The sequence below is a fragment of the Cucumis sativus genome, chromosome 1 (genome assembly GCF_000004075.3).
Source record: "Cucumis sativus cultivar 9930 chromosome 1, Cucumber_9930_V3, whole genome shotgun sequence".
NCBI lineage: Eukaryota > Viridiplantae > Streptophyta > Magnoliopsida > Cucurbitales > Cucurbitaceae > Cucumis > Cucumis sativus.
In genome coordinates, this window is record NC_026655.2 from 25,488,833 (window position 1) to 25,629,831 (window position 140,999).

The 140,999-nt window shown below is 32.2% G+C and overlaps 17 protein-coding genes across 29 annotated transcripts in view; 10 read left to right on the plus strand and 7 right to left on the minus strand.

Moving 5' to 3' along the window:
• The first annotated feature begins 1,693 nt into the window (after nt 1-1,693).
• On the plus strand, nt 1,694-5,216 carry LOC101206668 (protein arginine N-methyltransferase 1.1). The gene is made up of 9 exons (XM_011661665.2): nt 1,694-2,136; nt 2,283-2,293; nt 2,418-2,573; nt 2,663-2,726; nt 2,831-2,973; nt 3,200-3,287; nt 3,474-3,589; nt 3,955-4,105; nt 4,838-5,216. Exons 1-9 carry the CDS (start codon nt 1,866-1,868, stop codon nt 5,041-5,043), a joined length of 1,206 nt encoding a protein of 401 aa, XP_011659967.1. The 5' UTR covers nt 1,694-1,865; the 3' UTR covers nt 5,044-5,216.
• Nucleotides 5,217-5,802: 586 nt separating this feature from the next.
• Nucleotides 5,803-9,019, minus strand: LOC101206912. Its single transcript, XM_011661666.2, has 7 exons — nt 8,599-9,019; nt 8,376-8,486; nt 8,103-8,171; nt 7,374-7,505; nt 6,601-6,678; nt 6,287-6,412; nt 5,803-6,194 (listed from the first exon to the last, which is right to left on the minus strand). Exons 1-7 carry the CDS (start codon nt 8,791-8,793, stop codon nt 6,009-6,011), a joined length of 897 nt encoding a protein of 298 aa, XP_011659968.1. The 5' UTR covers nt 8,794-9,019; the 3' UTR covers nt 5,803-6,008.
• Nucleotides 9,020-10,218: 1,199 nt separating this feature from the next.
• Nucleotides 10,219-14,219, plus strand: LOC101207150. The gene is made up of 5 exons (XM_004135650.3): nt 10,219-11,117; nt 12,358-12,410; nt 12,611-12,777; nt 12,873-13,024; nt 13,111-14,219. Exons 1-5 carry the CDS (start codon nt 10,313-10,315, stop codon nt 13,758-13,760), a joined length of 1,827 nt encoding a protein of 608 aa, XP_004135698.1. The 5' UTR covers nt 10,219-10,312; the 3' UTR covers nt 13,761-14,219.
• A 4,313-nt stretch (nt 14,220-18,532) lies between these two features.
• Nucleotides 18,533-22,500, plus strand: LOC116401810 (protein NDL1-like). Its single transcript, XM_031880401.1, is given in 12 exon segments — nt 18,533-18,776; nt 20,285-20,384; nt 20,508-20,605; nt 20,714-20,802; nt 20,890-20,912; nt 20,915-20,949; nt 21,030-21,116; nt 21,200-21,277; nt 21,378-21,434; nt 21,592-21,647; nt 21,732-21,867; nt 21,981-22,500. Coding segments are annotated over 12 exon segments (1,032 nt in total). The 5' UTR covers nt 18,533-18,716; the 3' UTR covers nt 22,194-22,500.
• A 1,748-nt stretch (nt 22,501-24,248) lies between these two features.
• Nucleotides 24,249-26,845, plus strand: LOC116402143 (thiamine phosphate phosphatase-like protein). Its single transcript, XM_031881211.1, is given in 5 exon segments — nt 24,249-24,536; nt 24,728-24,767; nt 24,770-24,848; nt 25,512-25,710; nt 26,474-26,845. Coding segments are annotated over 5 exon segments (735 nt in total). The 5' UTR covers nt 24,249-24,398; the 3' UTR covers nt 26,753-26,845.
• Nucleotides 26,846-28,577: 1,732 nt separating this feature from the next.
• LOC101207889 (mitochondrial carrier protein CoAc2) lies at nt 28,578-32,794 on the plus strand. Of its 2 annotated transcripts, none has more exons than XM_011661669.2 (7): nt 28,578-28,931; nt 31,044-31,124; nt 31,211-31,418; nt 31,661-31,787; nt 31,892-32,076; nt 32,171-32,293; nt 32,371-32,794. In XM_011661669.2, exons 1-7 carry the CDS (start codon nt 28,843-28,845, stop codon nt 32,506-32,508), a joined length of 951 nt encoding a protein of 316 aa, XP_011659971.1. In that variant the 5' UTR covers nt 28,578-28,842; the 3' UTR covers nt 32,509-32,794. The 2 variants fall into 2 exon arrangements, with proteins under 2 accessions (XP_011659971.1, XP_004135701.1); XM_004135653.3 differs by having other exon boundaries at nt 28,579-28,931; nt 31,039-31,124.
• Nucleotides 32,795-33,227: 433 nt separating this feature from the next.
• LOC101208130 (protein EFFECTOR OF TRANSCRIPTION 2) lies at nt 33,228-36,558 on the minus strand. Its single transcript, XM_004135654.3, is given in 4 exon segments — nt 33,228-34,209; nt 34,212-34,599; nt 35,104-35,466; nt 36,205-36,558. Coding segments are annotated over 4 exon segments (1,434 nt in total). The 5' UTR covers nt 36,289-36,558; the 3' UTR covers nt 33,228-33,610.
• A 3,873-nt stretch (nt 36,559-40,431) lies between these two features.
• On the plus strand, nt 40,432-45,271 carry LOC101208373 (inactive protein kinase SELMODRAFT_444075). Its single transcript, XM_004135655.3, is given in 10 exon segments — nt 40,432-41,148; nt 41,150-41,198; nt 41,737-41,891; nt 41,981-42,075; nt 42,275-43,305; nt 43,560-43,720; nt 44,069-44,145; nt 44,235-44,382; nt 44,536-44,685; nt 44,857-45,271. Coding segments are annotated over 10 exon segments (2,016 nt in total). The 5' UTR covers nt 40,432-41,034; the 3' UTR covers nt 44,893-45,271.
• A 1,786-nt stretch (nt 45,272-47,057) lies between these two features.
• Nucleotides 47,058-52,852, plus strand: LOC101217562 (probable acyl-[acyl-carrier-protein]--UDP-N-acetylglucosamine O-acyltransferase, mitochondrial). Of its 10 annotated transcripts, none has more exons than XR_004214283.1 (13): nt 47,059-47,290; nt 47,394-47,491; nt 48,378-48,502; nt 48,603-48,711; nt 49,582-49,674; nt 49,777-49,893; nt 49,990-50,073; nt 50,756-50,860; nt 50,970-51,056; nt 51,128-51,251; nt 51,448-51,500; nt 51,580-51,635; nt 52,431-52,852. XR_004214283.1 is itself a non-coding variant. In XM_011661671.2 (11 exons), exons 1-10 carry the CDS (start codon nt 47,059-47,061, stop codon nt 51,245-51,247), a joined length of 1,170 nt encoding a protein of 389 aa, XP_011659973.2. In that variant the 3' UTR covers nt 51,248-51,251; nt 52,431-52,852. The 10 variants fall into 10 exon arrangements, 4 of the variants coding, with proteins under 4 accessions (XP_031736347.1, XP_031736350.1, XP_011659973.2 ...); XR_004214281.1 differs by having other exon boundaries at nt 51,128-51,247; XR_004214285.1 differs by lacking the exon at nt 51,448-51,500 and having other exon boundaries at nt 47,058-47,290; nt 50,970-51,053; nt 51,128-51,247.
• Nucleotides 52,853-57,709: 4,857 nt separating this feature from the next.
• On the plus strand, nt 57,710-60,574 carry LOC101217799 (transcription factor KUA1). Its single transcript, XM_011661674.2, has 3 exons — nt 57,710-58,281; nt 58,967-59,163; nt 59,764-60,574. Exons 1-3 carry the CDS (start codon nt 57,888-57,890, stop codon nt 60,259-60,261), a joined length of 1,089 nt encoding a protein of 362 aa, XP_011659976.1. The 5' UTR covers nt 57,710-57,887; the 3' UTR covers nt 60,262-60,574.
• A 6,314-nt stretch (nt 60,575-66,888) lies between these two features.
• On the minus strand, nt 66,889-77,881 carry LOC101208614 (K(+) efflux antiporter 4). 3 transcript variants are annotated; one of them, XM_031890163.1, is made up of 20 exons: nt 77,475-77,881; nt 76,912-76,955; nt 76,517-76,575; nt 76,302-76,380; nt 76,098-76,159; nt 75,886-75,961; nt 75,235-75,309; nt 74,747-74,842; nt 74,574-74,657; nt 73,490-73,558; nt 72,535-72,612; nt 71,660-71,748; nt 71,288-71,384; nt 71,164-71,217; nt 70,751-70,846; nt 69,818-70,006; nt 69,643-69,720; nt 68,230-68,274; nt 67,769-67,858; nt 66,889-67,687 (listed from the first exon to the last, which is right to left on the minus strand). In XM_031890163.1, the coding sequence occupies exons 1-20, from the start codon at nt 77,719-77,721 to the stop codon at nt 67,607-67,609; spliced, it is 1,788 nt and encodes a 595-aa protein (XP_031746023.1). In that variant the 5' UTR covers nt 77,722-77,881; the 3' UTR covers nt 66,889-67,606. The 3 variants fall into 3 exon arrangements, with proteins under 3 accessions (XP_031746023.1, XP_004135704.1, XP_031746024.1); XM_004135656.3 differs by having other exon boundaries at nt 74,747-74,818; nt 77,475-77,880; XM_031890164.1 differs by lacking the exon at nt 68,230-68,274.
• Nucleotides 77,882-83,481: 5,600 nt separating this feature from the next.
• On the plus strand, nt 83,482-86,834 carry LOC101208857 (tetraspanin-2). The gene is made up of 2 exons (XM_004135657.3): nt 83,482-84,053; nt 86,329-86,834. Exons 1-2 carry the CDS (start codon nt 83,553-83,555, stop codon nt 86,638-86,640), a joined length of 813 nt encoding a protein of 270 aa, XP_004135705.1. The 5' UTR covers nt 83,482-83,552; the 3' UTR covers nt 86,641-86,834.
• Nucleotides 86,835-93,198: 6,364 nt separating this feature from the next.
• LOC101209098 (cytidine deaminase 1) lies at nt 93,199-94,346 on the plus strand. The gene has a single exon (XM_004135658.3). It carries the CDS (start codon nt 93,296-93,298, stop codon nt 94,208-94,210), a length of 915 nt encoding a protein of 304 aa, XP_004135706.1. The 5' UTR covers nt 93,199-93,295; the 3' UTR covers nt 94,211-94,346.
• A 2,228-nt stretch (nt 94,347-96,574) lies between these two features.
• LOC101218037 (PRA1 family protein F2) lies at nt 96,575-98,684 on the minus strand. Its single transcript, XM_004135769.3, has one exon. It carries the CDS (start codon nt 97,402-97,404, stop codon nt 96,805-96,807), a length of 600 nt encoding a protein of 199 aa, XP_004135817.1. The 5' UTR covers nt 97,405-98,684; the 3' UTR covers nt 96,575-96,804.
• A 124-nt stretch (nt 98,685-98,808) lies between these two features.
• Nucleotides 98,809-100,448, minus strand: LOC101209345 (uncharacterized protein At4g29660). Its single transcript, XM_004135659.3, has 2 exons — nt 100,100-100,448; nt 98,809-99,059 (listed from the first exon to the last, which is right to left on the minus strand). Exons 1-2 carry the CDS (start codon nt 100,280-100,282, stop codon nt 98,949-98,951), a joined length of 294 nt encoding a protein of 97 aa, XP_004135707.1. The 5' UTR covers nt 100,283-100,448; the 3' UTR covers nt 98,809-98,948.
• A 1,320-nt stretch (nt 100,449-101,768) lies between these two features.
• On the minus strand, nt 101,769-105,625 carry LOC101209751 (glutamate-rich WD repeat-containing protein 1). Its single transcript, XM_004135661.3, has 12 exons — nt 105,467-105,625; nt 105,205-105,368; nt 104,330-104,408; nt 103,824-104,006; nt 103,625-103,723; nt 103,181-103,346; nt 102,987-103,093; nt 102,764-102,903; nt 102,603-102,675; nt 102,378-102,493; nt 102,175-102,292; nt 101,769-102,080 (listed from the first exon to the last, which is right to left on the minus strand). Exons 1-12 carry the CDS (start codon nt 105,512-105,514, stop codon nt 101,946-101,948), a joined length of 1,428 nt encoding a protein of 475 aa, XP_004135709.1. The 5' UTR covers nt 105,515-105,625; the 3' UTR covers nt 101,769-101,945.
• A 591-nt stretch (nt 105,626-106,216) lies between these two features.
• Nucleotides 106,217-140,999, minus strand: part of LOC101209997 (protein PIR) — a 36,716-nt gene continuing 1,933 nt past the window's right edge. The window contains exons 4-30 of the mRNA XM_011661675.2: nt 140,628-140,705; nt 139,499-139,618; nt 139,354-139,424; nt 139,129-139,221; nt 136,533-136,602; nt 130,723-130,787; nt 130,332-130,527; nt 130,084-130,235; nt 129,656-129,749; nt 127,549-127,761; nt 125,298-125,509; nt 122,924-123,065; nt 121,143-121,311; nt 120,605-120,681; nt 119,407-119,577; nt 118,408-118,484; nt 118,227-118,329; nt 117,758-117,877; nt 117,518-117,661; nt 116,495-116,644; nt 114,494-114,637; nt 113,094-113,181; nt 112,632-112,759; nt 110,395-110,599; nt 109,770-109,942; nt 108,786-108,992; nt 106,217-106,717 (exon numbers count right to left, since the gene is read on the minus strand). Of these exons, the coding sequence (XP_011659977.2) occupies nt 106,517-106,717; nt 108,786-108,992; nt 109,770-109,942; nt 110,395-110,599; nt 112,632-112,759; nt 113,094-113,181; nt 114,494-114,637; nt 116,495-116,644; nt 117,518-117,661; nt 117,758-117,877; nt 118,227-118,329; nt 118,408-118,484; nt 119,407-119,577; nt 120,605-120,681; nt 121,143-121,311; nt 122,924-123,065; nt 125,298-125,509; nt 127,549-127,761; nt 129,656-129,749; nt 130,084-130,235; nt 130,332-130,527; nt 130,723-130,787; nt 136,533-136,602; nt 139,129-139,221; nt 139,354-139,424; nt 139,499-139,618; nt 140,628-140,705 (3,663 nt within the window). The 3' untranslated portion in view covers nt 106,217-106,516. The remainder of the gene's footprint in view (nt 106,718-108,785; nt 108,993-109,769; nt 109,943-110,394; nt 110,600-112,631; nt 112,760-113,093; nt 113,182-114,493; nt 114,638-116,494; nt 116,645-117,517; nt 117,662-117,757; nt 117,878-118,226; nt 118,330-118,407; nt 118,485-119,406; nt 119,578-120,604; nt 120,682-121,142; nt 121,312-122,923; nt 123,066-125,297; nt 125,510-127,548; nt 127,762-129,655; nt 129,750-130,083; nt 130,236-130,331; nt 130,528-130,722; nt 130,788-136,532; nt 136,603-139,128; nt 139,222-139,353; nt 139,425-139,498; nt 139,619-140,627; nt 140,706-140,999) is intronic.

A 140,999-nucleotide genomic window follows, 5' to 3' on the forward strand; every position in this document is an offset into this window, starting at 1 on the left:
TATGTAAATGATAATGTTCTAAATTATGACTTCGTATATTTTTAGAACGATTATTTTTATCATAATTATTAATTACAAATAACTTTCAAAAATAAATTCAAAATATTTCTTTATTTATATTCTACACAATTTATAATTTCCTTAATTATTAATACTAATATTTGTATTTACTAATGGAATATTTATTACATTTGCAATAATTTAAATATGGTATAAATTATTATCCTACATGGTAATAATATTTTTTAATTATACTACAAAATAATTAAGTTTCAAGCACAAAACGAAAGTTTTTTTTTCTCTCGATCATCAATTCCGTATTTCAAAAAATTGTTTCGTCTTTCTTTTCGATTTGCTACATAATATACATTTATTTTCTTTTGGTCATGTTCTTTATATTTTATTTAATTTTTTATTATTCAATTCATCTACCTATCATGCTCAACATAGAATTTTTATTAAATATTTCGTAATTCTAAATGATAAATTTATATTTTGTAATTTGTCACATACTTTTTCATGTTTTGTGATTTTTTCTTAATGCATTTATATATCACTTGTATACACATGTTATGTATTCGATCGATATTTTTTATGTGATTTGTTACGTATATTAAATAATAATGTTATCTTTCAATATATTCAGTATATTCCAATGTATTTCAAATACGAAATATAAATTCTTACTGACCCTAAATTTTTGCCAATTTTTTTTTCAAAAATCATTGTACCTCACCCTATTAGAAGAAGGAACCTTTTACTATAATTACGTGAAATATATGAAAAATAGATTGAAAAGTGGGATAGAGATCGAGAACATTTTTTGAACAAAATCACAAAAATAAAAATAATTAATTCAATTTTTTATTATAATTAAACACTTACCCTATTTATTTAAGATATTTAATAAATGCAAATATCAACACAAATTCATTTTTTTTAATATTATTAATAATAATGATGGGTAAATTGTTCATTGATTTAAATTTTGTGTAAAATATTAGTATATTTTTTAAAATTTTGGAAAATTTAGATTAATATTGTCAAAGACCCTTGTTATTATGTCATCATTTTATTAAAATTTTCCTTAAATCTCTTTAACAAATTATAGTTACTAAAATAAAATAAAATAAAAACGTATGACCCTATTTTTAAAAGAACCGTTTTGATTTATATTTATTAGTTTTAGTCCAACTATCTGTTCATTTTCTAAATTTCATTATTTTACATTTTCTATAAAAGTTAATTTCATATTATAACTTTTGTTATTTACAATAAGTTTATTTTTTCTTAAAAAAATAAAGTTTTTCTTTTGATGTGTAGGTATAAAAAAAAATTAAAATATTTACCAAATATAAAAACTTTTCAATTTCTATAAATAAATTTATACTAATAGACTTATATCATAAAAGAAGATTATTTAATAGAAAATTTATCAAAAATAGGAAATCTAATCAAATATATATTATAATATATTTTATAAATATTTTTAATTGAATTTTATATATATGAAATATTTTTTAAGATAAAAAATAAATTAAAATATGTCGAAGCAAACAACCAAATTTTGGATTCAATCAAGTTCTAATATAAATGAATATATAGAATTTAAAAATTTTGGTAGGTTAAATATTTTGTAAAATTTGGTATTTGTAAAGGAAAATGGTAAAAAAGAAAAAGAAGAATATCTTCGTCCCCAAAATTTGCAAAGGTGAGAGTTTTGGGTTCAAATTCCGCTGCTTTAAAAGCACTTCAAAAACTCTCTCGCCGCAGACATTAAGCTCTACACCACCAAAAATCACTTCCTTTAAACCCTTCATCTCAAAAACCCTAATCCCTTACTTCTACTCTTCAACTACTCCATCATGGGTCGCCGGAGATCTGACAATCACTCTCCGACCACCCTCAACGGCTTGCCTCAGCCTCAGGGTTCGAAGATTTGCTTCGAAGACGACGACGACGAAGCTCCGGTTGAAGAAACCACTGAAAGCTCCAACTTCGACGAATCCATGTGCGACGCCGCCGACGACTCAAACAGAGTCATTGAAGATACCGCGTGTGAGCCCGGCCAGTCCTTCAATGATAAAGACGATAAAACCAGCGCTGATTATTACTTCGATTCCTACTCTCATTTCGGTAATACTTAGATTCTTCCTTGTGATTGATTATGACTTGTTGGTTTCTTTTTTTTCTTTTTTGTTATGTATATTCAAGTATTATTCTGAGAGTAGAAGCTGATTGCTCTTTGTGTTTTTTTTTTTTTTTTCGTTTTGCTTGTGCAGGTATTCACGAAGTAAGTTCGTCCTACATTGATTTGAACCTGAACAGCTAAACTCATTTTCATGTTGTTTTGTTTTGTTTTGTTTTGATTCCACCTGCTCAAATCTGTAGCATGATTTTTTTGTTTATCTCTGCAGGAAATGTTGAAGGATACAGTTAGAACTAAGACTTATCAAAATGTAATTTATCAAAATAAGTTTTTATTTAAAAATAAAGTAGTTCTTGATGTGGGAGCAGGAACTGGGATTTTGTCACTATTTTGTGCCAAGGCAGGAGCTGCCCATGTTTATGCTGTAAGTATGGGAATTCTTATGGGATGTCAATGCGGGTGCTGTTTTTCCCCCTTTTTCTTTGGTTTATTCTTTTAGTTTTCTGTTTACAGGTCGAGTGCTCCCATATGGCCGACATGGCTAAAGAGATTGTTGAAACAAATGGATTTTCCAATGGTATTTTTCTTAGATCTCTTGTTCACTATTTTTCTTCTTGTACTTTGTTGTGATATCATGGAATTGTCTTCTCCAATTTACTTATTTTCATTTATTTGTGGCAGTTATAACTGTTTTGAAAGGGAAGGTTGAAGAAATCGAACTTCCCGTTGCCAAAGTAGACATAATTATCTCAGAATGGATGGGATACTTCTTGTTGTTTGAGAATATGTTAAATACAGTTCTATATGCTCGTGATAAGTGGCTTGTAAGTATTTTGTGGTTCTATTGAGATTTTAGCACTAGTAATCTGTCTGAAGAATGTAATGAAAGACAAATGGATAATTTTTTATTTTTTAGCTTTATGTATGGCTTTTTATGCTACACTTGAATTTCGATGCATCTGAATTTTTGCAACACTTTAATGGCTAGATGTGGGATGTTCAGCTGGTCCCTAATATTCACACATGTTATTTTGGTTTCTGTAATGCCAGGTTGATGATGGTATTGTATTACCAGACAAAGCTTCTCTACATTTAACAGCTATTGAGGACGCAGATTATAAAGAAGACAAGATTGAGTGTGAGTTCATTTATATGTGATACTACTATAAGTTGGTGTATCCTATCTCCTCAAGTTGTTTTATTTAACCCATCCACGTACACTTTGCATTCATTTATGTTGCTATAAATGTTATTTGATTTGCTCAACTGTACATGTTGCATTTATTTTGACATAGTTTCCCTGTTCATTTGCTTGTTAAAATAGTTTGGAATAGCGTATATGGGTTTGATATGAGCTGCATCAAAAAGCAAGCCTTGGTGGAGCCTCTGGTGGACACTGTTGACCAGAATCAAATTGTTACAAACTGTCAGCTACTTAAGGTGAAAACCAAACACTTTGACCAAAGACTGATTTAAAGTTCAATCTTCAATATTTCCGTTGGACATGAGCATTCCTTTGCTTCTTGCATCACATCTTGAAGTTTCAACTTTTCAAAAAATTAGAACACCCTTCCCCCCCCCCCCCCCCCCCCCCCCCCTTTTTTTTGCTTAATCTTATCAAAAGCAAGTTTTGTCTTCGTTTCTTTAAGATTCTTCAAATACTGCAATATCATCCTAGTTTCGGATCATTTGGACCATGTAGTAAATGTTGAGAATCATGTATGCAACAAATGATATGCATATTACACTAGCTTATGCCTTTTAGTTTACCTGTTCTCTTAGCCCTGTTGTTTTCATTCACACAGACAATGGATATATCAAAAATGGCACCTGGTGATGCTTCCTTTACTGCTCCATTCAAGCTTGTAGCAGAACGTGATGATTACATCCATGCTCTTGTAGCCTACTTTGATGTTTCTTTCACCAAATGCCATAAGTTGACGGGATTCTCAACTGGTAAATTTCTGCATTTGCTACTTAAGTGTCCTTTGCTTGACATCGTTTTAGTTGATTTTGGACCTCTTTGATAGCGTTTTTCATTTTTTTTTTTTTTGGGTTTTTTAATCATTAAATATGTAAACTGTGTTTGATAAATGTCTTTTAAAGTGAAAAAATATCATGAACATAACAAAAAAAGAATTTCTGCATTTTTTAAAAAACGAATGTAAAACTTTTACATGAAAGCAACTTTTGAAGTAAATGTAAATAACTTTTTATGTAAATGACAAAACTATTGAAAATATTTACCTAAGAGTTTGATAGCGTTTTGGAAGAGGTCTCATACGATGAGGATCCTTCACTTGGGTTGGTAGAGTCTAAGTTAGGTTAGGGTGCTTGAGGTGTAAAGCTACACGTTATCTAGCATTGGTAGAATTTGAAGTTTATCTAGCATTGGTAGAATTTGAAGTTTATCTAGCATTGGTAGAATTTGAAATTTTGTTATGTTTTATAAATATTTTGGTTCATTTTACCGAAAACGTCCCTATTTATTATGCATTTTTTAATTAAAAATTGATAAGTATCTAAGTTTGTTTTCCAATGAACAAACTGGCAAACAGAAACAAAAAATTGTAGTTTCTGAAAAAAATAAGTGAAATTAGAAACAAGAATCTTTACGACAATCTTGCTACTAAACCTCCCAATTTTAGCTTGATAGTTGATGAAACATTCTACTATATCATGTTATAGGTCCAAGATCAAGGTCTACACATTGGAAGCAAACAGTCCTATACTTGGAAGATGTCATCACAATTTGTGAGGGCGAGTCTATAACTGGGAGTTTGAACGTTGCTCCAAACAAGAAGAATCCTCGTGATATCGATATCGTGCTCAAATACTCGTTCAATGGACGTCGATCTACAATCTCAAAGACTCAACATTACAAGATGCGTTGATTCTTTTTAACATTGGCTTGTCTCCTCCGAATGCAATCAATGTATTGAGTGTTGCTACATTCTTTTAAAGGGTGTAAAGTTTGGCAATTACAATCGTATCGACATGCTTGTATTCTTTTTGCCCATCTGAATGCTTTTTAATTCAATCTATAGTGTTTTCTCTTCTACTATAATGTCCATTTCTGATTGATAATATGCATATTAGAAAACTCTCAAGTCTTCAAACTCTTCAAATTTTAGTGACCATTTAGTTTATTTTTCAGTTTGTAACATTTTAATTTGAAAAACATGTTATTAAATTTCTTGCAAATGTAGATATTCGATTGGAAGCTCATTTATATGATTTTTTATTTTTCTTCTGTTTTTAGTATAATTATAGTCAGAGCGAATTGAATCAAGAATTGTTTTAGTTGATCATTACATATTAAAATTTATATTACAAAAAATTTTTCTCTATTACCAATTTTTGCAACATGGTCTATCATTGATAGAATTGGACAAATTTTACTATATTTGCAAATATTTTAAAATTGTGTTATATACTTAATTAATTTGAATTTAATTGTTTAATTGGCATCTATCTCACAATTAAATTGTTATAAGTTTGAAGTAGAAAAATTAAATCGTTGTTTTGTGAAAGTTTAGGAATCAAAAGTTTATGATTAAGATAATCAAGTTTAGAGATTGAATTGTTATAGTTTACAAGATTGAGATTATAGGACTAGATCGTGACCAATTGAATCTTGAACAACCAAACCATATAAAAACAAAACAGAGCAACTCTTCCATTAGCAAAGTTTTGGTTTTTCCTCAATATTGAAAAGAACCACAAAATTTCAGGACTAAGGATTGATTTAAACCACAACTCTTCAGTATTTGCTACCAAATTTACCAGCTAACTTCCTATTAGGGAGATGCAAATACAAATGAAAACTATTTGTAGTGCTAAAGAAAGATAAGATACTTCAAAGTTCTTGTTTTGTTGGCTTTGAACTTTTTAAGCCTCCAGTCTTTGCTCTCCACCAATGCCTTACTTTGTTGGAAACTTTATAAGCATGTTGTTTTAGTGCTTCCCCTGCCTTAGAAACTCCTTTAGTGATTCTATTTTTCCAATCATTGTTCTTCCTCTCTTTCTCCCTCAAAACTTTGCCCTACAAAAAGGTTTATCATTTAGTTTAAGTATAACAATTAACAATTGTAATCCTAAAGAAAATCTAGCTAGATAAAAGATGTTTTAAAGTACCAAATTAGAGGGGAAGTTTTCTTCTTCTTCTTCTTCTTCTTCATCATCATCTTCACCTCCAAAATTCTTCATGTTCATTAAATCGTCTCTTGAATACATTTTCATTCCAGGTGCTCCTGGCATTCCCTGTTCATGTGAAGAGTGTGGGTGGAACTAGAAACTAGAGGTACACGTAAGATCAATTCAATATTTAACTTCACACTTCCTGAACTTACTTTTTTGTACTATTAAAACTGATTTTGATTGATTAAAACTATTTTTCCTTGTTTTTATTTGTTACTAGACAACATACATTAGAACAACCAATTGCTTACCTCCATGGATCTCATCATCTTTTCCATTTCAGCTTCTTTGGATGACTTGGCCACAAAGGGCTCACCTGGAGTCCTGTCCTGGATTTTACAAGGACAATATAAGGGGTCAGGTTAAACTTATAAAATACTGTATCCTAATACCAAATGATTACAAGTTGCTTAGCATTGCTTAACAATCATCATTACTTCTCTGTTTTTCAACATAAAACTAATAATAAAACAAATTAAACCCAGCACTTTCAGTATCAAACATGATTAGTAATATCCAATATTTAGAACTTAACCATTGGATTAGGATAGAGATACAAAAAGAGGGGAGATCAAGTACCCACAGAACAGCTTACAAAGCAGAAAAAGAGTCCAACTAGAAGAAATTTGGGTTCGGCTATAAGTACAAAAGCCATTGTTAGTTTCTTAATCACGAAAAATTCTACAGTTTCTTTCAAACTAGGGCCTCCAAATAAGGACGAGGATCTTAACCAATGGATTGTTCATTTAACAAGTTGGATGTCAAAATTTTCTCCCAACGGAATAACCATGCAACGCTCGCCATCTGAAATTCAACTAAAACATATAACTAGGAAAATACCAGTTAACCCCAATAGGCACCTGGAATCGAACATTGTTTAATGAAAATGATATTTATTTATACTACACCAGAAAACTAATCGTTAAAGAAAAACCAAAGAAAGATGGGTAATTTGACAATGATTTCATCATATACCAATTAGGAATTATTAATCAGCAAAACTGGAATGTGATTAGCTAACTACCTTAGGAACTGGAGGCGGCTTAGTAGTGCACGATTTAGTGAGGTCCTTGCACAGATAGTTAACCAAAGAATCAATCTTTGGTTTGGAGCTATATAAGTATTCAGCAACATCAGTATCGGAATATCCCATGACCTGCAATATAACATAACATATTTAAGCATTTGACATATTGTCTTTCTGGAAATCCATTTCTTCCCAAAACAAAATTTTGGAGGGTCAAGGCAATAGTAGCAAAACAAAACCTCCACTCCACTTTAGTAAGTTCCTTCTAGCTATTATTTTACTTGTATCGGCCTATGTATATTGAAGTTACTAATAAGTGAACCTCAATATTTTTTTTATCTTCTAGAGATTAACCATTAACCACACAGAAAGAGTAAGAAGATCCTTCCTACTAGAGGGAACAAAGAATCATAAAAAAAAAATCAACAAATAATAAATGCATAGGTTAAATAACAAATTTGGTGTGGAGAAAGTTAGAGGTTAGTTCTTATGGTATTAAAATTTAGAACTTAGTCCCCATGGTTTGATAATAGGGACTATTTATGAAGGTTTTATTAAACCATATAGAGTAAGTTCTAATTAAAAACCAACCGAATTTGTAATTTAACCTAAGTGCATAGGTGGAAATTTCTCATTTCTTATCTTCCCAGATAATGGAGCTGTAGTTCATTCCAATAGTTGCAGCAATAAGAGATGGTGCAGTATCAAAGCAAGGCCTAAACATACCTCTTGACATGCACGTTCAATGGTCTTGCACTCTGAATTGCATTGTCCTTCAGTGTTCTGATCTACTAGCTGAGAAGACATGAATCTTCAATGAGTTACATTGTAGAAAAAAATTGAAAGAAATTGAATATTCATTCATATATTGAGTATCATTATTCAAAAAGAAAAATTTAGTTTCATGCCTGAGACAATTCGAATCATTCTCAAAATTAAAAATACCAAATTCCAAAACGTGATGATCTAAATAAATCAAATAACCCTGTTTCTCCTTACCTCCAACTTATCACCTTGTTCAACAATGTCGATCTGTAAGATCCAATCAGCTTCTGCCTTCTTCAGATTACAAACATTCTCAGCTATTTCGATAATTTGATACTCCGAGATCTAAAACAAAAACCAAAAAGGGTTAAAAAAAAAAAAATCAAATGCATGAAAAAAAAAATGCAACTGAATACAATCTCTAAATTAAACAATCCAAAACCGATCCATGAATTACCTTCTTGGGAGCAATCTCAGCTTGTTTCTTCTCAACTTGGTGATACAACTCCGCAGCAAGCTTCTCGCAGACTTGGCATTTGATGTACGGAATATCCTCTTTTCTAGCAGCCGCTGATGGTTTCTTCGAACACTCAAACGTTGGAATTAAACCAATGATGAAAATCACTAAAACAACAATCACTAATTGCTTCATCTTCTTCACTGACAAAGTTCTCGGGGTTCAGGATTCAACAATGGTTGAAGAAGAGTTCTTCCCTACAAAAATGGCGTCAACTTAAATTGGTTGGAGTCAGATCAAATATAAAAATCGAACAATTTCAACCGAAAAACCAGATTGAATTGAAGAAAAAGAAGAAGAAGACGAAGGCCGATTTTCAGTTGTTCAACTTCGGTCTTCATAGAGAAATTAAATATAAATAAATACATAAAATGTTGATGAGGTGGCCCAATTTAATTGGTTGATTCTACGTAGGGTTTATTTATTTCATCCAATAAGATTCGAGAAAACACGTTTCTTTTTGCTATTATTTTTTTTTTCTTTTCATGCCTAAGTTATTTAATTTTACTTCGCATGGGATTCAAAATGTTATACTTTCTACATTATCGAGCAACTTAATTTGAAATTTTGAATAAACGTATTTTAGAAATTCGTTCTTCCACCACAAACTTAGGTTAACATGAAACTTAGTAGTTCAAACTCAATGCTATAATATCATTTTGTTTTGTTTTAGTTTGGTTCTTAATTTTAGATTCACACTTTTAGCTTTGTTTTATATTTTATCAAATAATCCCTTATTAGTCATTAATATTAGGTTAAAATATTATTTGAATTTAATGATAGTTTAATTTAGTTCATATATCTAATTTTAATTTCTAACATTTCCATAAATCTTAAATTTAGTCTCTCCTACTAGTTTAGTATAGATTTTCTACAACACTTTTTTTAGTATTTTTACTATAAATTTTAAAAATGTATTTACATGTAAACTATTATTGGATCAATTTTCATTAAAAAAATTAACTATAAAAGATTAATTAAACAAATTTTAAGATAGAGAAATCAAAATGATTATTCAACGTTAGATACTAATATTCATTAATTAATTTATTAAAAGTAAGTGTGAAATGAAATTTCCTAAAATGGGGTAGACTTAATTAATTATTATTTTTTTCAGATTTTTAAAATTTAATTAAGAGATATTTTAGTATATATTATTACTAACCAAATGAGTATTTAACTAAAAACACGTTGAAAATGACTAAATGTATAATATTTTAAATTATAGATTGACTCTAAACATGAGATATTTTTTAAAATAACAAAACAAACTAAAATATTTACAAAATTTTAGATCCCATCGTTAATAGTCACTGTACAATATCAATCACTCGAGAATAGAATTTGCTATTGTTTGTAAATATATTTTTTTTAAAAAAAAAATTGTTATTTTTCAAAAAAATTCAAATATTAATGTTATTTTTCTAAAGAAAATCTAATTAAATGATTCATGTCATCACAGCCGTTAGATTTTCGATAATTTTAACGGTTTGAAACAATCACACGTCATAAATAGGCTCCACCATTTCATCCGACATGGCACAATCTTCAAAAAAACCCTCACAAAACCCTAAAGTAGCTTTCGCCTTCTTCCCCTACCAATTCTTTCTCCATTGTAATCGATTTTCAAATTTCATAAGTTTCAACCAGTTTCATGGCTTTGGGTCTTGTTGAATCGATGGAATCTATCAACCCTTTAAAGCAAAATCCTTTCCTCGGAGAAAATTACGAGTTTACTCTTGCGCAATCAATCCAGAATGTCTTAGCTGAAATTCGCAAAGGAAATGTTGTTTTTTCTCAATTTACGAAAAGATTCTACAAATTGATTCAAGCTAGAGCTGACCCACCATTAGAATCGATTTGGTTTTACTCCGCATTAAAGTTTCGTAGTAGTTTCAATCCTAAAGGCGATTTTTTGGAACGAGTGGCAGCCATGAAAGTCTTGTTTCAGTTGGTATGTTCTTGTTCGGCTCCTTGTGGTTCTTCGAAGACCATTACGTTGCTTTCTCCAGTGGTTTCCGAGGTGTATAAATTGGTTATCGACATGCGTGGAAAGGATTTGAACTCGACAAGGGAAAAGAAAGCAATGAGAGAGGTTAAGTCTTTAGTTGAAGCAATTCTTGGTTTTATGAATCTGAGTTCACGTGAGGATTCGGACAAGAATGATAAATCTCTCGACTTCAGTTTGATTACTCCTTTTATGGATTTAATTAGTATCTGGACGCAGCCAAATGAGGGATTGGATCAGTTCCTACCGCTCGTGTGCAGTGAGGTTCGTGAGGAGTTTAGTTCGGGAGAGTGTGATGTTCGTCGCTTGGCTGGAGTTGTAATCGCTGAGATATTTCTGATGAAACTGTGCTTGGATTTTAACTATGGACGTTCGAGGCAAGATTTGGAGAAAGATCTAATAACATGGGCTGTTGGATCAATAACTCAGATTAGAAATTTCTACTCTTTTGGTTAGTGATTCGAAGTCCCTTCTCAGTATTGGTTTGATTTTGCATGGCGTTAAAGTATTTATTAGATTATATTAGGTTGTTTATGCTTTCTATGATATATCTATTTATCTTGCTGATGTTGGATTTGATAACTGCTAATATGCTCCCAGTTGGTTTGTTATAACTCGTGTTATATTGTATGTTGTTCTTTATGGCATTTTTTAAATAAGACGTTGAAGAATTGCATACTTCTTTGACTAGCTAGATTTACAAGCATGGCTAAGCGCAATACTACTGGGATTAAGTGTGAAGCATGAAGAAAAGCAAGACTCTTCATAGTGAAGTACCTGATTGGGGGCGGGGGGAAACATTATAATGAGGAATGAGATAAATGAGAAATGTTCTACATTTTTGTTTGAGATGTTTTTTTAGTACTATAGGGGGTGGAGGAACAAGATATCTCTTGGTAGCTAACACATATTATACCTAGTTATCTATGCTTACTTTGGATATCTTTCTTTACAAAATGGTGTAGAGATACAAGGCCTCTATGCAATATGTTTGTCTTTTACATTTTATATGAAGAGGGAAATTTGGCTTTTTGGTTTATGAGTTTTGAAGAATAGAAGCATTTGGCCTTCGTTTTAAATTGGTAAATTGGTCATTTTAGTCTCAAAGTTTTCAATAATATGTTTAAAAAGTTTACTCTTCTAACAAAATCATTAAAATTTTCGTTTTGCTACTGTACAAGTTGCATTTGGTTGAAAATAAGATAGAGGATGTAGAGGGAGGTGAGATAACAAGAGAGAGAAGAGGAGATGAGATGAGAGACAAAGAGGGGAGAACGTAGAGAGGGGAGGGAATGATTAAAGATATAATTTCTTTCCATGTCATCTTGCATGTCAACCGTCTAGTCATTTTAAAAATAAATAATGGTTTTGTTCCTAGGGAGACTTTTTAAGCCTAATCTTGAAAATTCAGCAACTAAATGACCAATTTGAAACATCATGGACCAAACACATTTATTCTTCAAAACTCATGGAATTTTTCCCTCTAAAGAACCTTGAAAAAAAAGATATATCCAAGCATCATCGAGGGTGCCTTGCCTTAGATAGAACCTAAGCACACTCATTAGAACACTGATTGTCCATTGCACAAACATTGCTGCGTGTTCTAGTGTATGTTTGATTTATGCATCTAGTTTTTAAGTTTAGAATTTTGTTATACGTGCTCACATCTCGGTCTATCATTGTATCAACAGAAACTCTTGTAAGAGTCCTCCTGGAGGCAACTTTACCTGTGACGTCTCTTTTGGTAAGTTTTGCTTTTATGAGCTTTTTTGGATGTATGGGTGTCTTCCTTAGAATAATTATGTGTTTGACAGTTTCTGTATTCTAATTAATCTGTTTGTTCTAACGTGTATTATGAATATGTACATGCACTTTGTCCTTGGATTTGATCTACCGTTATTACGGTTCCAAAATCATTTGATGTTATTATAAACCTTTTTGCAGAGTACTGACAATGAAGCTTTGTTAAGGAAGGTTCTATATGATGCTCTTATATTGGTTGATTATTCGTTTTTGAAACCTGAGATAGCCATTAACTTACCTGCCGAGCATGTGGCGTTTCTTGCTGTTAAGAGATTGATTCTTACTTATGAGGCCATAGAGTTTTACAGGTATGTGAAGAATTGAACATTCCAGGAACTTCAATCGGACTTTTACCATACCTTCCTCTGAAGTCTTATTGGTTCTTTGTTGTATAAATACTTAGGGAGCATGGAGATCAGAATAGAGCCATCTCATATCTAAATGCCTTCTCGAGTTCTCTTGTTTCTTCTCAAATTATTAGATGGATCAAAAGCCAAATGCCTAGCAATGAGAATCTAAATTGCCCCAATGGGTTGTCACCTAAAGTGTTTCTTGGTACGTTGTTGATGTTAACTTTTACGTTGAAGTATATGCATTAATGGTATAGTTGAGAATCTAATTTTCTGTTCATTTTCTTCCAGAGTGGCTTCTCAAGGCTGAAGATCAAGGTGTAAGAGTATTTGACAATACCATTTCCAATCGTCGATCCAAATTAGTTCTTGATACTTCCAAATCAGTCTCATTTGAGGGAGATAAAGTAGATGATGATCTTTTGTTTTACATCGATAAGCAAGGGGGAAATGTAAATGGAAGTGAGGAGGACACGACAATGGATGAATCGGTAAATGCAGCTCTCGCTTCTGCTGCTCCTACAATGTCAACGACTGAAAATAGTTCGGTCAAGAAGCTAAGTAGAAAAGCAAAAAAAAGGAATAAAAAGTTAAAGTTGTTAAGTCAGTTGAAGTCAGCTGTTGAGGGCGATCTTTTGTTTTGCATCAATAAGCAAGGGGAAAATGAAAATGGAAATGAGGAGGACACGACAATGAATGAACCAGTAAATGAAGCTCTTGTTTCTGCGGCTCCTACAATGTCAACGACTGAAAATAGTTCGGTAAAGAGTCTAAAGAGAAAGGCAAAAAGAAAGAATAAAAAAAATAAATTGGTTAAGTACGATCTGGTTCCGAACACTGATGCTACCCAGTTGAAGTCAGCTGTTGAGAATAACGATACACACAGCGAGGGGGAGGTTCATAATCCACACTCGGACAAAGATTCTGACATGAAACAGTAATGTGATTCAACAAGAAAGGTTGGTATTTGGTTGCAACAAAACAACTTCAGATTCAGTTTGTTTTCTTTTTTTGAAGATCTTCCTGGAGTAGCTGGCTGAGTTACAAGGCAAGTCGATAATCCTCTGAGAACGGTTGATTTTGAACTCGGGACTTTGCAACAGTTCAACCAAGGATTGTAAATGTAAAATGATTCACTATTTAATCAAGGAAAGGAAGAAGATGGAAAGACGTTTTGGGTCATTATGATGCTGCTGCTTGGCTTCATGAAGATGAATCAGATCTTTAACTTCTATTTGATATAAATGTACTTTACTACCTTTGAGTAATTCTCTTTTAAGAGATTTTTCAAATTTAAACATCACAAAAATACTCTCTCCAAATACAACTCTTACTCTTAGACCTTTCATCTAACAAAGTTTTGCATGACATTGTATTCAAATATTTTCTTTTTCATCTAAATTTTTATTGGTTTTTTAATCAAATGATAGTTTTGAAATATTGAATAGTGTGAAAATTCAATACAGGATAGACCCAATCTTGGGCTCTCTTGCACCTATATTTTCTTCTGCTTAACTCAAATGAGATTCAATATTTTGACTGTCAATTTCTATGTAAGTTGTTTTCTTTCATCACTCACTCATATAACTATCTGATTTAGTTCATTAATCTGAATAATATATATAAAAACAATGATATCTATTCAATGCATTTCAACCCTTTTCTCGAGAAAAATAGAAGAAGTTTATGTCTCAACGAATCACACGTAGAGATATTGATAATTCACATAGAGCTAGTACCCTTCGAGAAGTGATTGGTCTTCCATATGCTATAAACTGTATTTTGATCTCACACTAAGCCAAGAAATTAAAAAACAATCAATTTTGTTAAACAATTTCAATTATCGTAATATACATAAAATATCATTTTAATATTGTGTACTTCAACCATTTAGTTTATCTTTTATTCTTTCTAAAAAATTTACTTTATAATTTGTACTTCACATAATGTCTTTTACTATCCATTATTGTTATTTAATTAATTTTGATAAACTATTAAAAATATTTTTAAATATAGTAAAATTAATAAATATTTATAAAATATAATAAAAATTAAGATTCTAATCCAGCTCAAAGATCAAATTTACAAATTTATCCTTTCGAGATTTTTTCAAAATATAAAAAAGAGAGAGAATTGATTTTGTAGAATTGACCCATCTCTCCTACAAAATAATAAGTTATGTAGTCACGGACTATGGTGGTGGCAATATCTCTTTCACATCACATTCTTTATTTTCATTTTTCTTTCTAAGTTTTCTTTTCTTTATAATATATATATATAAAAATTTATTTCATAACCATAAATCACGTTGTTGAGTAAAACAATTTCATATCTTATAATATTCTTTTTCTAATTGGACGTTTCCTTTTTTATATCTAATAAAACAATAAGTTCAAGAAAATTATCATTATTGACTAATTGATTGCAAAATTAGTTTCTTGTATGTCTTTCCTTTATTTATTTAATTACCACTTGAACTTAATTCTCTTCGTTCAAGTAGATAAAACGTTTGACTCATTTGTAAATATTTTTTTATCAAAAATTAATTTCATCCGAATTGACTAAAAGAATTGCTTTTACCAAAACTCGTTTCATAAATGTTATTTAAAATTTTAAAAAAATTTAGTTTGAATGTAAATAGTTTTTTAAAAAGTATTGCTTATTTATTTATCTTCCTTATTTAATTATGTTGAGTTTTTAACTAATAAATTAAAATGTAAGCTAAGTGTGATTACGGTTGATGTTGTTTACTTGTGTTTTGAATTCGTACCAATACATGGAATCTACGATTAAATTCATCAACAAAAGTTGTAATCAATCCAATTTAATTGGTTCTCATGAGTAAAAGTAACACTAAAATTTATAACTTTAGATAAACGCGATCAAAAGCAAGTCTAAATACATTTACGATTATAGTCCATTACAATTAAATTTCAGTGATAATCCATAAACGTGACCTTAAACTAACTCGTTTGCATCTTTTCGGCTATATATATATATAATTTTTTTTATTGAGGTTGGTGAAGGAATGTGAGAGAAGCAGTAGGAAATTGCCAAATGTAAAAATATGAGTGAAATTAAAATAAAAACATGATTAAAATGGGTATGATTAATAATAATTGAGTCTGATGAAAGGCAAGCAATCTCTCTCATTTTCTTATTTTTCTTATTTTATTTTGTTTATATATATATATATAAAGTTGAAAGGACTTGGTTTGTACACGTAATCAGTAGCTACATCACAAAGGGTGTTTATATGGTCCACGTGGAACCCACAAAAAGAGCATCCAATGCCAGGTGTATGCATCACTATGACACCAATCACCTTTTAGTCAAACACATTTTCTTCGGCCCCACCCCCACCTCATCATTTCATTTCGTCTTTTTTTACAAATTTTATACACTCATTTTTATTTTTTGAAAAAATGTTTATTTAATTTATAGATTTAATCATTAATATGGTGTTGGGGATTTAGGGTTTCCTTTCCAAAAAAGAAAGAGAAGACTGGACGTCTGGTGCTTTTGAATGAATTCAGTGGTTTAGGTACCGACAGATTTAGTGTAGGTCTCTTTTGTTCAATGTTCAATAGTATTCTCTATCGATCTTAGTTTTTTCAAGCTTCATTTTTACTAAATTAAAAAATATTTAAACTATTTTAGTGATATGTTAATAATTAACCAAGTGTTTGGGGCTTAGGGTTTTTTCTTTAAAAAGTAAAGTATTTGAGGCTATTGGAATAAATCGTCGGTTTGAGATGTATGTTAAGAGAACGAGAGGTAATGACTATTTTAACTTAGTGATCAAAATAATCATCTCTCTCTTTCTACAATGTTTTTCATGACTCTACATGTTGCTGATCGTTCTACTTTTATGGATCTCTGTTTGAAGGTCAAACCAAGAAAACTATGTATATAGATACAAAGAACAACGGAAAAAACCATTATTGAAATTAAAACTAAAGAACCAAAAAAATCCTCAAATACTTTTTTGAGGTTATTTATACATTTAATTCCGTACATATAATATAATAATTTATTTTAGTATTACGAGCTATTTCTTGGAAAAAGAAACAGATCAACCCTTATTCTTCAATGACTTTTGAATTATATAACTTATCATCATTTTTTAAACATATATTTAAGTTGACGATATTTTTTGTGTGCGTGAAGGTTGGTGACTTATACTCAACAACTATCACTAATAGATATATGTTTTTGTGCAATATTATTATTATGATGTTAGAGAATTGATTACTTTTTTTGTATGCCTTTCAATATCATTTTTTTAAATAGTAAAATTATAATTAGTAAACCGAAAATTAGGTTTTAAATTTTGTATGAAACTATTTTCCTATGTTCGAAAAACTTAATATACCCAAAAAAATTACAAAAACTAAACTTATATTTTAACAAATACATTAATAAAGTATCTAAATTAAGGATAAAAATATCGTTGATGTTAACATTTCAATCGTGTTTCGATTGTTTGATATAAACAAAGGTCAGATTATAACGTAAAGAGAAGAATCAATTTTGTATTCTCGATATTTCTCTTTCATGATCGATAATCGAAATATATACCATACTTGTTCGAATAAGTATGATTCTTTTTTCTCTCCCTAATGCCAACCCATTTTTATTAATTTATTTCACTTTAGAATATATGATCACATATATCTATACAAAAATCATTTTATATATCTTTTACTCCACCTCTCCTACACTAAGTTTCTTATATTCATTCACCAATGATTCAATAACATAACAATGATAGTATAAAATCTAAACGTATATCTTATTATTGTTAAATAATATATCTATTTGTAACAATGCGTATTTGTTGTATTATATTTTTATCTTTACTATATTAAAAAGGACCAACGAGAATTTTTAATTTTAAATTTTCTCACAGTGTACATTTCTTATATTTTGCTGTATATACTCTAATCACATTTTTTTCTTATATCACCTTAAATTCATCCTTAAAAAAATGGATTCGATATCGTACTTCATTTTGTTTAATTAAGAACATTTAAAATTACAAATAAACATACCCTACTTCATTTGATCCGTTTCACGTTAGAAAATTATGTTTCAAACGATTTATAGACACATAAATACTTTAAATTTATATAATAGATTAACTCAAGATCATTCATGTCAAATTATCAAAAATAAGAATTTTTTTAGCTCGATGTCAATTTTAGAGATAATAATTGAGTGTCTAATAACATATTACGTATAATAAACTCTTGTGATATATCAGTTGATAGACTCTCAAATTTGGCTATATTTATAAATTTAATTTTGTTGGTACATATTAATAATTTAAATGAAATTGTTATATTTAATTTATATTATTTGGGTTAAATCAACCTATTATCATCTTGATGGGAACACATAGTAAATGTTTGGTGTCGTTTTAAATACATTAACCTGGCGTTTCGGGGGCATCAAAATGGCGTCGTTTAGAGGGAAGTTGAAGAATGTATCCGTTTAGGTATATTAGAAGCTGAGGTGGCAAAATTTTGACTACGGTTAAGGGGTTAATTTCAGTTGGTGCGAAAGGTCTACGACCATCGGTGGACATTAACCGTAGGTTAACTCTTACCCGTTGGAAACATAATAATAATTATATATAAAAAAAAAGAAAGATAAAAGAGATAGAGAGAGAGAAAAGAAAAATACAGAAAGAAAAAAGAGTTTTATTATTAAAACAGACAGAGAGAAAGAGAAAGAGAAAGAATCGCTTTGTATATAAGCCAACGAAGCCAAAGCCTATAATTCTGGAAGACGAGAGACGAGAGTAAAATCAAAAGAGAGAGACCCTTCTCCGTCTGCGACAGCGTCCGGCTGTTTTGGTGGTAGCGCTATTCAACGGACATAGAGCTACGGCCATGGCAGATTCTAATGACTCTGTTTCCGTCGACATGGAGAAGATCTATCTCGGCGGCAAGGTTTCTTTTCTTTTCTCTAAGAGTTAATTAATTTCTTCCATTTTGTCATCTGGGTTTTTCTTTGATGCATTTGTTTGTGGTGTACTTGAATCGGGGTTTTCTTTTCTTTTTTGTTGGTTGGTTTTTTTTTTTTTTTTTTTGTTGTTGTTATTGCTGATTTGATTGGGTAAATGTCCTGTTTTTTTTTTTTTTTGGTTGTGTTGTGGGGTTGGGGATTCTCATTATTGGTGAAATGTCTTATGGCATTCTATAGGTTTGTTTGGATGTGAAGAAGAAGAAAAAAGTAGGAAATTATTTCGGGGATTATAACTTTTTCTACTCTTGTGTTTCTTTTCCCCATTCCGATCTGGTTCATTTCTGTGGCTTGATTGACTAAGAATTTTCCATTTTTTGGAAGTTATTAATAATTAAGTTCAAACCTTTTTCCCAAAAGTTCATTAATTAGCTACTTAATGGGTTTGGTTTTGAGGTTACTTTCTTGATTCAGGGATTGGTGTTTTATCCCTGCTTTGTTTTTAAATGCAAGATGTGATAACGATGGGCTTTGTGCATTTCCTATTTCTGGCTTTTGGGGTTCTTTTTTATTTTCTGATCCTAATTGTTATGTTCTCTTTTTTGGGTTTTATTATGTTCAATTTCGTATTCAATTTTTCTTTACCTCTTTTGATCAAAGGGTTTTCACCTGGTCGAGCTTTTAATGATGGTTACAACGGATTGGAGACATCTTATTTATCTTTAGTTTGTGCTTTTTAATGATCTTTAATTGTTCTGTTTGGGGTATATATTGATTGTTCGTTTGAACTTTCCAGTTATCAATGGCTTATGTACACGTTGTTGTTTGTTAGATATATTTTCCATTTTTTTCCTTCTTATTCTTGCTCTGGTGGTATTTTATTTTTAAGTTTCTTTTGTAGATTAAGATTGTTTCTACTTTTTGACCTTTTTCTTATTCTATGGTTTTTTATTTTATTCGTTGTTATATTCATCCCTTGTAATTGTGGTACTGCTCGTTGATAAAAGCAAATTGCAGTCTACTGAATAAACCATACCTTTGCCTACTTTTCTGCTTCTTTTCTTCTTTTTGTAATGGAACTTTATTTGTATTGACAGGGGTAGTTGCTTGTTTATCTTGGCTGTTGTCATAATTTTTTTAAGCTGTTGATAATTTAAATGCTGAGCAATAAATTTGTTATGCGCACTACTTTTATAAAGTTTATACTAAGTTGAATGGACAAGTTAGCTTGGGCATCTTGAAAGGAAATGCACTTGGACTGTTCTTTACAGATATACTTGGCTGGAAATGTTGGCTAGTTGAACATTATTCTTTCCTCAAAGGCTTCCTTTTTACTCATCCATAGCTCATATGGAAATAATATGTGATTAGAACAATGGACAACTACGAGAATGTTTCGTATCGATGTTCTTCTTGATTTGAGTGTTTCATTTCCCCCATTACTTCTTACACGTCATCTTACTGACTTAATACATGCCACTCATGTTATTCTCAGGAGCATCATGTACGAACTGGCCAGGGTTCTGTGTCTGTAATAGTCTGTGGAGACCAAGATAAGCCGCCACTTATTACTTATCCCGATTTGGCTCTAAATCGTAAGTGCTTGGTGTTATATTTATGTTATGATTTTGGTGGTGATATTTTATATATTTGGTTTCTTGTTATATTAATTATGTGAGATAACTTTTAAGTGGTGCCTTTGCCCTGAGTTCTTGCAGATATGTCATGTTTTCAAGGATTATTCTTTTTCCCAGAAGCAGCTTCGTTGCTACTTCATAACTTTTGCATCTACCATATCAGCCCTCCTGGACATGAGGTCTGTATTATTGTTGAGTAAATTTGTGTCATGGATAACTTTGGGCCTGCTCCTGAATACTATATTCACATAGTTTCCTTTTTGGAACTTTACCAAGAGTTCTTGCAGTTAGGAGCTGCTGAGATTTGTGAGGATGATCCTTCACCCTCTGCCGATGATTTAGCAGATCAAATCCTTGAGGTTCTCAACTATTTTGGGTAAGTACACTTGTCCCTCTCCTTCACTATTGAATATGAGATAAAAGATTATATAGCTGACTTATCACTGGGTTATATCTATTACAGACTCGGTGCGGTGATGTGCATGGGGTAACAGCTGGCGCTTACATTCTTAGTCTTTTTGCTGTACGTTCATTGTATCATAAAATTTATTGAATCATGAAATCAAAGTTTTTCTTGGTTTTGACCAATTTATTATTTTACAGTTGAAGTATAGAGAGCGAGTTCTTGGTTTAATTCTTATATCCCCCTTATGCAAGTCGCCCTCTTGGTCCGAATGGTTCTATAATAAGGTAGTCTTTTCATCATTTCTTACACTCCAATACACTCAAGTTTTGATAGATGTTATATATCACACATCCCTTGTAAATTGCAGGTAATGTCAAACTTGTTGTACTTCTATGGCATGTGCGGTTTGTTGAAAGAGTGCTTGCTTCAGCGGTACTTCAGTAAGGTAATATAGTTTCCATTCTTTGAGAATTTTCTTTTTCTGTGTTCGTCTTTTATACTCTTGTTGTTGACTGGGTTCATGAAATTGTTATTACGTGCAACAGGAGGTCCGTGGTAGTGCAGAAGTTGCAGAGTCTGATATAGTTCAAGCATGTAGAAAAGTATGTTCTTTATGTCAATCATTCAACTCTGAGAGTTTCATATTGTCTAAAACTAGTTTGTCTCTCATGTTTCATTCTGTTGGGCAAACTTCTTGTTGTTGTTGGTTCTTCAAACTTTGCGTTTGGTTTGATAAAGATGGTTTATTTGTTGTGTCAGCTACTTGATGAGAGACAGAGCAACAATGTTTTGAGGTTCCTCCAAGCCATTAATAGGTAAAATGGTTTTCCTATCTTAACTATTCTTTTCCTCTTGTCAACATATATGTTAAATTTGCAACATTTATTCCCCTTTTGCAGAAGACCAGACATTACTGAAGGGTTAAAAAGGCTCCGGTGTCGTACTCTCATTTTCGTCGGGGATAGCTCACCTTTCCATTCTGAAGCACTCCATATGATATCAAAATTGGATAGAAGATATAGTGCCTTGGTTGAGGTATGACAATCAAAAGAACAAAAATAACCTTCCTTTCAGCACGGAATGTGTGCGATGCAGAAGCAACTGTGTAGGCTTTGTTAACTAATTAACTCAACGGTTGGTTCACACAGGTCCAAGCTTGTGGATCGATGGTAACCGAAGAGCAGCCACACGCAATGTTGATACCGATGGAGTACTTCTTCATGGGGTATGGATTATATAGGCCATGCCAGTTCAGTGATAGTCCACGGAGTCCATTAAGTCCATCTTGTATCTCCCCAGAGCTTCTTTCTCCAGAAAGCATGGGATTAAAGCTAAAACCAATAAAAACGCGCATTTCTTAAACGTCACAAGGACATGTAGAATTGGAAAAGAAGAGAGGAGGCTATGGTTTGCTTGTGATTCAAAACTCTGTCTGTCTGTAAGTTTTTCTTTTCCAGATTTTTGATTTGTTGAAAGGAGCGTTTGTGTAGATAGGGGGAGAGAAAAAAAAAAGGGTATTCACAATGATGGGTAAATAACTAATAGGGAGATACACATTCATTCTTTTGTAGTCATCAGACATAAAAGAGATCATATTCTTGAACTCTGTGGATTCGTATATTCTTCACTCTGACCAAATATATTAAAATATTTATCAATGATCTTGAATTCTGCCTTGCTGCTCCTGCTCCTACTTATTATTCTAAACATGGTGTACCTTCTCTTTGGGGGAAGATATACATTTTTGTTGGTTTCTATTTGATTCTCAAGCTTCAAAATGTTATACTCTTAGTTGGTTTTGATTAATATCTAGTTTTTCTGCTAACCACTGACTTTCAATCTGACCAATATACTTATTTATCAATGATGTTGAACTGAGCTGTTGGCTTGTTGTAAACAATAGTAGTATTATTATCATATTCTTTTTGGCCCCACGCCCTCCACTGTATTGAAAAAGAGAGAATGATTGAAAAGGGCTTAGCTGGGATTCACGGAATGAGGAATTGTATGCATAAAATATTTAGCGTGATTCCCGCTATCTATTTAATAACACAAACCAATTGTGTAACCAAAAGAAACAACCAACATTCATGTGCACCGCTCCCCCTTCCCTTCTTTTCCTTATTCTTCATTTATTCTCTTTTACTCATTTGACTCTTTATATGCTCATCACACCAATCATCCAACCTTGTTACTTCCATTATCATCAACTTCTAATTTTCTAATTTTTGTGTGTAATTTTTTAAGAATATTTACAAATTATAACAAAGTTATTGATAAACACTCCTAGTAGATATTCACATAAGTGTCTATCAATATGCTTAATGATATTGACAGAAGTTTATCAATGTCTTATCATTATTAAATTTGTCATTTAACTTAAAAATTAATTACAATTCTTTTCAGGGATGTTTGGTTAGATTTTGGAGACAAGTGAGACTCAAACTGAACGGATCGATTTTATAAATTAGGGAACTAGGTCAAAGTCCAATAAAGGGCAAGATTAATTGTTCGCCTTTTGATCGGTTTGATTCTACGTTGTATTAGTTTTTTTTTTTTTTGGTTTACTTATTTTGAAACGAAATGGTTACCAAACATGACTTAAGTAATTAAAGTTTTTCGCATTTTGTGTACAACAACTATGAAGTAGAAAATCAAATTATCGTTGAACTAAACTCACTTTTAAGATAAAAAAAGTTCATTTAAATTGATTTTTTTTCTTTTTCGTACAACAAGTAGATGTAAAGAAAGAAATTCGAACAACAAACTTTGTAGTTATTAATATACACGTAAGTACCTGTTGGGTATTTGAATTGATATCGAGAGGTTCACATATTTAATAAAGTTAACTAAATAAATGTTGGTTAGGGATTGAATATGTTGGTTGGAAGAGGAAAGCTTCATTGCATTGCATTTGCATGTGCAAATTTAATTGCTTTTTTGAAAAGGTGAATTGAATTTGAAAGTTTGACAAAGTCTAATGTCCATTGGCCAATTTTATTTCATAATTGAATATATGGTTGGTTCATTTTTTTTAAAATTTAAAAAGCAATTTTACCCCATTGTTTTCTAATATAACAAAATGAAAAAAAATATATATATATAACTGTATCTATAAATAGTTTTAATAATTTTATTTTAAATAAACTGCAAATATAAAAAAATATGTGAGTAGTATAAATATGTTTAATAAAGTTGAAAAGTATGAACTTAATGTTAGTCTAAAATTTCTTAATTCCAAATATGGATATTTTGGGCTTAGCTTAAAAACTTAATTATCTATTTTGGATTTGGATTAAAATTTGGTTGTACAGTTTGTAAATTTTTCTATTTTTAAAAATCTTTCAATTAATTAATCTAAAATTACTTTATAATCTTCGCTTTAATATGAATTGTTTTATTAAAGAATTTATATTATTTAAAGGCTTCGAATTTTACTTCAATTATTTTTCCGATTTATTGGCGGCCGTCGGGTTTCATCGCCGGCGGCTGACTTGAAGGTGGAAACGACCTCTTGGATCGCTGCGCATCCGGTTTAAGTTTCTGGACCGTTTGCGGTGGCCGAGATGGCTGGGATTACCATAGTTTTCGACTTTGATCGGACGATCATTGATGGGGACAGCGATAATTTGGTGGTGACTCAAATGGGTCTTACAAATCTCTTCAACAAGCTCTACTCTTCCTTGGCGTGGAACTCTCTCATGGTTTGTAATTTGCATTTTACTTTTTCTACTGTCTCTGCACTTCAATTTTCAATTCATTGATTGCTATGGTTTAGATGGAATTAGGGAAATGAAGAATTGTTTTTATTTCTACATGTTATTAGCAAGGAATTTTGAGATTTTTTATGTTTAATTCTACTTTGGCTGTGGATTGCTGGGATTGATTTTGATAGGATACCTTGATAGTGGAGCTCCAATCACAAGGAAGAACTATGGGGATATTGCAAAGTGTTTGGAAGGTGCTGCATTGCATCCACGAATTATTGCTGCTATTAGATCAGCTCATGATGCTGGGTAACTTTTCGTATTTGTTTATGATTAAATTGATGGTCTAAGGGCATCTTTGAGAGTGATTTTGTTTTGTCATGTTTCAAGAACCACTCTTGAACATGTTTTTAATCATTTCAATGCTTGGTTTTACACTTTTTAAATGTAGTTTTTATACCATTGAAATGATTAAAAGAAACAACCAAATGCCATCAAGATTGATTTTGCTTGTCACATAGTCGCTAGTGCTACAATCAAAGAGTTCCTCCTCAATCCATCTTTTGGGGAGAAGGATTTTTTTTCTTTTCCTTTTTGGCTTGTGAAATCTTATAGGTTTTGTAGGGTGAATGGATTCGTAGGGTGTTTAGGGGAGTGTATAGGGATTGTTCGGAGATTTGGCCCCTCGTTCGCTTTCACATTTTTTTGTACGATTTAATTTTGAAGACCTTTCGTATTTATTCTATAGACACTATTTTGCACAGTTGGGAGTCTCTTTTTATAGAGAGAGCCCATTTTTTGTTAGTTTGTTTTTTGCATGTTTTTGTATTCTTTACATTTTTTTCTTAGTGAATGTTGTTGAAAGAAAAAAAAAAAACAATTTCAAAATCACTCTTTTATAGATTGTCCATGACATTGCTTAGAAGTGTTTTAATGACTAACTGGAAGGACATGGGATTGATATTATCTCAGGTGTGACTTAAGGATAATTAGTGATGCAAATCAGTTTTTCATTGAGACAATCTTAGAACATCATGGTGTGTTGGGATGCTTTTCCACTATCAACACAAATCCTACCTTTGTTGATGGAAAAGGAAGGCTTAGAATTTCACCATATCATGATGAATCATCTCCTCATGGCTGCAATTTGTGCCCATCAAATATGTGTAAGGTATTTGTTAGGTTACTCAGTTCCTAATCCTGCATTTATAGATCTTGCTGTATGATTGAAAGTTCCAGTTTAATTGCTCTGCTGATTAAGAAAGTTCTTTAGCTGCTGTGTAAAATAAGCTTTTCCATTTTAAGGTATGAGCTTTAGGATAGGATATATACTACAACCTTGCAATGTATGAATCTGGAGAGGACAATGTGTTTCTTATATAATAAAGATGAAGACCTCCTTTTGTTTTCTTGAGTTCTAATGCCATATTGTGGAGATCCTGAGAACATATTTTTGCTGCTTTGCTTTGTCTTGTTAAATTAGGTTCCTTTTCAAGTCGGTTAAATTACAAGGTTAGATCAGGCAACACAACTACACTAACACAACCTAAACCTAAGCAACCTATTCAACAAGTCCACCTAGCCTAAAACTAAAAGAAAATACTAATACTAATGCTAATAATAAAAATAATAAACCAAACCGATGAATCTTCAACAATTTGATGGAGTTCTTCATTTATCTTCATACTTCCCCATCTAATATTCTTCTTCTTTGAACGATTTTTCTATTCTGTTGACCATTGTATTTCAATATTTATGATGTTGCTTTTTATATTGTTTTTCAGTGTTTGTATTGTAATTGATTCTGTTGTTATTAACTTGATATTTTATGTTTCTGAGGGGATTGCATTTCTATTCGTCGTGCTTTTGCTTTGTATGTGGGCATGGGATTTGTTGAATAAACTTATGAGATCAAACTGCGGATTCTGTTGCAGGGCCTTGTAGTCGATCAAATCCGAGCATCGAAAGGGGAAAAAAACGAATTCATATACATTGGAGATGGAGGGGGTGATTATTGTCCAACCCTAAGGCTTCAAGAAGGAGATCACGTGATGCCTAGGAAGCTCTATCCTCTCTCAGATCGCATAAACTCCAATCAAACAATTGTAAAGGCTAAGATCCATGAATGGAGTGATGGGAAAGAGCTGGAGAAGATCTTATTAAACATTTTGGATATCAAAAAAATTCAATTATGCAATCCAGAGGTAGTTTAATTTAGTGGAAATTGCTCTTTGGTTGCTTATATTCAATCATATTGTCGTGGGAATAAAATCTTTATTAATGCAGCCATAACTTTGCAGATTTAATCTTTGCTGTCTTTTTCTCACTATGAGAAAATCTTAGTTACATTTTGCTGATATTTTAGTTCTATTTTTTAGTTTAAATAAACAAATCTATTAGACACACGATCATTCTCAATGATCGGTTGATCCTTTGTCATTGATCAACCTTTCATATAGGAAAAAGAGACATGCAATTGCTTTCTCAAAATCTTTTTATGGCTTATCTGGCTCAAACGAACGAAAGTGACAAATATTTGACAGCAAAACTAATATATTGCTTTCTCATAGTGTAAAAATTTACCATATTCTTTTGTGATTACCGTTGTGATAAAAACTAAATTTTGTATCTAATAAGACATTAAACTTGCAATTCTATATCCAATAGGTTCATAAATCTTAGAAATATCAAAATGGTTTAGTATCATTAGGCATAGGATTAAAGTTGAAGGGATATTTTCAAAAATAGTAAAATAAATTAAAATATTTAAAAGTTATGACAAAATTTTGAACTTTAACGATGATAGAAATTTTTAATTATCTATCAACGATTAGTTAAGAATTACGTGAGAGAATGGAAAAGTAATGAGAATGCATTCGTAAATAAAGAGGATAAAGAGGATATCTTTTCTTTTGGTACCTTTCTCCTTCTCTATCTTCTCTATCTTCTCTAAGATTCCATTCTTTCTTCCATTTCTTTTATAACATAACATATAGCATAAAGTTAAGTTGGGTGTCAAAGCAAAAGAGAAATTTGCAAACCCAACTCATATTATGCTCTTTTGACAATTCTTTTAAAAAACAAATTACTATATAATATGGGTTGTTTTTTTTTATTTGAAAAAGTAGTCTTTGATATAAAGTGAAGGTTATAATCTTGTATTTGAAATGCCTACTTATGGCATTTATTTCTTTAAGGAGGAAAAAGGTGTAATTTAGTTATTCACAACAATAAGTTATCCAAAATTATGTTTTTACTAATAAAAATAAACAACTCTCTTTTTGTATTACTTTTAAACAACTTTCTATGCTTCCTATACTTGATTGCTACTTATTACCATTTATTTTTAAAGTAATGCAACTTTTCATATATATATTACTCAAAAAAAATTAAAAATATTTACAAAATACAGTATAATAGCCTAATCTATTTGTGATAAACGAAAGTGATCGATATAGACTACTATATGTGTCTATTGTTAGATACAAGTAATAATCTATCGTGAACTATTTTCATGATAGACATAAATAATAGTCTATTTTGGTTTATTGCAAACTATCTTGATATTTTACTATATTTAAAAGTAGTCGAATAAAGAAAAATAACATTTTCAAATATAGTAAAATGAACAAAAATATTTTAGAGGTATAAAAAGGACCATGTAACATTTAGATTCAAAATATTTGATATATATAGCAAAATATGCTCTTTTTTTTTTCTTATATTTTTGTAAATATTTTCAACTGTTTTTCTATTTACAATAATTCAAAAAATAATGGCAAGAAATGGGCATTTTAAAAAGTTAGAAAGTAAATTAAAATATTTAATAAATTTTTTTAATTTTATCAATTATAGCCCACTTCTATTACTCTTTATCGGTGTCACCAATACAAGAATATCACTAGCTATTAAATATTTGTTATTTATAAAATCTAAATTTTACTATAGTTCGTAAATATTTTTTAAAATTCGCTATTTTTAGGGAGAAAAAGAAAGTTACATTTTGTAATTTAGGTGTTAGCATAAGAAATAAACAAATGGATTGAAAAACAAAAAAAAACTTTGGACTCCTTCTTTGACCGGTCTCCGATTTACAGCCATGGCATGAACCAAATTCACAAACGCTTCCTTCCTCTTCTTCCATAACCAACTGTTTTGATCATACCCAAATCAATTCTCCAACACTCTTTCCCTCTTTGATCTCTCTTTTTCTCCTACCAAACTTGCTGATCAATGGCGAAAAAGAGAGACGAAAGAGAAGTGGGTATGATCATGGATGGAGTCATAGAATCCATGCCTCAATATGCCAAGGAACTGGTTGCCGGTGGCCTCGCCGGTGGAATTGCCAAGACCGTCGTCGCTCCACTTGAGCGTGTCAAGATTTTATTCCAGGTGATTTTTCTTCGTTTTTGTTTGCTTGATCGTGTTTTTTTTCTTTCTTAATCTCGTCTTGTAAGTGATTCAATTGTGACTTTTTTGGGAATCGAGCTCAATTCTCTAGTGTTTCGAAATTAGTTGCATAATGGGTGTCTCTTGAGGTATTTGGCTTTGGAGTTCATGAATGTATGTTTTCTTTTACTTATTCTTTGTTCTCTCTTGGAAATTAGAATGAGATTCTACAAGAATGAGAGATGTTGTGGTGCATGTTTTTTTTTGGAATTTAACTTTTAATTTACCAGGAATAATGGGTTTCTTATAGATCAGTAAAAGATGCAACTCCCATTAATTTTTTTTCAGTTCTGATTTTGGAAAAAGCAAGATGCTTTGGAGTCCATAACTTCATTGCATTTTACTTAATACATGGGAATAGAATTCCCCACTGGCTATTATGAATCCTTTTTGTTTGTTTTGTTCTTGAATGACAAAGAAACTTCAATCTTAGGTAATAAAGTAAAAGATGCTCAAAATGAGGGGAGCTCAAGTCTAGGACCAATGAGATTACATGGAGACTCTTTTAAATTGGCTGAAGTGAAAAATAATGGCTTAAACTCTACCTTATTAGTGGAATATCTGGAGGAAATTTTTATTAGCAATTTTCTCTTCTTTAACATCTATAAAGGTTTCTGTACCTAAAGAACCATCAGTGACATAAAATGGAAAATACAGAGTTGATTGATAAAATCTTGCTCTAAGGAAATATTTGAGGTATCTATCTATTAGATAAATCCAACGTTTCTCCTAAAGAATTATTGTCAAGTGATATGAAAGGAAAAAATGATTTGGATCTCAAGGCTATATAATTCACACAGCTCACATATTTAGAGGTTGAGAAATCAAGAAAAGGAAGAGAGAAATCCTCTAGCATACCTTTAGTGTTGTCTTCCAAATGAAGTACTTGACTTTCTTTAGATTCTTCGGATTCTAAAGAAGCTTGGCCTTTCCTTGAGAAATGGATTTTGATCTACCTACCAAAGTGTTATTCATCGATTTACTGGAGGACCCCTAGGGTCTGGATGCCAAAGCTTTGATTCTAAACTCAGGGCTTTCAAGGGAATTCCCCAAGGATTCTAAAATGAAAGAGAGCACCATTCTCTTTTTTTCTTCGAGAAACAAACCACTTTTCATTGAAGATATGGAAAGGTACGATTAACTAAAAGAGGATAAACGCCCTGTGAGATTAGGAAAAAAAATGCTTTAGTTGGCAGTAATTTTGAAAGAGTATTTCCAAAAGTTACCGGAGCAAACTGAGTATAACTAAATAGTGCGGATTAGTTTTTCAAGATCTGCCTCTTATTCTATCTAAAGATCGACCCAACATAAAAAGAAAATGAGGAAGTAGGTTTCTGTTGTATATGTTTTGAGAAGCCTAAAAGTGGATCTTTATTTTTCATTGATAATGTAGAAAAATCTGCTGATCAAGAACAGTTATAGAGCAAAAGTTTACATTTAGTCTCAAAACCCTTCTTTTAAAGAACAAAGCCAATATTATCCTTCTCCACACCATCATACGCCTTCTCAAAGTCAATTGACGAATCGGTCCCCGTGCTTTTGTAACTTCTCGCAGTTATGGTTGCATTGGCAATGAGAATGAAGGGCATTAACTATATGTCTATCCCACAACTAAAGTCTTTGATTTTCTCCACAACTAAAGTCTTTGATTTTCTCCACAGCTAAAATCTTTGATTTTCTTGTTCATTCTCAGTTAATATTGGTATATCAGTTTTGCTCATCTCATTTTCATAATAAATATAGGATTAACCATCTAGTATACACTGTTCATATTTAATGCAGTTCTTTCTTTTTCAATTTGTTTAAGCAAAGTTTCCCCCCAGATTTTTCAAGCATGAATTTCCCTTTCCAAAGCATGTACTGTGGAATTAACCAGCTGTTAAGCACTTTTTATCATTTTCGTTTTTGGATGTAGATGTTTTTGTTATATTTTAAATAAGGTTAAGATTTGATCTTCGATATATGATTCTGAAGTCCACCCATTTTTTCTTTTTCACGGTGAAGTATTTTCCTAGAAGTTAACATCTGTACTTATTTTTCAACTTGTTAGACCAGAAGAGCAGAGTATCAAAGCATAGGACTACTTGGATCTATCAAGAAGATTTCTAAGACTGAAGGTTTTCTGGGTTTCTACAGGTGGGTACATAAAGTGCTATAATTTTTTTTGAGCTGAGGCCCCACCCCTCCCCCAACAAATGACATATTAGTGGATTTGATCACAGAGGCAACGGTGCTAGTGTCGCTCGGATTGTTCCTTATGCAGCGCTGCATTACATGGCTTATGAACAATATCGAAGATGGATTATCCTTTCTTTTCCAAATTTTAATAGAGGCCCCGTACTTGATCTTTTGGCAGGATCATTTGCTGGAGGAACTGCCGTGATTTTTACCTATCCTCTGGACTTGGTTCGGACTAAGTTAGCATTCCAGGTGAAGACTAAAAACATAAGCGTCCCTTCCCAAAACAAAAACGTATACAAAATTGTAAACTTCATTATAACTAGATTCATGAAAGCTATCTTTAGATGCGATAGTCTTGCTCCCGCCAGAATTGAATATGAAAAGAGTAGTATCATTGAACTTTGCCGTGAATAAATATATGGATTTCTCCTTACACACTACCTTCCTGTGTGAACATTCCAATCTAATTAGATCTGATACTGATAGTGCAGGTTGTTGCTCCGTCAAAGTCAAGTATTCATGGGCTAGTAGTCCCCGAGCATGTATATAGAGGGATTTCTGATTGTTTCTCAAAAACTTTTAAGGAGGCTGGACTTAGAGGTCTCTACCGTGGTGTTGGTATGCATTTCCAATTTGCTTATATAACTTTTGGCAATCTACTTTTCTGGGACTTACTTTTCACTTTGCGAGTTTTCCAATTAATACTCAACTTTCGTTGCCAGCCCCATCACTTTACGGGATTTTTCCATATGCTGGTTTGAAGTTCTACTTCTATGAAGAGATGAAGCGGCATGTGCCGGAGGAACAAAAGAAAAATATTATGGTCAAGCTGGTATGTGGATCGGTTGCGGGTCTGTTAGGCCAGACCTTTACATATCCTCTTGATGTGGTTAGGAGACAAATGCAGGTAATAAAGTTGCACCAAAATACATGGAAGAAATATATTAAAATGTTTGAATTCTGAACTAATATGGAGCTATGTGTGAAATTCGCCCAAACAGGTTCAACGTCTACTAGCATCCAACAATACAGAGATGATGGGAACATTTGAAACCCTTTCTTTGATAGCTAGAAAACAAGGTTTTAAACAGCTGTTTTCAGGTCTAAGCATCAACTACTTGAAGGTGAGAAATCAATTCCTTTACTTAATCTCCTTCCACATTTGTAGTTTAGTGTCTAAGCTAAGTTGTGTATGTTTCAGGTTGTTCCATCAGTAGCAATTGGGTTTACTGTATATGATGTAATGAAAACATACTTAAGAGTTCCATCCCGAGATGAAGCTGTGGTAGAAGTGGTAACAAATAAAAGAAACATCCAATCGTCCTCTCTTAATACATAACAAGTATTCTTTTCCCATTCAAAACATGCCATATTCTAGTATCAGAATTCATTATGTTAGCCTTGTTATTATTTGTATATGCATTCTTTCAGCCTGTTTAGACATTAGAGCTCATGCTAGTTACAAGGCAAAAACATTTGTTATTCTTAGGTCTCCAAAAAGTCCAAGGTAACTGTCAAACAAGTAGAATTAGCACAAGGAAGGGTGTACATTTAGCTGGGATGTCTTGTGTAAACAATTGATGGTTTGAAGGTAACTAATAAAATATGAGTTGATTCTTCATATATTCTACATTGTGTACGACCTTACGTGAACAGGTAATGTGCTATAGGTTGCAACTGTCTTCTTGAGTTCCAAGAATGATTTTCATATATTATATATTAAGTGGAAATGGTTGACTCCTTTCAAGGGAGTTTACATAAGAAACAATAATTTCTCTGCTTAGAAATTGATTTGTTCATTTTACTTTTCACTATGGTCTCACCCAATTCAATAGAAAACTGAATCGTTGAAGGGAACATACATCTAAGCAGGAAGCTTGAGTTGCATATGGAACATAATGGACTAAGTTATGCTTCACTAACAGTTAGTTTCACAGTTCGACATTGCCAGCAATTGAGATGAGAGTATAATGCAAACTTCCCTTTGAGTTTATTTTACTTTCTATCCTTATGGTGTAGTCTAATTCAAAATTATGCAAGGCAAACAAACCAAAAATGAGTACCAGGGAGGAACGCAATAATATAATTAATAAATTGTTAATGGTCTAAAGATACAAGCTCTTGTTGGAAAAAAGAAAGTAGACTCAAATTTTGTAAGGAGACTTATCTCTTCTGTGTTCATCAAGGCAACAAGCAACTATAAGTTCAAGATACAATGATAAATTAGAATAAGTACATATCATACAACAAAAACATGTACCCTAAGTTACACAAGTTTGACCTGTTTGCTGAAGTTGTTCACCATGTAGCCAGCGGAGTCCTGGTAACAGATGGTTTTATTCTGAATTGTGACGCTATGAATTTCCTCTTGATGAATAAGGAAGGAGAATTGCCAAGTTGGTTTACGGATATTATCACAAACTTTTAGCTGGATTAAAAATTTAGCTGACGGAACCGGTATCGGACACATCCGGTTTGTTGCTTGTGGCTAACGTTGAAATCAACTTATTAGTTCTCATTCCTTTATGTTCCCCACACCTAACTCGTCCTTTCACTGGCTGCCTAGTGCAGTTGAGTCCATTGCCTAAATCAACACCACACATTCTTTCGAGACCTGAGCTAGAAAGTTCTGAAGAAGTGCCTTGTGCTATCACAGTTGACTCAGGTTTTGATATGGGTGAAGTTTGCTGGTACTTGGAAGTGACTAAAGTCGATCTACAAATTCGTTGCCCTTTGTGTTCTTCACACCGTTTCCTTCCTTGAACTGGGGGTCTTCTACATGGAGAGCCATCATACAGAACAACTCCACAAATTGGAAGAGAACTCCCCTTATTGGGAAATGAATTCGAAACTGAGCATTCTTCTGTGCTATTGGGAATCTCAGATTTACTACAAGAGAAGTCTTTTTCACCATATATGGTTGTTCCTACATTCACGGGCTTTTGTAAAATAAATCTGCTAGATGAGTTCTTTAGTAATCCATTAATCTTCATCCCTTTATGTTCAGCACACCTTTTTCTTCCTTCAACTGGGGCTTCCTACAAACCTCACCGTTATGACCTATGACCACTCCGCAGCTATTGCTATCTGCCCAATTAACATCATTAGTGTTGTCAACAAGTCTAGGCCGAGATCTGCTGAAACTGAGAATGCGAGAAAAGAAATTGTTCCTCTCCTCAGCATCTTCAGCTGGTTTGTTCACCATTGGAATTGACTTGCTTGTTTTAATTTTGATGCCCATTTTCTTCTGTGTAAAAGGCAGAAGCTTTCTGGAAATAAAGGTAGATTTTGTAGTTTGTGAAGCGATGTTCTCAAGTTTTTTTAGTACATCGTCATGGCGCCGTGCACCATTACCACTTGTATTCCATGCATAGTCAAATGTTTTAAGCAGTTGAGTTTCAGTCATCTGAGCATTCTTCTTGTTTTTCATCTGTCAAAGCAACAAGAAAAATGAGAAACATGGAATGGTAAAAACAACAAAATGCAGAAAGAGATACAATCATAATTGACCTTGAGAGGAGATGATGAAATCTTTAATATTAACATAACAATTCATGTACACCTTTTTTTTTTTGCCTGTCCTGAGACCAAAACTACGAGACATCAAAGACTTTCCTTATTAAGATTACTCGCAGCCTCTAGGCATGCATTTCTCAGACTTAGAGACCATAATCCTTAACCAATAGGACTGCCCCATGAGGGATTAACAATTCATGCATTTGCAAGAACTGTTTTCGCATCCCTTAAATATATAAAGTACAGCTTTCATCTCAAAAAACTCAAATGATACGGCAAACAACCAACATTTATATGCCAATAAAAAATTGCTATCATGAGACAAACCAATCCAGTAGATTAGCTACTTCCCCAAGGCACTACAAGAACCAAATGAAATTATTTGATTAAAGTATATATAAAAACAAAACATACTTACAGGAGCCCATCTATACACAATGGAGTACCCTCTTGAGAACATTTCTTGAAATAAACTGGGTCCCTTTTCAAGAGGAAAAACCTTACAGTCAACAACACAGAAATAGGCATTGCCCAAATGAGAACCCGAGCGACCATAGTGCTGTAATCGTGTTCTCACGTTGTCAGCTTCGCCAAGGTAGACAACAACTATCCAGTCTGCGTCTAGTTTAGCTATCTCACGACCTAAACCGGAGCTAGATACAGTAATGCCAAGCTCATACAATCCAGGACCTGAAACTTTAGGAAGATTGTGAATTCTGTACCTTTCTGCACCTTCCTTCCCCAATGAATAGTCTTCCCAATCAGAAGAGGCAACAAGAATCTGAGGCATCACAACAAGCAACGCATTGAGGAATATGGAAAAGAGTAAACAGCCCCAAGAAATCCCATCAACATGTTCCTTAAGTTTGGTTATGATGCCTACACGAGGCACTGCTTTGGCGTTTTTTTTTTTTTTTGAATAAGAAACAATTTCATTGATATATGAAATATCAAGAGAGTATAGCAGTAAAAATCCATAAAGAGATGTATTAAGAACCAGAGGGACAACCGCGGATTAAATAGTTACAACAAAAAACAAGGTGGAAGGAGAAGACAAAAAAGAGAGAAACAGAAAGATGCAAGCTAGATTGAGGATGTGAGAAGCCCTCAAATATCTTGTGAAACAAAAGAGCAAATCCAAACAAAAACCAACAATCCAAGGAACATCAATCCGAGGCTCCCCAAAGAGGCACCACTTCGGTTACTACTAATAACAAGCAAGTCACTCGTTGTCCCAACGAATCTTCGCATATCTCCATGGTGACTTTAGTTTCACTCAGAACGACTTATGATCATCTATTTATCTAGCGCGGATGTGAAACTTTGCTTGGGTATCACTAGTGAAAACACAAATGGAAAGCAAGAGTCTTGGATGGTCAAACGAAAACACCAACCGAAGCTGATACATAATTATTACCCTAAAAGAAAGCGGTAGCTTCAAATTTAAGCTCATTTCTGTAACCAAGAAGGGAACCCACCAAAATTTGAAGATAGAAACAAATAGAGAAAAAGATCAAACCTCCCATTTGGAGAAATCGGAGTCGTGTTTGGTGCGTTTACAGTCTTCCCTCTTCAGCCTGATGGGAGAAAGCTCGGCGACCATAGTGAGCGGCAGTTAAGAAAGAGAGAAGAATTGCTCCGATTTGAAGCGAAGGCTGGATCTGAGGTTGTTGTACATGATTAAAAACTTGGACCAAAGGTGGAAACGGATTTGAATTGGAAAGATCCGTTGTTGCCATTTATTTATTGATAATTGTTATTGGACGGGCGTTGGTCGGAGATGGAGAAAATGCGCCGGAATTTATGAAATTGGATTGGTTAATTGTCAGAGAGAAAGATTAACTCCTAATTTTCAATTCTTTTCAACTGCCAACTTCTTATTTCAATAACAAATTTTGTAAATATATTTTTGTTTATTTTATTACATTCAAACACAATCATAATTTTTTTAAAAAAGATAGGAAAATCTATTAAATTATTTTAAGCTTTTAAAGTTTTTCGTTAGGTTTTATGAAAAAATATTTTTAAAAATAGCAAATTTTACAAAATATTTACAACTTATAGTAAAATTTTAAAATTCTCTCACTGCTATATGATATGCTAATGTGAAGTCTACATATAGTTTATAATACAAAATTTTGTCATTTTTTAAAAATAGTAAAATAAATTAAAATATTTACAAGCTATAGTAAAAGTTTGGATTCTATCAATAATAGTCTTTTATGATTATAGCATATCACTTATTATCGGTGATAGAATTTGCTACAGATTGTAAATAATGGATAAAATTTGTTGTTTTTAAAAATTTTCCTTTTATAAATAATTATATATTTTTTCTATTTACGTGAATTTCTCATTAAAATACTTAAACTTTATCAAATTCCCAATTCAATTTTTATGTTATATCAAACATTTATTTAGTAGGAGTATAAATTTACAACATGAGAGTACTCTATATACAAACAAAAAAAACCTATATTTAATTAATAAATTAGTATATTATATATATATTTGAAACTATATTATGCAAAATTCATTCAATTTAAATATAGCAATTTTTTTTCTATTCATAACAACATAGGTATAGATAAATGTTTGCAAAAGTATAATTTGAAGGAGAATATATATATATATATATAATTTTCTTCTTTTGATGCATTCTCATTAGGCTAATAGAAATAATAAATAAATAAAAAGGTAGGGAGGTTAATATTCCTTTCCTACCAAAAAAAAAGGGTGGAATATTGTTATTTATTTATTCTTGGTAATAATTTATGGAATAAAAATGTTGAAATGGGAAGTGTGTTTAGTACAAAATAGAATCTTTGTTGTGAGGTTGAAATGATAAATATGAAGAAAAAAAAGGGGCATCTTTCTTTCACCACTCCTATATACACTATAGTTTCAATTATGTAAATATATTACATCACTTTTTTTTTGAGTAATATATATTGGTAAATAAAAACTTAATTATTAGCTCTATTTGTTAATAATATTTTAACAAGTTTATTTAAATCCCTTATGATTACATTTGTTATTTTATTTTATTTTATTTTATTTTCAATTATAATACTAAAATACATGTAATGAAAATTAAGATAATTTATTATTTATTTTACAAATAATAATAGGGATAAGGAGACTCGAACCACATATGGTAATAAATAATATTTACACGACATCTTATCGATGTCTAGAAAATAAATATCAATGTTTTTAGAGTTTGTGTTTAGATTATTTTTAAATTGAATAATATTTAGTAGGTCGTTGAACTTTTAATTTTGTATTTAGTAAGTTTCAAAACTTAGAGTGTGAATTCCTTAATTGGATGTTTAGTTTTGTGTTAAGTTATCTCATGAGACTACTCAAAGGGTAAGTTGACCTACTACTTCACAGTAACACTTTGCAATAATGACTCTTGTAGGAAGGACCACAAATAATGTATGATTTCTTGTCGTTACACGAGTCATCAAGAAATCTGAATCTACTCATGATGTGTTTCAAGATAAATTGAGATACTACTTCGATGAAGAATCTTTTTGTCTCTGCCTAAGGACAATTTACTAGAAATGAGCGTATAACTCAACCAACATAATGTTTGTACTACTAACCTCAAATTTAGAGATTTAATCTGTCCACTCTACATGGGGTAAAAAAAGAATAGCATTTCATCTCAGTTTTAGATTAACTTCTTTGAATCGAAATTAGATACTCAAGTTTCATCCTCACTAAAACAAGCTAGAAAAATAAAATTACCTGAAAATTAACCTGCGAGAATAAGTTATGGGAAAGAAATTGTCACAATGATTAGTAAAGGACAATTAAAAAGTGTATATTTATCGATTGACCTAAAAGCGTTATCAATGTTAATTGAAGAGAAAAATATCAGTTGAGAATGTCCCACAATTACCGAGACCCATAACTCATAGCAAATCCACATTGGAGAGAAAATCACTGATCTTACATTCGCAGTTTAAAAGTTGTTTAAAAGTTGAAAAGAGAGTATCCCAAATCCACAAATTCCATTAACACATAACATTGTTTCTTCTCTGCAAATTGTTTTGTGTTAATCTTAGAAAGTAACCAACGTTAACAATTTACAACTAGAGTTCGTGTCAAAATTAGAGGATGAACCGAATTAACAAATATGAACTAACCTTTGATTTCCTCTTTTTCTTTTCTTTTGTACAATTAATTATTGAATGGGAAGCTGATTCCTCTAACCAAAGAAAAGAAAAGAAAAAGGCTTCAAAGTTTCTTTATTATTGTCCCATTTATGATGTTTTGTCCCTTTGCTTCCTGTCTTTTCCCTAAACCTTGTCTTTTTCAAAGCAAATCATTTTTTCCCCAAACCCTTTTTTTTATTAATCTAAATCATGAACTCAAAAAATATATTTATTTATATCTACAGTCAACTTAGCTTTTCTTTATAAAAAAAAATGCTTACATATCTTATTAAAATACAAGTTTATTAGCAAGAGAGAAAAATTATGAAAAATATTTATAAGATATAGTAAAATTTGATACTATAGATTAAAGGGATCACTTTATTGAATCATGTAGGAAATTTGACCCTTTATTTGTTGAGGTTTAGGTAGGAGATGGTTGATGGTGATGATGATGATTTTCTTAGGTTAAGTTTTATGTTTTTGGGTAGGTAGTTTTATTCTTTATCTATCAAAATGTTTGCTTCCCTTTTTTTTTTTAATCTAAAATCTTAGATCATAAGTTTTCTTATTGTAAATTGGTGCATTTTTTATGAATATTGTTTCAATTTAGAATTAGAAAATTTTCAGTAAGTTAATTTAAGCTTGTCTTGTAATAATTATTTTGTTTTTTTAAATTAAGATTAAAAATAAAATAATTGTGAAGAAAATGTGAGAAAACAAGCCATTTTTTAAATGGTTAAAAATAGGCTTAGAACTAGAATGATATAACAAACTCAAAAATCAACCATCCTTGATATAAGATGATACAAGAGAAGCAAGTTTTGGAAAAACAACAACTTTCATTGTTTGACGACGTTGAGGAGTGAATTGATCAAGATATGAGATAATATAAGATTTGATGTTAGCAAAAACTTATATTCCATTCCAGTGAGATAATATCAAATCCTCTTGAAATACAATCTTTTATCTTTGTTGTCATGGGAAGATGTAAAAGATGGGTGCATTTTTCTAGACCAAAATTTTGCATCAAGAGATGTTATGATATTAAAATTTATATTCATTTATATCAAAATTCAAAATGACGTGAAGCCAAGTAGTTTAAGAATGATGTATTCAAATTTTAATTAATTTGGTTTTCACGATATGACTTAAGTTTTTGGGTTGGATGATTGATAAAAGAAAGGGAAAAAAAGAGAGACAATAATACCAAAAACTTTGTGAGCTTTTGGATTTCTTAGAATGAAAGCAACGTCTTTTGACTCATTTCATTGAGATCAAAAGCCATTTGGAACTTAGCTGTTGGATTCATGAATAAGTTTTGATTACGTATTCATTTAATTAAGCCAATCTCTCCATTTCTTAGTGTCGTTTTGTTTGTTCCAACTCCAAACATTTGGCAATTTTGTTCTGTAATTGTGTCTTAATCTTGTAGACTGTAGAGAGAATATGCTTCTTACAATGCCAAACCAAAAGGCATTGAAAAACAGTGCGTTCAACCAAATGGGTCGAAAATTAGCTCAATTTTACTTGCTAAAGTTTGTGGGCAGCGTGAATTTCACATGTAAAAAAGGAGGGTTCGCTCGCTCGCACTCACTCTACTTTCTTCTTTAATCTTCCTTTTTCTTCCTCATTTCACAAGGTGAGGCAAAAGCACCTCGGTTTCCGAGACATTTCCATCGCTGATTTCACTGCTCATTGCTGCAATATTGTGATTACAGTGTACCCTTTTGTTTCTTTTTTCCTGTATTCAGTGTCGGTTTCTTTTTGGGGGTTTTCATTTCATGATGGGGTCTCTTTTTAATGGAGATTTCTGACATGGTTATGGAAATTTGATCCTCGAGGTTGGGAACTGAACTGGGTTTGTGGATATTGTGAGATTTTTTTTGAAGAGTTTATGGAAATTTCTTACATGGTTTTGTGGATATTGTGAGAGTTTCTGAAGGATTTACGGAATTTTGATCCTTAAGGTTGAGAACTGAACTGGGTTTGTGGATATTGTGAGAGTTTCTGAAGGGTTTACGGAGTTTGATCCTTAAGGTTGGGAACTGGACTGGGTTTGTGGATATTGTGAGATTTTTTTAAGAGTTTATGGAGATTTCTTACATGGGTTTGGAAGTTTGATCCTTAAGGTTGGGAACTGAACTGGGTTTGTTGTTATTGTGAGAGCTTTTGAAGGTTTTATGGAGGAAGGACATCCAGACGTGGCTGGGAAAGTGGTGGTTGTCGCAATTAAAGCCACCTCGAAGGAAGTTTCTAAAGCTGCTCTCGTTTGGGCTTTGACGCATGTTGTTCAACACAGGAGATCATATTAAGCTCCTTGTGGTTATCCCTTCTCATCAATCAAGTAAGATTCATTTACTTTTATGCGACTTGTTAACGTCAAACTGGATTAAATTCTTTGTGTAAGTTCTTGGTCCATTATGATGGAAAAGAGTATATAAGTTTTCATACACGTTTTGATTGCATTTATGATGTCCAGATGAGATGCTTGTGAAATAAATGTTCGTCTCAGCATTTATTTTGAGTAATAGTAATTGTTTCTTTTGGGGTTCTTAAATGTCTTCCTATTTCCTCGCCAATGACTTCAAATCTGTGAAGAGCTAGATCACTCTTTGAATTCCTCGGAATCAAATGCTCAAGAAAAGATTATCACCTAAACACGAGGATCTTTAGTTAAAATGAGATAGGAATTTGCAACTTTTTGAGAAAATTTTACAAAATGACTACCCCACTGATGATAATGTCAAAATATTTGGTTGACCAATTTATTACATTCAACTATTTAAGTTCACTACTATTGTGTCTGTTCTGTTCTTTCTGCCTTTCAATTAATCTTTTTCCCTCTGATGTAAACGTTTTGACGGGAAATTTTATCTTTACAGGTATGTGGGTTCGGGGGTTTTCTCGACTTACCAGTGATTGTGCAATCGGTCATTTGAGAACTCATTCAGGAACTTTTTCCGATCGGAAGGATGACATTGTGCATTCATGTTCTCAGATGGTGCATCAGCTTCATGGTGCATATGACTCACTGAAGGTCTGTTCAATAACTTGCTCCTAAGGGTGATTACGGCCTTTGATCTTTATTGTCTACAAATCCTTAGGTTTTGGGATTTTTTTTGGCAGATAAAAGTCAGAATCAAAGTTCTTTCAGGCTTGGTTCGGGGTATGGTGGCTACCGAAGCTAAGAAAGCTCAATCAAACTGGGTGATATTGGATAAGTAATAGATATAATGTAAAATTTGTCTCTATTATAGGCATCCATTCATATGAACTCTGTGCATTTAGGCATATGAGATGATTTCATATTACGTAGTTGCCGATGCATTTGGATTCTTCGTTTTATAACTTTAAAGCTTTACTTTCCCTTTTCTTTTGTCTCCCACTTCCTCACTCTTGGTTTTTCACAATTATGGTCAGGAATTTGAAAGATGAAAGGAAAAACTGTTTGGAAGAGCTGCAATGCAATGTTGTTCTTATGAAGAAATATCACCCTAAGGTTCTTCGTTTGAATTTGATGGAATCCCCTAAAATGAACACTAGAGAAGCTTGGATATCATCACATGAATTAGACGTTTCTCAGAAGTGCCTTAAAAGCTATTTTGATGAACCGATCATGTTTACAGCTCCTGATGTGACTCCTGACAGTACTCCTGACGTAGAGTCTCCTTTTACCGTCACTGATATTGGAACATCATCAATATCGAGCTCGGATGTGGGCAGTTCGTCCTTGTTCTCTGGGATTTGTGGAAGCTTGAGAAATGATTCCAGAACAGCTGTCGACAGAGGGAGAAATATGTCTGGATCTGAATATGATTCTGAAAGTGAAAAGCAAACTCCCTCAGTTTCATATTTCCAGCGTTGTATGGTTGATATTATGAGTTCCCGGCGTAAATTCCAGCAACATGCAATGGAAGAATCACAAAATGCTCATCATAGACCTCCAGCTCCAACACGTCAAGGTCTGGTAAAAAAAATGTCTACTCTTTCTGTAGAACCTAGCCATGATGTGGCACATCGGAGTACTGATATTAGCTCAAGCAGAAACATAAGGAACACGGTATCATTGTCCAGAAAAGCACCTCTAGGCCCTCCTCCGCTATGTTCTATGTGCCAACACAAGGCCCCTGCATTTGGGAATCCTCCTAGATGGTTCACTTATGCTGAACTTGAAGTTGCTACAAGTGGCTTTGCACAAACAAATTTTTTGGCTGAGGGTGGATTTGGGTCTGTGCACCGAGGCATCTTATCAGATGGACAAGTTGTTGCTGTCAAGCAATATAAACTGGCTAGTACACAGGGAGATCGAGAATTTTGTTCAGAAGTTGAGGTCTTAAGTTGTGCCCAACATCGAAACGTAGTGATGCTTATTGGATTTTGTGTGGAGGGTGGAAGAAGGTTACTTGTTTATGAATATATTTGCAATGGATCTCTTGATTCCCATCTTTATGGTAATACCCTATTTCAGAATATCTTCTGGTATGGTTGTAATGGAACAGCCTGTGATTCATTACTACACATAAAATCACATAGGGAGCCCAAATAATGTCAGTTTTAGCGTCTTTATTAGTAAATCATCTTTTCGAAGTTCATGGCGTCTTTGTTTACTTGATTGCTTCCCTCTTGTAGTAAATCATGTAGCTTCAGCTTTGGTTTGATGACCTATGCCCAGTCATATTAACTCTGCCATGTCCAATCTTTGCAGGAAGAAATCGTGAACCATTGCAATGGTCGGCACGCCAGAAAATTGCAGTCGGGGCTGCTCGAGGATTGAGATACCTTCACGAAGAATGTAGAGTGGGCTGTATTGTGCATCGTGATATCCGTCCAAACAATATCCTCCTTACTCATGATTTTGAGCCACTAGTGAGTCAATGCTCTCTCTTTTCATTAATCCTTAGCTGTGTTGTATGTGATTTGATGTAAGAGAATCAGAATTTTCATGGAGATTTATCAAGTTAAGCATTGATTATGAGGTTTTCAATTTCCGGCTTCCCAAAATTCTTACTTGTCAGTGTCACAGCCAAAAAGGAAATGGAGAAAATGCCATTTACTCTAAGGATGCATTCACATTTTTGTATTAACATAAGATTTTCTGTTCGTTTCCTTCCGAACAACCCATATTGATGCACAAACATTGACTAACTGTCAAATGAGAACATTTCGGAATTGTGTATTTTTGGGCTGATGTGAAAATTTGCTTTTGAGTCGTAGGTTGGAGATTTTGGGCTGGCAAGGTGGCAACCGGATGGTGACCTAGCAGTAGAAACCAGAATCCTTGGGAGATTTGGGTAACCATTTCAATCATGTTATTTCTTTCTTTTTCATTATACAAACTAGCAATCCAAAAATTAAATTGCAACTACTTGTGGTTGCTTAGCTACCTGGCTCCTGAGTATGCACAGAGTGGCCAAATCACAGAGAAAGCCGATACATACTCATTTGGCGTTGTCTTGCTGGAACTTGTGACTGGACGCAAAGCAATTGATTTAAATCGTCCCAAGGGCCAGCAATGCCTCACTGAATGGGTAAGTCAGTCTCAGAAGTGGCTAAGTTAGTAAAACCATAGGACTACAACTTACTTGCCTTACCTCAATGCCAAATTATTCAAGTTCCTTTCCTTTTCTGATTCAAATTCGTGATTTCCGATTGATTTTCTTTGCATTTCATGTTGGGATCAGGCACGAAACCTGTTGAGAAAAAATGCAATCTCTGAACTAGTTGATCCATGTTTGAGGAACTGTTATTCAGACGAGGAAGTTCACCGCATGCTGCAATGCGCTTCCTTGTGCATAAAGCGTGATCCGTATGTAAGACCGCGTATGTCTCAGGTAACTATATGATATTTCATTCCACAAGCACAAGCACAACCAAAACAAAACAAACACCGATACACAATCACTCTTAAAGCTAAACTTCAATTCATCCTTGAGTTGCAATGCATTCTCAAAGTGTTTTTTCTATCCTTTAACGACGCCTCGATGGCATTACACTTGTTGTAGGTGCTTCGGGTGTTGGAGGGCGACATCGTTCTGTAAAGCAGCAGCCATATAGGAGGCCATGTTGGAAAATTTTGCAGAGTTGTAACGGTATATATATGGTCTGGAATCAACACTAACATGGCTGAAGAGGGATGTTGGAGTAAAGACCAATTTGTCTTCTGAGAGGGTGATAAAAGGAATTCCACTTTGCAGAAAGCAGTTTTTCTTTTTCTTTTTATTAATTTCATCATTTTAGTGATTATAGCTTTAGTTAATGGATTTGGTTGTAATGTAAATAAGGGGATCAAACTGTTCTTCTGTAACCATAAAAATGTCAAGATTTGGCTTGGGATAGTTCCAAATAAAGTTACTTGTATGATATTGTATGATATGTTAAATTAGGTTGAATATATATATGTCTTGGTCTTCATGGAAAGGTTTTCTTTTCATTTGTTTTTAATTTTTAATTTCAATTTAGTCCAAGTTTTTATAACAATTTTCAAACAATTCATTATTATTGATCAATGTTAATATTGGTTGATGATAAATTTATATGGTATAGTTATTAGGGAATTGGTATAGAGCTAGAAGAGTAAAAGTGTATTAAAACTAAAAGAGCCAATTTCTGCATTAAAAATTTAATTACTTTTTCATAGGTTGATGATTTAATTTTTATATTTCTGACTGTTAATTGTTGAACTCTAAAACAAAATTATAAGAGATTTTTTTTTTTAAAAAAAATAACAAATGAAAAATTAAAAGGTTAAGTCTAAATTGTTATTTTTTAATCAAGGAAACTTTAATAGCTACAAATTAAAAAAATTACAAGTTTAAATTGCTGCGATTTTTAAAATGTTTTGGAACTTTGAAAAAAATGTTTAATTTAATTCATGATCTTTAAAAAAAAAAAAATGCTTCTTGTACGATCTATGGTTGATTTTGTTAATTTTTTTTAAAGAGAAATCCGGATAACCTTATAAGGTTTTAGATGTGGAGCAAGATATATGTGAAATAAAATGCAAACAACCAACGAGTCAAAACTATAAATAACCAAAATATACGAAAAATAACTTTTGAGTAGGTCATGCCACTTTTTTCACAATTGAAATTGTGAATTAATCTTGTCATAACTAACTTATTTAGTAATCTAGTCATCTAAAAGTACAAATCACTTTACCATTTTGTTAATGAGTTAGTAAAATCTAAATAGTAGGATCAACAAACTTTTTAAAAGTTTAAGGATTAAATTGTACAAAATGCCTTATTTGTTAAGGTCGACCATTCAACAAAACATGGATCGGTAGATTGCTGGCAAGTATTAGTTATGTGAGGTGTGAGATGGGTCGTTGAGTGTGTTATCAAGAGGACAAGGTCAGGCATGGCACTATGATTCTATGGTTCATTTGAAAATACAAAAATGAATTGAACTGCTCACAAGCCAAACATGTTTGATGGTATTAATGAGGTTGTTTGATTGGGCCTGTGTTGCTAATGGATAGCCCCGTGGAGTCATGTCAATCATAGCTATTGGTTCCTCCCCCTAATGCAGGGATGGTGAATGTGGATGCTTGATTAGAGTGATTCTTTCAACGTGGGAGTTCTCCAAAGTGTGAGGGCTTAAACACATTTTTCTATATCATTCGAATAAAGTTTTTAAGGGTCATGCGCATGAATTCGATTTTACACTTATGGATATTCTTCGTGCTTGTATGCTCATGGTCCAATCAAAACTTAAACTTATTAGTACTTACCATTGATTTTGTTAATTCTTTTAACTATTAGCTCAAAACTTTGAACGTGTTAGTTTTTCTTTTTGTAATCATATCGAAAACTCGATTGTAGATAGATAGGTTAGTTGCATGCTGTTGAGTTGAGCATACCTTCTTATGTGCAAGACTATCAGATGTGTTGGTTTAGAAAAATTTTCAAGGTAGTTATCCTCTAAAGATAGTCTATTTTGTGTTGTTGAGTTCATTGTCTAAAAATCTAATCAAAACATTTATATTTTAAAAGCTTATGAACTAAAGTCTAACTCTTAGGTCTGTGTTTAAGTCGAGTGTTTAATTTAGAAAATAAATTGTTTGAAAAAGTAAAGTGTTTGAAAGTTTTCCTAAATTTAAACATATTTTTTTACTTTTAAGAACCAAAATAGAATAGAATTTAATTAGTTTTTTATTTAACAAAAGCACAGTAGAATTAATAAAACTTTTTATTGGGTACCAAATGCGAAATATTTTATGGGGAGAAAGATTTTTGTTGACGTTGATCTTACGAACCAATGTATCGGACATAGGTTACAATCCAACGCTCTCTTCGTTGAGTCTCCGGCGACCGTTTCTGCGTCAGAGAGGACTCAATACTCCCTCCGTCTCTCTCAATTTCCCGCCGATGCATTCGTTATTCAAACCTCGCCGCTCATTTTGCTCCCTCAATCACTTCTATCGCTCCTCAACTTGTTCGTATCTCTTAAACTCTCTAACTTTCCCTCTCCCTTCTCTTCATCTCTTTTGCTTTGTATCGAGCTTGTAGCTTGTAGCTTTTCTTTTTCTATGTCGCAGTCATTTCGGGAGACGCAACATCGGAAACTACAGTTGGAAGAAGCTCTACGCTCATCCATCCAACTGCTGTCGTACATCCAAATGCTGTCATTGGCGAGGTTAGTTATCTATTTATTTATCCATTTTTTCTTCTGCAATGACTTTTATCGTATTCTGATTCTAATTTGGTTCTCTTTAGTTGAGGATCTGGTCTAGTGTTTGAGTGTTTCAGGATTTTGCTAATCTCTCATTCTCTCCGCACTTGTGTCTCTTATTAGTGCTAAATTGTGGTTCATTAGTTATTAATTACCGAATGTCACTTTCGTTGGACTGTTCATGTGAACATTTTCCTTAACTGCGGTATGTGTTGTATCTTTTGAATGCATTGGGAGGATTCAGTCACATGAATGTCGACTCGACTGGATATTCACTACCTTTGGGCTGAGAATCTAATGGTGTTTTTGTAACATTTTATGCTTCATTACGCGTTTATATTTAGTATAGATTTATCATAATTATCCATGAAAATAAATAATCACTTCAAAATTGCATAAATATTCTCATTTTTTCTTAAAAATTTGAAGATGCATTACTTTTACATATTTTAAAAGTATATCTCATGAAAATTATGTAAGAATAAAAAATGCATAATAACAAGAGCGAATTTTGTGCATAGTGTTAATTTTAACCATAGTGTGTTATGCAGTACTTGTGTTATATACATCATAATTCTTAAATATAAATGATATATTGCTGTCGTGAAACAATTTAGTAAAATATTGATGGTGTATAGGCCAGGGAATATAGTATATTTACACTCCAATGAATAAAAGATCAATATTAATAGGGCTTGTAAATTATATTAATATAAATGGATGGCCTTGTTAGAACTTAGGAGTTAAGGGACTTATTACTTAGTTGTCAAGTAGTGAATTTAATGATGGGTTTTCATTCTTGCTACTAGTTTGTAAATAACTCAATTAATTGTTCTTCCTTATGTTGCAGGATGGGTATATTGGTCCATTTTGTACTGTGGGAGCCTTTGCAAAGCTGGGAAATGGTTGCCAATTGTATCCTGGGAGCCACATTTTTGGGTGTACAGAATTAGGGGATCGATGTGTCTTGATGACGTGAGTTTTAGTTTTACTAGACATGTTTTCTTTTGTGATGCTTAGGGTGAATTACACAACTTATCTTATTGTGTTTACACTACAAAATATGGTCAGGCAGTGGCGCTATAGTTGGCGAGGACATTCCTGGTCGGACAGTCATTGGGTGTAATAACAAAATAGGTCACCATGCAGTGGTTGGCATTAGATGTCAAGACATGAAATATAAGGTAAATATTTCAATTTTACGTACATTTTCAGAATGCTCAGTTGGATAGATTCAAATCTCCTTATTCTTTCTTAATTTTATTCATTTAGCATATTGTTATTATGATTTTTTTCTGAAACTCATGCGTTACATTTTTGTTCCTTAAAAAAGTAAATTTGATAAAATAAGATAGAGTCAAAGGAATTATGCTGCTGACAAGTGAGTTAACTTCCTAGTAGATTTTTCATTTTAGTATTTAGCTGCCTTATCGATCATGTTATGTGGTACTTGCCTTGTATAATGATTGATAAAATAATGTTTTGGAAGCTGAAAGTGAATGCAAATAATGATCAATGCTAGAATTGGGTGGACCTGACATTTATCCAATGCTTAGCTGAACTAGAGAGAGAGTGCAGATGGTTCTATGATAAACATTCTTTATATTCTGCATTTCTCAACCTTCTGATCTGTTGTTTGTTTTACATACTCCACACTGTCTTTCCATTTTCTTCTTTGCAACAGGTGATTAAGACAATGCTAACTAACTTTTTGTTCAGATTTTCTTCTCGTGCCTATAGTTTTTTTACCACAAGTACTTCTTAGGGCCTGTAGCGTATTCCTTCATGTTATATCATTGTTATCCTGAAGATTGCTCTTCAATATTTTTTTTTTTAAAAATTGAGATCTATTTCTGCTTTTCTGCTCATGAATGGGTGTTAACGGATCAGTTGACTTGATTGCTTTAATTTTAATGTTATCGGTAACACATATATGCATTCCTGTGGTTATGATCAATGTTACTGGTTTAGCTTATATATTGTTGTTAGAATCCATGGTGACTATTGTGAAGGAGGATAGTTGTTCTAAAATGACATTATTTCCCATGATTTAGCCAGGGGATGAATGTTTTCTTGATATTGGAGATAACAATGACATAAGAGAGCACTCATCAGTCCACCGATCTTCGAAGTCCAGTGATGTGACAGTAAGATGAGCTTGGCCTAAAGAAACTTTAAATATTCTTTGATTGTTAGAATCTGTTTCATGGCCATAGAAGTTACTTTTTAATCCTGGAATGTGAAATCAGGCTATTGGTGATAACAATCTCATAATGGGTTCCTGTCATATTGCTCATGATTGCAAGATTGGTAACAACAATATTTTTGCAAATAATACTCTTTTAGCCGGCCACGTTGTGGTGGAGGTTAGACGTCCTTTAATCATTATCTTGCATAAAGTAACATCTAGTGTTGTTAAAGCTATATTTGACATTATGTTAATTTAAGTGCTCTCCTTGTAGGACTATGTTCACACAGGAGGCACCACTGCTGTTCATCAATTCTGTCATGTTGGTTCTTTCTCATTTGTTGCTGCGGGTTCAATGGTATTACCATTTTTCATTTGTGTTTGTCAATATGCACTGATTATTTTGTTTGGAACTTAATAAGCACAGATATGATAAAGTACAAACATCAGCACATCATTTTTTTAAATATATAAAACACGGACAGAACAAGGACATGAATTGTGAAAATATAGATTGTTTAAAATATATATCATTACGATATAAGATAATTAAATTCACAGTCAATGCATTTATGTGCTTAAGAGATTCGTTTGATATATCTCACTATCGCAATTTATTATTTTTAACATCTTCGTGTCTATTTTGTTTTTACTTAATAAGTACTCAATGCATGTCTAAAAAATGTTGGACCTATTTGATAAAGTACAACTGATATCTAATACGTCTATTGCACTAACAAGTTTTCGATACTTGTCCGACAACTATTCGACACTTATTGAACATGGACATGTTGGTAAAACTGAAGTGTCCGTGCTTCAACATTGCTCAACTTTGGACTGACACATGATCCTGTCAGAAAGGAGAAAACTATAATTATGCAATATCTCTGAAGCAATGTGCCTTGCATGCTGATCCCAAAGCAAACTAATTTGTTTGGTTCTTTACTTGAACATTTGAAACTATTTGTAAAGAACAATACATAATAAAGCAGTTTCTTATATACAAACGCAATTTCATTTAATAATATTACATGTCTTAGGTTTCACAAGATGTCCCCAAATATATGATGGTGGGGGGAGAAAGACCAGAACTACGTGGGTTAAATCTAGAGGGACTTCGGCGCAATGGATTCACAGTGGAAGAGGTTGCAATTTGTGCAATTTCATTATGATGATTTGCAAATTACTTGCATAATTTAATAATATATATTTATATATGGAAGGGCTTACCATATATTTTGTTCAAGGATCCAGATCATTGGCTTGAGATCTGCATACAGGAAGATATTCATGTCTACTGATGCAAATTCTGAAGGGTTGGAAGAACGTCTCAACGAAGTGGTATTGCATATCAAATTCGACCCCTCAGTCTCATACAGACATACAACCTAAAGTTCGTTTCATTTTTGCAGGAACAGCATGAAAAATTGGCTCACATATCTTCAGTTCGTTCCATGATTCAGTCAATTCGTGCATCATTTGAACAAAATCGTCGGGGCATATGCAAATTCAGACTATGGAGTAGCTCTTAAGTAAGTATGTGCTCACCTGTCTAATAAAAAAGCTATTTTCCCTTCCTGAGCATCTTGCAAATTATTCTACACCTTGTTCCTGAATATAGAGGCAACAATCTAGACCGTTTGATCTATAGACGATTTGATCCTAATCATGCAATTAATCTTCTGATTATCAAGCATTGGTTTCAAAGTTTCACTTTGTAAAAATGAATCAGGGCGCGTCGGAGCTCAAGCTCTCGGGAAAAAAATACTTTCACTTGTTATAGATGTTAGTTTTCTCTTCTGGTGTCGTAGTTTGTACAATTTTGCTCTAATAGTTGCTGCCTGATTATTATTGTCTCCACCAGATACTGTTGATTGGTGGAGTATTCAAGAGTTGTATGACATTTGTAAGATCGTTAAGGTCAGTGACTTTCTAAGCATCTAAAAAGTAATTTCAAACAAGCCTATACTCTAACCATCTAAAAAGTTATCATACACACACACACACATATATAAGTTCTTGTATGGGTGAATCCAAGTGTGTAATGAGGGAACCTTTAGTTTTTCCTACGACTATTTAATGGTTGTTTGGGGTGCTTAGTTGAGTTAGGAAGTTTGTGTGGAGTTATGAAACATGAGGAGGGAAAAAGAAAGAAGGAAAGATAGAGTTCTTTAATAAATGTACAAACTTCAATAGTAAACACTCTCAAAGTTTTGAGTTATGTGTTTCCCTCACCTTCTCTCTTTGTGCCTCTTCATCTCTACCTTTATTTTTTTCTATCAAAACTTGAATGAAGTCAAAGAAAACCCCTTGAATTTAATTTTAGACAAGAAATCGTACTTTGAAATTCAATTGTATAAATACAATTCTTCATTTTGGACCAACTTTCTCATTTAAATCCAATCAACTCTGAAGAAGAGAAAAAAGGAAAAAAAAAAAAAACCATTCAACCAAACAGATTTGACTATTCTAATTCTACATTATAAACAGATGGTATATTCTCTTTATATATTCCCTTTAGAAGAAGTTGCATATGAATCTTCTGATGAGAATACAAAATCTGGAGATACTGTGGATAATTTCTAGGTAATTACCACAACAACAAAAGAATGTGAATGTTCTTCTTAACTCTTGTTTGTTTGTTTGTTTGTTTGTTTGTTTTTTCTTTTATTTTCCATCTCTCTGATTTCTAAATTTTATCTTTTGAATTTGCAGGTCAGCACCTTGAAACATGGAAATTAAAAGGAAAGGAACTCTTTAGCTTGACCAACCTAAGGTTTTCTTTTAGGTAATCTAAAACAATCTTTCAAAGCTAACACAGCCTCTGACTTTGAACTTTGTTTTTTAACAAAAAAGAAGTTTAAAAATGAAAAGAAAAAACCTAATTCCGTGTCTACCTACAAGCCTAGTTTGTCCTAGGTTTCAACATGTTACACATTTAGCTCTTAAATTTTGAGTTTGGTAGTGTTATAATTTTACTTTTTAACATATGTTTGAATTTGGTACTTAGATGTTATGACATGCACTTTTAGAATATTGTTTGATTCAAGTAGTTTGAAAAGTCCCTTGTTCAAGTAGTTAGTGAGTCCTACCACTAAAAAATATTAATTTTATACCTTATCAACTCCTTTCACTGATCTAGGAGTTCACAACTTTATATTTCATAACTCGTTATTTCTCATTGTTTCACCCCTTCCTCCAATATGTCCCATTCAAAATTTTCATCTATTTTCGCTATTTTTATTCCTATTAAAATTTCACTCCATAATTGTTTACGGTTAAAAGTTCAAAATTTTGAAACAAGACACTCAATTAAAACAAATTTCATATCCCAAAGGTATAATTGTAGCACTTCAGATGGAAACAAAATCTAGAAATAAAAATGTATTTTTTTTTGTTCAATTGCATTGCAATTATATTGCTTGGATTCTTCTTCTTCTTCTTTTTTTTTAGTTATTATTTCCCTTAAACATAAAGAAAAAAGAAATGATTAAAAAAGAATACCCCCTTATGAAGTTGAGAAGACACAGACTTTATATAATAATAATAATAATAATAATAATAATAAAGAATAATAATAATAATGTTATTATTTTATATATCCAATGATGTTGAAAGTAACAATTCTTTAACCTACCATCATTCAAACAATTTGCTTTCTTGCCGGAATTATACTTAGATAATAGATTATAATAATATAATTAACTTTATATTTGTATGTATATATATATATATAAGAAGTAATAATGCTGCTGGCACTTTGTCAATTGTCATTGCACCAAAAATTTTAAAAAAAAGTTGACAAGAAATATGCATAATGCTTTGTACATTGTACATTCTCAGTTATGAAATAGGATCATGATCAATGATGTAATGTTTTTTATTTATATATTCTTTTTCTTTTTACGTATTTATTTATTTATTTATATACTAAAAGCTAAGCAATTAATTTTATTGACTTAGTTTAGTTTGATCACTTCTAAAATTCCATTACGAATTGGATTCTTTGATTATGCTTTATGTTCTTAACTTTCAATAAATACAGTATTATAGAATTACATGTTGTTTTATTGATATGTTTTGTCAACATTTTCATCCTTATTTGACATTTCTTTGAGTTACATCTATTGACATTTTCATTATAAAAGGAAAAAAAGGTCGAAATGACAAAATAGGATGCTCCATAAATCTCGTTTTGATCGTAGAAGGTTTTAGGTTTTAGGTTGTTTGTAGCTTTCCCCTTTAAGATAAGAAAAAGGAGAACGATCAACAATTGAACTTTACTTCTCATGTAGTTGGTGTTTGATTATTTCGACAAAATAAACAACCAAATGTTTCTTATGCATACAATATATATAATAAACAGTTTACTTGTTTAAAATCTATAAAATCTTTTCGTTAATTTTTCTTATAAAATTAAATTAGTTATGTTGGCGTTGGTTTGAATTATATAGTCTATTTTTTAAAAAAATAGTTGGATCATAGAATAAATTAATATTTTGGAATTACATCTAAAAAGTAAAAATGAAGAGAATATAAGTGAGCTAAAAAAGATTTAATTTCTTTAAGAGTAAAGAAAGCAAAAGGTTCCTCCCCACCAAAAGAAAAGTGAGTGGTTGTGTTGTGTGTGTGAATGTGACTTTGTGTTCAAACAATGTTCATTCTTTCCCTTTCTTTTTCCCTCATTCAAATATTGCTTCCTTTTTTTACCTTTCATCTTACCCTTCAACCACTAATCAAATATTAATATTTAGTTTCTATTTAGAATATTATAGATTTAGTTTTTACGTTTTGAGTTTGGTCTCAGTTTAGTTCTTAGAGGAGTGTTTGGGGAGTTGACTTCTACTCTTAAGTTTTGATTTATTACATTGGAGTTAGGAAGTCGATGTTTGAAGTATAATTGTTTAATTTGGAGTTAGAAAATATTAAAGAGAAAACGTGAAAAAGTAAAAAATATTAGAAGATGAAATTCATTCATGAATATGCAAAGTTTAATAGTGAACAATGTTGAAGTTGACAGAGTTGAGTTATTTAACATTAACTTAATAGTAGAATGATACGACCTTCCGTATTTCAGAGGTGGAAGGCTTGAGTTTTCTTCCTTACCCGTCAACAATTGACCAACGATCAACTTGCAATTATGTTCTTATATATACAACACTTGAACTTGATGCTTTTTAGGCACCCATGCATGAATCTCAAATTAATTATTTAATGATCAATTTGTTAAATTGCAGTTGTCAATGTACACAAGACTTCTGATTCATGTGTTTGTGTACATGTGTATATATATAATACATATGCTGTTTTCTTATATGTAAAATGCTATTTTAATTATTTCTATATTATTTTTAAAATACAAAACAAAAAAAGAGGAAAAAACAAATTGATTATCTAGAAAGTTTCAACTCTTTACAAAAGTATTTGTCATATATATATATCTAAGATTTCTTGAGTATAATGGGTGACACTACAAACTCAATATATTGGTAGGAATATTTCTTAAATTATTGGTTTAGGGTTATATATATATGTATATATATATTCAAATCTATTGAAGAATCCTTAAGGGTTTAAGAATTCATGAAGTACTCTATACTTCAGCTTTAAGATATTTAAAATTATAGTTCAAATGTTCTATTATATATATATATAATAATAATAATAATTATGTCATTTTTGTGTGTATATATGCAGTACAACAATGGGGAGCGGGGAATGAAAAATTAGACCTTCAACTTCTATAAAAAATATTAAATTCAACTATAAATGAGCTAAGTGATCAAAGGTCGCAATAGAAAGTAAAGTTTTGCTATATATACAAATATTTTTAACGGTTTTACCATTTAAAACAATTTTCTACATATGTGTATATGTAGACGTGCGTGCATGAAAATTGAACCTTCGACCTCTTGAAGACAAATCAAGTCATGTGATATATAATAGAGTCAAATCCGTTATATTTTTAACAACAACAAATTAAATATAACTTTTCTAAATAATTAATGCTGTTGTCTTAATTCTTTTTTATTGTTTAGTTGGAAACAAATTAAAGATTCCTAATTATGATATGGTGCCAAATGATGAGTTTGTGAACTAAACAATTTAATCTTAATTTAAGTGTTTTTTTTAGGGTTCTATATATATAATAGAGATTAAATAATAAAAGAAAATGGGATCAAGAGAAAATGCAAAAAAAGAAAAAAAGATATTAACTTAAACTTGTGTTCCTTAAATACAGTGGACTCTACAAAACCCATTTGCTTAAAAATCCTTAATTAAAATTAGTTGATACCTTTCTCAATTTTATGTATACATTATAATATCTTGACAGTTGTGTGGATATATTTGTGATCTAATCTTTTTCCATTAATTAAATCAATCACTATCAATGCTTAGAATATTTAACTAACTAATTAATTAAATATCATATGTTATTTAATTATATGATCAACTATTAGTTCTATATATATATATATAAAAGCTACAACTGAAATGAGATGATATATAGTTCAATTGAAATATTATGTGTATCAGTGAAGAAGTGTTTTGTTGCTTAATTAATTCATTTATATGGAAGAGGTGTTCTTCAAATAATTAATAATAAAATGAATAAAAATATTTATAAAATTTTAAATTTATCACTAATAGACATTGATAGACTTCTATTAACGATATTGATGAACTGAAAAAATTATTATAATATGAAATTTTACTATATCTAATAAATATTTTCGTATAAGAAAACAAAACACAAAAGAAATCTTTTAGGTATTGAATTATATACATACATATACGTATTGCTAAGATTAATTTCTTTTTCCTTAATTTTAAATTTTTAAAAGTGTCATTTTGCCTTCTCTTTTTTTCTTGAAGAAAATTTAGCAACAATATTTTTGGTCCTCTCTTAGTTTGAAAACTTTGGACTTTTTTCCCCAAATATGAAAAAAAAAAAGAACAAAAATCAAAAGTTGAAAGAAACAAATAAATAGTAGAGAGTTACTAATGAAATTATATTGAAATTTCCTATATAGAAATTGTACTTTCTATAGATAGTTTTTGAGAAGCACTTTTCCACGATTTTTTTCTTTATAATTTATTTCAATCTCTATTTGTTTTTATTTGTTTGTTTTAATTAACTCATTCATCCACTTGAACATAAGAGACAATGAATGAATAAAAAAAGTTTTAAAGCACAAAATTAGAAGACCAAAGAAGCGAAGAATATAGAGAATAAAAAAATATTTTTCATTAGTTGAAATGAAATATGACCCTAACTCAATTCATATATTACAAAGAGTATTATCTCGATTATATGATCCTAATTTTAATTTTTTTTTTAAAGAATATGCAAAATGACATAATTAAATTATTCATTTAAAATTTTATTGTAAATAGAAATATATAGAAATAAAAAGAGGGAAGTGAAAAGATGGGTGTGGTTCCACTAAATTTCCTATGAAAGTGCTCATCACAAATCAACTTTAACTTTCTTTCAAACTTTCTGCCATTTCTATGATCTTTCTTTCCCTTTTATATATATATATATACACACATTACACAGTCTAAAAATGCATCCATTTTTTATCGGCTGATAACTTGTAATTCAACACTTAATTAATAAACACGATAATGATAGATACAACTTAAAACACACACAACCATGCGTCGTTCTTTTGAAAATCAAGAATAATAATAAAAATAACCCTTTTTAAGTACAAGAAATCACACTTGAAAGCACATGAAAATCATAGTCACAGTATGAAACAATACTAATATATCTTTTTTTTCTTTTTTAGTTATTGTAATTAAGAATCCCATAGAGAAAAAATGTGATTAAATTTATATATATATATAAATAAAACCAAGTTGGGAAAAGGAAAAAAGAAAAACAAAAAACAAAAAACAAAAATAAAGGTTATATGTAAAGATGATCCAATCACTTTCTTCTCTTATGCATCCATTATTTATTTTATATATATTTTCTCTTTATTACCCACTTCTTTCTCACTCTCTCATCATCATCATCATCATATAAAGTTATAAACTTCACACCAAATATTTCATTTCTTTTTGTGCTCTCTCTCTTTCTCTCATTGATCTCTCCCATTTATATATTTCTTCCTTTTCTTTTTGGGTTTTCATTGTTTTTAAGAGTGAAAGAGAAAAGAAATGGGAAGAAAGTGCTCACATTGTGGAAACATAGGTCACAATTCAAGGACTTGCTCAAACATTAGAGGTTCAATAATAACACCTAATTTGAATGTTGCTAATACTTGTGGTTTAGTTAGGCTTTTTGGAGTTCATCTTGATTCTTATTCTTCTTCTTCAACTTCTTCTTCAACTACTTCTTCTTCTTCAAATGCTTCTTATTCTTCAAGTACTGCTTCTGCTTTTTCCATTAAGAAAAGCTTTAGTACCGATTGCTTGTCGTCGTCGTCCACTTCTTCTTCTCGAATTCATATTGATAATCATCATCATCATCATCTTGAACATTATTCTAAATCTCCCAGTAATGGTTATCTCTCTGATGGCCTTCTCAATGGAGACCAGGAAAGGAAGAAAGGTAAACACTTTTTCTTTTTTTATTTATTTAGTTTTTTTTTTATGATTTGGGTTTTTCTTCAAACCTTCATCTTTTCTTCTTTTCTTTATTCAAGTTATTTTGATTTTTTTTAGTGGGTTTGTAATCTTTTGAGGTTTTGGAAACTTTTTCTTGCTTGGGATTTTGAGATTGGATATATATTTGATAGTTTATATGTATGAACAGAAAAAGAAAAGAGAAACCCACTATTACCCTAATTAGTTTCTATATTCTTTTTGGTTGAAAATTAAGATTTGTAATTTGAAATAACTCTTACTAACAATAATAAATAATAATGTTTTGTGGGCTGAATTGTTAATTAATAATATAACTTTTTTTTTCTTTCCTATCATTTGGGTCTCTTCAAATTTTTGCTTTGTTTTGTTTTATTCATTCAAGTTTTGATCTTTTGCACTTTTTCCTTTCTGGGTTTTCAATTTTTTTTGAAGATTTGGAAACTTTTTCTTGCTTGGTGTTTGGAGATTGGATTGATAGTTTATATATATGAACAAAAAGAGAAAAGAAAGAAGAAAACCCTATCATTACCCTCTGTTTCTTTTTGGGGTTTTCTTCTATTCTTTATGGTTGAAAAAGAAGATTTGTAATTTGAAAATCTCAATAAAAATGATTAAAATGTTTTTAAAGGATGAATTATTGTTTGTTTTAGGGGTTCCATGGACAGAAGAAGAGCATAGAAAATTTCTAATTGGACTTGAAAAGCTTGGAAGAGGAGATTGGAGAGGAATTTCGAAGAACTACGTAACCACTAGAACTCCAACGCAAGTCGCTAGTCATGCTCAAAAGTATTTCCTTAGACAGTCTACTCTCAACAAAAAGAATAGACGCTCTAGTCTCTTTGACATGGTAAAATAGCTCGTCTCTTTTATATATCGACTCATCTAAATTACAATTTCTTGTTAGTTTCCTAATTTTATACTTATTTATGTTCCCTTTAGGAATTATTTTCAAGTTTATAAATATTACTTTCTAAGTTTTTCTTTTGTCCTCTGTTTTGATTTAAGGGAAATAATTAGTAAAATTTATTAGAAAACTAAATACAAAATCATTTACCAAACAAACATGTGCTTTTCTAAATCACTTTTCTCAAATATTGTTACCTTTTTCACTTTTCCTAAACAAACAAAATTTTGAATTCTTAGTCAAATGTTCAATTTTGAAATAATGGTACCACATGAACAATACAACTAAGAAATCTATAGGTACATGTAATAAGAATATCATTTAATTAACTATATAAGCTTAATTTTTAAAAACTAAATGATTATTAATTAAACCCACATCAATTAAGTGTTCATAACTAATAGTTTCTCTCTATTATCTATCAATATCATAAATTCTTCTACTTGATCCTTTTATCTCCACATACATATAAAACTATTGTTTCCTTTTCCATTAATTTGTTTTGATTCTTTTTCTTTCTATTTTGTGTTTAAAAAAAAACAGGTTGGGACAGCATATGAAACAACAACAATAGCACTTTCTCAATGTTTGAAGATATCAACAAATTCTCAAAATGATGATGATCATAATAATCATATTATTATTGATCATTTCAATAAGAAGGAGGTGATGATGAGTAGTAATATTACAACTACTTTTGCAAGTTCTTCCCAACAATTACCTTACAATAATAATAATAATAATAATATGGAAGTAATTAACAACAAAAACAATAATAATAATAATCAAATCTCTTCTTCTTCTTCTTCTTCTTCTTCTTCACTTTGGGTTTATGGTTTGATTAATTCGCACCTTAAATCACCTCCTAACTTATATAATAATTATTCCAAGTACTCTACCCCTCCAAAATATCCTATTATTTCTTCTTCTTCTTCTTCAAATGATCATCAACCTCATCTTGAGCTCACTTTGGCTTCTCCAATGGCTTCCAACTTAGAATTGGAACAAAACAAAAACCCACCAACTATTAGTGTTACCTAAATTATTGTTGTTAATTAAGATTATAAATTTCTATATATTTTTCCCTCTCCCCTTTTTCCTTGGAAGAAAAAGAAAGAAAGAAATAAGAAATATCATTATTATTATTGTTGTTGATGATGATGAATTATATTATATTAATTACAAGTTCTCTTTTTGTTTTGGTTAGAAATTTTTGTGTTATATATATATTTGTCTTTATGGATGATGGCTCAATTGTAGCTGCTACAAAGTTTATTTGTAAGAATAATAATAATTGATGTTATGAGGATATCAATTACAACTCACTTTTTTTTGTGAGAGATCTTTCATATCATGTCTTAATCAATTTACCTATGTTTGAGATATCTAAACTGGTGAGTTTGTTTCTTTGTTTTTTCTTTTCCTTTTCCTTTTCTTTTTTAACAAATTAAAATGGGGAGTGAGAGAATTATTAAACGTGAAAGTTCAACGTTAATAAGGTAAATTTATGATAGCTACCCTAAACGTTTATATGATGAGCGTTTTTAAATATAGCGTAATGAACCAAAATATAGTAAAATGTTAAATTCTATCAATTATAAACACTAGTAAATTTTGATAATCTATCAACTATCACGGTCTTTCATGCATTGATAAATACGAATAAGATTCTATTATAAAATTAAAATTTTTTTGATATAAATACTTACTTTTTATATATACTTTTGTGTAAAGATGGTAAAATACTTCAAACAAGTAGTGAAATATGTTTTATTAAATGTGTTTAATTTGATTGATACTATTAATTAATATTATCTTAAATAAATGCATATATATATATGATGCCCTACCTAAGTGTTTAATATTCTTGCTTGTTCTCATTAACAAGCATTTAAAAATAAATTGAAACAAAGATTTGTCACAAAAATAAAGTATTAAAATCATGGGGAGGAAGGTGTTATCTTAATTTGTCTGGTTATACATTCTATAATCAAAATATATTGTCTCATAAAAACAATAATAATAAAACCACTGCTATATTTATAAATATTTTCAATAATTTGATGGATTGAAAGGAAAGCGGAGAAATATATATTTTTTCCTTCTTAGATATTCCTTGGCATCTTTTATCTCACCACCTTCGTATAATTGTAGGAAAATGTCCACTTCATTTAATTCATTACCCTAACCCTATCTTTTTACATACTCTTTTTTTTTTTTTTTCTCTAAAGAAAATATTGATGAAACTTTGGGGGTATTTTTATATTAATAAAATACTAATAGTAATAGTAATAATAATAAATAATAATGAATAAAGTCATTTCAAATGTACTATTATATTTACTATCCTTTGTATATATTTGCCAGCTGCTGATGCTAATGGAGACAACTGTGGAAAGGAACCCTAGTGGTTGAGAATAAAGTTTTCTTAAAAGCCTCTCTCTCTCTCTCTAACTTTCTTTCCTTTTGCTATAAAAACATTTCAATTTTATTTGTTTGTTTGTTTTTAATAAAATTATTTTGGATTTTTTACTATATTTTAAAATTTTCTTTAAAAAAATATAATAAAAAGAATCAATAGAGAAGAGCAAAAAGAATCTGCCCCACTTGATATTTTTTGAATGGTTATTAGTTTAGTTTAGTTTAATGTAATTTAATTGATCGATCATCTTAGTATTATTGCATTAACTTTTTCTACACTTAAATTATTTTCTATCATTCCACCTTTAAATAAATTATAAAAAGAGGCATTGGATGAATTCAATTGAGTTGATTTGAATTTAACTCAAATAGTACTCATCATTTATCCAACTTACTATATCACACCTAATTCACATATATTATTCTACCTAAATCCTAGAAAACATCAAATTTTTCGTTGCGGTTTTAAATTCAAGATTTTATCCATAATTGAGGAGTGAAAGCTATATATATCAAAGATCTCATTGATACACCCAACCACAAGACTTTATTAGATAGTACTTTTTAGTACAAAATATGATTAAACGAGAAAACACTTGTCAAAGTTTGCATATATAACTCGATTGCCACGTAACTGCACACTGTATTAAAAGAAAATTAGGGAAAAACTCTTGGTTTGGTGGACTAAAGGATTTGCTTCAAATTTGGTAATGGAAAGTTTAACCTTTCATAATCCAAAGTTTTGGAATTAAGATTTCATATGGGAAAGAAGTGTCTTCAGTGTTATATATATATATATACATATCCAATCAATGAATTTGGCCCACAAATATATTCAAATAACTATACCTCATAATTAATTTCATTTTGTAGATCACACACACACAATTTTAGAAAGAATTATTGAACTGTGTAGTCCATGCCTAGCTACTATAATTACATTGGAAATAAATATTATGATATCTCTCTTTTTAGTGTGAAATCACTTGCTAAGCTACTATATATATGAATTACTAGCTTATAGTAGTCACGGTTTTTTTTAAAAAAAATAAAATATAATAAATAAATAAAAAGAAAAAAGTTCAACTTGGTTAAAAAATTCAATAACCATAATCTTTATATTTTCAATAAATCTATTAATTTAATCCCCAATGCTAACTTATTGTTATTTAAAAAATCGTTATCTACAACATTCTCACTATAAATTTTGAAAATATATTAAAATATTTTACATGAAAATTACTGTGATTATTTAATTAATTTTGTTTATTATCAACAAAAAAAAACATTAAAATTAAGATTCATGCAACAGTTAAATAATCTGTTTCCAGGTTCAATTATATCCACCCTCGTACTAAATAAAAAAAAAATAGACTCTAATTTTCCCATGTAACGAATTAAATAACTTTCTAAGATGCTTTGTGAATTGTGGGGAAAAAACTTTAGCTGGATGAAAAAATAAGTAGGCCAAAATGAATGTAGTGACCACAAAATTGACCATACAAGAAGAAAAATGCAGACAAAACGGTTTGAAAGAAGGGGTTCATGACATTGTTTAAAATTATATATTTATTACAAAATCATTGTAAACGACAAAACTGTTAAAAATAGATGGTCATTTTAGCAATAATAATTAAGAATATAACATTAAAAAAATTATAAATATAGCAAAACTATCATGGATAAACTCATACGAGTCTATAACAATATTTGCAACATCATATCACTGATAGAATTTGACAAATTTTGCTATATTTGCAATTTTTTAAAAATGTTACTATATACTTTATTTTAAATTTAATTGCTAAATTTGCAACTATTCCTTCAAAATATATACAATAATGGACTGACACTAATAGACTTCTATTGGTGTTTACCAATACTAACGTCATAAAAGTTTGACAATATCTACTAGTAATAAATTTGAAATTGTTTCATCATATTTGAAATTGTTTCATCATATTTGAAATTTCATTGTGTGTGTGTGTGTGTGGATAGATAGAATGATATAATAACAATGTGGAGGATTGAAAAGAGAGGATGGAATGAAGTAGATGGAGACAATAAATATATATTCCAAAGAGGTTTTTGTTGTTATTTTGAATATAAATGGGACAAAATAAAATCTTGGGGGAAAGAAAGATACATTCATTGGATTTCTTTTCGACATACAAAACAACAAACTCTCAACATAGTGGAAAAATTTAGAGGAATCTATGGATTAGCAAAATTTGAGTGAATCAAAATCTGACACATCTCCCAAATGTTTCACTTTCCTCTTTCTTCTACTTATTATATAAAGATAAAAGGACAAATTCTCTATATATATATATATATAAGAAAAGTAAAATATTTAAAAAACCATTTTGTTGAAAATCTCAGTAAGAAAATTGCAAGAAAATAAACACAAATTTCAAAATCCAAAAGAACTTTAGTTGAGTTTAAAAACATTTCTAAAAACGTGGAAGGCAGAACATATGTAGACTTAATTTTAAAAGATTAAAAACTAAATTCTGATGGTTTTGCCCTAAAAGACAATCAAATGGGATCTCAATAGAAACAAATCAAGTGAGGAAGGGAAGGGAAGGGAAGGGAAGGGAAAGGACCTCTTTTTTTGGCCTTCCCATTTGCATATATAAAACATGAAAGTAATAAAAGCTGAAATATGTCTCCATAGGCAAAGAAAAGAATAGGATAACAAAGTGAGATTGTTTCATAAAATTGGTTTCAAATTTAGAACAGCCAATGAATAGGAATCAAAATGTAGATAAGATTTGCTATCCAACCAAATACTCAAAACCTTGGCTACAAATTTTCAATGACAACTGATCCAGATAGGGTTGATAGTACCCAATGACCTATTTGAACAGTACCTCTAAAATTTTCAATGTATCTATCTATCGAGATAATTTTTTAGGGAGTGTTTGGCCATCGATGTGTCAAGTCAAATAACTCAACTCTACCATCTTTCCCTCTCTCTCACTCTCACTCGCTCTAATGTTTTCGAACCTCATACTAAACAACATTGCACTCCAAATACATTTCCTAACTCAATGCTTCAAACACTTAGAGCAACTCAATTTTTTTCCTCTCTCTCTCACTCCCTCTAATTTTTCTAACTTCGGACTAAACAATGCTACACTCCAAAAATATACTTCTTATCAGACTAAACAACGCGTCTACGTACAGTTAATAACTAAAGATGAAAGGACAAGAAAATAAGGACAATAAGTAGCCCTATAGTTATCAGACTTGTAATAAGAAAAGGTCATAAATGAGTAGTTAATAAGGCTTGTTATATTTTCAATCAATCAATAGCAAAACATTACACAAACAGAAATCATTTCTTTATCGATAAGGTGGCTAATTTCTTTGATATTAAAGAATCAAAACCTTGGTTTGTACCTGCATCATTATGCTGCTGAACGAAACATAAAATATCATAGGGATTCTCAAAGTATTTTGGATTTTTTCAGAAACTTACTGGGATCCAGGTAGAGGTTTTTTTGTTAACGGAAAATACAAAAAAAGTTTCTGCAAAAATTTATAATCACTTTTAGAGTATAGTGACTTTTCAACCTACCAAAGATGTCCTCTTTACTACCAGCAGTAGCCATCACTGAGTTGTCAAAAATTATTGGTTGGATAGTATTAGGACAACCAGCAAGCAAATAAAAATTTCAAAAACAGATCACACACACTTTGTGTGGAGGATAAAGCCTTCGTTCTATGGTTAAGCAGAGAGCAAACAAGCAGGGTATAGTTTTATCATCTTTCTCTTGTTGTGCATTACACAATAGCTGTCCTTGTCGTCAAAATCGCTATCAGAACCTTGTAGACACTCTCTCTTTTTTCAATTTCTTTAATGTTTTTAGTTTCTATTTCTTTCTGACATGTTCTGTCATGATGTCATTAACTACAAATCTTAATCCCCACATTGGAATCTGTCCTAAAGAAAATTAGCTCAGAGGATTGAAGGAGATTTAGATGATCAATCCAGCCTTTTTCTCTTTTCAAGATTGGCATCCTCGTTGGATTTTGGAAACTCTGTCAATACTTCTATTCTATATTACATCCCAAAGTGGAGAACAAATCTGTCAATGTTTTTACAGTTTCAACATCATCACAAGGTGGTTGTAATCCCTCGTTCATAGCAAGGAGATTAGAGAGTAGTTGGTTGTGTTTGGTTTGCCAAAAAGAAGGGGGAGAAAAAAAAAATCCAATCTCAAAATGAAAGGATAAAGAGGAGAATGGGGAAAGATAAATTATATTATCTTCCCCTAGAGAATTAGAAATGGAAATGTTGTGGCAATTGAAACTTGGGAAGGAGGGACCAGTGGACCTCAAATGTTTAGGAAACATCATTCACTTTTGATTGATGTTGATCTTTCAGTGAAAAGAAGGGACGTGTAACCTTTTTTCATCACATTTGGTATTTCTGGCTTTAAAAGCAACTGCTTTTAAGTTGGCATTGTATAATGGCCTACTTATCTGCCCACAACAATAGTGATTTCATTTTTATGATCTCACAATGGCAATATATGTTGTGGTCTCCTTACTCTTAACTTAAAAATAACATATTTTTTGGTCAAAAAATGTGACCCCATTCTAGTACATGCAATAGTTAAAAATGAAGAATGATACTATTCAGATTTAAATTTTCAACTATTTACTCTAGAGTTCGGTAACAAATAACAATCAAGGACTAGAAGAGGTGTTACTAAACTTGCCAAACATTTTCCTTCACTTTAACTCTCCGTCAATTGTTAGTAACTTAGAGAAACAATCTCTAAAGGAGAAATCTCTTTGGAGGAAAGGAGAGATCTCTTTGGAGTGTCTGAGCCTCCAATGTCATGTAGGTGAAGTGGGCTATTTAGCCAACTACGTATTTGAAGTTTCAATTATAATAGTTTATAATAGTTTTTGTTTCCAACTATTGTAACCTACTGCTAACCACATTATTACTATTTCAAATCCCTATTTCTTAAAGAGTTTACTATTTCCTGCTTAATTTATTATTGTATTTACTATTTCCTAATCCAACTAAATTGGTCTACATCCCAAACATAGAGTACTATAAACCAGACTAAAATAATTTGCCAAAGAATATTACAACCCACGAGCTATAATAACTATAGACTATAATGACCAACTCAGCACTCCAAACACCTTACTCTATAGAGTGAGCACGGAGCTGAGAGGGAGCAACACTTGGGCTTATATAAAAGGAAAAAGAAGTGAACAGTATTTATGCAGAAACAAAAATCGCCCAAAGGATTTATTATACAGATGAAAAATTACTTTGTAACAGTTTTTGGGTCCTTTGTTTGGGGAGCGGGAGCAGTATCAATTTTCAATTTGGCTATAAATTTCAATGATGTTGGACCCATCAACAATTGGAAATGCAGAGGTATTACCTTGCAAGTCATTGAGACAGCTCCTAGCTCCCCAAGTTGATATGACCGAAAATCAAGCTGCGTGAGTTATGAAAAACAAGTCAAATCTTGTACACCATCTGGGCCTCTATGAACTGAAAATGGCCTGGATACACTAAAAAATTGTGAACTACATTACTTTTAGGGTTGATAGAACAACTGTGTGACTCAATTTGTAAAAAGAACATATATAATGAAATGAATGGTGAGAACGAACGGAAACTATTTTACAATGAATAGGCCACCTATAAGAACGCAACGGCCTGGATCAAAAATTGGAGTTATGTGAATGGGATTTTGAGAATCGTATTCACACTACTCTGGTTCTCCATCCCAATGTAACTATCTCGGTATGATCTTGCCTGGTTGGAAATTCCGTGGAATATTGGCATCTTCAGGTCCAGGACGGGAAAAAACTGAGCCTAATTAATAACATTTCACGCTTCTGCACATGTTCCCAACTTCACAAGAAACCCTTCGATTGAAATGTGGTAACTTCTGGCATTTGCTTTCCTATGGTATGCATAATATCACGAAACGTGAGCATCCTGAATCACCAAAGTAATGCGCTTGGCACCATCTGTTCGAAAGGCATCTCCTTTGAATCCAATCTGGTAGGATAAATCATGGACGCTTCATTAGCAACAGTATCCAACAAGAACCCAGGTGAATTACTAGAGGCTAAAGGTTACCTCACTAAAACCATCAGGTGAAAACCACCGCAACAATACTCCAATACGCACCACAGCAGGAATAAGCTTGAAAAGCAATGGTGTAGTCACCTACACAATTAGTTTTATTAGCACATTAAATTACAATAAAATTAAATCATTTAAAAACTATTTCTATGTTAAGATTTCAATGCCTCATTGGAATATGTCACATTGGACCTTATATTAACAACACTTCTCATTTGATTCGTAGCTTAACAAATTTTCCCTTTTTTAATCTTAACTTCAATAAACAATTTCGTCTGAATTACCATATCAGTTGGGGAAGATACACATTAGTAATTAGTTTTTTTTTTTCTCTTTTTTATCGTTCTATGAATAAACAAAATTCTATTGAGAAAAAAATGCATGGAAGGCCCTCTAAAAACTCAAAAAATTAGATGTTTGGGGACTTCAGGAAAATGCAATAACAATTAGCTGACCAGGCTAAGTGCGGTTGTCCCAAGCAGCAGTATATACAATTTTCCCTGAAAATTTGTACAGGAAAAAATAATATTACGAGAACACACAAAAACAATGAAAATATTTATTCTTTTTAAGAAAGACCCATATTCGAGGCTCACACCTACATAAAATACAACAATGAAGTCAACATCTCCAGCACGTAAATATTCCAATATTGGTAAAAACAACTTTATTTTGTAAAGGAAACAAACTTTTGTTGATATAATGTATTAGAAGTTTTAATTAAGAGGTAATTTTTTAGTTAGTCTTTTAAAAGCTGGAATTAGTTTTGTTGTTATTTTAACGCCTTAATCACTTTCTTTCACTTATGTACAAATACCATTGGGCAACACCATTATATTACATTTCTTCTAATATAATGAATAGTGGATAATGCTCAAAATACAAAGATAATAATAAAATAAAAAGGCACCTATACCAAAATACAAAAGACCATGAAGGAAAAACAAATTCCAATTTTAAAAAATTACTTGAATAGAGAATCCTATCAATGAGTCAAATATGATCTCACCTCCCTCTACTTCTCTCAACAAATGGAATGACTTTAACATGTTTAGCAACCATGCCATCAAAGATTGAAGAGAATAGTGATATGATGCGTTTCACTCAGTTTTTATGCTTACCTTTACCAACTCATTTAGTTGGTCCGTGTGTTAAAACCAATATAAGTTGCCACTTGACCAATATAAGTTGCCACTTGCCATCGCTATTAATGGCTACCAGGTAAATATTCTTTTGCTTAGACTTTTCCCATTAAAATATTCCGTTGTACCAGGTAAATTAATCCATGCTCTTAAAATTGTGGTTGTTCGAAGAAAGTCACGTCAATTCTTATATATAGCCTAAGAGCAAGGTTACAAGCCCATTCACTAAGCCTGCTCTATTCGGACCAGTCTCTCATAGGTACTTATGAACCTAATCATCGATAGAGCATGCTCTACATCGTTCCCCCACCCAAAGGAGCACCCACCATCCACTACAGTCTACTGTCCAGCACCCCACCCCAAGGGGGCTCCAGCTCCCATAGTTGATACAACCATGTAAAGGCACCAGTGGATTACATCCCTCCCCTTGCAAGAAATAGTACAAGACCAATTCTAAGGAGAAGCACCCCTTGTGTACCATCTACAACTTGTCTCATTTGCTCACATAAGGAGATGGGGGAATTTTTCATTATTTTAAAAAAACAGTAGAAGGCTTTTCCTTTATTATTAACTAAAAATAAAGTTTACTAAGATCAAATGCAAATTTCATTTTTTTTTTTCATATTCCCACTCGACTATCACACTTTATTGTGCTTGAGCTATAAAAAATAACACAAACAGATTATAAACCTCAATCAAAGACAAGCTTACAATTCAAACACCAACCTCGACAAGATGAAGATTAGAGGCACGGCTTAGAAGGACAAAGGCAAATTCTCCAATTTGTGCGAGTGACATCCCAACCTATAAGATGAAACTATGTAAGGCCTCTTTCAATTACCTGAATAAAAAAAGAAGTCATTTCATTGTGAAGAAACGTATTTGTTAGAACACATCTCACCAGAAGTGAAGTCTTGTTGTTGTATCCAAATCCCTTGACAACAGTAGTAACCACTACAGTCTTTATAACGATTACCAATATTACAGCCGCAAGTAAAATATCAATGTGGTTCCATAGGAAATGAACATGAATTAGCATCCCAATGCTGGCAAGAAAAAGAGCAGCAAAGAAGTTGCGAATGGGCTCAACCTATATTAATCAAGCCAATCAGTAGAAGGTATTAAAATTCCATGCCAGCTAAAACAGATTCGGGGAATTAAAATGGCAATATTAAATAAATACTAAATAGTATGGTACTTGCGTATGGTACTTGCTACAGATCTTAGCAGTATCTGTACCTGATGAGAAAATATCAATCTTACAAATAATTTTTTTGAAAAATGTTGTCAACGTTTTGTTCCATGACAAAAAATTCTGTTACTTCCCAAAATTATGTTTTAGAAATTCATAGCATCTGGAAAATGAGATTCATCATAGAGCTTGATGCCCAACCCAAAAGTTACATCTTTCAAGGTAGATCATAAGTTCTATGCTGCAGGATTTTATTACATCTGGAACAAATGATTTATCAGAAAGCTTGAAGTTCAACACAAACACACCCCCTCCTCAAGAAAAAAAAAACTACTGTCATTTCCTATCAGAAAAAACATATATTTCTATAATCATCGAGCTACAATATTTCTAGACCCTTTTCCATGTCAAACATGTTAGTAGCATGACAGGGATAGCGTTCTTGAAGTATAGAAACATACAAGTAAAACTCAAAAAATTTAAAAAAAAAAGAAAGGAAAAGGTACTTGGTAGTAACTATTAAACCACCAATTCATCCAGGTAAATATTCATCCACCAGTCTCTCATAGGTACTTAATTATACATCACCAACAAGAGAACAGTGTTCAGGCTTTTAAACAAACATAAAGAATTCATATTGACCTGTTCAAGGGTATGCTGAGCAAGATCAGTAGTTGAAATCATCACACCGGCCGCAAAGGAACCCAATTCAAGGCTTAAGCCAAGTTTATCACTGCACTGTATAAGTGGTTATATAAATGAATCAGTAATCAGTACTGCAGCCAGATGTTACAGATAGACCATTCTCAATGGCAACAACTTTATTCTCAACTTTAATCCCTTCTTCGCTTTAATATAATAAGAATAAAATAAAATAAAAAGATAATGCAACTGAATAAGGACCATTTTCCAAGTCCAACTTTTCATAATACAATATGTATCTCAAGAGGGAAAATCAACAACTAGAAAACTGAAGCTTTACCATATCAATATCTACCAAATGATACTAAATCCTGTATTGTTTCTAGAATTAAGCATTAGGAAGTGGAACTAACCCAAGCAACAAGCAAGCAGAATGCAACAGCTGCCAATTGATAGAGTTCATTAGTCTGCGTGGAAAAGATTTTGATCAGAACATGAAGCAATAGTTGTAGCAGCGAACAAAAATGTTGCCCTTACCTGAGATGACAGGCTAACCATAAGCTTAAGGAACCTCGGAACACATGTACGAGAAAATATTGTCAAAATAATCAAAAACGCAATCAAGACCACCAACCTGGAAAAGAAAGAAAATGGCTGGGACGTATTAGTTTAAGTTGAATAATTTGAAATGCAAATTTTCCCAGTTGGCTATCGAACAACTAAAAAACTCAACGAAAAGAGTATCCTGAATTAGTAGACCATACACCAACTATGCTATGTTTTCAGAATTAAGTGCCACTATGCTGAATAAGAAATTTTTTTCCACTATATACTTGACTTATTTAACCAAGAATGAAGAACCTCATGAATAAAATTCTCATACACATATACAAACAGCAGTATTCTTACGACTTAGTCATAGACAGAACTCCTTGAAGAACACCAGAAGTACCACCAAGAATCGGAAGCAAAGCAAACAGCAAGCCTACGGCACAATCCTGGAGGAATAGTTTCTTAGCAAACAGCAAACAGCAAGCATAGGAAACCAGAAAATATCTATGTCATCGTCATGAAGCTACTTAGCTATTGGAGTTTATCTAAAAAATAAATAATAAAACACACACACACACATGCTTGGGTTTCCTTAAACAAGGAATTCGAGGCTTACTATATTCAAAATATCAATCTCAACTGGCAGTTTTCCTATCCCATCCAGCCTCTCAATTTTCGTCCAGCATGGTTTTCAGCCTCATTTTTGTATCTCTCAGCAGCTGTATTTTTGTTTGTCTTTACATCATCTTTTTAGCTTCTTTCCTAGCCTTGGCCTATGTTAATTTGCTGGACTTTCATATTTTGTACTTTCTAATTTCATTTTCTTTGCTTAGTTTCATGCTTAGTTATGGGATATGATGTTTTGGTGCTAAGGGGGTGTCAACCTAGTTGAGATGTCTAGTTGAAACTTCTGGATCCCCTAGGGCTTTTTGCTTTATGCTTCTTTATTTTTCTCATTGTATATACCTCTTGTACTTTGAGATTTTATCATTAACAAAAAAGTTTGTCTCCTTTAAAAAAAAACACACACCCCTAGACCAAAAACTTCTAATACAGCCAAAAATCTTTTTGGATGCCATGTAATCCCCATTACTGATTTAATACGATTTAAAAAAAAAAAAATCAGAAACAAAAAATTCATTGATATAATAGAAAGAGACTACTGCTCCAGAATACAAAATCTCCTAATTAGTAATATGAAGAAGTATTGAAAGACGAATTTAATCATATACCTGAAGAATAAGAGTACCAATGGTCACCTGACCATGAATGGCATTGACGCTATTTCGCTCCATTAAAAATTTCAAGACCTATAACAGATAATATTGTGGAAGTACCAAAATTTAACACAGATAAACCATGAAAGCCTTATTAATGCTGACAAAAGAGCACTTAATTCTATTTCTAAACAATATATATAAATACATAAATATATACTTATGCTTACCCAACGGTCCGTTACCAGACAATAATTTTTTTGAAACTGAAACATCACTTTTCATTGATGAAATGAATAGAGGCTACTCCCTATTATTTGGGTCCTTTTATTTTAGTGGTAACAATTAATGAAATAATGTCAAGCTTGAGTACTAATATGTTACATTATAGGGTCGAACAATAAGAAAAGGGGACTTAAGTTAGAAAAGAAACACAACGAAGAACAAAAAAGGTTTTCTTATCTACATTCCCACACAAAAAAAGCTTGTTCTCAAATATAGCAAAATGAACAAAAATATTTACAAATTTTGAATCTACCAATGATAAAACACTAATAGACACCTCCATCATTGATAGTTTCCGAAATTTTGCTATATTAGTAAATATTTTCAGCGTTTTGTCGTTTAAAATAATTTCCAAAACAAAAATAAAAAATGGTCTTCTTATCTTGGAAGGTATAACGTATAAAGGAAGGGTGTTCTGAAGTAGAGTGACTATGAATGAACATAATCCATTGCAGAATAACATTCTTAAGAAATCAGAAAAATGATTGAAACATTTTCTGAGTAATAGATTAGCATAAAAGAAAAAAAAAATGAGGAATTCATAGCTATCTCAATTTCTTTTAACTGCCTCAATTTTTTTTAATTGTCAGCATATCAAAAATTAAGATCATCCCAATGCTACTTTAGTAAGCCCACATTGATATAACCTCATTCCACTCAAAATTAGTAATAAATCAGGAATTACCACTGCAGTCGAAGACATAGACAAGAATGCACCAACAAATACCCCCTCTGAAGATTTACCGCCACATAGCTGCAAAAGCAAGCAATTTTACATTAGAAGAAACAATGGACAGGTAAGCGATACAAAAGAATGCACTTATAAGGAAGTAACAAGTAGAAAAAGAAGACAAGAATATCCCAGAGACAGCATCGACCCCTACACTTTTACATAAAGCAGTTAACTCTAGCTTTTGTATTACCCACCAAAGTTCCAGCCAGTAATGCCAAATAAAAGAAACAGTAGGTAAGCTAAACCAAACCAAATACCATCAGGAAGGCCACAAAAGGACAATTCTTGTCTACGTCTTCTGTACCATGACCAGATTTACTCGTAGAAAGACTCAAGTATAACTGCAATGAGCTTACCTAAGCCATCAAAAAAATTTCTTTTCTTTTTACGTGGGCCTAGAAACAATACAGCCGAAAGTTTTACAACAAATCAACAACTTCGGGCCCTGGGAGTGAAATGTTGATATAGTCACTCACTCAGAGGAAATACACTATACAGCGCATAAAATTTCACAAGTACTCTCCATGAAAAGATTGTGCAAAGGCATGATGATAATTAAAAATATGAAGAGCAACCATTTTGGACAATAACAGTAGTAGATAGCAGAAGAAATAGATTTGAGAATATGTGAAAAAAAGAGAGGCACGCACACAGAGATGGGAAACAATTAGATACTAGTGTTGCCCAAAACACTTCATCATATTTGAAGACACTTGAACAAGAGTGCATAATAAACGTTTGTACAATATAGGAATTAGGATGAATACTCTTAACACATGATCTTTCGGACATTGACAAATACACGTTCATATTCATAGCTGAAATTTTCAAAAACATTGATAACTTTATCCTATACTGAAAAGCACTGTACAAAGAACCAAAATCAGAATTGTGAATTTGAAAACGTGACCATTTGGGTTATACAGCACGGAAATACACAGACTAAAAAATAAAATGAAATGAAAGGTTAATTAAAATAAAAACAAAAAAATCACTGTACAGCTGGTATAAACTCTCATCAGAATGTAAGACATACCGAAGCTGTAATTCCACACAAGCACATAAAAAGGAAAATCTGAAGCAGTCCTCCAAGAACAGCCACTGCTCGAACTACACGAAGCTGGAAAAGAACAGAGAGATTATTGACAGTAATGTTGTATACCTGCGATTGTTGAAAAAAAAAACATCTGGAAGAAACGACAGGCTCACTTTTGTAGTGGAGAACTCCAGGCCCAATGCAAAAAGAAGGAAAATCACACCAAACTGAGCAACTGTCTCAACCTGAATGGATATGTAAATGACAGACTAAATTCTGGTGAAGCAATCTAATATATTGAGGTAATATCCGGGAATTCCAGAAGCATAAATTCTTGATAGTATCATAACTCATAAGAATCAATAATAATGCTCAAGACAATTAAATATTCATTATTCCATAACTAATTTAAAAAAAAAAAAAATTGAGAAAAAAGTCAAAATTTTCTTTGACAAGTATACATACTTATTCAATAACAACAGCCTAACGTTACAGTTAGCATATGAACCAAATGTAATAGATTTACAAATTTTATCCAGTACCTAAAATCCAATAAGTATACCTCTTAGCTTAATAAAACAGAATGTAACAACAGAAAAGAATCAGGGAGAGAAATTCATAAATTTGTCAACTGAATAAGATGGACATAAATGATACATACTTGCACCATTTCACTGACAAAGCTTAAACCTCCAGGTCCAATGAGAGATCCAGCTAACAGGTATCCAGTAAAGACCTGCAGATTTCAGAATGCCGTAAGCACCATTTACAAAGAAGAAAGTTTTAGGTCTTTTAAAAGGATTTTGAGGCTTATGTCCTGAAGCTCACCCTCTCAAGGTAAAGCAATGTTTTTGAAAAATCAAATCATATGCTATTAGAAATAGAGTTCAAAAACTAGATGGGTGTTGTATATTTAACATCAGATTTAAATATTTGGAAAACTAGTTTCAGAAAACAATGGGAAATAGCTTTCCAATCATTCTTAAACAATATCTACTGAAAGCACACCCAAATAAGCAAAATAACTCCCATAAAATGCACATTGGTTTCTTTGGGAAAAATGTTCTTCCATGGAGTGAAAATCAATATACATATGCTTAAATGGTAACATAAAGTTTTTTTCCACCACATACACCTTAGTTTAACAAAGTTGCATATCACATTGGCCATTGATCCTAGGGGCTCTCCCAAAAATCATTTGTGCATTAAACATGCCTTATACAATAAGAATGCTATGGTGCTACATTATGACATTGGTTTTTCAATCTTTTTAGAGAGAGAGGATGAAGAAGAAGAATGATGATGATCAGACCGGTTGTCCTGCACAAGCGAAAGCAATGCCACCACAAGTTGCAGAAACAATAACAACAACCAGATCTGAAATCAATCTGCAGATAAAAACAATTTGAAAAGATTGGACCAGTAAGCACTCCATCATATTGATGCATACCAAACAACAATGAATCATGAATAAAGACAAGACCCAAGGACTAAGTCCACTGAACATTACTGATAGAACCCAACCTTAAATCCAATTGGAGCACAGGATACTTTGACTTGGGATTTGAAATAATAAAGACATTGTCCTGAAGAAAAAAATCCAATGAAAATGAATCAACTTCATGAATAAAATTATATTTGTTTTTTTTGAAATAGGAATAAAATTGTATTTATTTGTAAACTTTACAGGATAAGTATAAATGTAACAGGTATACACATTAGACATACCTTTCGATCAATTAATGTTGGCATGTCTTCTGCTCGATTCTCATTATCTAAATGGAAGACATCATGGAACTGAAATGATCTAAGGTCCAAAAACAGGTAAAAAGTACTATTACAGTCTATTTTTGTACTGGCAACGACTATGGTATTCATTTCATAAACAGTTCAATTCAACCAGTGAAATATATGTTTTGTATACAGGAAATGGAAGAACATACTTCTCCTCTTTCGTTTCATTCTTCTTTGACTTAACTCGAGCAACAGTTTCCAAAACTGCCTGACATATGGAAACACATTCATTTCAGTTCATGGGCAAATACCAGTACTATAACATTGGGAGTACATTAGCAAACATATTTAATATTCCGACTGCATGATAATTTGTTTAGAAGGATGCAAGAGGATGATAATTCCACATCAGAAAATTTCATCTGACGGCTGGAATTTTGAGGAATCTTATAGCTTTCAAATGGAAATTTGAATTGAGCTAAAAGGTGCATTGAACAGAAAGAGCAGGTGGCCTTGCCTACTGGATTCTACCATTAGTTTTTCTTCTATTAAAAGTCAGTAGAAAGAAAAGACCGGCAGTGACAAGATAAAACGTCAACCTAACCTGCTTCTCAGCAACGCTGTTGTTGAAGCTGCCAGGATCCGCGACTGCAAGGGAAAGTGAGAACTTCAATGACACCATAGTTATTTTCTCAAGAAAGTCGATTTGTCCAAAAGATAACATAATTTATTAAATTGCTGGATGATTTTTCAAGACCATAGAGCATCAAAATCTCTTTCCAGTTAAAATCCTGGTTATTTTCCACATTTCTAGAGACCAAGACGAGGTCTAAGTAGCATGCAAAATTTGAGTTCCATCAAACTCCCAATACCCAACAAAATCACTAACGTAAAACAGCACTCGAGGTGAAAGCATATCAAAATGAACTGAAAAACAGGTGTTATAAAAAGAAGAAGAAGAAAATGCGTAACAAAAGCAAGAACAAGAACTAACGAGAAATCGAAACAATCAAAGAGAGAAGAAAAACAGACCTCAATGTTCAACAAACAAAGAATTGAAAAAACACATTTCAAGAATTTCACAATCCTAAGCCGAAGGAGGAAGCGGGAGCTTATATACCGAAACAAACAACAAAAGAGGAAGAAGTGAAAGTCAGATCAACAAACCTTCATCAGTCTGCTCATTCTCAGTAAATTCCCTCTCGAGAGCCCGATCGATTATGTTAGCAAAACTATGGTCATCATTGTCGGATCTCGAGGAGTTAGAGTCGGCAGTAGCATTGATCTCGCCGGGCACCAACTCGGATTTAGTGACGGTTATGAGAGAAATGGAAAGGGTAGGGAAAGTAGCAAAGCAGAGAAGAAGATGAAAAAAGAGAAAGAGGACAAGAATTCTGGATAACGATAACCTCATTGCAGAAATAACAACGATGAGGAAGCTGGCCGACGCGGCGGCGGTGAAGGTGGAGGTGGCGGTGGCGGTGGCGGTGGCCTCCGTCTCCGAGCGGGTTAAGAGGGAAGAAGAAGGAAGGAAGGAAGGAAGGCGAAAAAAAGGTAGTTTTTATTCCTTCTTGTTTATTTATAATTACAATTACAATTATAATTTATTTATTTTCAGTTAAGTGAACGGCAATGGAGGGAGTAACAAAAGATGAAAGTACTAAAACACCCCTAGTAGTTAGAGGAAATTACTTTGGTGACGGTGGAGAAGAAAAATGCAAGATGTACGGACGTTACGCAACAGATGTGTGACTTTGGCTTTGGTCCATTCTATTACTATGCCCTAATTTCAAATACATATACATATCTAATGACATGCAAAATATAATTAAATTTAACACTATATCTGAATTTAGTAACCTATTTAATGTTTGATTTAAATGTATGTAATTTTACTATAAAATAAAAAAGTCCGGGTGCATTATATCCACATAAAAATTATGAAGTTTTTAAATACAAACATTAAATACTAAATAGTTTATATTTGTGTAATTTAGGCTTGACCTCTTTTTGATTTGAATCTAAATATGAGGACAAATTAAATTAACTTTTAACTTATAACTTGGAAGAATATCGTGGTATTAATTAAAATTTTACATTCATATAACTAATACACTTTTAAAATTAACTAATTTAAATTAATTATGGTTAGTTAGTGTATCTCTTTCTATATGATTTTATTTTAAAATAAGATAAGTTTGTAGTTAGAATTTATATATATATCTTTTATGTCAATAAAAGCGTAGTACAATTGATACGTGTATGTACTTATGACAATGAGTCGATGGATTCAAATTTTCACACCCTACATTAAAAAGAACACAGGTAATTCAAATTCTATTGAATGTTTTAAATTTTACTTTAAAAAATATGCTTTTGCTAAATAATGTGGGTTTTATTTTTTGAAACAATCATGCATTAGAATTTGGAAATTTCAAGTACGTAGTTATACTACAAAGTGTTGAAATATTTATAACCTCAATTGATTAAAATATGTATTATATAATATATGGTAAATTATATGATATTTCGAAATAATATAAATCCAAAATTTTTAACCTAAAACAAGTTCACAAACATTAGTAATATTGGTTTATATTAGAGTAACAACTAATGGTTCATAAATGCATTATCAAACTCGTTTCAAATAATCATTTAGATTTTTTATCCAATTTTTGAATCTATTATCCCATCAAACTAAGTTTCAAATTTTTGTATTCGGATTGCCAATCAAATAATCCCTTAACACGTCAAGTAATGAAAACTAAAAATAAAATCTTATAAGTTTGTTGTTATATATAATTATTGTTTGGAATTTTAAAGTGGTACAACTCTAAAGAAGTATATGAATTTTGTTTTTTCTTTTCAAAATTTTCACACATGTGTAAACTCAAAAAATCATGACTAAGTTTCTTTTTTCGTTAAATTTATGGACGTGTCGTTTATAGTAGTAAGTACCGTTTAATTTCAAAGGTAAATATATCATAAACAAATGATATTCTTTATGTAAATAAACTTAAATTCATAATATTATTTAAGAGACAAATATTAGTAATAATGTTTGAACTTTTAAGCAATGATTAAAATATCGATGTTGATGTCAAGATCGATATTTCAATTTTACAAATACATCAATACAATATCAATATCAACAAATATTTCTAGAAGTCACAAATTTTATAAAATTTATTTAGATTAATAATTAAGTTATTTTTGCTCCAAAACTAAATTATGAATATATAGATATTAGTATTTCATTTCTACTCATATTAGACTTAAATAAAAATGACATATTATCTTTTACGGGCATTTATAAAAAGACGTTGAAAATGTATACCAATGAATATTTAATATCGATATCAAACTTTTAAACTTATGTATCTAGGAATGCATCGATATAATCATAGATATCTTAATCCTCGATCTTAAGAATGAAATTGATGGGTTGGTTTTAAGTTTCTATTGTAAGTGAAAAGGACCATTTATCTTAATAAAGAAGCTTGAAAGACTATTAGAAAGAAAGTTAGGTTCTATCTCTACGTTTTGCCAATTTTAAGTCCACATTTGCTTTAGGATTGGGACACCCCTCTTTGCCTTTTCATATTTTCCCCAAGCTCACGTGGGTATCTTTTATTGTTTCACAAGCTATAAGGGTAAGACGGTGTAGGTGAGACTTGAGAGTCAAGTCGAGTCGATTTTATCAGTTTTGAAATCAATTAATAATTGAATTAAATCGACCTATTTTATAAGGAAAGAACCGCCTCGATGTCTAATAAATAATAAAAGCAATTAGTTGACTTTTATTTATTTCAATTTATTATCTGTTTGGTTCTCAATTTTTTAACTTTTTTTTCTTTTGATTTTTCGTTTTTGTTTCGTGAAATGCGTCATTTTTGCTATTTTAAAACTAAACTTGTGGTATTTTTCAAAAGTGAAATTGAACAATTTTTTTACTTTTTTCTAAACAAGCATAATAGCTGCAATCATTTTCTCTAAACAATAAATATGTATGCATAGATGCATTGTAATAATTTATGGACCATTTGGGACACTTTATTTAAGACGACTATAATAACCACATGTTGTTACTATTTAAAAGTTTTCAATTAGGTGCACTAAGTATTATTTCAAACTTTCCAATTATTTACTATATTTTTTACTATTTGACATTCATAATTTTTTTTTAGGGATAGTAGCAAATTTAGCAATTAGATTAAAAATAATTAAATAAATAGCAATATTTTAAAAAAATTGTCAAATTCTATCAATGATACAAGTCTATCACTGATAGACTATGTTGTAAATATTAGTTTATCACTGATAGATCATACGAGTCAATCAACGATACAAGTCTATCAACGATAGTTTTGCTATATTTGCAATTTTTTAAAGATATTGTTATATCCTTAATTATTATTACTCAAATGGTCATCAATTACAATTACTTTTTTTATTATTATTTGTTATAGTATTTACTATTTTCTTATCAACTAAAATGGTTTTTATACAACAAACACATACTATTGTAACCTAAACTAAATTAATCTACACCACAAACACAAACTATTATAGTCAAACTATAATAACTCACCTTTTGCTTCATACACCACCTTAAATACTAAAAAGGAACCTATGGTAGGAATTTAATTTTAAGGGTATTTGTACACATTTGATTCAGTTCGATGTTGATTGGTTTTTGAATGAATGGAAAAAAAAATTATATCTACTTGTAGCTAGTAGTGTTCTCTCGATGTTATTGATCAAATCTTGGATGACATTTTTTTTTTGTTTGTGACCTTATGTAAGTGGTAAGTTGTTGTCCACTGTATACACATTTATTTTATGAAGCAAAATTAAGTTATATTAACAGCAAACACCATAGTTAAAAATTATAAGCAAGTGACTCAAAAAATAGTATATATATATAATTATGTTAATAGTAGATTAGTTAATTATTTGAATAAATAGTGGTATAGGAAAAAACAATACATCGTCATGGATAAAATGAACATAGTTGTGTGCACCTCAACTTGCAAGATTTGAATAGAAAATCTCACACTAATTTAACGTTATCTAACTTTAGGTTAGTTCGGCCAAATCGTCCTCATGATTACAAAACACCCCAACTTAATAATAATTTATGCATTGAAGTATGTTTGACAAAGTGTCACATTGATGCAAGATCTTCGAGTCCTTTATGTAGCTTTTGCAAGAAGAAACTCAAATTGCTATATTTCATAACAAAATGACATGATGCTGGTCAACTATCAAGTAGATATTTGCCATTTTCAAAATTTGATTGATTTAATTTTTCTTGTCAACCTCCACTTGTTAAGACACATTACTATAAAATGTTGATGGTTGGTTAAGATAAGGTACAAAGCTCGCTCACACAGACAGACTCAAATCCAAAGGAAATTAAGAACAACATAAAAGAAACACGTGTTCTAAAAGATAGAAGTTAAAGCATTGAGTTTTGAGGCAACTAGATGAGCTTAGGGAATAACAAGCCAACCAAATAAACTCAATGCTAGTGTCTTACAACCTCGAGACCTACAATGATCTCCTAGCCACCATGGGGGATTATATGTAAATACATGTAGTGCGTCAAAGAAACGAAAACCTCCAGTCCCGCAAGCACCTAAACACGCTTGGGTTATACATAAATATATGTGAATTTTGGAGAAAGTGCTTATAAATAATTTTATTCAACACTCTAAAGGAAAAAAGAGTAAAAAAGAGTAAGTAATTTCAAAATGAGATGTGTGATTTTAATTTATTTATTGCATCCCTCAACTGAATTATACATTGTTTCTTATACCAACTTAGACATCAAACTGTTGTAGGCTCTCGATACACACATTAGCCAATAATCTCTTACACATATAAGATATGACTAAGAGATCGAAGCTATGAATTAGCACAAATATTTCAAATTAAAGTGTACAGAAAATCGTATGTGTTTGAAATGTCTGTTGTTTTAGTTTTGGACATAATAATATGTATTTGTTTGACTATTTTTCTTTCAATAAACACGATAGTAACAAAAAAAAATAAAAAAGTAAAAATTGATATAAATAGTAAATACTATAACAATTAATAATTTTGAAATAGTGTTTGTTTTTAAATAGTAATTATTGTAGCGAGATATTGTATTTATAGTTTTGCATAATTTTCTTCCATACCGACCAATATTAAACATAAAATAGATTCTCACACATTTTCTAAAATGAAACAAGAGTTCTCGTGTGGCTAAAATTGAACCCAACAAAATTTCGAAGGCCACAAAGAACCAATAACAAGCCAACACGCGTTGATTGGAATAGTTTATAAACCAAAAAAAGCTTTACACGTGGACGGCCTGGACAACTTTCTGGGGAAATTCATTGGACCGAACCGGAAAGGACCTGCATCAATTTTCACGAAGACGATTTGTGTTGAATAATTCCGGTTTGTCTAAACCGCTAGGAGGCAAAAAAGCACGTGATACCCTCCTGCACTGGGCCTTCTATGATAAAAATATTATTATTTTCATAATTATTAGGTTTTGCTTAAATAATAGTCAGTTTATTGTTGGATAGAATATTTTGCAACCTTGGCCACATAACATATAATTGCTATTTTTATTGTATCCACCAAAAATTCACAAAATACAAAATATAAAAAATTATGAACTTATCGAAACTAACATTTTTATTGGAAAATTTTAATAAATTTAATTCATTCATACTAAGCCAAAAGATTTGAGCATGTTGATTTTTATAGAACTGATTATGTGCTATCTTGTTCGAATTGCCGTTAGGTTTAAGTGGAGACCTCTTGCAAATGATAGTTGAACGTTATGACCAGCAAACTTTTCTGATTGTGTTGTACTCTATTTGAATGATAGATCATAACCCTTTTTCTATGTATTTAGTTCTTTTGTTGTGAGATTTTTTCACATCATTTATATAAAAACAACTTCATTTTAGTGCAAAAATACAATATATATACATGTATATGATTAATGTTTCGAACTAAAATTAGAGTTGGAAAAGTACTAAAATTGAAAATAAAGTACGAAAAACAATAATATTTTAAGAAAAATACTAAAATATTATTTTTCGAAATAATAAAAATACATTATTTATTCTTTGGTTAGTAAAATGAGATTCCAATGTTTATAAAAACTCCCCCACATTTCCCCTTCATCCATTTCCATACAAAAATCCATCTCTCTCTTCCCTTTGTAAAAATCTTTCAGCCATGGCAGTAAGCAACAACATAACAGCAATTCTAAACTTCATAATCTTCCTAAGTTCCATCCCTGTCATTGCAGCCGGAATCTGGTTAGCTTCAAAGCCTGACAACGAGTGCATCCAGCTTCTCCGCTGGCCCGTCGTGGTCCTTGGCGGTCTCCTCCTCCTCGGCTCTCTCATTGGCTTCATCGGCGCTTATTGTAACCGCCCTGGTCTCTTGGCTGTCTACCTCTTCTTCATGGCTGTTCTCATTATTCTCCTTCTTATTGTTCTTATCATCGCTTTCACCGCCACACGCCACGACGGCGGTAGCCACCCTGTCGCTGGAACACGGTTCCAAGAGTATCGGCTCGACGGGTACTCATCTTGGCTCCGTCACCATGTCACCAGCTCTGGAAGCTGGCCTAGTGTGAGGAAGTGCTTGGCTGTTTCGAACGTTTGTCGTCAGTTGAATCGGGAGTTTTCCTCGACGGAGCAGTTTTTTGCGACGGACATTTCTCCACTTCAGGTAAGTTATATACACTCTATATTAGTGATATTTTGTTGCTTATGTTTTTAAACGTTAATGTTGAACTTATAAAAATGCAAAAATGTCAATATAAAAATTTAATATCATAGATCCATGATGTCAATATTTTTAATAAAAAATTAGAAAATGATAAACTATACAAAAAAAATAAACATTTTTTTGTTCCAAGTTTTCAAAAGTTAGAAGTAAAAGAAAAATAAAGTTACGATTTCATTTCTAAGAGTTTTTGGTTTGGTTTTTATTTCATTCAATAAAGTTTTTTTTTATTCTATACTATTTATAGCTATCAATTAAAAAACTAATAATAGTTAATATTTATTAATTGAAATAAGAGATTCAAATTAGTAAACTTAAAGTTAACTTAATTACTTAAATAGTATATCATATAGATAATTACGAGTCAATAATTTGAGCTTTCTCATAGTATTAAAATTTTGAAAAAAAAAAAGTCATATTGAAAATGGTAAGAACTTTTATTTGGTGAGAATTTTTGTTACCTATTGAATGAAAAATAAGATTAGAAACAAATCATTTGTAGTAGTAATTAAAGAAAAAAGAAAAAGAGTAGAAATTTTACCAAAGTGTTTGGAAGAATATGCATATATGAAAAGGTGCACACGTGGCATTTTTGTTCCATCACTTTTTCCTTTTATTAGTGTCTTTTTTTTTTTCAATAAAGAAATATATATATATAAAAACCCTAAAACTTTGTTTTGAAAACAATAATTAGTTTTGCATTTTCAAATGGTAAAATTAAAATTTAGTCTAATGAATAATTTTGAAATCTACTTTTCAAATTACCAATTTCATTTCAACTTTCAACATTTTAACCTCCAGTTAGTCGTTAGACGATTTAGAGTAGAAAAACTTATTAGACATCAAATTAGAAATTTAAGAATCTAATAGATATTGAACCCTAAAAATAGATTATTAGGAAAAAACATATCTTATTTTTTTGGATTTTGGGTATGGTTTCTCTTTTAAGTTATTAGGTTTCAAGATATTAATATCTTTACTGCAAGCTAATTAACTTATATTTGGTTGATAGATTTAAAGATTTTATACTTTTATCTGTGAGTTTTCATGTATTCTTATATTTTCGGTTGGTTTAATCTAATTGTCTATTAATTTATTTAAAACAATTAAATTAAGGACATTTTCAAATACAGTACTATAACAAACTAAAATATTTACCGAATATAGCAAAATTTTATATTTTTAGAATGATAGAAACTAACTATAGACTTCTATTCTATTTGTGTTTATTGTGATACTCATGAAATTTAATAGAATTATATATGTCTATTATTAATAGAATTTAAAATTTTTGGATAATTTTAGCTATTTTATCATTTACAATCTGGTATTGAAAATCAAAAGTGAGAGGAGGTATAAAATCTAAAAGTCTAAATACCAAACAAAAAGTAACAAAACATATAGTCTAGATTTAAGGTCTAAAAATGTAATTTTTTAAAATTTTGAGCCAGTCTCGGTCTCGGTCTTGTTGTTGGTGATGAGCATAGCACATCAAAGTTAATTTTTTTTTTAATCGAATTGTCATTGAACCAACCATAATTGATCTACTAAATGTTCAAACTAATAATGGAGTAAAAATCCGTTAATAGGTCCATTTGAATTTAAAATTTGTTGATTTAAATTTTTTTCAAACCAACATCCACCATCTTTTCAAGTTGATGAATGAATTTGTATTTTTAATCCCTCTTATTTAAGTTTGGAAGTGATTTTAAAATTATTTATATGAAATCAAATACTAAAGCCACTCTTTTCAATCATTTAAAATTAATTTTGATATTACGAAAACTACGTCTAAATTAAAGTGTAAAACTAAACCAACTTTGAGCAAATATTTTCATATTTAAAGTGGCATTTGAGTATCAAAATCACTCCCAAACCGATAATGCGTTACTTTCTAAGACACAGAATTCCCAAATTGAGATTTAACTAAGAGAGAGAGCTCCCATGAAGAAGCTTTCATGGAATCTCTGAAGTGGACATGGAAACTACCAGAGACAGAGACACCGAGTTTCGGATGAAGACGAAGAACCTTTCATCGAACAAAAACAAAAATAATTCCACCAACAAGAAAAGCCTCCTTCAACGAATCTCACCACGTTTTCATACCAAAAAGAAGAATCCGAAACCCTAAAAATTCTCACAACACAAAATCGGTCCCAATCCCAATCCCAATCCTTCACTTTCTTTCTTGAACCTAATTTCTGTTTAACTTCCACAGTCAGGGTGCTGCAAACCGCCGGCAGCGTGCGGGTACAAGTACGAGAACCCAACGACATGGGAGAATCCGGAGAACCCGACGGCGGACCCGGATTGCTTGTTATGGAGCAACGAGAGGAGTGGACTGTGCTACGATTGCGACGGATGTAAGGCGGGGCTGCTGGAGAATTTAAGGCAGGAGTGGCGGAAGGCGAACGGTGTTCTGGTGGTGGCGGTGGTGGTTCTGATATTCGTATATCTCGTTGCATGCGCCGCTTACAAGAATGCGCAAATCCAGAATATATCTGTTCGGTATAAACATGGGTGGATTTGAGTTCTAAACTTGTATCCATTTCCTTTCATTTTCCTTGTGTTTTGATTTTGTGTATGATGTTGATAATTGATATGTATAATTATCAAGACTTGTTAGGTTCCTTCATCATATGACTAATTTATCCATTGTTTTTAACATTTTTATCCAATGGTTTGGTTTGATTTTTTAATATAAAGTTCGAACATCTTGGTTTGTATAGTGAGAAAACAAATCGAGGATCATATACATAATCATATCTTTTAGTATTTTAATTATTATGATGGATGTATATTTTTTTTGTTTAAGAAAAAATCAATTGTGTATATGTTTATAAAAAGTGTAGAGAAAAGTTCAATTTATGTGTATAAGATAAAAAAAAGAAAAGAAATAGACTTAAAATTCCAAAATCAAAACGATAACGAATCAATCTAAACAAAACCGATCCATTCATTTTGTTATGGTTTGGTCCTTTCTTTATAAAATTGATGGTTCCAAAGTGACATAATCGAACTCACCAACGTAACGATAATGATATGATTGTTTTTAATTAATATTAATTATATAAGATGTGGATAGCTCGATTGACATAAACTTTGATCAACGTTGAAGTAAGAGATTTGATTCTCTTACTCTATATGTTATCGAAAAAAGAAAAAGAAAAATACTTTGACTTCAATAATCAGAGGATATGTGGAGATTGAATCGACATTTTAAATGATAATAGATGTTTTATTCACTATGTTAAAAATGTTAGACATTGATTATGTGAACTTTTTAAATACAAAATAGATAGAAACAAATTAATCATAACTTGAAAGTGTTCAAGAATTTGATTCATTTTAGTTTAATTTTCATTTGAAATATCATTTTTAGACTTTGTACGAGTGAAAGTTATCCTCACATAAAAAAGTGTTAATGTTACTTATTTATTGAATTCACGTTAACGTGATAGCTAGTCTTTTTTTCTTTCTTTTTATATATATTTCATTAATTTCTTACCATATAATAAAAATAATAAAAATGTTGATTCTTCTTGTATCTCAATGTTGAACTCATTGACATGTAGACCATCTCTGTTAGATGTGAATATATAATGTCTTAGTCATTGTTATATGTTTAGTTGAGTATATATAATTTAACTGATAGAGAATTTGGATTCTAACATATCTTAAGATGCTTGCATATCTACACATATTTGGATATAGTCTTTTGAGTTGTTAAGAACTTTATGAAATGTTTGGATAAGTTTGATTTGTGTGTTAGGTTGGAATATATATAAAGATTGTTGTATATTATATGATTCTATAAGTGAATGTTGTCAAGTTAGAATATTTTGATTCTATATGGATGACTTTGAACACAATAAAGTTTTTACATCTAATGTCTTCACCTTTTCCGACTTGTAATTGTAGATTGTATCAAATAGTTTTATATAGATTCGATTAGAATTCTTTTTGTTATTTTTAAAATAGCTTCAAAGTGCTTTAATTTTAATAATTCAAGATCAATTTTAAGTGTTATATTTGATTTTGAGACGTTCAAGGTGTGTTTTAAAATGATTTTTTAAAAAAACATATTTTCCAAAATAACATAATATTGAAACTATTTACAAAATATAGCCAAATTTATCGAACTTTATATAATAATTAATTTTTCATTTTTAAAATATAACAAAAAGCGATTTAAACTATTTTAAAACCGTCACTTTATTAATTTTGAATTACCTACACAATTTTATTCGTGTTTCTTCATTTATAAAGAGGGCAAAGAGCTATTTTGGTGTATTTGAGTTTTCAGTCTAATTTCTATTTTGTCTATAAGTTTCAAACCGTTACACGCTCTTAATTCCTAATTTTGAGTTGGTTTCAATCAAATTGGTTCCTATTTTTCAAAGTGTAATAATAATTTTACTCTCGTTTGTTTGAGTTTTATTTCAATTTGGTCCATACTTTTCAACATTTATTTTTTATGTTAAAATGATTAATAAACGTTAACGTTGAAGACTGTAATACATATTATATAATAAAAAAATATTGAGGTTAAAAATGTAAATCTAATAGTTTATGGATCAAATTGAAACAAAAGTCAAATATGAAGAGAATAAGTTGATCCTAATCTCAAAACTAAACATGAAGAACTAAAAATAATAACATGATTTTATTGATTGATCAATCATAATGAACCTGACAATGACGTACAAGCGTAATTAGAATGATTTTAGCACGTTTACTTAGGCATTTTGCAAACATATTTTGATTACTATTGAGGTTGATTATTACTTTGCAATTTTTTTTTTTTGGTGTTATCGTCTTCTTATTGTTATTATTCTGTTTAGGGGTCAAGTCAATCGATATAATATCTACCATGTTAATAATAATTAACTGTGATAGATTTATAATCCTTCTACTGCAACAATAACAATTACAATCAAAATATCACCTATTAAGTCCCGCATAATTTTTAAATATCATAGAATAATCGATCACCCCCGACTTAGTAATTGAATTGTATTGGTTGATTACAAGTAGCAATCTATAATACAATAATAAATGATTATTGTTTTTTCTTTAACTCCAAAAAAAAAAAAACTAAACATTTTCAATCAATAATTATGATTGATTTGCCCTCCTCATCTTACATTTTGAGTATTATCTCTTCATTCACAATTATTGTTTTTATTTAGGGGGAAAAAACATAATAATATTGGTAAGTAAAAAAATGCTAAAAGTTACAAATTAATAACGTAAATGCTACCGAGCTTGAACCAACTAATAAATTAATTACCAAATAAATAATAAAATCAAATTCCTAAATATCATTTTATTAAATAATATTTTAACTTAAACTAAATGATATACGTAAACTTTAGAAAAAAAAGAAGTCAACTTTTCAATAAGAAATTTAGCTTAACTCAACGATAATTGTTGTGATTTTTCGTCCATCGTCTCTCTATCTTAACATTTTGTTGTTAGGTGTACAATGTACAGTGAAAAAGGTTGATAAAAGTGAAAGGTGATAGATGAGGCAAAAGAAAAAGCATCTCTTTTTATTATATCATTTTAATTTTAATTTTAGACCACTCACCATTTTTATTTTATTTATTATTCCTTTCTTTTTTATAATTTATTTTATGTCTTTCTTCTATATATATATATATTGGACATGTGATGTTGGTTCTTTATTATTATTTTAAAAATCTTAAAGTCTTAAAAATATGATGATCTTAGGATTTCTTAAATAATTATGTCCAAATCATATATGCAATTTCATTACATTATTAAATAGTGTCTATAATGTTAGATAAAAAAGTTTAATTAAATATGGTCTAAGTATTAGGTTTTAAAAAAATCATACCATTTACATATTTGCAGCTTTTATGAATTATCAATCATTCACGAATCGAACTTTTTTCCCAAATCAATAAGACTCATGTACTTGGTTGTTTGTAATGTAGATTTAAAACATTTTTACATGGTCAAAGAATCCCGTCTATCTCTTAGTATCATATATTGTTTAAATTTTTCATACTCTTAATCAAAACTAGACGTAGGGTAATCTCATGAAAAAAAAAAAAAACAATAAAGTAATAGTACTTAAAAATAGATATGCCAAAAGAATATTCCGTTTGTTCATTTGGTGAAGTTGAAAACATAAAAATGATGTAAATTGTATACCAAAATTCACTTTATTATAATTATTTAAATTGAATATAATAATTTTAATAGAATATTTTTTTTTATTTCATCAATTTTATTTTAAAAAAATGGACTTAGTTGACTAGATTTATCATTTTTAGTGCAAGTAACTGACAGAGACATATGGTAAAGTTTAAAAAGTTGTATGGTGTGTCGTTATTTATCATATTTAAATAGAGTGCAACATTTGTGTCAATAAGGTTCTACCTTGCTAATTCCTCTTCATACAGTTACTCAAGATGTGCAAATATAACACATTATTTTCATTCGATGTTTAAAATAGCAATAACGAAGCTTCTGTAAAGAGGTCGATTCACGATAGTAGCTTTCCTCTATATACTAAAAATAATTGAAGGGATGATGATCTAGACGATTCAATAGGTATAGTTGTGGTTAAAAATACACTTGTTGGAACTTTCACCTAACTAGCTTTCTCTTCATTAATCATTTTTGGTTAGAATATAATTTTGGTTCCTCTCAAATATTCAATTTTAAATTCTTCATAAATCATAGAATTAGTCTAGTCTTACTAGTCCTCTCATTAGTATTTTTTTTTCTTCATGAAAATGATTATTTGCATTTAGCCAAATATTGATCAAAATTAGAGATTTATTGAAAATACAAAAACTAAACTAATTAAATTTAGGGTAATTATTACAGTGGATAATACTTTTAGAACCTAATAATCAAATCTATTAGACTCTTTCATCGATAGACTTATAACAAACGACCATTGTATCTAAATTTTATATATGAATTGTTTCCTAATCCGTTATATTTGATAATATACTTTAAATCTAATTACTATATTTACCAACACCCTTAAAATTACAAAAGCTAAAATAAAATATAACTAAAATACCATAAGTTAACCTAATCTTTTCCAATATCTAAATCTTGATTTTTTTTAAAAAAAATTGACCTTATAAAAACAAATATCAGCTGGTCATCTTTAGTGCAAAACACATGAAATATATATATATATATATATATATATATATATATATATTTATGAAATTGACCTAATAATAATAATAAAAAAGAATCAAGATGGTCTTTTTTTAATGGGCAACTCATGAAGAAATTTGATTAAATTGACCAAATTAACTTTTTTTAAAAGATCAATCAATGTAATTGGGACTTTATATAATATAATTATCATGTAGTTGGTTTGGTTTTGAAAAATTAAAAAGAAAATTTAGTCCATATTAGACCAAATTTGATATATATATATATATATTGAATAGAGTTGTATAGCTTATGATCTGTCTTCCATAGGAAAAAGTCATAATACATGTGCTATTCTTTTGTTTGTTTGTATTTAATCAATTATAAAGGTATACGTTCATTTACAACTCTATTTCCCAAACCTTTTACTTAAATAAGAAACTTGAAATCTAAATCTCTTTTTTGTTTATTTTTTTGAAAAAGATAGAAATAATAATTCTTTAAAATTTTAATTTTGTGTTTATCCGAGTTTTGAATTACAAAAATGTTTTAGAAAATATACGAAACTATTCGATAAGAATTTGATGTTCGTGTCTTATATAATCTTAAATTTTCGTTTTTTTTACAATTTTTATGTATTGGGAGAAATATTTCACTTCAATTTTAAATTGGATAAGTAACAAACGACAATCACATAAAATAACTCGCTCCCTCAATTTTATTTATAAGAGCAGTCTCTCAAAACTTGTGTACTACTCATACTCTTTAATCTCATCCTCAAACTAGAAAATACGAAGAGAATTTAACTAAAATTGACACAACTAAGCTTAAATTTGTTTCTAATAGATATGATTTAAAACTAAAGGGATAAACTCTTCTTACGGTGTTTATAGTTCATTGCCTTCTTGAAAAAATTTCAACGTAGAATATTTGCACTTTTAATATTTTGTTGAAACTCAATCTTATGAATGTATTTCATTAAAATTTAAGAATCAACTCAAACCAAAATTGGAAGCTTAAAAACTTGTTAGATACTTTTTAGATTTAAAGACTATTTCACACATAGTAATGAAATTTGAAACCTATTAGACTTGTTGAAAAGTTGAGCACGACCTTAAACGTTTTGACAATAAACTTGTAATTTAACCCATAAACAATTTTGTCCTCAAACTTTTAAAATGAAATTTAAAGAATCTCTAAAATTTAAATAAAGGTGAAATATGTTTTTGATCTGAAGAAAAGCTAAATGCGTAAATTCAAAGTAAACTTTTTTATTATTATTAAATTCTTGTGAAATCGACCTATTCAACCCAACTTAAAAAGTTTGATGCCAAGCTTTATTATTTAGCCATAATAATAACATTTTAGAACAAAAAAAAAAAAGGCACATCTTTCAATACTAACATTATTTTTAGTACAATAATTGTAGGATGAGAAATCGAACCTCCAACTTTTAAGAACGGAGTACATGCCAATACCCACAAAAGCTAATCCTTAGACCTATTTTCTCAACCAAGAAAGAAATTAGTAGTCAATAATTCACATTCAACACACTCATCTAATGAACTAAATATGCCAAAAAAAAAAAAATATTGTAATAAACTTTGTAAACTTTTAATAAAATGTGTAATAAAATTAGAAAGAATTAAAACTCATATCTCATTTACTCGAAAACAATTTATAATTTTTGAGAAAATATAATTCAAATCCATGAACATTTCATTTTGTGTCTATTAAATTTAGTTGTAATTTACTTAAAATTAAACCTTTCAATAATCCAACTTATTATTATTTGTTTTTAATTGTAAATAGATAAAAATAAAAATCCAAAATAAAATGCAACTTGTCTTCTTCATCTGCCTCACAAAAAATAATTAATTTTTAGTTAATAATTGCTAATTAATCAATCAATTTCTTCTTCTCAACACTCTCTATTTATATTTCCTCTTCTTTTCGCTTCTCTTCCCCTTTCTCCTTTCTCCGCCACCGCCATTCTCACCGGGATATCAACTGAATTTCTCCCATCGCCGGCAATGGATGGAACTAGATTCGTAATCGAAGCACCAGAAGCTGAATCCTTGGCCAAACAATCAGCCCTCACAATTCCTCTCCTTCTTCCAACTCTCGTCAAATCGGCGCAAAGCTTAGCCCGGCCGCCGATCTCCAAGTACCACGTCGGCGCCGTCGGTCTCGGATCATCCGGTAGAGTGTTCTTCGGGGTCAATCTCGAGTTCCCCGGTCTTCCTCTTCATCAATCTGTTCACGCCGAACAATTCCTCGTCACAAATCTCGCCCTAAACGCCGAATCTCACCTCAATTACCTCGCCGTCTCCGCTGCCCCTTGCGGCCATTGCCGTCAATTCCTCCAAGAAGTTCGCTCTTCCGCAGATATCAAAATCCTCGTCTCCGATTCTGGTTCCGATTCTGGTTCCGATTCCAAACCCGACGTTTACGTTCCTCTCCCCCAATTTCTCCCCCACCGATTCGGCCCCTATGATCTTCTCGCTAAGGACGTTCCATTACTCCTCGAGCCACGATTTAACGGCTTGTCTCTACCGAACGAAACCGCCGAAAATAATAAGCTCTGTAATGGCAATCACGGCGAGAATTTGGAGAAACTCAAACGCGCCGCCTTAGATGCCGCGAATATGTCCCACGCGCCGTACAGTAAATGTCCGTCGGGAGTTGCGCTGATGGACGACAATGGACGAATCTACAATGGACCCTACATGGAATCAGCTGCTTATAATCCGAGTATGGGGCCAGTACAGGCGGCGATAGTGGCGTACATCGCCGGGGGCGGTGCTGGGTATGAGAGAATCGTCGCGGCCGTGTTGGTGGAGAAGGACGGCGTGGAAGTCAAGCAAGAACGGGCGGCGAGGCTTTTACTGGAGACGATCTCGCCGGAGTGTGAATTTACGGTTGTTCATTGTATCGCGGCCGTGTGATAATGGATCATTTTTTTTTTTTAATTTGTAAATTTTGAATCACAATTTCTTTGATGTTTTTAGACTGTTTGATGCATATCATGTAATATTGTAACGAAATAAATTATATAAAAATCCCTCTTTCTTTATTGTTTTCTTTTTATATTCTTTATTAATATTTTCATTCATCATAAAATTTTCAAAATATGAATAAAATTAGTATTAGTGTATTTTTTTACACTTTAATTACGTGACATCTCAAATTATATAATTTTTCAAAATTAGAAAACTATTTCAAATTAGTTTAGAAACTATAATTTAACATAAAACTCATTTACTTAAATTTATTGTCAAACCCAACAATGGACCAATTTCCACACGTCATTCAAAACAATAAAATTCAATAGAAATCCATACACAATAAAATAATCAATGACAATGACAAATGAAATGAAATAAAGTTTTTTTCTTTTTTTAGAAGGTTGAAGAAATTTTCAAAATATATGTTATAAAATAGAAATAAGAGTTAACATAACCAATAGAAAAGAAAAGAAAAGAATTATTGCAAATGTAACACGGTTGAAAATATTTATAATATTTGAATTAAAATGATTCAATGGAAAAAAAACGAGAATAAAATAAGAATAGAATATAAAGAAAGTTAGATGGATGAAAGACAATAATTGATGCAATAATGTCCTTAAAAAAAAGAAAATAGAAAAATGAAAAAACATTGTATAATAGAAAATGTAATCATCCATTTAATATGGACCTTCTAAATAAAATAGAGAATAAGTATTTGGAAATCCATATTAAATGGTATAAAACTGTGTCATAATTTAAAGTTGACCCCCAAAAGGGAAAAAAGAGAAATGTGGACAAAATTTAAGCTAAATAAATATATATAGGAAGAAATGTATATTAAAAGAAAAAACTTAATCAAATGAATGAATGAATTAATGATGAAGCTTAATAGGATATAATGAATCTAACAGTAATATATATATAAAGTAAAAATTAGAATTTGTTAGGGGAATAATAAGAATAAGATGCGGCGGCAAAGAAGGTCGGAAGGTGGTGGTTGACGACGGCGGAGAATATGATTGGTGGGAGAAAAGGTCCAATCCAATATTCTTTCCAACTTCTATGGGGAATTAGTTTTTTTTTTTTATTCTTTTGTATATAATTAAGTGTCCCCACACAGATCCAGAACCCAAAAAACAAAACAAATAAATAAAAAATATGCCTTTAGAAAGAATCATTGCTTACAAGAGTTGGGTTTATGATGAATTTGATAGTTATATATATATATATATGTATATATAACTGAGAAGACACTTATTACCCTAATGCCATGGCAATGACACAGTTTGTCAGCATCATGGTTTATTAGAACCTTTCCGGTGAGATATTCATGTAAGATGTTGCGTTAGAATGGTTCCATGATGACCAACCAACTCTTTCACGATTTCATTTTTAGTATTATGTTTTTTTAGAAGAAAACTCTATCTTAATCAACTTTTTAGTAATTGCGATTTACCAAATTTAATAATCTCTATCACGATAAGTTATAGAAAAATGGTAGTGTGGTCTCACGTAATTAAAAGGCTAGATTTCATATTTTTTTTTAAGAAGTGAGATCAATAATAAAGACATCTGAAAGAGGTCATCCGTAAAGAAACCTTTTTAGAATATTTCTACTAGGAGAGGTGATGGGATTTGGACTTTGATTCTGGCTATGGCCAAGCCATATGGAGCGACCTATCAAAATCTCATATGAGTCAGGTTTCTAGCTATCTCTTATCTGCTATTTCATGTCTACCTTTTGAACCTCAAGCATTTGGCAAGGTCTCAATCATGATATTATGCTCAATCAGGTTCATGGGATTGAGAGAGAACAGTCTAACCACAAACACAATTAACCCAGCTCCAAGATGAGATTTCAAGGTTTAGGGTGTATTTCTCGTTCGACCACAACCTTGTGTTTTGGTTGGGAGTTCATTTGTGGTGAAACTTAGGAGAAGCTAGAAAAGCTAAGCATCGAGTTCATCCGAAAAGTTGTTCATGTCTGATACAATGTCTGATCCCCATAAGAAGGCTAAGTTGGAATATAGGACATGCAACACAAGCATGGGATATAAAATGAAACTCATGATACATGTCATATCGCCAATGGGAGGTTGAGGTCAACCCACATGGGACAGCCTCTCCAATTCTTTTATCCTTGTAGCTCAAAAACATCGTCGTTTACCTCATTGAAAGGTATCGTTGTGCACAATTCTTTTATTCTTGTAGACCTTCATTAGATGTTCAATCATCTAAACTTAACCTTGACCCCAATTTTGATATCAACTAATATGACTAAATTAAAAGAAATGAGGGGAATGGTTCAAAATGTTAAAAATAACAGAATGCAGAAAATTATAATCCAGACAAACAACACTATTGGGCATGGAAACCCACGTGGAAAATTAATCAACCGTCCACTACCTTAACCTCAAAGTAACTTAACATAAACAACAAAATTTACAAAGGCAAAACATACCCATACTTCTTTGCCTTTTTGGAACATCAAAAGCCATAAAATGAAGCACAGTGTTTAAAGAGCTTTTGTTCTATGAAAGAGAGAAAGAAGAGGAGGCAGCGTGCTTGAGAGGCATTTTGACAACCCCTCTTCCACCTCCATATTCTGATAAACCTTCTTCATCCAAAGAGAAGGCATCCTCACTACCTTTTAAAGCTCCATGAACAAACACGACCAACACGCCAACAAACATTGAAATTATAATGTTCATAGTTGCATCTGTGATCAAAAGCAACGCTATGGTGATTAGCATCAAAACTACCATCACCAATTGGTCGTCGACTATGCTACCACGAACCACCCATGGTTCGTCATGTAAGAAATATAAGTAAAGCCAAGCAAGAAATGAAATGATGAAGACAACCAATGAGATGGGTTGCCAAAGCAAACTTAGAAAGAGGATGAATAATACGATGAGAATGTAATTTGTCCAAAAGTACTCAGCATTGTTCTTAATTCTATTGATTAGCTGCAAAAAGGAGGTGGGAAAACTTAGATCTTGAGGCTGGATCATCTCCATCCATGGCCTTCGTTTGCCGAGGGCTGATGCGATGCGTTCTCTTGCCCGAGATGTGTAATGTAGGTTTGATAAAGGAACTGGCTCGGTTGGAATTGTTCCATAGGTCCCCATATTCCCTCTTCTTTGCCCGTTACAGAGCAGGGGGGTGGGGGGAAGGGGAAGAAATGCGAGAGGAGGGTGGGTGGAGAGAGAGGGAGGGGAATGAAAGGGCAATGAGAGGTTGCCATTTAATGAAGAGGGAGGTTGAAGAGAACCATTTTTGGCAGAGCCTAAATACTTTGTTCTAAAAACAGAAATTATTACGTGTCCACAATGTTTGAGCTGTAAAACTCATCAACCAAAACATATATGGAAGCTACAAACTAGAATTTCCCCCTAAGGTAGCCAGTCGCCAGACATTCATATTGATTACCAAAGAACATATCTAAATTAATCAACATTGTAAAATAACGAAGGTTTAATTACAAATTAGTCCTGTGCTTTAAAAATGTTAGAATTTAGTCATTGACAAAACCACATAAATAGTTCCTATGGTTTGATAAATTCCTCATGAGTAGTCCTAACATAGGGGCTATTTATAAACTATAGATACTAAATTCCAATTTAATCCAAACCATAGGTACTAAATTCCAATTTAATCCAAACCATAGGAAGGAATTGCAAATTAACCTAGAATAGAAAAGGGAGAGTTAAGGAAAAGTTCAACAGAAATTTGTGTTCTTCTCTATTAGAACTTAGCAATGGTTCTATTCAGTGAAACATTAGGAATTAAGTCCAAATCCAGAAACTAATAATCTGAAAGGCTTGTTTAGCCTGTGTTGTAATACCCCATCGAACCGTGAATTCAGATCAAGACTTGGAATCTGGATGCAACACCTAGTGACCCCAATATTCTCCTGCATCCTCTATGACTTCGTAATGCTATCCACTTGCTTAAACTGCTTCTAAGAATGAAGATTGTCCCAACATGGGTCTTTTCAGTTTGCTTTGTCTTACATGCTTCCTAAGAAAACTCCTACAAGATCACCCAACACAGAATTGCTCCAAGCTAAGAATGGTTAACTTTGGAGTTGTTATCATTGGCCACCAAAAAAGACGATGCACCTTGTTAGTATTTGTTAGTATACATAGTAGCCATCAATTTTTTCAAGCCTTTCTTAACCAAGTTGCTTTCGTATACTTTAGAATCTCTCTCATTCTCAATTCACTTATGTACCCCTCCTAAACTCGGATGTTACATGTGTTAGCTTTCTACAAGGCATTGCCACTCAGCCTATATTCTTCTTAAAAATCAATTTTTTTTTTTTTAAAAACAAGGTCTATGCCTTTAAACAAGCCACTTGTTGGAGGTTTAAATTGAGTTTAGTTTAGTGGTACTGGACATTGACATGTACTCCTTTTGACGTTGGAGGTTTAAATCCCCATATCCCACTCTTGTACTTTTTTTATAAAAAAAGCAACCCTCATATAATTTTTCTGCTCATGCTTTAAAAGAGGATGAGATAGATGATAAGATTCAACAATGAAAACCAGAAATATGAATTATTATTGATAATCATACCAATTTTTAGAGCAAACAGCAAATGCTCAGTCATTAACTTTCTACAATATGTATCCAATATCAGCATGGAAGAGAAGGGCGAGTGCTAAAGGTTTCACTTCGTGTGTGCAGGGACTTCTCCTCTCATTACCCTCCAAGGTCCAGTATAAAATTTTGGTTTCATTAAAGGAACAGCTTCCCCTGGGTGATCTTCCCAATACTTTTCCTGCACATTTTAGCAAGGATTGCATCGGTTGATATAGCTAGCACAAATGTTGCTTTAGGGAATGTTTGGAAGTGATTTGAATTGCAAAAATCACTATTTTCATGTTTCAAAATCAATCTAAAACGTATTTTAAATCATTCAAAATCAAGTCTAGTGTAAAATCCAACACTAAATTGATGTTAAATGATCATAAGACATGTTTCAAAGTGCCTTTATCTTCCTAAAATGATGACAAGACATGGTTCAAACAATATTTCGTTTTCTTTTTTCTTTGGATAAGAAACCAAGCTTCAAAAATGAAATATATATTCTTAATAAATGAAAGAAAATACAAAAAGGAGTAGTCCCACGAAAAGAGGAGTCCAATGAACTACAAGGAAGAACAACGTTTAAATAGTTAAACATAATAATAATTACAAAAAGAGAGAGAGAGAGAATCTTAACCACATAAGCCATAACAAACCATTAAGCCTAAGCACCTCTCACAACCCCTCCTCATATCTATAAAAACTTTACTATTATACCATAACTCCCTCTCTAATTTAGTCCCGTTCCTTTTCGTTTTTCAATGTTTTGCACATTTTTTAAAGTTAAATTACAAATTTGCTCCCTATGGTTTATGGAGAAAATTAGAGTTTAATTCCTATACTAAAGTTAGAATTTAGTCATTATGGTTTGATAAAGCCTCATAATTTATATTCCAACTTCCTTTTGAACCATGAAAACCAAATTTGCAACTTAACCCATTTTTGGGATGAACCTCCAACCTCAATGGAGTGAATACATGTCGATTAATGTTCAACTAAGCTCGTTTTGGGATTTTAATACTTTACTTAAAAATTCTTCTAATTGGGGGCACCATTCTGTGACAAAGTAAAGAAGTGAACAAAATGGGAAAAACATTCAATCTTTCTTCTATTTTGAATCCACTCAATTCATCAATTAAACAGAATCAAAAGCAACCTCAATTACATAAACATGCTCAAGCTAAACAACAAAATGAACGAGAAGGAAAAGAAAAGAAAAGAAAAGAAAAGGACCTTATAGAGTTGCTCGGTAATGGCAGCGCCGACGACACCAGTGTAAAAAGCAGCAATATAAATGGAAACCAAAGGCGTAAAGGATTTAGGTCGTCTATAGGGATCGACCATATCCCAGAGAAGCGTTTTTTCCCATTTGGTGAAGAGATAGTCGGCGTACTTCCTCCATAAATAACTCGCCATATTGGCGCAATTGGCGATTGATTCGTTCCAAATGTAAAGGTATTTAAAGGAAGACGAAAACAGTTGAAGAATCGGCGGTTACTGTCTTCACTGGCGGAGGCGGCGGAGGAATCATCAATGGAAAGTTTTGTTAAGAGAAGGAGAAATAAAGAAGAAAAAAAAAAAAAGAGAAAACCACTTTTTTATGTATCTATTTGGCTTTTACCTTCATTTTAAATATTTAAATATTCATAATCTATTACTATAAATATTTTAGTTCCAAATATTTACGGAACAATTTCAAAAACAGACGAAGATAGAACGACCTTTTTTCAAAATTTTGATAATTTGCTTGTTTTTGGTACAAAATTTAATGGTTTAAATTTTGATGGTAAAATCTAAATAATTTTTTTTTGACATATTTTAAAGTAGTTGAATGTATGAACTTTTTAATTTTGTTATAAAAATTATAAATATTTTGATGTTTTGTTATAACTATAAAAATTAGACTACGGTTTATATTAAAATTTACTAATTTAGTATATTAATTATTTAATATTTTTATTTTTATTTAATTTTAAGATTGTCATTTACTAAATATCCTAGATAATATAGTATAAGATTTTAATAAAAACTTTATTCCAAAATTTTCCAATATAATCTCTCCGTTCATTATATTTTATTTCACTCATCTCCTTGAAGTTTTCTCTCATATCTCTTAATTTCCTATCTTTAAATATATTTCTTAAATGTGGTTTTAATTTTTGTTAAGAAACAAAAATGGTTCATTTAATACAGTGGCCTGTATGACATTTTAGTTCAGTTTTTTTTTGTTTTTGTTTTGAAATATTTTATTTTCGACTGTTCATGTCTAACATGAAATAGTATGAATTCAGTCTTTTTTATAAAAAAAACTAACATAAAACAAGTTTGGATTCTTACATGTTGGACAAATTTAAAAATACATGTACACACGAAATTACATCATTAATTTGGTAAGCATAAGGATACTGAATTTAGAATAAAACAAAATGTAAAATTACAAATAAAAATTTAAAAACAAGCAATTCACATATTTAGTTTGCTTTTGTTAGCAATCAATACAAAGAGTTGAGTTTGAATTGTAATAATCACTCCAAAGTAATTGGATGAGTTGACACAAATAATGTTATTTGTGTTGATACAAATAAAGAAATACTAACTTTTAAATTATTGATAAATCAAACATTGAGTTAAGTTTTTTTTAACCACATAACCCAACTCTCCAAAATTACCCAAGTTAAACACCTCCATGATGCTTTTTTTGAATTGTGTTTAGATTAAAAAAAATATACATTTATAAACCATAAAACTAATTATAATTAATCATATAAACTATTAATTATGGATGGATGAAAGTTTTATATAATCATTATTTGGGGGTGTTACGTACACATAAAATACTATATTTATTAACACTTTTTTATATTTTTTAAAATATGAATAGGTATTAAAAAAGAAAAAACTAGAGCCTAATTAAACTTTAACCAAAAATATAATACACATAATAATTACTTTAAAAAAAAATCAGTTGTCATTTTCCTATAATGGAAGGGGGCAAAATTTTAGGGAAAACACAAACAGTAAACCTCACAACCACGCTCTCTAGTAAGTGGAGAAAGTAATGGAGATTTTATCTTAACTTTCAAGCAGCAGCATCAGAAGGAAGGGTAGTTTGAATGTTTGAAGGCATAAGAATGTTAAAACCATCTGCAGCAGTCGAAACAATCATCCCTGGAATTTGAGCATGCCAATGTAATTCTTTCAAGTCATTTTGTCCCTGAAGAGTGTGCAGAAATCCGTGAGATGATTGCAATGTACAACTAACTGGCTCAATCGAGAATATTAGAAAGATGGAGGATGCAAAAGTGTACCTGATGAACAAATAGAAGTTGGGGAGGTAAATCTTCTGGTGCATTTACTTGTTCTTGGGTTTTGGCTTTGAACTCTGCTTCTTCTTCTTCATCCTTTTCCAAAGAGAGGTCCCATATTCTGGTAGAAATGGGAAAAGGTTGAGAAGAATAATAATTTGAATTTAGTAACAAACGATTCATAGTTTATTGCTGCTGCAACTTACGTCAACTGGTTGTCGGCTGATGACACTGCCAGTGTTGAGGCTTCATGTGGACTCCACTCTATCGACGTGATGGGTTGTTTGTGGTATTCAAAATGCGCTACTACAGAATCTCCTTCCTGCTCAATTAAAGAAGAGAATGATCACTACTACTACAAAAGGGGAACATATGCTTGTAAGGTGTTCTTATATTTAAGCTTTGTTCGAGTTTAACAGTAACAGAGTTACCTTGAGTAATCGAAGATCGTGAATAGAAAATGTTCCATCATCACTTCCAGATGCCAACATGCAGCTTGCAAGTCTAATGACGTAATATAATTGCATAAGCCATATTATAAAAGAAAAAAATATGAAACAAAAATAGAAAGATATTGAGCTGTTAACTCTACCTGTTCCATGAAATAACATTCACATCAGCATTGTGTGCCTTAAAAGAGGCTGCAGGAGACTTCCCTGAACGAACATCCCATATCGCGACATTCCCATCCGCAGAACAGGAGGAAAATACATGAGGTTCTGTAGGACTCCACTGCACAAAATTCAAATTCAAAAGGAGTTGTCAGAAATTTCTTTTGTTTGAAGGAAATGTGATCGTTTAGAATTGAAGTATACCTGCAGATCTTCGACGCTTGCAGAATGTCCAACAAATGGAGCAGTATCAACATTCCACGAAGTGGCAGATGAAGGCTCCCACAGATGAATAAAACTTTTACAGTCCCCTTAAAAAATGACAGCAAGTCAGTATAAAACAGCCACTGAAAGTCATCAAGATAAGTAGTTCCAATGGTAAGAAAGTCAATCTATACCAGACAGAAGCCTTCCAGGAACAAGTGGACTCCAGTCTAAAGCATAACCTTCATCCTTATGCTTGAACAAAGTTAATGGAGCCTGATTAAAAACTGAAGAGTCTCCCGGGCTAACTGTAGGTTCTGATCCTGCTAAAGTATTGAGATGAGAGCTGAAGTCCCAAATCTGCATGACAAAAAAATACACACTATAAACCATGTAAAGGCTAAGAAGCTGAAATGCCCATTTAACCTTACACATAACAAATAAATAAATACACACACACACTTTTTGTTCGGTCCAGAAACAAGGGAAATTTTGCATAAATAAAATGAAGTAGAATTGACCCTTCCCCGCAAAAATGAAGACAAACTCAAGGGTACATGTAGTCTACCTTGAAGACTTCAAGTATCGCAAGACACAAGGACAAGCTCAAAAATTAGAGTTTATAAATCAAGTCTAACCTGAACATGGCCACCATCAGCCCAAGATGCACATATATGAGGATTTTGTTGCATGGCACGTATACGATTTACACATCCTTCATGAGCTACCTTGCGCAGCTGTTGACGAAAGAATATAAATACAAACACATTAGAATCAAGGTAATATACATTATACATGAAGCAATGAAAAATAAACATTAATTTAGCATCATAATACCTGCCATACTGGTAACTTATATCCACCATTTTCCTCACCTTCATCATCCTCATCACTGTCGCTGCTATCAGAGTCCATGTCAGTGTCATCTGTCACTGGTTTACTGGGCAATAGTTCACGTCTCTTTCCAGAAATATTAGATATCTTATAGATTCCAATGGAGTTCCAGGAAGCTTTCTCCGCCTGCAAAACAAAGACAATAATATCTTGAAATAACGGCTTAAATTGAAACAGGAAAGTTGTAAATGCAAAACAAGAAAATCTAATAATAGAATCTATAGGTCCCTTTTTCCTAATGTGGAGGATTCTTACTTCATTCCTCCAAAAGGATGATGCCAAGGAAACAATTAACTGGAAAAATACTCAGCTTAACTAATTTATTCTCTGATAAGATCACCAAATATGTATGCACATTTGTCCCCAATTAAAATGAGTACGTCCTCATAATCTGATACCTTCTAACAAGAAGGAAACATTTTCAAAGGCTTTTGACTAGTCAAACTCACCTGAGTCCCCGCGACAAAATAAATAGTGTGTGGAAACTCTGTCCTCACCAAGCCTAATGTGTCACGAACAATATCAAAGCTACAAAAAATAACCAATTCAAATTGTAAATTTACAACCTTAGATAATAAGACCATTACAGACCAAGAAAATAAAAACAGCCAAAAATATACATAAACTAGATGGCAAAAGCAAGGGTATTCATTCATATTCAATATTAATAATGTTTGAACCATTCCTAAGAGACCAGGCCTTTCAATTGTACACTATGCTTCACAATAAGAAATATCAAATTCCAGCATATTATATAACCCGCCAGATTCAACCATCAATAACTCAGTCATCACAGCCAGCTAAAAATCCTAAATATTAACAATTATGAAACAGAAATTAACAGACAACAATCTAAGCTGCTCCTTTGATTTTCCACCAGTCATAGATTAGAGAAATTCACCAAATAATTACATTTCATTTTAAGAGGGAAAAAAAGAAATGAAAGAATACAAGGGCATACAAAAAACAAGTCTACCAAAACAAGCCAACTAAAGGAAGGGGTTCCAACTAAGAACAATGTTACCTAAGAGAATAGTAACAAAAGAGCTTAGAAATTGAAGCCCAAAGGGACACGTGAAATCTAGCTACAAAACAAACCTCACAAAGAGACCAGGCTTTTCGATGGTAAACCATGGTTCACAATAAGAAATATCAAAATCCAGCACATTATACAGCCCGCCAGATTCAAAAATCAATAACACGGTCGTCATATCCAGTTGAAAATCCAAAATTCACCCAAAATTTACATTCCCAAATAATCAGAGAAAGAAACTTAAATTTTAACCATCATCTTGGAACTTGAAAAAAAAAAAGCTCAGAATACCTCAAAGAGGGCCAAGAAATATTGAAGGCATGGAGAGAGTTGTACGCAGTAGGATCACATTGAAGCTCTTCTCCTTCTTCCAATTTGTCCACACCCGGTCGCCAGACCTTTGCTGGCACTGAGGGAATCGACGAAGAAGAAGCTGCAACACCATTACTCGAACCCTGCTCCAAAAAAAAAAAAAAAGAAGGAAGGAAAAATTAGGAAAACAAATCCGGATTTAATTGAAGAATTAGAACTAGGGTTTTAGAAGAAACTTAACCTTGCTTTTTCTCTTGGCTTTCTTACGATTTTTGATGCTCCGAACCATTATTACGTTGTGGAGGGTGTGATGTTCTCTCCGAAGAGGAAAAAGCTTAGTGTAGAGAAGAAGAAACTCAGTTGCGCAGTGTCAATGTCTTTTAGGGGTTTTGGGTCAGGAGAGTGCTTAAAAAGGGAGGGGAAATGGTTCGGTTCAATTAGGGTTTATGCCGATTCGATGTCTTGGGCCGTCGTGTTGGGTCGGTTTGGTTAATACATGTAAGGTTTATGTTATTGTAAATTAATCAATACTATTATCTAATCTAATTTAATCTATATAAAAGATGGTTATTCGTTATAATTTTACATTTAAATTTTTAAATAATTATTAGACAAATAGAAAAGAACAATAGAACGAAAAAATATTTGGTAAACCATCATTTAGATTTGACTATAATGTGATTAAAATCGTTCAAATTAAGTTTTAAATAATTCACTATTTTTTCATGCTTTTGTACTTTATTAACTTTTTGAAAAAAATCAAGAACAGTTGCAAATAATGATCTATCAAAAGTTTATGTTTGCATAAAAGAATAATAATATTTTGGTTCAAATTTATAATCAAATCATTAAAATAAATATTTTTACACAAGGAAATTATCATGACTTTTTTAGATATCGGTTGAGATCAAAGTTTACAATTAATTAAGGGATAACTCAAATCATCGCAGTAAACAAAATTAACTAGAGGTATGTCTAGAAGACAATTGCATAATTATAAAAGTTGAGACATTAATGATATAAGTCTAATAAATATATCATATTACAAAAAAAGTGCTCTACAGTACCAACTTAAGAAGCATAATTCATGAAAACAATCGACTTACAAAACTCCCACAACATCTTTTTTTAAACAAGGCTAAAGATATGGTTTAGAAACATCAGAATCTGCTATAGCTCACCATCATTCTCATTGATAATATGAAAGAATTTGCATCAATATCGAAGCCAAACAAAAAATGAGTAGAAGTTTATCACATAGAGGAAGAAGCAGAGGTAGGAGTCAATGGAATTAGTTGACGGCACCCTTCTGGGGCAGTGTTTCAAAAGCTGAGACAGTGTTCTCAAATTTAATACGATGAAGAGGAGCTCCACTCTGCTTGATGGCACAAGCAATCTTGTCTTCAAGAGGACAACGTGCCTTCAGCATTGAGAATACATGGTTGTTCAATCTTCTCGCCTTCTTCATGGCTTCTATTAACAACTCCCACCCCTGCATATAGAAGAACGGGTTCATGAAGCAGAAAACTGAAACAAAGTCATGAGGAAAAACATGGCAAATACAATCGTCCTAGTGCACCAGCAGTTGAAATGCACAACTTTTCAATCATGTACGTACTTCCTTTTATGTTGGTTGAGGAAAAAAATTGTATGCGTTTGTATAACTTTGGGAGATTCTATTTGATGCTTGAACTTAGATAAAGGCTAAACATTGGACATTCTTCACTAGCTAAGGTGAGTTTGTATAAATAGTATGAACAAGGTATCAATTCACAAAGTCACATTTAATATCTACATGTGTATGGAAAAAAATACGTGCTGAATGGGCTGACTGCTTTTGTTTTATTTTGTATTGGCTATTTTCAGCCTAGAGGAAGGACAATCCTTAATTCTTTTTCACTATTATGGATATGATAGAGGGCGTTAAGGGGTGCTAACCTCCACCTCTCTAATTCTTTTGCTTATTGTATAACCCTCTTGTACTACGAGCTTTTGTCTCTCTTTTATTTAATTATTAATTAATAATAGAGACTTGTTTACTCTTAAAAAAGGGGTTCGTTAAGCTGAAAAATGAAAACTGTAAGGTACCTAGAGAAGTAGATTAGTATGGTACTAGTAAGGGTTTAAGGGTAATTAGATGGGAAGTTAGCTACTGAATCTTGTTACAAATAGAGTGAGGATGAGTGAGTGAAGGTAGACATTAGTTGAGTGGCTAAGGCTTGAGTTAGTATGCTGAAGTGGGAGGTTCCCAAGTACCTTAGAATTGGTTTATCATGTAGCACTTCATTAATAATTCAATATATTTCTTGAAAATAAATTTTAGGAAGAGAATGTTGAAATTTCTGATTGCTCCATCCAATCAGTAATTTCTCCTATAGGGACAAATTTCAACTTAATTAAGGGTGTTAGTAACACTCTCCACTTGAGGAGCCAGTACCTCACTCGCGTTGTTGAATCTGAAATTAGTATTAGTGTGGAACTTGATGCATCTTTAGAGGAAACAGAGCAGATCTTTTTGTTGTTAATTCTTTTGCTAATGCTTTTGAAAGTTTGTTCTCAGTTGATGTCCAATAACAATCGGTTGAAGTTCCACAATAATTATCACCAATCGCTAAGATCATCCCAATCTCTTCCTAGCTTTCATCTTTAATGGAGGTAAGTGGAATGCAGTAAAAAGAAATTCACCCTTTGCCTCCTCAAGTTAAGATATAATCATATTTTTATGATAGGATTGACCATTCAGAGAGAAATTAGTTTTCTGAATCATAGAGGTATTGGGAACAAATCTAAACGTGTTGCTTTAAAAAGAGTTCTTCAGGATCAAATGTCTTCATTTGATATTAATACAGAAAACAAGAATATGTTTTAGTACCACAGACTTTTTAGTCAGTGACATATCTGTATACTAGTTGAGCCATGCATACTTTAAGCAAGAAACAAAAATATTAGATTTTGATGATATTACGAAGTTCGATTAAGGTAAATGGGGGATGCATTACTCATTTTCGTGTAAAGTTGTCTCTAACATGTATGGTTCTGGAACTCTATAACAAGACACCGAAGTCCTGAAATATTTAAAATTTTGGCAGCAAGAGTTCTACAGCTTTCAAATGTGCAACTGTCGAAGAATTTTATTCTGGAAAGATCACTGTCTTCGTATATCATCCATTGTTGAATTATTTTCCTCATTTAACATTGTTATCCGAATCGGTTTTACCATTTGGATGCCTCCTCTCTCTTGGATTATCTTTTCTCACCACCTACACGTGTTGGTTCTTATGATTTAAGAGAACTGGTCATTAGGGCCATTGCGCAAATTTACAGTATAAGTCATCAACGAAGCACCTTTCTTCATCTTTCTCCAAACTCTTGGGTGGATGTTTTATTAAAGATTTATGCCTTAGTTGGTTTGCTTTTATTTTTCCATTGTAATCTTTTCGTTTTCTTTTCATTCACGCCCTTGTCAAGTTCGTATCTTTAGAGCATTAGTTTATTTTCATCAAAACTGAAAAGTATTGTGTCTATATTATTTTATTTAAAAAAAAACTACAATTTCCAACCTGAATATAATGCGAACTTTTATGAGCTTGCACAACTGTTCCATCCTCTGCCTCAGCTATATTCAGAAGTTGGTATGAAAAATCAAACAGCTCAAAATGTAGCTGTTGCCCGAGCAGGTAGACAATTGTGCAACCACCCCATGCTACTGAATCACCAAGCAGTTCATGGTTGTTTGAAGGTGTTTGAGCAGACTCTTCCAGATAACCCTTGAATACGTGTAAAATAATATCAGAAAGAAATATTTAGCGATCATTTACATATATTAAAAAAGAAGAACGGTATTTGCAGTTCTGACCATCTAAAATTTCTACAATAAGATTTCTCAATGCGGCCTGTTAAAAGCTCATAGCACATATTCATCATAAGTTACAAAAGACAAACTCAAAAGAAGATGTAGAAGTTTCATCAAAATTTGCATGAAGTGATTCCACGTTTTAAATGAAAAGATGCTATGAGAGTAGAATTCTGCATCCTTGGTCTTTCCATATTCCATTTGAAATAACAATTTAGTTTGTTTAGCAACTTTATTATCAGTTTCTCTGCTTGAAAGGCATAACTATATATTGTACATTAAATAAATTTCAATCTCTATAGAAAATGAACTAAACCATACAATTTTTTTTAGAAAAGGAAGTAAACCATGCAAACTAACCAATTGTGTAACATAGATTCCATTAATTAAAGAGGAGTATTACATAAAATAACGATAGTGAAATTAAAGCAATATTAGGAGTGTAGAAACACGATCTAATCTGATTATTTGTTTACTACAAACCAACCACGGATAAAAACTAACTTAAAACACAACCTTACGTGAAAGTGACTGAAAGAAGATATACAATGAATAATGTTCATCTTTGCCATTGGGATTATTATTGTTTATTTATTTATCTTTAAGAAACAATTATACTGTTAACCAGAGAGAAATAGCAAAAAATAGTGAAGATAAACCAGACGAGGGAAAAAAAGGTAGTGAGGCTCACTATTTGAAGTCCACTATATATCCTGTAGAAATCTTTTGAAGTAGTGATGTCAATGAATCCAGTCTTGGGAGCAGCACTCCATTTGCTACAGTATTTATCAAGAGCAGCACTTGTAAAGGCAAGTGCATATTCTAGAACACATCCAGTATTCAAGTTTGATTTGTACAGAAGATCTGCAAAACCAGAAAAATTGAGTATAACTAAAACAGGAAGGAGAGGAAAAATAGAAGAATGGATGTAAAAAGTTTACTAAATATTACTGCTAAAATTGAGGCTGGAGCAGATACATTGGCAATTTTGTAGCATAAGAAAAGCTTGACAAGGCTTGTTTAAAGTTTTTCCAATTGTTTATTTTGAAAATGAATTTAGGTCATATTTTCGGTTGCTAAAAGTGAAAACAGCCAAAAAAAACCTTTTGCTTTGTAGCTCTGTTCATGTTGTTTAATATTTTTCTTGAATATATACACTATTCCATCAGAAAGAACAAAAATAGCTCAAACAATTTTTGCATGCTTTTTGTTTTCTAATTTTTGACAAAACTGGAATGTTGCAACCTGGGCAAAATAGTAGAAATTGTCAAATGAACAGTAAAGAGAAGTTGTTTGTGTGTGATATAGTAGAAAACCTGCTGCTTCAGCCTGTTTTGACATGGTATAGTATGACATTCCATTAGGGTTTCCAGGATTTGAAACAATTGCACTTGCTGCCGACTTGAATAGGTTTACAATAGGGCTATCTCCATCTTGAGAATGCAAGATTTGCCCATCAGCACCTGGAATTATTCCTAACCAAGGTGCTGTCTGCATGAAGTGCGTGATGTCTAATTCTCTCTGGTTTTTGGAGGAAGGACAGAAACTTTTAGTTCATTCATATTTTAGTCATCAAGAGATCAATAACAAGATTCAAAAGTTTGACCACTAAATAGAAAATACAATCATGGGCAACAATCATAAGTCTATTTCACCTCTTAATTGTTTCATCCAAAAGTTGACTTGCTAAGTTTAAGACTATTACATCGTCAAGAGGGTGCTTAATATCACACACAGGCACTTAATCAAACTCTCCCTTACAATTTTTAATAAAGGGGAAAAAAATAGTAAATTTGTATGTCTAAGCATTTATATCGTAAACGTTGAACATTGAGAAATCAAAATTCTATTATTTTATTTATGAAATAAATATACATACACATGTGTACAAGGGAATATAAGTAGAAGAAGGTAAAAAGATAGCAAAGGATAATATGACAAAAATATTTAAATAATATAAATACTAATATTTAGCAATATAACAAAAATATAATGAACATACTCATTTACCAAAAGTTGTGAAGTGTATGTTCATCATGTTTAACTAAAAGAAAGTTGTTTCGCACAACATTTAAAGCTTGTCAAGATATCTAGCGGACACCAAACATTTTGGTATTTTCTAATCTCAAGTGATAATTAACTTCAATTTGTTTACAAGAGCTGAGAAGAACCGTAGACTATTCTAGAACTTGAAGAGATCTTGGGAGGAGGTTCGGTTTGGTTGTTCACTGGGTTAGTGGGTTCAATAAAGTTATAGTTACTATTAAACTCACAGATGTTTTAATTGTACTCCAATACCTATCTTATTTTCATCCCACGTCACAAGTAATCCTCTTGATCTTCCAATTAATGAAACACTAAACCACCCAACCTCTCTTTAAACTCCAAATACACTTATCTAAGTTTAATTTGTTTGCTCAAGTGTTTTAAATATGGGGAAAATTGATCCACTTCCACAACTCCTATGAACCAATTTATCATCTGATAATCTTTATGCATCCTTGGCACAATTAGTATCTATCCTCAAGCTTGTAATAATTCATTTCCATAGATCATTGATTCAAGAGATACTTATCACATGACCAATTCATCTGTGAGTTGCAAATTATTCTCTACTATGACAGAAAAAATAGCCATTAAATTGACTGATTAATTTTTCTTTAACAATTTGTTTTTCATGTTCCTAAGTTTTGTTGTTTTTTTGTTCCCCTCCCCTCCCAACACTGCACGTAAAGATGAACAAAGAGAATTTATCGAAAAACAAGAATGAAAGCTTTTTCATGCACAGAAAACAAACCGACATGAAACTTGAGCTGCAGGAGAAAAACTGCATTCTAATTTGCTGCCATAATGTTTCATAAAGGCCACCTCAAAAAAGACATTTATGGGCTGGATTTAACACAGTTGCAAGATACGACTCTGAATTTGCTGCCTAATGCAATTCAAATTTTTATCCTAAAGAATGAGATTGCATATAGAAGGAAAGGAAGGCATTTATGGGCTGGATTGCAATCTTTATATTTGGAAGTTCCTTCATCAAATGATAGATTCAATTGGTCTACTTTGGGGGATGATTTTTCCAGATTATTTTTAATCAAACATTCGTGCTAGACTACTTCATTCAGCTCATCCCAATGCTTCTTCACCGTGGTCTCTTTCTAAATGTTAGGCAGATTTTTCTATCCACACGTGTCTAAATCGGAATGAAACCTTTCTTTGGTAATTTGTGCTATTTTGAGCTTGTCTATTTTCATCATATCAATAGATTTTTTTTTTCTTTCTAATGTCATGTGTTTTTAACTCATAAACCAGGATGAATATTGAATACCTGATCCAGAACCTATTAATCAATTCAAGGTCTAAAATAGTCTATAGCTTTCGGATTTAACACAGTTGCAAGATACGACTCTGAATTTGAAACTGTAATTCACTAATGCTGAGAAAAAATCTTTGCTTCAGAAATAGAAATTGCAAATGTAGCAGATATTTTTGCATAATTTCAAAATGAAAACAGAGAACAATAGTTGCCAATATGGATGGTTTGAATACTGACCAGCACAATATCAAGAAGGCTAATTAAATATAATACACTTCCGATTTCCTTTATTCCATGCAGGACCTCTAATCTGAGCTCTGACTTCGCTTCCCAGTTAAGACTTTCATTGATCAATCTGATGCAACCTGAACTCATTGCAAATAATTACGTATATCACTTCAAGTTGCTTAATAGTTACATTAGTCTGTTTTCCGATTTGTTTAAGTTGTTAGGTACTAGAAATTAGCTATTGTAGAAGTTCTTCCTTATTTAATAAATTTCTTCATCACTTGTGAGCAATGTTGTAATGTTTATGTGAATAACAGTGCTAAAACATAATGTAACTAAAAATACTCTAAAAATCGGGGGGGGGGGGGGGGGCGGGGGGGGGGGGGGGGGGGGGGGGGGGGGGGGGGGGGGGGGGAATTCAAAGGAAAACCATAAACTTCAACATTTATGATCTTTACAGAAAAGATATACCTGCTACACCTCCATCAAATGGTAGTAGTCCTATAGATCTTGGCAATGCTTCTTGCAACCCTGCTATCATCGGTTCAAGTATAGCAATCTGAAAAAGGGTAACATGAAATATTAGGCTGAAGCTACTTGTCAAGATGGGGCCCTTTTCTGATATTTTTACTAGGTTGGTGTGGGAGTATTAATCCATACTACTGTATTGTACATAGTTTATGTCTTAGAACGATGACAATTTTTCAGCTCTCAAGGAAAATGCTATGAAGCACAAACACCGTCCAGTGATATGGATACAGGATCCGAGTATATCAAAGATACTTATGTATGTATGTGTATATACACATAAAATAATATTGAAATAAAATTATAAATAGCAAGTCTAAAATAGTCAAACAAATAACTTCAAATGGTCAGTATTCAAATCCTAAATACTTCACTTTCATGAAGAGATAATTTTTAGTATTAAACATATTAATATTTTCAATATTAATTAAATTAATATAACTATATTAATTATTTTAAATAATATAAATATTTCTCCTTATGTTGGGTTAATTATACTAAATATCAGTTAAAAGAATTATATTAATTGTGCCTTGTGCGGATATCAAGGCGAGTGATTTGAGACTTCTCAGTTTTCATTTTATTTCTCCTGCTTTAACACCCAAAGTGGGGTCTTTTCATCTTTAACCCTTTTTAACTCGCCTTTTAATGTCCATTATTCTTCTCATCATCGGTTCTATTTTTCTTACGAATTGTGTGTGATTTTCGTCCATGCTAGTCGCCAACAACACCACAAAGTCTTCCCTGGCACCGACAGCCCAAAACTTTAAAAAAGGTATTTGAGACGCTCATGTCCGAAATTTAAAAAGTAATTAAAAAATCAGATACTCTATTTCATGCATCTAACATGAATTTGTACACTTTGAAGTATCCGTGCTTCACAGGGAAAATGTCATGCATCTTTATTAATTATAACCATTCATAGGTTACTAAAGGACAAGGATGTTCTCTCCTAAAATGAGATGCAAAATGATTTCTTGTCGAGCTATTGAACTTTATCTTATGCATCTTCATCTAATTACGAGCATTCATTGGTTACTCAATGACAAGGATATAAAAACAGAAAAAAAAGAAACAACAAACAAACAAAATGAAAACAGCAAACTGCAGCTAGTTATTTTAGAACGGTCATTTGGAGGCATTTTTCAACACAAAACTTGTTTTTCATTATATCAATGAAAAGTTCAATTTCCGTTAAAAAAACAGACACAATATGTGAACGGTGTGCGTATGCATATTTCTCTGTCTATCTACCATATGCATATATATAATATCGTTTTCTGAGATTGCAAGAATGTTAACAAGTTTGTTTCATGGATGAATATGTCTAACTCATGCTGTACCTTATTTGATATATGATCCAGAAGTGCTCGAATAAGCCATGGCAAGGATCTAGATCCTAGAAGTCTGGCAATGGACAGCATGTGAGTCATCCCAAAGAATCCACTATGTAACCGTGCAAAACTTTGATGAGCAGAATTCAAGTCCTAACATGATGGGAACAAAATTAACAGCTAAATACAAATATAAATCAGTTTTAAAAAATATAACTATAAATCCTCCAGCGGGAACAAAAATGTCAAACCAAACCAAATAGCAAATCTGCCTAACTAGATTGATGATTGAATTAGATTTTTTTTTTTTTTTTTTGAAACAGAGACAAGCCTCTTTATTTATTATTAATAAAAGAGACTTAAGCTCAAAATACAAGAGTGTTACACTAAGAGCAAGAGAAAAGAGAAAAATTCAGTCTACAACTACAACAAAAGCTAAAAAAACATATTCCAAAGAGAAGGGATCAAGCTAAACAGAACCATAACCATAGAAATCTAAATACAAAGCATAGTGAAAATTTCTCTCATAAAGAACCCATTCGAAACTAAAAACTCGCAAGAAGATGCAACCGGCTGCCTCGAAGTTACCTTGCCATATTATTTCAGAATACAGAGGAAGCTCGAAAAAGTCTTCCACTGTTTCTTTTAAAAAAAGAAACGAGTTTCATTATCATTAATATTGAAAAATAGAGGGACAAAAGTTGGGTTTAGGGGTGGGGGGAGGATCCGCAGGCGCACCTGGATATCTCAACTAGGTTGACACCCCCTTAGCGCTCTCATCAATCCATGAAGCGGATATTAAAAAAAAACCTTACTCTAGGCTCCTATTATCCAATATAGGTACAACAAAAAAGCCACAAATACAAGGCCAAATTTAAATAAATTGTCCATACAAAACATAAAAACAGAAAGGCAGCAGAGAGCAAACGAAGATTAATCCTTGTTTATGCAGAAAACTGGTTGAAGCAGAGGGCTAATCCAGAAGACATATTGTCCGAGGACTTCAAAGTGGTGAGGCTATAAAGGCTGGCCAGTTTAACAAAATCCTGCAAAGGGTATTCCTGAAAGTCTTCTACTGTTTCAGCATCGGCATGAAGGATTTACTTGCCATCATCCACAAGAAGGAAAATCCAAGAAAAACTGAAGTTGGACCCACATCGAGGAGGAATACAATAAACGGCTGAAGAATCAAATTAGAATAATTCCACAATCAACTATTGATATTAAATGATTTGGTATTTCGCAAGACTGGGGACATGAACGAGTTGCAGAAGGCAAATTTGCGAATCTTGGCTTTTCCTCGCATTGAAATAGGCATTGAGATCTGTTTCTAGAGGCTCAAAATGATTTTGACTTTCAAGCTCAGTTGATGAATCCAAATACTCCTATTCCTCACTACCAACGCTGGAAGAGGAGTTGAAAGAAGGTTCATCCTTCTTGTTGATTGATTGAGAGGGGTTTTTGATGTAAACAAATTCAAGAATGCTAAGTTTTCTTTTCTTTTATTGATTTGAAAGGGAGGTCAAAAGACCTCTTTATACGAAGGATAGAGCTGGATAGTTATAACAAAATTTTAACAGAAAATAAAACTAATCAACTAACTAGATGTTGGTTAGAAATCAAGAATTTAAACAGAAGATTAAACCAACTGCGAGCTAATTGGTAATCATCAATTAGTTATAATTCCTACATCAGTTTATCAGTTTTGCTTGAAGAGCCCCACCGAAATTTTAGTTTGGAGTTATGCAAAGTAACTCGGAGTACTTAAACTAGGTAGGGTGAGGATGATGAGAAATTGACTAAGAAAAATGGATTGGGGCTTGAATTTGGGTGCAACTAACTTCCAATAAATCTGGATTAGCCTCTAAAAATAGTTTGGAGCTGCTGGGAATAGCTAATGAAAGAGAATGGGCACAATTTTCCCCAAGCAAATCGGGTACTTCAAATGAATACAAATATGGTCTCATATATAAGTGATATGCAATGTATTGACTATAGTAATTAACGTACTTGAGTACCATAGTAGAAGCTAGGCTTGGCCTGAGGAACTGATGGTTTTTGAACTGGAACTGATGGAACTTTCGATGATCTTACAAATCGTTGAGTAGTATTGCACAGGATGAAGTTCGGCAAGAAGTCATTTTGCATCTCTGACCAAATCTGACAAGAAAAATTATATGAAATTAGAAAAAACTGAAAGAAAAAACACGTGAAAACACCATTATCATATCAAAGTTCATTTTACATAACAGAAATTATTGCTCCGGCAAAAGGCTACCATTCATTCACTAGTTATTATTTTCTCTCATCATTAGACCATAAAGCAAATTTACTTCTGCTAAAAGTTCACAAAATTAGTAATGGTCTCTCCATCAAGATAAAGAAATAGAAAAGTACGAAGAACAGGAGTAAAGTGTGCAATGAGCCAAAGGCATGTGAAATGAAATTAAGAAAAAGACGCAAGGGGTACAGAGGTTTACACTACAAGTAGTCAACAATGAACAAAAATTACTTACATTCTCTGGAAAATCAGCAACGCCAACTAACAAAAGGCTTCATAAGAAAACATTTTGTTGAAATAATGCCAAAAAGGTAAAAAGGAAGAAGAAAACACGTTCAAGAAAGTAGTGAATGAGAGATCAACGGGAGAAGGGACTGTCACACATCAAGCAGGAAAAAACTCAAAAAGAAACCACCAATGATGAGCAAAATTGGAGGTCCTAAATAGGATGCCTTATTAAATTTCAGAAAAGCAAAATTTTCATTGATAATAAACTGTCAGTGAATAAAGATCATTGATGACATAAAATCATAACACTATTGTGCTTAATTATAATGACACAAGAGAGAGGTTTTCTTGAATGTGTTTAATCATAACACTATTGTGCTTAATCCCCAATTTCATTCTATACTTTAAGTACGTCGTTCATTTACTAAAAGAAAACCTCTGAAAAGATTAGTCGAGTGGAAATTTGTGAAAATTTGTGAAGAGAAAAATTAGTTATTCCTTTCAAGAAAAGAGATGTTTCTAACCTGGGAAGCCAATCGACTAGAGAATGACACAAGAGAAAGGTTTTCTTGCATCTCATTTAGCATGAGACAAAATGAGTCGATTAAAAGATCTTTGGACAGCAATTCATGAGTCACTTTAAGGACATCCATCAGCTTTTCCAATTCCTGAAACACATTGATTTACTTTTGTTTTGTTAACAAATAGAAAGCATAGAAAGAACATGCATAATTGAATCATGACTGAGTAAAGAAACTACTTACCACTATGCTGCAAAGATCTTGAGACTCAAACCGATCAAATAAAAATTCTAGGTTCTCTCGAAAAATTTTGTTCATTCTTTGGGCAACCAAGCTTCTTAAATCAATGCTCCTCCCAAGTAACTGTTTAACACAGAAATTTGAACATAGGAAACATTTAATATAAATGTCTTAAAGTACCAAGTTAATACGTACATACATGAGAAACAAACTATTAGTTGAGAAATCCATATTCAAGAACATATTTGATCATGTGGTACCCTGTCACAGGGTTAAAATGTAAAAAGGATAACAATGTTAAACAATTATGATGCATATGCGTAATATGCGTAATAGTTATACTTTTATACTGTACCAAGAGAAAGCATAGACAATTTCCCACATGATAGTCTCAATCATAGGGCAGAAGGAAGTGAAGGGGAAAATGAATCCTAAATTTAGAAAAATCTGTAAGCTTTAGAAAACGTTTTACCTTCACTCTAGTGATCTTTAGAAGGGCGTTAAACCTCATAGCTTGGACAGAATATTTTTCTCCATTGTCTATGGCAAATAAGAAAGATGAATCAAGTAGTTCTCTGCAATAATTGGCAATAGCACAAAGTTACTTCTCATTCATAGAGCAGCATGTGTCTAATCCAAAGAGCAGCACATACCTCGCAGCCCAACTCTTGTAATGTGTAAAGATTGAATCACATAGTTTTGAGACAAATATATCAAAACAATGATCGACCTATAATAGACAACAGACAGGTGGCATTAGGCAGTAATAGTAATGAAATGTCAGAAAGATCTAAAAAAAAAATGAATAACAAGGTACAGTACAAGTGATTACGCAAATATGTCTCAAATGCTTAAAGTGTCTTTACATCAATGCAAAGGAAAATACTGATGAAGTTTATAATGTCACTACAGATTCCCAATGTGTTCTTGGACATAATCGCAATTCAAGTATACATTATCAATCAGTCCACATTCTGGTTAAACAACATACAACTACTATGTAGCACATGATGCAGGTAGGGAGATTGAGTCTTCAGAATTGTGGCATAGCATAGAACCCTATCAGGCAAATATGGATTGAATGAGTTTGGGTAATTTCCCAAAGGGAGGTAGTCTAGAAATCCCATGGACAAAATTTGCAAAGAAACTGAACTAATATCCACACTTGCTCTTCATTTCAGATGGAAAGAGTTCATTGACTATTGAAAAGATAAATTGTGTTTCAACAACAGCTATTTTTTGAGTTCTAATCAGTCATTAGATTCCATACACACAACATATGTATTTCCAACAAAATATGATAATGCATAGTCCAGCCCAAGTGCATTCTACAACATTAACCCAAAAAAGGTTTGAATACGAAGGAATGCAAGACAAAATATGAGAATGCATAGTTCATCCACAAAGCCTGTTTCTTTTGGGTCCATGCCCTCAACTCTCCTGAACTTATCTCTCTTCTTTATGTAAACCCTTCTGTTTATAGATTCCATATTTATCAGATTTCCTTTTCTTGAATTTCTTTTTACCATACATAGGTCAAGGGGTGCAACATACGCCTGGAATATAGGAATAGACATGATATATGAAAGAGAATTCCTCTGAGGTAAATCACTGCTGTCAAAACTCAAATATTGAATTATAAGAGAGAAAACCTCAGCTTCAATTTCATCATAGAGAAAACGTTGTTTCAAAGTAACCAATGCATGTTGAGCTGAATCATTATAAATGTCGAGTGGAAATAGAACACTCTCAAAAAGGCCTGCATTCTGAGACTCAAGGACATAATCCACCAGCATCCATGGAAGGGAGCATTCAATAGGAAACTGCAAGCAGGAAAAAGAATGAAAAGGTCACCTTATTTATGAATGTTGCGCAGTTCTATGAAGTAGGAACAATTTAAGCTGCAAAAAATTATAACAGTGGAATGGGTTGCTATAAAATTGGAGGGGAAATGGTAAAAGAACAATAAATTCTAATACCCTCCAGTGCAAGGATTTCACAGTTTTAAAAGGCTTATAGAACATTATGGAAACAGAATTTTTTTTTTTTTAAAAACTAATAGGTATCTAAGAAGCATGGACACAGACACAGGACATTACACAACATGACAGAAAAAATGACATAAAATTTTCTTAAGTAGGACAATAGCACATGAGGATCGCTTTTTTCTTTTGTTTTCTTTCTTGATTTTTTTTCATAGATTTAATACTTCAAAATAGATAAAGCAAATAAATTTACATTGAAAAATAAAAATGTATGTAGTAAAGTAGAGAGCGGTTTGGAACTCCATGATTTGTTTCGATCTTTCAAATGGTTTTATAGGGTTGGGTTAAATTTTAGGGATAAGAGTTGTTTCATACAAGAAGGGAGGACTCCTATTTATAGATTTTATTACAAGTGGCCAGTGGGGTAAAAATGGAATAACCTAGAATATTACCCCATTAACCCCATTTTTCTTAAATCACTGGGTAAATGGGGCAGCTTGCATGATGATTAATGTTCAGATTTGTGACGACTGTCGACTGATGTTCAGGCTGGATGCCACTTCAAAATCTGTGATGGTATTGAAGAGGTTTTGAAAATAAACTTCATTGTGGGAAGAAAAAGAATCTTAATCCACAGCACAACTTTTTCTTTAGGAACAAATAACTAAAGAAAAAGAAAATAGAATAAGAGAACAGACATCACATCACTAAATTTAATCACGGAATTTAAAAGATAGATGTAAAATAATTAAATATTTCCATCTGATTTGAGATTCTCCCTAAACTCATACTCACCATGTCAACAAGCTGAATGTGCTAACTTACGTCAATAATATAGCTAGTACTGTAACCATGAACACCATACCTGAATAACACGAGAAGTCTCTAAATAAAACTCTCTAAACCATAAGAATCCAAGATCTGTTAATGTTGCAACAGTAGCTGCAAAAGAATAGTAATATTAATAATTAACCATGAGGATCATAGAAAATCGCTCATCTAACATTTCTATTTTTATTTTTGAAAGAAAATGAAGTTTTGATATAATGAAAAGAGACTTAACGCTCCAAACTACAATAAAACGAAAACAAAAGAAAACAATGATAACACCAACATTTCCACAATCTGACAAAAAAACGAAGATCTATGAAAAATAAAGGAAACCATTACAAACAAAAGACTTCGGAAAGAAAAAAATACGAAAGACTTGGAAATAACAAAAAAACCATTTGAAATGAGTCATTTAAATTTGAACGTAATAACACTACCATGACTTTTCAGATGCAAAGATGAACCGGCTTTTTCTTTTTTTTGGGTACAGCAATATAAAAAATAAAAAAAAGAATGTGAACCAATGGATCTATATCCTTATGAAGTATGTGCCAAAGAGTAGCAGAATATACCTGTATAATCAAATATGTGAAGAAAGAAGCTGAGCTTGTAGAAAAAGTTCTCCAACAGCTTCAAATCATTAATGGGAATCTCAGATGCATTATTCCCAAAAAGCCCTCCCGGCTTTCTAAGGTTTCCACCAGACACCACCTCATAAATCAGAAATTGCAAGCAGTGAACCTAAAACAAAATAAAGTAATCTAACTTACCCTCAAGCTTGTTAGTTTTTATTTTTTAAAAAATAAAATAAAAGTACATATAAAAACAAAAGAAAAAAAAATCTTGAACTTAACTAGTTAAGACATCAGAATCTCAACCAAAAAGTGAAAATTTTGAATCCTCACATGTTGAACTCAAAGAGGTAAAAAAAGGTCAAATGTAAAGTTGTAGCTATTAGCTAAGAATAAGTGAATTAAAGTAATGGTCTAGGATGAAAAAGTTCTCTCCCACAAACCCGATGCCCCCAACCTTTGTTTGCCTCTGTTCGCCTCTGACCACCCAATTGGGCCATCTCCAGTACCTTGATCCCGATAAGACAAGAGGTTAAGCTCATGGTAAGCAGAGATGATGTTTTTCGTTAGGATAGGAAATTTGGTGCTTACACATGGTTTTTTTTTAAAACGGAAACAAGCCTCTTTATTAATGATAATGAGACTAAAGCTCAAAGTACAAGAGTATTATACTAAGAGCAAAAAGAACTAGGGGAAAATACAAGCTAAAACTTAAACATAGACTATACTTAGGCAACATAAATATGATGGAAATCTAAAAACGAACCCGAGCAGAAAATAATGAGCTAATCAAAGCCACTCAAAGACAATACATTAGTAGAAAGTTAAATACAAAGAAAAAGTTAAACTCTCTCTCAAAATTAGCAGACTCAAATCTAAAATTTTGCACACCTAAATCTTCAAGATGAAAGAGAAAGAGAAAGCTAAGAAGATGCAACCAGTTGCGTCAAGACTGTCTTGCCAATGCAATCCAATGCCCAGAGGAACTCGATGCAGTATACTGATTCACAAGATCTTGCCAGCACTGCCTTCAACGCATTACTCCAGTTGTCAAAGAGAAATCTGCTTTAGCAACGTCAGACCTGAAAAAACCTTCATCCCACCTTGTAAGAATGTCCCCTGAAACTCTTTAAAACTTCCAGCAAAAGTCCAGCCAACATCTTTTGAGCTAGATACTTTTTATGAATGCTTTATGGAAGCTGTCTCTTCTAGATTCTTGAATTAGTACAATGACTATTAATTTCTTTAGTAATCTTTTAATAATCAGCCACATTCATTTTGTCCAAGTCCTCACGTATTTCAATAGCTAATCTTCTATAAAATAAATGTTCCATTAAACCGAGGTCTTCTTCCTCATAAGTAACTTCGCCCGAAATAAATTTGGAAATAAGTGGAAATTGGTGGTCGCGTGTATGACAAATAAGAAATGAGTGGAAAGGTGGGAAAGCATGAATTGGGTCAAAGTGAGTATTTCCTTTTGGAGCATTATTTGCTTCATCTACCCAACTTAGAAGTAAGTTTCTTGGCATGACAGTATCCCAAAAAGAGAGGCCAGGCAGATTACCTCATAGAAAGAGGCCCAGGAAAAAGATTAACCATGCCACCCCAAATAGAGGTAAAGTCCTAAGCAAGCCAAAGTAAGCTATTTTATGATCTGAGAAGGCACACTATCTGAATTTTACTTCTTTCATCATACACCATCGTGTGGGATATTATGCTTAAATCATTTTTTTATTTTCATTTCAAAAAGTACAACAAGAAAAAAGGTAAGTGAAAGAGACCTGGGTAGCTGTAGGTGCAACTGGCCGTGGATAAAAGAAGTTCACTTTACTTTCTTCACCTCTTTGCGATTGTGCTTCAGAATCAGATTTGCTTCTATTTGCCATCCAATCAGCTGACAAGGTTCGCATATCAGAAAGAATCCTGAAAGATAATCGCAGAAGTTTGGAAAACTGATAATGTCAAATAAAATTTACCCAAAAGTTTGTACACCAAGTTAACAAGTTACTCCAATCTAATTATAATTAAAGCATTTGAAATTAACCCAAACAAAAAAAAATGATATTAAAAAAGGATTAAAAGAAGACAAGTAATGAAGAAAAAAACACTCATCATATTTAGAAAAGAGACAACTGATTCAAATAATTTATTCATTACTAAGGCCATCAAGAAAACAAAAAGTGTACCTTCCTGATGGCCAGGAACTTTTGGAGCAATAATGCTGAAAAGAGACTCATGCTTAAAACACCACTGTGTGACTCAGTTTATTTTATATTTTTTTTGAAAAAGATATGGAATTTTTCATGAAGAAGATGAAAAGAGACTATCTACTGTAGGTAGCTTCTGTTGTTACTTTGGTCTTTTCATGACCGTAGTATTACTCTCGTTCTTTGTATTTTGGATATGATGAGGGTGCTATGGGGTGTCAATAAGATGTCCGGGTGCACCTACTGATCCTCTCTCTCTCCCATTTCTTGGCTTCCCACTTATTCTCCTTGTATAGCTCTCTTGTACTTTGAGTTTATTAATAATAAAGAAGTTCGTCTCCTTTTCAAAAAAAAAGATGAAAAGAGACTCATGCTTAAAATACAACACATTAAAGAACCAAAACTAAGCGGAACAAAAATAAAATCTTCCTTTATTATATGTTGATTTTCTTATTGCCTCCCAGTCCGTGGGAAAAAGAATTTTGCATTCTGGAAAGATTCAAAAGTTGTTAGATGATATAACATTAAATTTTTCTTTACCCATAAACTTAAACTTTTGGGTCAATCGGTGATTCAAGATAATCTTAGAGCAAGGTGGTCTAGGAGGGGTCAAACCCCTGTAATGTTATTTTCTCCCCAATTAATATCATTTTCCACTTACTAAGTCTTCATACTTCAAGCTCATAAAGTGTGGGATGTGGTAGATGATATAATATTAAATTTTCCTTCACCCATGAGTTTAAGTTGGTGGGTCAAATGTAATTTAAAAGAAGGGCAGCAAGATTTTTCATTTAGTAGAATCAGTTTCTAAAGCTCAGGATGATGGTGGTTTTGGCATTGGTGTCTTAAAATTTAAAAATATGGCTCTCTTTGGCATAAAGTGATCCAAAATTTTCATGGCATCAGTTTTTTGTTATTTGCCATAGCACGCCTCAAAAAGATATAATTTAAGTCTTCGTACCCCATGTATTAGCATCTCCAAAATTTGAAACATGTTTAGTCTCTAGCGTCCTTCAAGCTTAGAGATGGCAGAAGTGTTTCTTTTTAGTTAGACTTATGGGTTTGTGATTCTTCTTTGAAATTTTGCTTTCATCGGTTGTTCAAATCATCACTTCTTCCTAACACTTTGGTTTCTTACTATTGGAATAGTGGTAATCTTTCCTGGAATTTATGTTCCATTACTTTCTTAAGGATGAAGAATTGCTTGATTTTCAGAATTTGCTAAGTCTTAGTACAAATGAAATAAAATGAGGTTACCAGAAGTGGCGCTAGGGCTTTAGCACATGTCATTTGTGAAGGTATATGGATAAAAGGACTACTAGAAGAATTGAATTCCATCCGGGTTGCCTTTTAAGTGTTTACTGTGACAATTTTCTCTATAGCTCTGACTACTGTCCTTCATGATAGCAGTGGTTTCAAAGCTCAAAATGTACCTCAAGATGAGAGCAGTGTTTTTAAATGCCCAAGGTGCAATGGCCCTATGGAGCCTACCTAGGCACAAGGTGCACAAAAAGGTGCAGACTTTTATTTTGTGATGTGCACTACATATAAAAATATTGCATTAAAAAAAGAAAGCACAGTTGAAGCGAAAATATGGGAAAAAAAAAAGACCCCAAACACAAGAAATTTTGCATATTTTCCACCTTGACACAAAATCACTCAACTGCTGAAATCACACAAATTTGTGTCTCAACTATACACTTCTATGTCATGATTTATAATTCTGTTCTTATAATTGATGAAAATAATATTTACAACCAACTAAAGGAAGATCTTCCTTATTCCTACCTGCAAATATTTTCTCTCATGAAGATTCTGTTTAAATTTATATCCTTAGAAAATTTTCACTCACTTTTAATCAACCAAAAATTTAAAAAATTAATTAATTAACTAAAAGAAACATTATGGAACAAAATTTTGTTTAAAACCAAGGAAATCAGAGTACCACCTTGAAATTTCTTTCTTCTTCCGGAAGGTAGTTCGTAACATGGTGGCCAATGTGTTTTGAACAAAATCTTGAACCTCAGCATGAACTGTTTCCCACAAAGCATCAGCTACCAGAGTATCACACTGCTGCATCATTGACCCAATGCTCTTTATATAGCTAACCAGCTCAACAAGGGCTTTCCTTTCTTCTGCACTATAATTATGTCTCACCACCTAGAAAAACATCAAAAGATAAGCAAGTCATCAAACCAAAAGCTAAAATGCATAGTTGTGTGGGCTAAGAAAATGAAATAATATAATTAAAAGAGACTCATGTTTAAAAATAGTGATGTTAAAAAACATGTATGATCAAAATGAAATGCAACCAAAAACGATTCAGATTGTATTTTTTACTTGAAAATGTATCGACTATTTCTTAAGTTGGATCACAAGAAAATAAGAGTAGTTTGACTTCTGACTCATCTGAATTGCAGCACATGCTAAAGATTAGAGCATGGGTGGAAAACTTAAATCGAACCCAAAACAATTGAAGGAGAAGAAGAAGAAATCAAAGAAAAAGATGAAGTAGAAGATGGGGGAAATTTGAAGATGGCGAAGAAGATGCAGTAGAAAATTGAAGTATTTTTTTAGTAGTGAAGTAAGGAGATAAAAGAATGGTATTCACTTGTTACAACAATAATATGCCATTGATTTGTTCTTTCGAGACTAGAAAACTAGGAGTCAAACCATGCAGTAATATCTTCAATACTGCTCGAAGGCACAGTTAGACCAGAGTGTGGTTGAAGTCACGCCTTAAATTACATAGAGGTGATAATACCCCAGGCCGCTGCCTCTTGCATGAGGTTTGCACCAAGGGTTGTCTCAACATGGTAATACTTCAGAAGTTTTGCAAAAGAAAGTCCCTTATCCTTCATGCCATCAATTTTTTCCCTCAGCAGAGGAGTCTATCAATCATGTCATCTTTAGATGCTCATATTCTAGTAAGATCTGGTAAAAGGTATTTATATTTTCAACCTCCATTGGGTCATTACCAACATTTTCAAAAGAAATATATCTCAATTACTCATTCATCCACTTTTGAATTCCAAGCCAAAGTTGCTTTGGATTAAAGCAGTGAAAGCTATATATTCATTTTTGGATTAAAGCAGTGAAAGCTATATATTCATTTTTTAAAATGAAAACATTTTTTTCATTGAAGTTGTGAAAAAGAAACTAATGCTCAAAATATAAGAAACAAAATAACCAAAAAAAAAAAAAAAAAAAAAAAAAAACAAACAAACAAATGCAAATTTAATACTGTTTATGCTAATTGTTAATTTAGTTGACTTATACCTTTAAATCTAAATCAAGCTCAACTTTTATTTAAAGTTGAACTAATTTAGATAGGAAAAAAAAAAAGACAAAGAAATGAAAGTGAAGACCCCTGTCATGGGATGAGACATGTGCATAGAGAACAGAGGACCTTGTTTAATGATATTTTTGTTAAACTTGATAGCATGGGGTTCCATCTCAAAACCAATCGGCAATGAGTAGCCCATCTATCTTATATGGAGTATGAGTCTCCTTGGTTTTTTCAATGTAGGACTCTCAACTTCTCCAACAATTTTAAAAAAATTAAATGTCTTCAATTCCATAGATGATAGTTTTTTCACTTTTTTTTTATCTTTAATTTTCTATTGTCTTGCTTACTGAACCCTCTACATCTTCGCAATTTCTTTTTTTTTATTTCCTTTTTTGCTATTCTTCTGATTGTTGACAACATATATTTCTTCTCCAACACAAGGCTTTGATAAAACTCAGGCCAAAGATCTTCCTTTATCTCCTAAGAAAAAATCACCAGTAGCTTACTTCCAACACTCCAAAAAGACAAGCATAAGAGAGAGACGAGGAAAAATAATGGATTTCCAATAACATTAGATTTGTCAACTTGAGCATAACTCAACTAATTAGGGTATTATAACTTCAAGAGAAAAAGGTCAAAAGCTCAAAAAGCAATAAGCTTAGGATAGAGAACATATCAAAGATTCAAAATTGTTTTACAGCACTACAATCCAAGAATTCTAATCATGCTAACTCCTGATATTATGAGGAAATATTTAAACCAATCAGGTTGAAAATAAGGATTGAAATATGAAAAATCTAGGTGAAAATATGATAAAATAATCAAAAGACAAACTAAGGTCTACAAACAAGCCAAATAGTGAATATTGACACATGGATAGCTGCTACTGCAAAAAATGAAAATTTAGAACCTTTTCATAGTCGGAGAATGACGAAGTTTCATGAGATTCGAAAGAAATAGCATCTTTGCATGGACGCGAGAACTTCCATGCACATTGTTCCCAAATGCGTGCAGTCCATCTGCTCAGGAGTTGAAAACCTTCAACAACCATGTCATACATGTTTCCTTTGACATCTTTGCACCACTCAATATCTGGGTTCTCTGTTGACTTCAACAGCAGAAGCTGCATGTTCAAGGTCAATTAAAGTTTCAGTGCAACCAGAAGCATTATTTATACAAAGGCTTCTTTGAGAACTTTCTCATCATTTGTGGCTTGCTATGAAGAGAACTTCATCATGCTAGTACTGACAAGATTAAAGAAATGTAGAAGTTAAATTTATGCACAGTGCTAGTAGTTTTATTCTTGAGTCAACATTATGATCACTCTTGGAAATTTCTTTCAGGGCTCCATCTCAATTAATCCATATTTGGATGATAAAGCTTTATTAAGACTAATAAGGAGATTGATTCCGAATTTTTGGATGGCAAACGGAATTAGTTTGGAAAATTTCATCTTACGGTTGAACCATGGTTAAAGATGAGTCATTCTCTTCTAGAAGTTATCAGAAGTTATGGAGGTTGGATTTCCATTATTTGTTTTTTTAAAATGAAAACAAGACTTTTCATAATGAAATGTAAAAAAACTATTGCTCAAATGACAAGGAAACATAATATGCAAAATGAACACAAGAACTTAAGAGCTTAGGATCAGTAGATGCATCCAGATATCTCAACAAGGTTGACACTTCCATAAGAACCTCAACATTTCCATATATAAAAGCTCTCTAAAACGTTGTAGTTTCTTTTTTTATATCCTTGAGTGTCCAAACCAGCTTGTGCGCACCTCGACTAATCTCACGGGACAACCTGTCTGACCCTACTACATTTGTGTGCCAAGGTAACTCGTGAAAAATTAATTCCTAGGTAGATGGTCACCATAGATTGAACCCGTGACCTCTTAGTTAATTATTGAAACTATGTCTCTTTTTTTTACCACTAGGCCAACCTAAGATGGTTTTATAAAATGTTGTAGTTACAAGATTACACAGATAAATGCAAACCACAAAAATATCCTGAATAGAATAGTCAACGAAGAATTTTGTGTGAGGGGCCCAAAGTAATTCAGTAGTTAATGTGAGTGAATAAGGGTAGTACACATATTTCTTCTACTTGTAAGCCTTCCATATTCCCCATGTATTCACAAGGAAATCATTTTTATCCTTGCTTGTTCACTTATTCGAGGTCTTTAATTATTTTCCGTTAGTACTTTTGCTTTTTTTGTTTTTTTTGGATAGGAACAAGGATGTATATTCCAACAAAAAGAAACATACACAACCTAAAGGAAAGGGGTTGAGATGACCTCCCCAAAAAGCTAATGTATAAGAGCCTTCAAATTGTTTTTTTTTTAAAGGAGACAGCCTCATGTATTCATAAATAATAAGACAAAAGCTCATAGCACAAGAGGATTATACAATGAGCAAAAACAAAAACAAAAAAGGATCAGGAGGTGCACTCGGACATATCAATTAGGAAAGACCATAATTACAAAAGAATTTGGTATAATTCGTACACCACTAAGAGGCTGGATGAAGAACCGTTCAGAAAGAATTAAAGTAAGCACCCTTATCGGAAAAAATTATGCTATTTCTTTCATTCCATAAGAATCTAAGTAAGGAGCGGGTGACACATTTCCACAAAATTCTGCCTCTACCACCATAGCCTTGACAATCTAAGCCTTCTATCACCGTTAGTACTTCTGCTTCTTTTTGCGATTTGATTTCAATGGTTCTATTTGGTTGTCTAATGCTCAGTTTTGCTTCTTTCCTTGGTAATTTTTCTGTTAGGCTGGAGCTTTTTTTCAACATCCTCCCATATTGCTTCTATTCATCTCTGATTTTGGGTCTATTGTTTCATAGTTTTTATGTTTACCAAGAGTCATCATTGGCTTCATTGTCATTTTCCAAGGGCGAGCTTTCAAGTGGTGTTTGATTCTTCACTGCTCATTTTGGAAGTACCTGATTCGGAGAATTAATGCATCTAGGACAGGGAGAGGGCAGAGGTAAGACAAAGAGAATAACCTGATTCATTGATGATGCAAACCGAATGGTGAAATCGTCATGGTCCGCACGGATTGCTCCGATGTGATTGATGATAAGGTAATGTCTCTGATATGTAAATTATTGTCAAGACTTGCCCAAATGTGTACTGAAATCTCAACCACATTGTTAAACCTCGAAAAGAGGGTGGGAGGGGATGAAAATAGGAACTGCTTCAGTAATGGGGATGCAAACAAAATACCAATAAGAAAATAAGAAAACACCCCATAATGTAATATGATCCTAAAATGGAATGTGCAAATTATTTTGAGCATTTTATCACATTGTAAGAAAGGAGCATGCATAAAAATCGCATTGATAAAGTTTTAATGTACTTTTCTTTAAACTAAAGCATCAGACTTTTCATGCCCAGTCGGAGAAAACACCAAAAGGCAAACAGAAAAGGATATTCTTGTGCTTCACGAGGTGGAAGCTCATGTGGAGCTGGAAGAGTAAGAAAACGAGCTTGGGCAGAAAATTTTTGAAAGTATATTGACAACTCTTTCAAGATTGCTGCTGGAGAAAGATGAAGATCTGGAAATGCTGGAATCACCGGATCATTCTGGAAAGATATAAAAACATATGATAACCAAAATATAATGTCTTATAAGCAATAAGAAATCAATTATTTGATTATTCTAACTTTAGGCTGCAATACCTTAAAGATGTTAATGAGTCTGTTAATCTTCACCCTCTTATAAAGTGATTCGCTGTCCTTCTCTGACGATGTGGCTAAAACAACAAGAACAGGCAAAATACGTAAAAGCACATGCCTCTCTGGATATAGAAGAGCAAAATCCAACTCCAATGACTCCACGGCAAAGACAATGAGGATCTGAAGAATGTCTTCCACACTATTTCATGTTAAGGAAGTCTAAATAGATGGAATGGGTTTTTTTTTAGGGGTGCCAATATACCTTTTGTAGGACTTCAGTACAAAGAATATACACTTTGTGCCAATATACTTCTTATTGATTTTTTTAGGGATGCCAATATACCTGGACAAATTCAATCCTCTTCAATTGACAGACATCTAAGAGTGAGGATACTTATTTACACGAAACATCTCAACATGAAGATTCAATAAAATGGCCCACCGTGTGCTCAAGAAAATCTGTTGTGAAGTAGATAGCAGAGAATAGAGGGAGAGAGAAAACAAAGAAAGTTAGAAGTTAAAAGGACGACTAAAATTATGGTGCCAAGCTAGTTCATAATTCATTAACCCTCCATTTGGAATCAAGAAATGAATATTGAAGTTTTCTTTCTTTTTCTTTTTCTTTTCTTGTTTGTTAAATATCATTTTTGGTCCCTAAACTTTTATAGATGCAACAATTTAGTCCCTGAACTTTGATGTGTAACAAATAGTCCTTGTACTTCCAAATTAGTAATAATTTAGTCCTTGAACCTTACTGTGTAATAATGTGTAATAATATATTCCTTGTACTTTCAACTTTGTAATAGTTTGATACCTATCATAAAAAATTCATTGAACTTAACTGTCAAATTTTGTTATGTGACTACTTAACCTTTTATACTTTATAAACAAACTTGACCCTTACTTCAAATATTAATCTACATGCATAAGAAATTTCATTTAATCTCAATAGTACTTTTCACATTTGGAACTAAATTGTTATTATTGAAAAATAAAGACAAAGAAAGAACACAAGATATATGTGAAAACCTTAGTACCGAGAGAAAAACCAAGATATATATGTTTCTTATTATTTTCTGATAATCATAAAGGTACAAAAGGGAGAAAATTTTATAAGCAACATGAGCCTAATTAAAAGAATAAAAAATTACGGCAAAGTAAATCTTAACTACCCATGGATCATATTAGGGCAAAGTGAATCTCAAGTCTCAAGCTCACTATTTCTAACACTCTCCTCAAGTTGGGACGTAAATGTCAGAAAGTTCTAACTTGATAACACATAGGTCAAAGTTTTGTCTAAGGAGGCCCTTTGTGAGTATATCAACAATTTGTTGGCTCGAGGTTATGTAAGAGTTGCAAATGCTACCCTTGTCCAGTCTCTCTTTGATAAAGTGTATGTCAATCTCCACATGTTTGGTTCTGTCATGTTGGACCAGATTATTGGCAATGTTGATAGATGCCTTGTTATCACAGAATAGTCTCATAGGCACTTCATAGTCCTAACGGACATCAAAAAACACCTTCTGGAGCCAGATTTCCTCACAGATTCTCGAACTCATAGCCCTGTATTCAACTTCAACACTCCTTTTAACCACAACTTCTTGCTTCTTGCTTCTCCAAGTAACGAGATTGTCCCACACAAAGGTTGAGTATCCCAAGGTGGATTTTCTATCAACAATAGATTCTGCCCAGTCAGAGTTTGTATAGCCTCAATACACCTTCTGTCAGTTTTCCTGAACCTCAACCCTTTACCAGGTGTTGCTTTTAAATACCTTAGAATTTTGTTAACAGCTTCCATGTGGTCTTCATAAGGAGCCCGCATGAACTGATTGACAATACTTATAGCATAGGAGATGTCAGACCTAGTGTCAGACAAGTAAATCAACTTTCCCACAAGGCGCTGATATTTCTCTTTATCAACAGAAATCCTGTCACCTGAATTTTCGAGTTTGACATTGAACTTAATGGGCATATAAGCAGTACAGCGTCCCATCATACCTGTCTCAACTAATAAATCAAGGGTGCACTTTTTCTGGGACACGGAGATGCCCTCTCTAGACCTAGCAACCTCCGTTCCAAGGAAATACTTCAAATTCCCCAAGTCTTTAATTTCAAATTCATCCCCCATCTTTTTTTAGTTGGATGATTTCAATAGTGTCATCCCCAGATAGCACAATGTCATCAACATAGACAATTAATACAATAATTCTCCCAATCTTGGATACCTTTGTGAACGAAGTGTGATCGGAGTGCCCTTAATTGTATCCCTGAGACTTGACAAGAGTGGTGAACCTATCAAACCAAGCTCTCGGTGACTGTTTCAAATCGTAGAAAGACTTTTAAAGCTTGCAAACTCAATTGTTAAACTAAGTTTCAAATTCTAGAGGAGGACTCATGTACACTTCCTCTTCTAAATCTCCATTCAAGAACGCATCCTTAACATTAAGTTGATATAGGGGTCAGTCTTTATTTATACCAACTGACAACAAGAACCTAACTGTATTTAACCTTACAACAGAGTAAAATGTCTTAGAATAATCAATCCCATAAATTTGAGTGAACCCTTTTACAACTAACCTGGCCTTATGTCTATCAAAGGTACTTCCTACTTTGTACTTGAGTGCAAAAACCCATTTGCATCCCATAGTCTTGTGCCCCTTGGGGGTGCAAAGATCCCAAGTCTTGATCTTTTCCAGAGCTCTCATTTATTCCATGACGACAGTTTTCCACTCAAGGCACTCTAAGGCAAGGTGGATACTCTTGGGTATTGTGGTAGAGTCATGGCTAACAATGAAGGCCCTGAACTGAGGTGAAAGGTTATCGTACGAAACATAATTAGAGATGGAGTGCTCAGTACAAAACCTAGTACCTTTCCTCAGTGCAATAGGGAGGTCAAGGGATGGGTCCTACTTACTATGTTTCCTGAATGATCTTGCTTGGTTTTGTTTTCAATGAACTCTATAATGACCTTATTTCTATCAATCTTATCTTCTCTGCCTGTGATGACTTCATCCACATTGCCCTTCTCAACCATATTTTCAGGGACAACTATCTTGAACCCGTCATTCTCAGATTTATCATTTTCACCCACTAGTCAGTATAAGAGATAGTGGAGCTCATCTCAAAAATAAAGGTCAGAAACCACCGTTTTCCAGAGGAGGTAGTGATCTTAGATGGTCTCTAAACATCAGTATGAACAAGAGTGAACGGTTGGTTGGCTTGTATGGTTGTGAGGGAAATAAGACTCGATGTTGTTTGGCCCTAACACATACATCACAAGCTAAAGAAGAAACATCAACCTTATAGAAAAGATGAGGAGATAAATACTTCATATATTGAAAGTGGCCTAAACAAAAATGTCACAACATACAGCCTTTTCCATAAGTAGTAAAGTATGAGGATAAAAGAGTATGCCTAGAACTGCTACTAGAGGAGGTATTCCTACTATGCCAGACAGTGCCAATCATACTCCCCAAGCTCAAGTCATCAAAAGAAACAGAATCAGATAAGAATGTTGCTTTGCAGTTCAATCCACTGGCAATCTTGCTTATAGATAGAAGATTATGGGAAATCTTCTATACATGCAACACATTGTGTAAGGTTAATCCTTCGAAAAGAAAAATTTGCCCCTTCCCGACAATAGGAGCCATAAGCAATTCTTATTTTCTCATTCCTAGCAGACGGAATGGAGTGTCATAAAATGCTCAAAGAAACCTATCAAATGATATGTGGTCCCAAAGTTCATATCCAGGGGTTCTTCTTATTAATACTAATAAGATTGAAGGACTGAGGTATACCTGTCTAAGCAATAGCTCCTAGTGTAGTTGAATGGGAATCCTTAAGTGGCTAAGAGGGGCTGGAAAACTCACTAGCATAAGCCCGCCTCGAGTTTTGTTTTTCGTTGTTAGAGCATCTCTTATCTCCGGGGGACGACCATGTAACTTCCAACACTGCTCTTTGGTATGCCACTGTTTCTTGCAATGCTCACAGTTAGGGATTGGTTTCCCATTGTGCCTCTCACTGTCATGACTAGGGGACTCTGCACTGAAGGAAGCAAAATCAATAGTTGTGATCGTCAGACTACTCATAACACTGGTACAATCCTCCTCAAGGCGAACCTCAAAACAAACCTCCATCAGAGAGGGTATAGGTCTCTAGTCCAATATAAGTTTGCAGACAATATCAAACATAGGGTTGAGACAGGCAAGGAAAACATAAATCCTGTCAACCTCCTCAATCCTAGAGCAATGTATGTCATCGCCGATCCCAAACAACTTCTACCCATAGGTCCATTTCCTACCATATATGGGAGTCTGTTAAAAAAGGATGTCATATCCATTGTCCCATGTTTGCACTCGTGAACCTATTTTTGCAGTGTGTATAAATGAGAGGCATTCTAACGCTTGAAATACAATTTTTGAGTCGTGCCTCATATATCCTTAGCGGTTACAGCAAACAGTGAGGATTTATTGATTTGTGGTTCCATACTGCTGATCAATGAGGATCCTCCCCTTTCCAATACCGTTCCTAAAAGTCTCCCGGTGGAGGACGAGGTATCTCACCTATCAGAAAGCCAAACTTGTAGCGCCTTTCAAGAATCATTTTGACATATTGGGACCACGAAAAATAATTTTGGCTATTCAACTTTTTCCTTGAAAAATTTCCTATAGACTGTGCCACTGTATTAGACACATAGGACGAGGATAAATAAGGGAATGATGTAACCAGACTCTCAGAATACACTGGTGGGCTGTATAAATGACTGGTTGAATAATGGTCCCTAGTGTGGGGGGGTTGACTGAAACCATTATGGTTTGCAGTTGGGCCAGATGGTTGAGAGGTTCCAATAGACTCACTCATATAAGCACGCCCTTAATTTTATTTATCATTTGAGGACCATTTCCGAACTCTAGGAGGACGACCATGAAGGTTTCAACAATGGTCCTTGGTGTGCCACTGTTTCTTGCAATGCTCACAAATAAGGATCGATTTTCCGTTGTTCTTCCCATTATCATGGATAGATGTTCTAGCATTGAAGGCAGCGGAGTCAATAGCAAGAGTAGTCAGAACACTCATGGCACTCGTACAACCTTCTTCAAGACAGGCTTCATAACACGCTTCCATTAAGGAGGAAAGAGGTCTCTTGCCAAGTATACAACCACAAACAATGTCAAACTTGGAGTTGAGACCTGCAAGGAAGCCATAGATCCAATCAACTTCTTCAAGTCTCGCATATTGTATGCCATCATTTGGAGTATCTCATATTGTCTCTCTGCACAGGTCCATCTCTAGCCAAAGTAGGGAAAGTTTATTGAAGTAAGAGGTTACACCCAAGTTCTTTACTTACAATCATGGACTTGTTTCCTCAAAGTACATAGACGAGAGGCGCTCTGACGCTTCGAATAAAGTTTCTGAGTAGTGTCCGCCCATAGATCCTTCGCAGTTGTAGCATAAAGTAAAGGCTTGCCAACTTGTGGCTCCATACTATTAATCAGCATGGAAAGAATAAGAGAGTTCTCCCCTCTCCAGAAACTTTCCTGGCCATCACCGGATGGGGCGCAAAGAGTTTCCCCTGTCAGAAAACCGAATTGGTGACGTCCCTCAAGATACATTTTAACCGATTAAGACCAAGAAAAATAGTTCTAGCCATTTAGCTTCTCTCCTAGAAAGACACCTATAGATGGTGCCTGATAACTAGTGATATAATTTGAGGACAAAGTAGAGAACGAAGTTGCTAGGTTCTTGGAATACATCGGCAAGTCGGTTGGTTTGGATTTTGCTGAAGGTTCACCCAATTCAAACCCTCATTTGTTATGAAGTTGATCGATCCTGACACCACGGATGTGCGGCTGCTGTAAAGATCAGATTTGCAACGGCGCTTGAAAAGGAGGCAGCACATGAAACGAGGGTGGCAATGCCGCTTGGAAGTGCGGCTGATCAAAAGGGTGCTGCGACTAGACTGAGGACCATGGTTTGGAGTACGCCGGCTGAACTAAATCTTAGACAATTTTACAGCTAAATCTTATTTACAACCGAAAGTAATTTACCTCAAAAATACATTTAATTTTGCAAAATACTATCATTTTGGTTTTAAAATTTCTTTACAGAAAAACATGAGAATCACTTAAATTTCAAATCGTTCTAATCTATCACCTATGGGATGACAAAACAACAACATAACATTTTAGAGATAGTATCAAGAACCTGTAAGTCATCTAATTCTTCTCTCATTGAATCAGAGTCTTGCCACTGAATACTGACTTGTGTAAAGGTCCTGTAGAAAGAAAAGAAAATGAATAAGAAAAAATCACTTTTTATTACTAGCGAGAAACCTCTACCAAATATCGAACCATTCCCTATTATTTACATTTACAATTATAAACAGATAATAAAAATAACTCCAAAAAAAATTTAGGCAAATTTGTAATACTAGAAAGATAACAACCAACCTAACACTCTAACAATTGATTGGTGTTGTAGTTGGATTAGAAAATTGGGGTAAATTCATGCAAATCTTGATGTAATCCTTGAATAATCCTTTTTAGTGTCTTTTTTCAAGATACAAACTCCACAAAGGAGTAAAAGAGAAAACATAGGAAAGACAGTACAATAATCCTAAAGGTACAACAAAAATCTAAGAAAGATATATTAAAGCATTAGAGTTGAGACAGATATTATTGAGAATATCCCATGAATGACCTAGATAAGGAGCACCAAGAAGAAACCTATAACTAAGCTAACTCAAAACAATCAATCCAAGAAAGAGAATTGTTTTGGAAAATTATTTGATTCCTCTATAACCATTTTTGGAGGAACGTTACTATTAACATCCATGGTGAAGGGCATTCTAGTTTTGGTAGCCCGTGAATTAGCATGTCCAAATCTTTGGAAAAAGGTGGAGTCTTGTAAATTTCAAAGTTGGCGATGGTAGTAAAGATTTCATTTTGGAAGAATCCACCCTTAATGGTATTTCCCTTTCTTTTCTTTTTTTACTTTTCATTCAAATAATGGAGTCAATGCTTAAAGTACATGAGAGGAAACAAAAAAAAAATTACAAACTTGCTTAAACCAAGGCTTGAGCCAAACTACAACAAAGAAACTAAAGCTTTGAAGAATAACTAGAAACATGTCAATTTGAACAAATATTTCAAGATGAATAATCAACTAAGGGTTTATCAAGAACAACGAGATAGAACTTTAACTTGACAAACCAAAACGATTAGAAAAGAAGCTACCACAGCAACAACCTACAAAGATTGATCCTAAAAGATTCACCGCTAGGCTGGGCCACCAAAAAATGCTTCCCTCAATGAGGGAGCCTTTGGTTAGTGATAAAAACAAAGAGTTGGGTTGAGTTGAGTCGGTAATAATTATAGGAAAGTTATTTGGGGAGTTGACACGAATAACAAAGTGAGAAATGTGAGTTGATGCAAATAACGAGGTAATAAACCTCTTTAATTATTGGTGAACCAAGCGGTGAGTTGGTTCTTTTTTACCCATCCAACCCAACTCTCCCAAATTATCCAAGTTGCCCAACACCCCCTAATAGTTTTCCAGGCTAGTTGCTATTTCTTTTTTTTAATTGAATAAATGAAATAAGGAGAGATCTCCAGCACCTATAGGTGCTTACTAAAGAGATTCCTAATAGAAACTAATAGGAAAAAGTAAAAAGATTAAAGGGTGCCTTGGTTTGCACCAATACAACCTAGTAGACAACTAAATCCATGAAACTATCTTAACATAAAAATGAATATCGGAAGAGACGTTTACTGCAATTGCCCCATAGTATAGAGAAAGGCATGAATAATGGTCAACCAAACAATCTTCTCTGTACCAAGAAAAGAATGAACCACCAAAGTAGATGCCAGGATATAAAATTTTTTGTCTAAACAGGCTTTTTGCTATTTCTAATTACTCAAATGGTTCTGTTTATTCTTACAGAGATGTTTCAACTTCCACTTAATGTTATATTTAGACGAGCTTTGGAGGATGAAGAGATGGTTGGTTTCCATAATCTTTTATTGGATATCTCTCTGATTTACTTATCCACTTGTAGAGATGCTTGAATTTGGTCCCTTGAATCTAATGGAAGTCTCATTTCGGCTGAAATCTTACGAAGGAAGAATCCTTCATATTGTCTTCTACCATGAGTTTGCTTTCTATGTTTGTTCCATTATTACTAAAAGAATAGACTAAATATTAATCCTTTCGCCAAGATAATCCCCTCAAAGGGGGAGGTCCGTAGCATAGTTTTTTTTTCAGTGCAATAAAGTTTTGAAGCAACGGAATCTCTTGACCACATCTTCTATGACTACTTGTAATCTGAACAATCTGGCTTTTATTATTTGACTTCTCAACCTCCACCTCTCCCTATATGACAAATGAAGAAGGAACACTTCGATCATCTCCCTATAATTTATGCATAGTTAATTGAAACCCAAACATATTAGAAAAATAACTCCAAACAAATTGAGCAAAAGGGTAACAACCCTAATGCTTCAGATAGAAACCAATTCAAGTTCCCCCTTTTCAAATGTCTAAACTTTTTACTGCCAAACAAGCCTTAAATATGTTATCCCACAGTAGGGAGGTCTCGTTTTTCTCTATTTTGTTGATCGTTGACCATATGTAACTTTTCTAACTTAAAGATCTAGGGCTACGGCTTGCAAAAGGAGACCAAGTTGTTGATGAACTCAACCACAATCAATTTTTCCCTTTTATATCCCTATGGCCTATTTAGAAGGAGAAAAGAAAATTTGCATTCACTAAACCATAAAGACAAAAGAAAATGTTCTCCTACCTTTTATACCAAGAGAAATCGTTGGGTATGCTTGCCTTGGCATTTTTAAGATGATCAAGTTGAACTAAAACATCAAGCAATTTCAGCATTGACCTAAGGTCGAAAAGTTTAATTAGAATTTAGAAATGTTGAAATAAACATAAAACTAAAATTTCCCAACATTAGGGGATAAGCTAGTGTAATTATATGTTAGAGAAGCTTGAGTTCAAACTTATCATAACAGACCAGAGATGAGTAACTGTTGGGCCATTAATGCGCCTCTCAGGCCTCGAGAAACGTTGCATATCCGCAGCAAGCTGCATAAAAGATAGCCTACATGAATTGGGCAATTTAAAGTACCAATAACGGAACAGTTCATTAAAAGCAATACCTTCGCTGCAGCTGACGCTTGCCATCTCTGAATCTCACGTAGACGACTCATTTCCAAATCCAAAACTTGATACGTTTCCAAATATAGGTCAGCTTGACTTTGCTTCATAGATTCAGGTAGCTGCCAAAATTTTATTAACCGATAAGCACACTTTTGGGAGAAATTTTTTCATATTCAGCATAGGAAACAATTACGAGAATTTAATATGACAAGAATTCAAGAAAACAAAGAAATAGTAGAAAGTTTCCCACATTAGTTGGCCCATTCTATTGCATTAGTTAACGAAAGACTGAAGAACCCAAGATTATATTCTTTTGAGATGTGAGTTTGCAAAATATGTTTGGAGTTCTTTTTATTTTTTTTTCAAATGGTTGGTTTTTTTGTGAAAATGACAATTTTTTATGATTTGCCGAGGTGTGGAGTATATTATGGAATCTTTGGGGAGAAATAATAGTGTTTAGAGGTTTGGAAGGGAAACCTTCGGATGTTTTTCCCATGTTAGATTTCATGTTTCTCTTTGAGCTTTAGTTTCGAAGAGCTTTTGTAATTATTATTTAACTTCTATTTTGAACAATTGGAACCCTTTCCTTTAAAGGTCTTCCTTTTAGGGGGCTTGTCTTTCTTTTAAGTCCTTGTGTGTATGTGTGTGTTTTCTTCTTTGAAACCAAAACAAGATTCCATTGAATTAGTGACAGGAGATTAATGATTGAAGTACAAAAGAGGAAACAAAAAATAAAACTCAATCTTGCCAATGTAAAACAAGAAATATAAGACAAAACCCACTAAAATCTGGATAACGTTGGATTTGAAGACAACACTTGAAAGCTGTCATCTCATCCAAAAACAATAACAATACAAGTATTATTGACAAAGAAATCTGTTGCACCTTGTCGAAAGAATGAAAAAAACTGTCACCTTGACTAAAGTTTTCTGCAACAACAAATTACCAGTGCCATACAGATCTTAACTTATCACATACATATGGACCCGTGAACTCTAAACGTCTTCACATAATATGATCAATTTTTTGTTCCATGATGCTTACAAACCAAGATGTTGCCTAACAAGAAAATCACATTCATAAATTGTAGTAATAATATAACATGTGCAATAGTCAAAGCAGTTTAACCTGTGGAAGTGCTTTAACACAGCTTCGATAAGTATAAAGCACCGACGCCATCTCTTTACCCTCATGAATAAGAGAATTCTGCAATGAGTAATGTCAGCAAACAGCTTAAATGGAAACATCTTAAACAAACAATCACGAGAAAGGTTTTATTTAAAACTTCATCTCCATCCTTCACTGAAGCTTGAATTAAATTTGCATGTGAATGATCACATAGAAACAAATGAGACTTCTTAAACACTTGAGACTCACTAAAAAGTTCTAGGCCATCCTCCACATGCACTGGAGTAAGAAAATCAAAATAAAAGTCTCTTGGAAAGACCATCCATAGGGGACCATAGAATCTGAATAACTCTCCTCAATAAATGAAGATCT

Coding starts and splice junctions, on each gene's coding strand:
- LOC101206668 (XM_011661665.2), top strand. CDS start 1,866: ATGGGTCGCCGGAGATCTGACAATCACTCTCCGACCACCCTCAACGGC. Junction 2,974..3,199: donor ATGCTCGTGATAAGTGGCTT/GTAAGTATTTTG, acceptor CTGTAATGCCAG/GTTGATGATGGTATTGTATT. Junction 3,590..3,954: donor CAAACTGTCAGCTACTTAAG/GTGAAAACCAAA, acceptor TCATTCACACAG/ACAATGGATATATCAAAAAT.
- LOC101206912 (XM_011661666.2), bottom strand. CDS start 8,793: ATGAAGCAATTAGTGATTGTTGTTTTAGTGATTTTCATCATTGGTTTA. Junction 8,487..8,598: donor CTGAGATTGCTCCCAAGAAG/GTAATTCATGGA, acceptor TTTTTGTTTTAG/ATCTCGGAGTATCAAATTAT. Junction 6,195..6,286: donor AAAACTTCCCCTCTAATTTG/GTACTTTAAAAC, acceptor ACCTTTTTGTAG/GGCAAAGTTTTGAGGGAGAA.
- LOC101207150 (XM_004135650.3), top strand. CDS start 10,313: ATGGCTTTGGGTCTTGTTGAATCGATGGAATCTATCAACCCTTTAAAG. Junction 12,778..12,872: donor GAGGCCATAGAGTTTTACAG/GTATGTGAAGAA, acceptor ATAAATACTTAG/GGAGCATGGAGATCAGAATA. Junction 13,025..13,110: donor GTCACCTAAAGTGTTTCTTG/GTACGTTGTTGA, acceptor ATTTTCTTCCAG/AGTGGCTTCTCAAGGCTGAA.
- LOC101207889 (XM_004135653.3), top strand. CDS start 28,773: ATGGCGAAAAAGAGAGACGAAAGAGAAGTGGGTATGATCATGGATGGA. Junction 31,419..31,660: donor GGACTAAGTTAGCATTCCAG/GTGAAGACTAAA, acceptor CTGATAGTGCAG/GTTGTTGCTCCGTCAAAGTC. Junction 32,294..32,370: donor TAAGCATCAACTACTTGAAG/GTGAGAAATCAA, acceptor TGTATGTTTCAG/GTTGTTCCATCAGTAGCAAT.
- LOC101217562 (XM_011661671.2), top strand. CDS start 47,059: ATGCGAAATATTTTATGGGGAGAAAGATTTTTGTTGACGTTGATCTTA. Junction 49,675..49,776: donor CGAAGTCCAGTGATGTGACA/GTAAGATGAGCT, acceptor ATGTGAAATCAG/GCTATTGGTGATAACAATCT. Junction 50,074..50,755: donor TTGTTGCTGCGGGTTCAATG/GTATTACCATTT, acceptor TACATGTCTTAG/GTTTCACAAGATGTCCCCAA.
- LOC101217799 (XM_011661674.2), top strand. CDS start 57,888: ATGGGAAGAAAGTGCTCACATTGTGGAAACATAGGTCACAATTCAAGG. Junction 58,282..58,966: donor AGACCAGGAAAGGAAGAAAG/GTAAACACTTTT, acceptor TGTTTGTTTTAG/GGGTTCCATGGACAGAAGAA. Junction 59,164..59,763: donor GCTCTAGTCTCTTTGACATG/GTAAAATAGCTC, acceptor AAAAAAAAACAG/GTTGGGACAGCATATGAAAC.
- LOC101208614 (XM_031890163.1), bottom strand. CDS start 77,721: ATGAGGTTATCGTTATCCAGAATTCTTGTCCTCTTTCTCTTTTTTCAT. Junction 76,160..76,301: donor CAACATTAATTGATCGAAAG/GTATGTCTAATG, acceptor TTTTTTCTTCAG/GACAATGTCTTTATTATTTC. Junction 74,658..74,746: donor TGGAGTTCTCCACTACAAAA/GTGAGCCTGTCG, acceptor GTTCTTTTCCAG/CTTCGTGTAGTTCGAGCAGT.
- LOC101208857 (XM_004135657.3), top strand. CDS start 83,553: ATGGCAGTAAGCAACAACATAACAGCAATTCTAAACTTCATAATCTTC. Junction 84,054..86,328: donor CGGACATTTCTCCACTTCAG/GTAAGTTATATA, acceptor TAACTTCCACAG/TCAGGGTGCTGCAAACCGCC.
- LOC101209098 (XM_004135658.3), top strand. CDS start 93,296: ATGGATGGAACTAGATTCGTAATCGAAGCACCAGAAGCTGAATCCTTG.
- LOC101218037 (XM_004135769.3), bottom strand. CDS start 97,404: ATGGGGACCTATGGAACAATTCCAACCGAGCCAGTTCCTTTATCAAAC.
- LOC101209345 (XM_004135659.3), bottom strand. CDS start 100,282: ATGGCGAGTTATTTATGGAGGAAGTACGCCGACTATCTCTTCACCAAA. Junction 99,060..100,099: donor TTACCGAGCAACTCTATAAG/GTCCTTTTCTTT, acceptor TAAAATGTGCAG/GAAAAGTATTGGGAAGATCA.
- LOC101209751 (XM_004135661.3), bottom strand. CDS start 105,514: ATGGTTCGGAGCATCAAAAATCGTAAGAAAGCCAAGAGAAAAAGCAAG. Junction 103,724..103,823: donor ATAAGTTACCAGTATGGCAG/GTATTATGATGC, acceptor TTTCGTCAACAG/CTGCGCAAGGTAGCTCATGA. Junction 102,081..102,174: donor AACTTCTATTTGTTCATCAG/GTACACTTTTGC, acceptor CACACTCTTCAG/GGACAAAATGACTTGAAAGA.